General features: G+C 42.1%; 5 protein-coding genes across 8 annotated transcripts; 3 read left to right on the forward strand and 2 right to left on the reverse strand.

The window, feature by feature from the left end:
- Positions 1–332: 332 nt before the first annotated feature.
- LOC134145175 (centrin-2-like) lies at positions 333–2,577 on the reverse strand. The gene is made up of 3 exons (XM_062584430.1): positions 2,434–2,577; positions 944–1,081; positions 333–627 (listed from the first exon to the last, which is right to left on the reverse strand). The coding sequence occupies exons 1-3, from the start codon at positions 2,518–2,520 to the stop codon at positions 541–543; spliced, it is 312 nt and encodes a 103-aa protein (XP_062440414.1). The 5' UTR covers positions 2,521–2,577; the 3' UTR covers positions 333–540.
- Positions 2,578–7,145: 4,568 nt separating this feature from the next.
- LOC134145174 (centrin-2) lies at positions 7,146–11,711 on the reverse strand. The gene is made up of 5 exons (XM_062584429.1): positions 11,666–11,711; positions 11,225–11,383; positions 9,578–9,706; positions 8,715–8,852; positions 7,146–7,893 (listed from the first exon to the last, which is right to left on the reverse strand). Exons 1-5 carry the CDS (start codon positions 11,666–11,668, stop codon positions 7,804–7,806), a joined length of 519 nt encoding a protein of 172 aa, XP_062440413.1. The 5' UTR covers positions 11,669–11,711; the 3' UTR covers positions 7,146–7,803.
- Positions 11,712–12,058: 347 nt separating this feature from the next.
- NSDHL (NAD(P) dependent steroid dehydrogenase-like) lies at positions 12,059–24,502 on the forward strand. The gene is made up of 9 exons (XM_062584427.1): positions 12,059–12,099; positions 12,923–13,085; positions 13,562–13,615; positions 16,222–16,383; positions 17,317–17,463; positions 18,840–18,968; positions 20,936–21,078; positions 22,687–22,789; positions 23,490–24,502. The coding sequence occupies exons 3-9, from the start codon at positions 13,595–13,597 to the stop codon at positions 23,823–23,825; spliced, it is 1,041 nt and encodes a 346-aa protein (XP_062440411.1). The 5' UTR covers positions 12,059–12,099; positions 12,923–13,085; positions 13,562–13,594; the 3' UTR covers positions 23,826–24,502.
- A 26,681-nt stretch (positions 24,503–51,183) lies between these two features.
- Positions 51,184–84,063, forward strand: ZNF185 (zinc finger protein 185 with LIM domain). The gene is made up of 30 exons (XM_062585057.1): positions 51,184–51,208; positions 53,757–53,895; positions 54,496–54,555; positions 56,470–56,508; positions 57,127–57,201; positions 58,036–58,110; positions 58,795–58,875; positions 59,957–60,040; positions 61,262–61,300; positions 61,950–62,033; positions 63,706–63,776; positions 64,463–64,550; positions 64,994–65,062; positions 67,431–67,514; positions 68,774–68,818; positions 69,204–69,308; positions 70,175–70,246; positions 71,275–71,373; positions 71,897–72,010; positions 72,656–72,751; positions 74,623–74,703; positions 74,946–75,047; positions 75,520–75,675; positions 76,957–77,054; positions 77,318–77,435; positions 78,661–78,762; positions 80,334–80,402; positions 82,713–82,793; positions 83,175–83,277; positions 83,965–84,063. The coding sequence occupies exons 1-30, from the start codon at positions 51,184–51,186 to the stop codon at positions 84,061–84,063; spliced, it is 2,553 nt and encodes an 850-aa protein (XP_062441041.1).
- Positions 84,064–88,300: 4,237 nt separating this feature from the next.
- On the forward strand, positions 88,301–115,161 carry LOC134145133 (SLAIN motif-containing protein-like). 4 transcript variants are annotated; one of them, XM_062584344.1, is made up of 9 exons: positions 88,301–88,389; positions 91,056–91,783; positions 103,074–103,210; positions 110,108–110,248; positions 111,528–111,845; positions 112,055–112,192; positions 112,348–112,369; positions 112,457–112,663; positions 113,614–115,161. In XM_062584344.1, the coding sequence occupies exons 2-9, from the start codon at positions 91,077–91,079 to the stop codon at positions 113,678–113,680; spliced, it is 1,737 nt and encodes a 578-aa protein (XP_062440328.1). In that variant the 5' UTR covers positions 88,301–88,389; positions 91,056–91,076; the 3' UTR covers positions 113,681–115,161. The 4 variants fall into 4 exon arrangements, with proteins under 4 accessions (XP_062440328.1, XP_062440325.1, XP_062440327.1 ...); XM_062584341.1 differs by having other exon boundaries at positions 112,348–112,663; XM_062584342.1 differs by lacking the exon at positions 88,301–88,389 and adding an exon at positions 88,871–88,893 and having other exon boundaries at positions 112,348–112,663.
- Positions 115,162–117,285: the final 2,124 nt, after the last annotated feature.

The raw sequence follows: 117,285 nt of genomic DNA on the forward strand, positions 1-117,285 counted from the left end.
GACAGAATAGCCCAAAGTAGTATAAACTACCACTTTTGTCCAGGTTTCTTATGAAAATGGAGCTTATCTAATCATTTTCTGTGGCACTTCTTTTCACTGGTCCCCTAATAGTGATTTTCAACCCACTGATTGTCTTCCATAAGGTTTTCAAAGGTGTAAAAGCTTCCAAGATACAAAGCATCAATCTGGGGAGAGCAGCTGCCAGGGAGAGGAGGGAAAGTGCTTACCAGCACAACCAACAGGATGTAATTACAAGAGGGAGAATTCCAGGCATTAGCTGGAGACTTTGAACTAATCTCAGACTTTAGAACCAACCCACACAGACACAGACCTAGTAACAACACTGTTTACTGGGATGCGGAAAATTGCTTGCAATAGCAAAGCACAAAAATTGACCTCAGAGATGAAACATTAACAATATCTTGCCTAAGAAAGGCAATAAACTGAGTTAAAGCTGCAAAAGCTAAGGAAATTGGAGAAAAGTGACTTATCTACCTATTGCTTACAATGGAATAGGAGAAGAAAAAAAACATTGTGTAGTTAAGGGTCAGCCATGGTCAGGATCCGCAGGAACTCCTTTTTATTCACTTGCCCATCTCCATCCAAATCTGCTTCATTAATCATTTCCTGTGGGATAGCAAAATTTGGAGACCAGATTAGGTGGGCTCTGAGAGGATGGAGATCTAGAAAGCCTGAACACCTGTCAAGGTGTCAGACAAGGCTTCAATTTAATCCCAAGTGAGACAGAGACCTTCCATTAGACTTTAGCACTTGGACACGATAAAGATTAGAGAGGAGGCAAGTTTATTAATCAGGACAGCAGCAGTGAGTTGTCCCTTTCAAAAAAACACAGAACAGTCTCCCTACTAACGTTACCTCCACTAAGGCACATCCCTCCCTCCCTGAGCAGGGCCCAGGATGAATGCACTTGTACTTCACAAACCTGCAGCTCCTCATCTGTGATGTCCTCCCCAATCTCAACAGCCACCAGCTTAAGTTTGTCAAAGGAGATCTTGCCAGTGCCATCATGATCAAATAGCTTGAAAGCTCTCAGGATCTCCTCTTTTGAACATGGTTCCGCCTTTGCAAGAAAATGAAAAATGCCACCAGACAAGCATGACTTCATGCTGCTCTACAATCCCCAGTCAAGCACTTTAGCCAGCAAACATTTGGAATCAAATCCAAGATATTATTTTGGGGAAAGTAGAGAGTTATTTACCACTGCTATTTCACATTTACTTTTTTTTCCACTTACTACATATTAAAGGAAAAACTCCAAGTGAAGTTGTTTGAATAGCATGGGAACTTGGCCATGAATATCTTGACCTTGCTTCCATGCTTTGTCAGGAAGAGGAGGAAGCAGTTGCCAAAACGATCCAATGGCTACAGCTATATTTCACTTCAAAAGTGAGCCTGCCTGTGCTCCAGCCCTTACTCATCTTGCACATGCAATGCATACACAAGCTTGCATTTAGGTATGGGCTTTGACTGAACTCCAGATCATTACTAGGGGGAAAACTTGGATCTACACTTACCTCTTAGAATGGGTCCAAACATGGTCCACACCCCAGTAATTATGATGGTAGTGAAAAAGGAATGGTCACACCAGATATGCCCAAGTTACTCCTGTGCATCCCACAAAGACTTACAATGAAATCAGAAAAATGACAGAGACAGGACCAACCGAGCTGGTGCTCTTCTAACATTGCCTTTGTCTACATGCAGTCATGACTGGAAGACAGAGAAGTATCTGAGCCATAGGAATCTCGGAATACAGAATGTGGATGGTGAAATATGAATCAGAGTGCTGATATTGAGCAAAAGCTCTTAGGACACTCTACAATCGTGAGTGGATGTTGCTTGCAGGAGGTGCCGATAGTGTCAGCAGGTTTTGAGAAATGATTTTTCTATTGATGGTGAATTGTTCACGTTCATCTGATGTATGATATTTGTATATTGCTGTCTTAAAATAAAAAAACCTTGTGACTATAGATACAGTACAGTATTGAAATTGTGTGTGAAAAGGTTTAAGGAAAGAAAAGGGGCAGCATCAATCCACATGATATGTTGGCCTTTACAGTAGTTTGAATGCTAAAAGGCAGATCCTTTCCTGGATTATTCTGAGTCCTTCTGCCTCCCAGTGAAGAGCCCAGGTACACTGTGTGCTCAGCAAACTCCAGAATGGGGAGGAGCCAGCTGTCTGCTGAAATGCAGCTGTTCTCTGTCTGAGCTTGCCAACTTGCTCCCCATATAATCCAAGTAAAGAGACAGGAGAACTAAGCACCCTCGAGTAGGTATCTAAAATAGCTCAGATGAAACTGAAAAGCTCCTGTTTCTCCCCTGCAGGGAGCAAGAGTGACCTGATCTATTGTGGGTACCTGCATTGTAAAGTTAGGCAAGGGGAATCTCAGTCATTGTGACAGGTTCACCTACCATTTTCTGAGTCATCACCCGCAGAAATGACTCAAAGTTTATCTTCCCTGACCCATCCTCATCAACTTCAGAGATAATTTTCTTCATCTCTTCTTTCCTGAGTTCACAGCCCAGAGCTGTTAAAGGTATCTGCCAAGAGAGAAAACAAACTAGTGTCTGTCTTAGAGGACAAATCAGACAGAAGCAAAAAAGGATAGATGTTTGAAACAATTAGGTACCTGAAAGTGAAGATGGGGGGTTGGGGGGGGGGAGAAGCACTAGAACTCTTTGCTATATTGAAAACTACATGCAAAGATAACATGACAAACTGCCTGTCAATGTACAGATAACGGAGCAGGGCCAACTCTACAATGAATCTGCGCACAGGTTAACAGGCTGCACAGATCTGTGAGACTATCCTTGATGACCAAATCTGGTTAAGAAGTTTCAGATCCCACAGTCCTGTTGCACATTCTCATTTTTGCCCTTATATTGCAGTTTAGCACCCCAAATACTTTTTTTTTTTTTTTTTTTTTAACAGGCCACAGAGTAAAAGATGCTGCTGAAATTAGACAACTAAAAATAACACTACTTGGAACACAAAGGCTATCTCAGCTCACTTTAGAGATTCAGTTTGCTACTTTGCACATCCCTAGCAGCAATATCTGTGTGCTGCATGACCACCCTCTACCATTTCCATTTGCTCCTTCTTACTCCCCTGCTGGAATGCACTGCACCTTCTTCCTCTCAAAAGTTAAAAAAATATATTTATTTAAGTTTATTTTAAATAAATATTTATTTTTACTAGAATGATTTTTAACCTAGATCACATTTCCCATGAAGCTTCCTCTATGCTTCCACAGTTAGCTACTGGAGAGGGGGGCACAGGAAAAACCATGAGGGTAGGATCCATGTTAACTAATATGGCACTCAGTGCAGATGACAGCTGACTCAACTCCCTTCTCCATGTGAAGGTGAAGGAACTGTGCAGATGGCTGAGCAGAGGAAGAAGGAAGGGATTTACAAAGTACAGACTAAACTACTCATCCACCACAGTGTTTCTGTAGAACATGGCTCTGTAGTTGTCTAACTTCAGTAGCATGAGACTGTAGAAAGTTCAAGGAAGAACTGTAGGCAAGGGCCAACGAAAAGGCAGGCTTCAGTCCCTCCAAAGAAAACTTGGCTAAAAAGTTGGCATGATCCCTACACCACCACTGGCTGTGTGATGACTTGGAATTCAGGCAGCAAAGTCTGTTAGCACAGCAAATGGTCCAAAAGCAATGGATGGCAGACACCTAATTGCTTCGTAACAACACAGCAGCATTTATCAGGCACTTGTAAATTATTAGCCCTATTTGCAACAGTTAAGTTTGCTGCCCGTCATTTGTGTTTGACTAGAGTAATACAAGTTAGCTACAGTAATGCAAGTGCAACTACGGTGACAAAGCAACGGCGCCGTTTCTCCCAGCCAGAGGAGCTCCACAGGTCTGGCCTGCGTCACCCACGCTGTGCAAACGCATCCCGAAGAGCGGCGGGCTGAACAGCACGCTTCCAGCACCACCGCGGACGGAAAGCGGGGCACGTCCAGGTCGCTAGCTGAGACTAGCCTTGTTCCTGACCCTTCTTCTCCGAAAGAGGTGTGTGGAAGAGGCAAGGCAGCCGTGTGGGGCTTCGTGGTGGAAAGGAGCGAAGAGTTACTGCACCTCGGAGCACAGACACCGTTTGTTTTACTTCTGCCGCCCCGGGAGCGCTCCTCCCTGAGCACACTGCGCATTGAGCTTCTTGCCTTCAGGTCCTTGACGTCTATTTGTCCCGAGCCATCGGGGTCGAGCAAGTCAAAGGCTTCTCGCAGCTGCTGCTTCTGCCCTTCGCTGACGGGGATGGCGGGTGGCGGTCTCCTCCCCGGGGCCCGCACCCCCGCGGCAGCGCCCGCGCCGCCTCCGCGGCCCTCCGCCGAGCTGCTGCGCTGCGGGACGAACGGCCGCGAAGCTCGCACGGGAGGGGTGCGGGGGTCAGCGCCGCGCCCGGCGCCTCCTCCCGCCGCCCCTGCCGGCTGCCCGCCCCGCTCCCCTCAGAGACGCCTCGGGCGGGGCGGGGCCAGCGCCCGCGCCCGCGCCCGCCCGCAGGCCCGAGGGGAGGAGGGACGGGCAGGACGAGCCCCGCCGCAGCTCTCACCATCCCGCCGCTGCTCCGCCGCTGTGGCAACCAGGCCTCTCATTGGCTAACGCTCCTGCTCCTCAGGAGGGCGCCGCGAGCCGATTGGCTCCCTCCCCCCGCCTCAGCGGCCGTTGCCGCCCCACGGGGAGGCCGTTGGCCCGTCATGGCGGGCGGCCCGCGGGCCTCGTTTGCGCTGGCCGGCAGGCTCTCCCCCACTTCCAGCCTCCTTCCTCCCGCCGAGATCTTCCCCTTCGCCTCTGTGGGCCCCCAGCTGCTTTCAGAGAGCACCGCTTTCCGGAACCTTCCTTTTGGCATCACCTCTTCTTTCCAGAGCGTGAAGCCCCACTTGCCCCATCTACATTGTCTCTGTGCAGAAGCCCAACGTGCGACCGGCTTCCTCAGTGCTGTCACCTCTGACATTGCTGTTTACTGGGAATTCAGGACGTGGCACTTCTCTTTAGTCCCACTCTTACGAGAATTTACTGGCTGCAACTAGCATGTTGGTGCTTGAGGGCTCAGTTTCAGATACTTGCTCCTCACACACGTCTGTCACCTGTTAGCATTTACAGTAATCTTTCCCCCCCACACACCTATAACAGCTTTGTGCCTAACACTTTCTGTGCAAAGACAGTGGTGAAGGTGCTGGCTTTTAACTGAGCCCAGCACTTTTGCCTTCATGTGCTGCACTGTCTGAGCTTACGAGCACAAATACGAGGTAGGAACCCAACGGCTTTTCACACCTCCGGCCAACTGTAACCGCCTGTGACAGCGGAGTAAGAGACACGCTACTGCAATGAATATGAAACTAGATAGTCCGTCAGCCAAGAGACAGTGTTAGCATACTTCCTCCCAGGAACAGGCTTTCACCGAAGCTGACTACTTTTGAAATAATAAATAGAAATCTTGCAAGACCCCCAGCCTTAGAAAAAAAATACAAGCAGAGCTTGGATGTCACCGGAGAACTTCTGAAGCATCAGTCAAAGCCCCCGATAAGCAGGCTTCACCGGTTGAGTGCATTTGCTCAGAAGCATCCAGCTCCATACCCATCTGTTGTCATTTGGTTCCTGTTTGGTACTCTACTTGTACACACGTCTCACAAAACTTGACACTTCAGCCAGCAAAACTTTCATACATTCATTTGTTCCTCCCCTAAACCACACTGGATTCTCAGGCAGAGAGGGAACATAAGACAAACAGGTCTGGATGTGTGTTATCCCAAGTTGCAGGGCTGTGAACCCTGCAACTTCGCTAGCAAAAAAAAATATTGCTCCTTAGGATTTATGTGATAAATTATTTTAAAACAGATTGGCCTCATTGTGGAGGTTTACTCCTAGAGAAAGATGGGGTGATACACACAATCCCTTGCATGGTCACCAGTTACTAACTCTGCTTAAGAGCCATACGTCCTTGTCCTACATTTGGAATTTGTGATGAGGCCTTTCAAAACTAAAATCCCAACTACCCTGCCTGAATATCTGAAAATACTCCATCAAGCTGAATATTATTTCTGAGAGTGTGAGTGATCCACATCATGCCCATTTTGAACAGAAGCATTAGAGGTTGACCATCAGTGACAAACTTCTGCGTATCATACTGCAGTTGTTAGTCAAGATGAAATTTAAGGTGAAGATCAGGAAAGAGATTCTGTGCAACAGAGTATCAAAATCATGAACCATACAGCATCAGCAGAATACCTATCAGCATTGAAACTAAGGTAGACTGGAAAAAGGAATAGAGAATGTACAGAAAGCAACAACTGTACATTAACTGATAAATTATGTAATCAGAGCCTTTTATGTGCAATTTATAACTTACTATTTCTCTACATGCCTTATACTAAAATTAGAAATCTATTTTTACTTTCTGCATCATTTTCTGTAATGTGAATATTTTACCACATGGGGGCACAACACATTGCAAGAATCTTTTCTACCCCACAGTGGTTCTTCTGATTTACATACAATGCCAAAGCAAACACAAGGGATTCCTTTTTTAATATGAGAAAAGAGCTTTAATTGAATTTGGCCTATACCACTGCAGCATTCATTTATCTGCTTTGTTTAGTTTAGTCTTACATCCACAACTCATGAACACAGGACCAGTGTAAGCTAACTGTTTAATAGTACACTGGAAAAAGACAGATAACTCTGAAAAGCAAAGGAATAGATCAGATTTTAAAGTCATGAAGAGGCTACAGTTTCTGGAAAGGAAGAATTTCTCTTTCCTTTGCCCAAGAGCAGAAAGGGAGGAATCTAGACGGAATACTGAAAGAAACAGAAGCAGAGAGACATGGGAGTTTGTTTCCTTCTGACACAAGGAAAGGGCAACCACTCAATTACACACTTACCTCAGATAGATGCCACTTCAAAGACAGAATATACTGTAGTCGCTGCTTCTGCAGTGCAACATTTCATAACTAGAACCCTTGTGAAAACTACTTAAAAGTTGAAACTCTTATTAAAAAAAAAAGTACCTGAAGAATTGTGACATTGTTTGCCAGCAAACCAAAGCGAATCCTGCACCAGCGGACTTGTTCGTATTTTTGTATACTTCCGTCCACAACTCTGATGGCTTAGAATGAGAAACTTTATTTTAAATACAAGCCACTGAATATTCCCCCAAATATACAGAGCCTCAATCATCAGAACTGATAACTTTCTCTTTTTTTTCAGAAATTTCTTCGAACTTGTGAATTGAATAGCAGTAAACTAAGTGGTACCACTCTATCTACTTACTTTTTTCAGTTTAAAGAACATATTAAAAAGGAGGAAGAGAATAATCTCCATAAGACAGAGTAAAAAAAGCTGATCTTCGCAAACACATCATACAAAGAATTTACTTTAGCTGAGTCCAAACCAAGACGTTAGACCAAAATCCCACTTCAGCTGGTGGGAAATACAGATTTACACTATCTAGTCTTGAGCCCTCTCTTAACCAAGCCATAAGCATTTGACACATGGTTTTTAGTCAAATAAGAATTTGAATACTGTCACTGAAAATGCAATTTGTGTATCTAAATCATAACAATATAAAATCTTACAAGCACAAAGAAGCAACTGTGTTTCTATATGTAAACAGTTTAGCCGTTGGTAACTGTAACACAGACAAGAATTTAAGATTATCCACTTGAAAAAAATATTGACCTAACTTATTTGTTACCTCAAAAGAAATAAAAGACTGGAAAAAAAGTGAGGCACATATATGCATACGTGCAAAAACAAACAAACTTCAGTTTCAGTAAAGGCTGGTCTTCTTCATGATCCGCAAGAATTCTTGCTCATTCACTTCGCCATCTCCATCTCTGTCTGCTTCATCAATCATTTCCTGAAAGATATTTGTATTCAGAAATTAGGTTAGATCCACTCATACTGAAAAGGAAGACAGTTCTAGCTCAATGTGAGACCTACCATGCTACAAAGCATTTAATAAATACATCTAAATACTTGAAATTATTTATATATATATATACACACACACACACATATATGTATACATACACACATACACACTAACTCATAAACTTACATTTTTATAATGAATTGTACTATAGGAACTATCCTGAGAGAAACAGAATCATTCCCTTTACATCACCCTAACTCCATAATACTACAATTCTACTAACACTAACAATCACTGTGATATAGTTTGGGCAGCCATATACAATTAACTCATCTTTAGCCTTAGAATCTATTCTACAGTCAACAATTGGCAGACAGTCTTCTATTTCTTCTGGAGGAAAAGGGTAATTTTCCTAACACCTCAAGCAGAAAAATCCCTTGGGATGCTAGCACCTAAAACTAAGAGATTACTGCCTTTACCTAAAAGCTCATTGACTCCAAAAGGACTTTCTTCCCCTACTTAGACACAAATTCCCGTTCCTTATTTTTGCTAGCTCTAGCACTCTGCAAAGTCAGAAAGATGATTCAATGTTCTAATCAGAAGGAAGATTAGATTCAGTGACTATTTTTATAGATTTTAGAATAATGTGAATATGAAACCATGTAATACATGAATATTCAGTGTCTGCCTTCTTATTTAATGGACCCATTGTACTCTGGACTTTGGTACGTCTGTTATACACAAAGGCGGTCACTGTGTGTTCATGTATTATATAGTTTCATATCTATGTTGTACCAAATACAAACCTGCAGCTCTTCATCTGTGAGATTTTCCCCCAGTTCTTTGGCTACACGTTTGAGGTTTTTGAAAGAGATTTTGCCAGTTTCATCATCATCAAAGAGTTTGAAAGCTTTTAGAATCTCCTCTTTGGAATCTTTTTCAGCCTTAAGGAAGTAAACAAAAGTTTAGGGGAAAAGTAATGGTTATGTTGTACATGCAAAATAAGGACTGCAGTTATAAAATATCAACATTAGAAAAAAAATCTCCAAGAAATTCATTTAAGAGTAAATTTAAAGAAGCCTAGCAAGCAGGAAGCATACATATATAAACTGAAGGATATCAGAGAACCTTACTCTGCTCACATAGCAATGCCTCCTGAACCTCAGGGTTTCAGGAGGATTTTTACTTTCTTTTCTCATATCTAGAAATATTTCCCTCTGATTTCAGTATCAGGATCCTCCACTGCTGAATATTGGTTTTTACTTGATATTTTCTATGATTTTTTTTAAAGCCCAGATTTCCTCTGCATTTTTTTTAACTTAGGAAAAGAAAATACACTGTACACTTCTACACTGTCATCCACATAATGTGTGAAAACTGACAGCTTTCTGCAGGCTAGAGTACTTTATTGTCTGTGTTGAAATCATTGATTTCAATATTCTTCTCTTTTCAAACATACAAAACCAGCTGCTAAAAGAACTTATTGATTATATTATTCATTCAACCTTAACTTGAAAAATACGATAAGGTAGTCCCTGCCTTGCAGTTGTAACTTTTACGTATTTTGTTGCCAAGATTAAGATAGCGCTACTACCAAGCCTAGCGGAAATGAAAGGTGGTCAACCATTTTCAAAATTGCTTCCACTTTGGACTTTCAAAATTTACATACCATTTTCTGTGTCATCACCACCAAGAAGTCATTGAAACTGACTTTTCCTGTTCCTTCCTTATCAATATCTGATATCATTTTCTTGATCTCTTCTTTTTTTGGTTCAAACCCTAGTGCTCTCATGGCTACCTGCACAAAGAAATTACAAGCTCTGCAAAAATGTGAAGATGACTAAATGAAAACAAACAAACAAAAAAAGTTAAACTTCATATCATACCATGTTAAAACATTCACTGTCTCAAGCTAAACAGCAAGGTCAAGGAGCAGTCTTAGAGCCATGCTTTTCTACACTTAAGGCCACAGCCACATATGGAAAACAGGCATGCAGCAATTTAAATATCTTTATTTAAGTTAAATTTCCAGAACATAGCTCCACCATTTCATCCACCACCCCCAGGTCAGAGGTGGTAAGAATATGGCAGGTAAATCTATGTAACGGAATCTTAGGAGAAAAGTTTTTTTCTAAGAAAATCTTGATTCTTTCATGAAGCCTCAGTATGCCCAGTTTGGCATATACCTTTTTAATTCCTGTGATAAGTACTCAAAACATAAAAGAATACTGCTTTCATTAATATTTTGAAGGGAAAAAAACATACTGTTGCATACCAGCACAGTACTACAGATAGCACTTGGTAAGGCTACTAGAAAATAGAATATTATCTCTTTCCTGTCAATGTAATTGCTACTGGTATTCCCTTCAGAATGAGAAACAAAGTAATTATTAACATTATTATGCCAAGTATGTTCCAGACCCTGCTGTAAGGAAAATGGATAGATGGAAGATATAGCAATGTCGCAACTAGATACCCTCAAAAAGAAACTTTATTAATAAAGAAGCTTTCATCATACCAGTAACCCAGCAAAATTCTAACCACCTTTAATCTGATAGCACAAAGATGGAAGCCTTTAAGCTTGAAGAGCACAATGAACTTAAATCTGTTAGCTTTCCATTCTAGTGACAAGATTTATATCAGTGAATGTTGGGAAAATAGGAAGCAAACACTCCACACTCCTATAAGCGTCATATCCAAGGATGCCTTCACCTGTGCATACCCACACACTTTACTTTTTCTTTCTCTGATGAACAGGCAAATGACCACCTAAAAGATCATTTATCCTCCTCCCTATTGCTTTAAGTAATATGTGCATCCTACTTGCAAATAGGAAGGGCAAATTCTGAAATCAAGAGAGTCGTAGTTTATTGATTGTTCTTTTCAAGTGGTGGGGAAACATGGAAGATAATCTGCCGTAACTAAATCCATGAAAATGAATTGCATCAGTTTATTCTATAGCTTGGCTAACCTAATTTCCAAAGTATGCAATCCTCAACAAAAATTAGCAGGAAAAAAAGCCTTTTTTTTTTTTTTTTTTTTTCTAAATATGCGGAAAACCTTTCCGTTTTGCTAACATGGAAAGAGGTAATGCAGGAAATGCAGGACAAAGTGTTTTTGCCAGCCTGATTCTAGAGCCACCTGACACAGCACTTGGGAGTCACATCCAAAGCAAAATATGCCTATCAGTTGCAAGACATTATGTCAGAAGACAGCATTAAGTAGGAAAAGTGGAAAAAAAAGAGGGGTTAGGTGCTGCCCCCCTTTTACTTTATGATCCGAGCTCAAGTGTATTTTAGCACTAGGAGATCCTTGCCTTTAACTCCTTAACATCTATGTTGCCGCTGCCATCTGTGTCAAACAGGTCAAAGGCCTCCCGGATCTCCTGCTTCTGGTCCTCAGTGAGCTCCAGCTTGGGACTCGCTTTCTTCCTCTGGGACGCGGCTCCCAGCGAGGGCTTCTTAAAGCTAGAGGCCTTGGCACAGCAACACAAGAGCAAACGGGGGATGAAGCCGCGGGGCGGACGTGCCGCCGCGGTAAGGCCGGCTCAGGCCCGCGGGCCCGCGGCCGCCGCGGCCCCCAGCCCTCGCCGTGGCCCCGGGCCGTTCAGGGGCCGCGCCCCCGGGAAGGCAGGGCGGAGCGGCGCGCCGGCGGCCGAGGCCCCGTCCCGCCGCCGCCAGGGGAGGGAGGAAGCGCGGGAGGCGCTGCGCGCCCTTCCCCGCCGTGTGGCGTCGCGTCGCCGCTTAGCCGCACTCACCATCCCGGCAGCTCGTGCCGTTAGGGCGGCTTCGGCCCTCCGCAGCCAGCTATCAAAGCCGCCCTCCCCCATTGGCTAAGGCCCCACGCTGCTGCTATGGCAACCCTCGCTCCCATTGGTGGAGAACAGGAGGCTAGAGGCGCTGGATGGCTATTGGCCAACACGTGGCTGGGGCGGATCGAAGGAGAGAAATAGGAGTGGGAATAAGCGCTCCGCCTTCCGTCAACGCGATTGGCTGCAGTGGGGTGGCTGGGCCCAATCAGCGAGCGACAGCCGGCTGGCGCGATGCTGGGCCCAGGGGCGCGGGAGGAGCAGGGGCGGGGGAGCCGGGGGGTGGGCGGGGCTGGCGGGAAATCCGGGCGGTGATTGGTGCGCGGGGGGGGAAGCGGGCTGGGGCGGCCGCCGTGAGGAGCAGCGGCGGCGGCGGGCGCGGAGTGAGTGTGGGGCGGGGAGTGCGTAGCGATGTGGGGTCGGGAGGGCGGCTGACGGGTTGGGGGGCAAACTTGGGGTGGAAGGGGACTGTGGGACCGGGAGGGGCTTGGGGAGAGTGGGAGGCCGGCGGGGTGTGGAGGGCGAGGCCGGGCTCGGGGGGCCGTTGGGGAGAGGCGGGGGGTGCGCGAGGAGGGTAAGGCCTGTAGGCGGGGAGGCTGTGGGGCGGGGTAGGGGGGACAGCTGGAGGGCAGAGCGCCCTTGTGCTCGTGCTTCCAGACCTAGCAGTTGTGCCGCTGCGTTGGATTTTTTTGCTTGTCACTTCAGAGGCCGTTTCAGAAAATAAAAGCAAGGCAACTACAGGCTGTGCAGCGCACTGAGCGAGCCCGTTCAGCACATGCATTTGCTGGCGTGATACACGCCTGCAAGCGTGGTGCAATGATGATTTTATTGCAGCACTGGTGTGGCTGTTTTTGAAGGTCCTACCTTTCATGCTCACCTGGTTCTCCTCCAGTTGTGTTGGCAGGAGAGTTCACGTGCTTGTGAAATGAGATGGTCAGAGACCTGCTCTGGCTGAAGACCAATACAGGCAGAAAATGATTAATTTTCAACTAGTCGTATCCTTGTTATCTCTCAGTACATGGATAGTAGGAGATGGTGGGAACATCTGACCAGGAATGAGAATGGAATCAGGCTTTAAAACGGAAGTTTGTGATACTGTTGGTTTAAAGTGACTGTAGAACTATCAGAAGTCTTAGTGTGCAGGGGGGTTTTTTGTATTTTTTTTTAGCAGATCTAAATAGAGATACTCTATTTTTCTCTCTTTAGATTATATCCCATCCTGTAGCATCTGAGCTGAATTGGAAATTTTATTTGTTATTCCTGTAAGGAAGACTGTAGTTCAATGAAACTTTGGTGATATCAACAGCCTCTGGTGTGATAGCTTGGAAAATCTCAGCACTGGTTCCCATCTCTCAGCTGACAGGCATCAGTGAGTACCTAAGTTTCTTGCGTGCTGTATGCCTGCTGTCTGGGAACAGGCAGGTGCTGAAATGCTTGAACTTCAGCTTGTTTCAAACGTCCTTCAGCAACTATATTCCTGGAGAGAGGGTTGCCAAAGACTAAAATCATGTTCATGTTATTTGGAGTATAAAGATTCAAATATAAAGGAAGCACAAAGCTAATACTAGCTAAAATAAAACAACACTTTTGTTGTCAGGGATATTTTATTTTATTAGAGTTGCACTTTTGAGAACAGTATTTAATGTTGCTGTTAATGCTGTGCTGCTTATTTTATTCAGCAGGGCAGGGAATATTACTAGTTCTTTTATGCTTTTACTTTAGCATAATGGCTTCACATTTCAATTTCTGTGATTAGAAATTAGTTTGTCTTAATGGCATACTTCAGCATGTGATAGAAATATTGTGACTCAGTAATATTTTTCCTTTTTTTTTTTTTTTTTGAAGAAATTTGATTTGTGGTAGTGAATCCTCGCAGAAATGGCCACACACCTCAGATCGGTAAGTGGAGGACTTGAACATTGTTTTTGTATGTATTTTTATAGGTGTTTCCTCTGAACATTATTGGAAAAAACATGAGACTATTTTTGCGTTAATGCCTACTCCAAAGATACTGCTCATGCAAAAGTGATTCAACAGAAATCTGTTGGCAAGAGAGTTTGCTGTTGTTACAGTTCTGAAGATACTCAGGAATGCTCAAAGTCTCTAAGAAGAACAGTGGTTTTTCCAGAACTGCCAAATCAATAGGTTTGCATATTCAGTTACAACAAGGTCGTTCCTACATGCATTAAAACAGTATTCCATGTTGTAATGTAGATAGGGGCCCAGCTGAAGTCCCTGGTATCTGGTAGACGATTGTAACCTCTTTCTGTGACTTTTGCATTGAATACAGGAATTTAGAACATGGAAACAATAACATCTTGCTTGGAGAGCTGTATTCATTCTTAGAAATGCAATTTACTAAGCTGTTCTATTGCATTACCTATATTTCTTGTTTATGAGAAATTTCTACCTTCTGGACTGTTTTCTCATAGTGTCTTAAGCTTACAGAAGACCAGTGAATCTCAGCTATTTAGAAAACAAGCAAGCATAAAAGCAAAGTAGCACCATGTTAGAAAACATGAGAAAGCTGTTTTATCTTCAATAGCCCAACACTATGGACAGACAGTAGTTCATATCCTAAAACAGGTAAAATTATGTGTAGCTTGGTTTTCTACTTGAGTTTTTTTAACAGGGCTAATTAGTCCCAGAGCAGTAGTGTCTTAGCTGCAGTTTTACTGATTCTGGTCTTTGAGTTAGTTCATTTAGTACTTGCCCAAGCGGTCTGTATACTAGATTGTATTGCATATTATAAATACACACTAAAAAATTATTTAAATAAATTTGCTTCTTATCACCAGTTAGAATACTATGTCTTACTTGGGCAAGGGAGAAACTGTCCTGTAGTAAAACCTCGGCCATCTAATCTGTAGCACTAGAAAATGAATTCTAAGACTTCGAGCCAGACAGAGGGCATCATTTTGCCTCTGTATAAAACTTGGATTTACCTGTATCTTAAGGACTGTGTGCAGTTCTAGTATTTCCAATTTATTAAGAACATGCTGGAATATGAAAGAGTAGGGAAAGGCAAGTAAAAATGTCAGTGGAGTGGAGCAACTGACTTTTGAGGAGAGATTAAAACAGCTAGGACTCTTCAATATGGAGAGGAAACTGGTAAGGGGAATGATGTGATTGAGTTTACAAAATCAGGAAGGTGATGAGTAAGGCAAATATAAAACAATTATCTGTTGAATCCTGTGATATTAAAGCTAGGGAGCACTTGGTAGTAGGAAATAGGCCTAAAAAAGGTAACAAGCTACTTTACACAGCAGGTAGTGAACTTACAGAATTTGCTGAGATGCAGGTTGTAGAGACAGACATGACCAGCATGGTCAAAAAGGAGTCAAGCAAGTACATTGAGGACAAGAAATAGATATGAAAAGGAGGAGACAACACTGTCTCTTCTGTCATTTCTAATACATCTTCTTGTGGATGCTGGGGGAATACAAGAGGAGTGAACTGCAGGAGTGTTTAGACTCTCATGCTCCTTTGGTTTGTTCTCTTGCAACTGTCAAAAACAGAATCCAGAATCAAGAGGGCCATTGGGTCAACCCAGTAGAATTTTCTTTATGTTCTTAATTAAAGTGTACTTCGTGTGTGCCATCCAAATAACAAGTTATACTTTAATGTAAGTGAACAAACCCTTTTCTCATCTCTGTCATGGATAGCTGATACTCCTCAGTAGAACCTTTGTTTAAAGATGCAGCATTTGGAAACTTTCAGACAATTGCAGCCTTTGTGTTTTCACTCTGTGAAAATTCCCTTCAACTCAATAGAATAACTGCAGAGGTGGAATTTGTGTAGCAACAATAAGAAGCAAATCTATTTCCAACAAGGACAGAGCATTCTTTGCACAAAAGTTTCTGCAGGCGTATTGCCTGTATATTCTCTGTTACCAGTGAGGTTTCCAGACTTATTCTAGTTAGATGAGTGACCAGACCAGAATCTGTTAATTAGTGTCTCTACCCATTGATTTTAAAAAGCTTTTTAGGAGGGAAAAAAAAAAAGAAAAAAAAAGAGAAAGACTAATGACTAGCAAAAAGGGATAAGCTTTACATCTACCTGAATACTTTCTTGGCTTGAAAGAGCCTAAGTTTCACATTACTGAGAAGGGCTTTGTCCATGCTGACTGGGACAGTTTTAGTATTTTGAGTTCTCTGTACCGAGGAGCTGAGGTAAGTTTTACTGCTTTAGCAGCAAGGCAGAGTTGGTTGGAACTAGTCCTCTTTCTCTTTCCTCCTAGGTGAGCCATTTCAATGTGTCAGAATCCTGCCAAAATATGAACCACCACATGTGGACCATTGGCAAGGCTGAACTCTAAGTTGTTGCGATAGTATAGACATACTTGAAAGGTCTTTTGATATCTGAATTTAGATTCCTTCAGTCAACCTAGTTTAACAATTGCAGTTGTGCACATAAACTTTGATCTAAATTTTGTAACATCTTTATTTGTACGATTTGTTGGTGTACGTTTGCTTGCTATGATGCCTTCTTCTTTGCCTCTGCAGGCCGGTAGGAAATGCACAGTGATTGGTGGTTCTGGATTCTTAGGCCAACACATGGTGGAGCAGCTCCTGGGCAAAGGCTACTCGGTCAATGTGTTTGATATTCAGAGAGGGTTTGAGAATGAGAAAGTGCAGTTTTTCCTGGGAGATCTCTGCAGCAAAGAGGTACAAACTAACAACAGTAAATAAGCTGGGTAGAGGGGAAGGATGTCTGTTTAAACAAACATTCGTTCAAAGAGCTAACCGAGCTTTTTCTGAAGCATTGAATCAGTTCTTTGAGAGATGGTTGCTTTTGTAGCAGGTATTCTGAAAGCACTGTACAGGTTGTAAGTGGGTGTGTGGATACATATCCCCCCCTCACCTTTTCCAGTGAAGTCAGTGACTGTAAAGAGTTTCCTTTGGAACATTTAAATAAATATATCTGAGGCCTACTTGGAGCTGACAGAAACAGAACCTAATTTGTTTATTAGGATTTCTATTACAGTGAGCTCGGTTATATAGTCTAATTACTGTCACTGTTGGTGTTTGCTGTAGATGCTCTCAGCTGTATGAGAATGACAGAATGCATTATTTTATTTTTCACAGCTAAGGCAGACTAAGACCTCTCAGACAATTAGGCTTTAACTCAGTTATGCACTGGCAAAAACATTTGTATGCAATATAAAGAGACACAGCCCCACAATATGAGGCATTGTAGCTCAGAGTTTTGTGACAGTCGTCTCAAAAACAGACAGTGTTGTGGGGTACGGTCAGAAGTTAAACCTGCTGTATGCTAAGTTTTCTAACTCCTATCTCCAGATAATCTTGAGCCTCATAGCTACCTTTGAGGCACCTGATAATACTGTCTAGATAGTCTCCAGGTCTCAGAAAGTTCCAAGGTTCCTCTTTGGAAGGAGATGTGGTGCATTTTTGCCTAGCAAGAAGGATAGGACATTGTGAAGACTGCAGAGATGATCCCATTTCCTCTGCTCACCTTTAGGGAAGGAGCATGATCTGAAATTTGAATGAGAAAAACAACTGTGTTTTATATCCTTCCTTTTCTCGATGTAGACACTATTCTCGCTGTTTCATTGCTGTCTTATACTGTCTGTCTTCTAGGCCTTGCTCCCAGCTTTACAAGGTGTGTCAGTGGCATTTCATTGTGCATCACCAGCACCTTCTAGTGACAACATTGAACTGTTTTATAAGGTGAATTTTATGGGAACCAAAACAGTCATTGAAGCCTGCAAAGAAGCTGGAGTGTCGGTAAGGGCAGAAAAGCGTGTGGGGAATACAAGATGCTGATGTTGCTTTATGACTTCTGAACTGTGGACCAATTTCAATCAGGGCAAAGCTTTCTGAGATGCTGAATTTTTATTTGTTCCGTGCAAATAAGTGGAAGAGTGAGACTGTTGCTGTCCCACTGAGAGTCTGATGTAAGCTCAATCTCTCCTGGACACAGAAAACCTACACAACACAATTTCCCTCAATTCAGGAAAAGCATCCATTAGAATCTGTCATACTAGACACCTGAGAATTTCCCAAAGGGGGAATGACTGACAAGTGGATTCTTTCTTGTGTTTAAAAAAGGGCCAACTCTAAAGATAGTTTTTCTGAAGTGGAAGTATTCATGGCATTTGTTACTTCTGTGTATTAAGGAGAAGGAACATGCTTGTGCACAATCTCAGTATGACTCAACTTAGAAAGTCATTTGCCCACCAAACAAAAAGCCAGAGGAAACTAGGATGCTGTTCAGACATGGGTTTTTTACTTCTCTTTATGTTTTTTTGATAGCACATGAGTTTTTATTTACACTTTTGCCAAATTTCAAGCACAGTGTATGCAAAGGTACCTTACTTATTCTGGTCAGAAATGTTACTTACAAAGCATGTGTTTTGCAGTGTCCTTGTACAAATACAGAGCTGGTAATATTTAATTTAGAATTAAATGATGTATATAGGAAATGGGCCATGTAGTATTTACCTTCATGTTTAGTCTGGGTACTGTCAGAGAAAGAGCTGAGTCTTGTTGGAACTTCTTGGATCCAGTCATCTACAGTGTTGTTTAATACCACAGTTTCTGATTATTCAAATGAATCACTGACTTCCTGTTTTGAATCCACTAGGGTACGTTTTTATCCAACAAAAACATCCAGGTTAACAATTCTTTTTTGTTTTAATCTAGCATATTGTTATTGTAAAGACGAACAGATGTGTCTTAAAAGTGCTCATTGTACATTAAGTGTTAAAATGTGCCAAGTCAAGTGGGCACTCTGTTTTCCCTGGAGATGTTTTCCTCTTGACTGACTGCACTGGAAGCTTGTTGAAATGTGTACTTTTGGTACAACTTTTTTTACCTGCTTCTTTTGGTACTACTTTAATAAGATTTCTTGCTCTTTCAGGCAAGAGTTGTACTTTCATCTGCTTTAGGTAGCAGTAACATTGTAATGGGATCGATTGAGAATGTGGGAGTTTTCGTACCTAAAGTTTCAGAAATGAAGTTAAACCATGTCTAGAAGAACACGGGTTATTCTCTGTAGAATCAATTGATTAAACGTTATGACTGTTTTTACTCACACTGTGTAAATAATGACCCTTTTTTTGTAGGTTTCAAACAACTGTTTTCTTTCACATCTCTTACAGAAACTGGTGTTAACTAGCAGTGCCAGTGTTGTTTTTGAGGGCACAGACATAAAAAATGGAACAGAAGACCTCCCTTATGCAAAAAAACCGATTGACTATTACACCGAAACAAAGATTCTACAGGAGAAGGTATTTGTCATCATAGGTTAACATTATTATTCTCAATGCCCATAACTGTCCTCCTTAGGGAGGGCATGCCTTGGGGGACATAACAGACTCTTGAAGATCAGACAGATCTCTGTTCTCCAGAATCTCTGTTTCATCAAAAAAGAAAGTTTCTCATTCTTGGAGGAAAAAAATGTGCAAAATGATGCACATGTCACAAAGTCTTCTGGAGTTTTGAGAAAGTCTGCAGCTATAACAGAAATAGAAAATTCTCCTCTTTTCAATAAAGCTGCCCAGGACCTAGAAAGCATGGGAACTAGTAAGCTGTAGCAACGTGTTCATTCATTCTCTTTCTGTTACAGAGAAGTATGACAGGTGTCTGCCACTTCCATCTTTAACAAGTGACCCACATGCTTTTGCCTAAGTGTACTTACGGAGCAAAACAGTGTTGTTCCAATCCAGAGATATAAATGCTCAGTTTTGTCTTCCTCATGTGGTGAAACAGTGTTTTTACTTAATAAAAATAGAATAAAATAAAGCTGCGACTTAAATTACTGGGGGAGTTGACTGAAACAGTGTGTCACAAGGTGTGGGGGGTCTGCTTCTGGAAAAGGAATAAAAGAATTGGAAGAGGTTTTAAATCACCTGCTGATGCCACAGCCATGTCATAATCCTCTGTATGAACTGATCCAGCTTCATTTTAAGAGCAGCTGGGGGAAATATTTTGATCTCTCTGCTCCTACTGAAAGGCTGTTTCATAATATTTACCTGATTTGCAGCCTGAAGTTACTAATAGCAATGGGCATATGTTTCTCTTGGGATTCTCAATAAGTTACTAGGGAAGGACAAGATGAGATAGAGATGGACAGAGTTAAGGGCATACCAGCTTAATAACATGTTTTCAGCTAATTCTGTTGACCATAAACTGAAAATATTCTTGTTTAAAAATATTTTAAAAATTCCTGTGGTCTGAATGTTCACTGCTTTGGACATTTGCAAATTGCCAGTATATGTTTTGCTTTTAGAATTCTTAATGCTGCAGTTTTTGTGGTTTAAGTGTAGTATGTCGATCTTTTAAATCAAAGAAAACATATGTTTTTTCATAAGTTTTTCAATTTTTTGCATTGTAGAAAGAACTTATTTGTGTAAGAAGAATTTACACTTGCATTTAGACTGAAGTAGATAGTGTGTCCTGCTAAGCGGAGTATTAGACTTAGCATTCTTCCTTATGTTCCTTGAAAAGGGCTTAATTGACAACACAATATCAAAACATCTGTTCATTTGCAAGCATAACTGCTTTGCAGTAAAGTGGACTAATAAAGTGGAAGCTTATGAGCAGAAATCAAATCTAGCCCAATGTTCTTGTAATCATGTCTGTGCTGGGTGAAATTATGGAAGTGTTCAATATTTATTTATATGTGTTGCTCTTGGCGTTTAATAGAAAAGAAAGCAGCTATTAAAATTAGTAGAACAGCTTGTTTGGAAATTCCCAGGGGAATTAAATCTTCAAAGATACCTTGCTGAATCTGCTTAGCACTCAGTGCTGCCAAGAAAATGGAATGATAGTCCTTCTCAATATGATTGAGAAGGCCTCTGATGGAAAGCTTCCACTGATTGATGACAGAGATGGACGCTGAACTGCTTAGTGTCCTTCCTCTCTTCTCCAGGCTGTCTGTAAAGATTTTGTGGAATGAAAGAACTTTCAAAGTTCCTCTGATCTTCATCGCCCCAAATGAGAACGCTTAAGAGCTTTGCCAATCAATTCATTAACTATGTTCACTTATGAAAACAGATACACGTTTGTCTGAAGTAGAAAAGAGGAAGAATAATTTGTAATGATACAGATGAATAATAATCTTTTTACTGATGTCTTCCCCAAAGAGATGTGGGAACCCCCACCTCATTTAACGATGAGTTGGGGATATATTGCTAAGCCATATCTTTCTTCCCAGCCTTTTTCTCCCGATTTGTATACCCTTTTTCCTCTACAGGAAGTGCTGAGAGCAAATGACCCAGACAACAATTTCTTCACTACTGCTATTCGCCCGCATGGCATATTTGGCCCTAGAGATCCTCAGCTAGTTCCCATCCTCATCCAAGCAGCTAAGAGTGGCAAAATGAAGTTCATGATTGGGTGAGTAAGCCTCAGTCATTTTACAGGCTTTGTTAAAATTCATGCTAAACCTACAAAACCCCTTTAGAAGGGAATAATATTAAATCAGTAGGGTTGTTGTGAGCTTCTGCAGTATTTGTCCCTGTCTTTTGGTGCTCAAGATCTGAGGAGGAAGCAGTATTTTACCTTCTGCACTGGCAACTTCTGCTTGGGAACTGCAACATAATTCTAGGAAAAAAAGTAATTTTTTTCCATTTTTCACTTATGACCCAGAATTCTTTTTAAGGAATTCTTCTCTGTGTGGGACTCATGTACTCAGATGAATGAGTGTTCTTCGTGCAAAAGTAATACCAGTGAGGAAAGCTGACATAGCTTGAGTGATCTTTGCACAACCTAAGAGTTCTCCTTTTAAGTACAAGACTGCTCAGATTACTTGCTGTTAATTTACCTAATACACACTTCAGGCATTTGGGTGTCTCTCAGTTATGGCCACATTCTAATTGTATTTTGGCATTTGTGATAATAAGATTAAAAATATTTGCCTTATTTTTGTGCCTGGCACAGCTTCTAGTGAACTACTGAAATTTTAGAGCAAGAAAAAAAAAATTTAGTAGTAGATTGAATTCAAACCGTTGTATTCTACTCTTGAAAATAAATCTCCTTTTTAATTTATAATAGATTTGTATTGTATGCAGGAGACTGGTTTGTATATGTGTGGGCATATGTGAATGAATATATATGCAGACTGGGGTAAGAGGAAGAAATGGAATAATTTTGTTGTTGTTTGTTGTGCTTTACTTCTGAACTGATCTCTCAAACTGAGCTGAGCTTGAATAAACTCAAATAACTCAAACTTGAATAAACTCAGGCTCTCCAGTTATTGCCATTCTTCACTCAAATATGCTCAAATAATGCTTCCCTTATCCAAGTTTTCCTAATGCTGTAAAGACCTGTGTATCCCTTGCAAGAAAGAGAATAAATTAGCCATTCATCCATGAATGAGAATTATTAATCATCAGAAGGATTACAACAATATTGTTTTCATTGCAAGAGGAGTGTGATGATGGCTTTGTAACAAACCATTTGTTTGATTTAACTGAACTCTTGAAAATGATATGTAGATTCATTTTCTAATTCTGTGTAGAAATAGATTTAACACAGTGGGTTAAGTCTCTGCTAGGACTGAATTGGCTTATTGTGGGAGTAAGTTAAAATTTCATGAGCCAAGATATTCATAATTGAAAGCTTGTTCTTAAGTGACTCTGTGTGCTAGTTACTACTGTGTTTTTGTCTGTTCTTCTATGAATCATTCTTCTGATTCCGAGACCTCTAAGATTCGAAACACCTAGAAATTTGGCAACACCTGAGGTTTAAAAAGGGTACTCTTACAGAAGTAGAAACTTTCTGAGGGTCTTGATGAGCTTGATAACAGCTTTGACTTTTCCTCCAGCCTGGAGATGCAGAGACTTCGTCTCTCTAACAGGGTATGGTCTGAAGTTGCAGCACAACAGAAGAGGAGAAGAAGAAACTTAGAAAAAAATGTGTGTTGTGTGAAAGTCCTTTTTACCACAAACAACTTTTTCAGCCTGAATTACCTTTGAGTTAAACTTTTTCCTTTTGTCTGTACAGAGATGGAAAAAACTTAGTAGATTTCACCTATGTGGAAAATGTGGTGCATGGACACATTCTAGCTGCAGAACATCTTCAGAAGGACTCTCCCCTGTGTGGGAAGGTAAGAAAGGAACTAGCAAGTGGTAGGGGTTGAGTGCCGCCTAGCCAAACTCCACTTGCAAACCTCACCTGGTTCCATGTGTCTGTTCTGTAATTAATGCTGATTTTGTCTGTATTGAACATCTTGGAGATGAGTGGAACTAGCTCACACAGGTCCAATTTTTCTGTCTGTGAATATAATGATTGGTTGTACATCTGGTGACCATTCTTTGCAAGCATGTAGGCTAAGACAGATGAGTAAGTTCATTCTATAATACTCCTTGTGAAAGGAAGTTTGGGCAAAATTCTTGGCACCCTAGATACGTACTTCAGAACTGTATTGCAAGAGCTAAGTAACTGCATTTCTTAAGAGCAGAAACTTTTATAAATTTTCATAGTACCACAGTGCTCTGGGCATATACAGTATGTACAGCCAGGATGCTTTAGCATGTTTGTGTTGTATTGTATCACTCAGTGTGACCATTTATGAATAATCTAAGGTCTGTAATCTCAGGAGCAGCTAGCTTTCTTAGGAAAGAAGAGGTTCATCACTTTTCAGGCAGAGATAATTGGTACAAATCAGTTTCTCATGGAAATATCTTTCCATTTAAGTCAGAGATAACAATCTCATCAGTTTGAACATGAGCTGGGCCAGCATAGAGATGAATTTGTGCAAACAGTAATGTTTTTATCATCTGGCTTTCTGTCTTCCTCTTTTTCAGGCCTATCATATCACAAATGATGAACCTGTTCCTTTCTGGGCATTCATGTCCCGTATCTTGACTGGCTTGAACTACGATGCACCCAAGTACCAGATCCCCTATTGGCTTGCATATTACCTTGCCCTCATCCTTTCTCTTGTGCTGTTGCTGCTAAGGCCACTGGTCACCATCAAGCCCACTTTTACCCCTATGAGGGTAGCATTAGCTGGAACTTTTCACTACTACAGCTGTGAACGGGCCAAGAGAGACATGGGCTACAAGCCAGTGGTGAGCTTGGATGAAGCAATAAAGAGGACTCTCCAGAGCTACCCCCACCTATGTCGGGCTAAGGCCTGAGAAGTCCTAGAAGTTTTTTTGTTTGTTTTTGTTTTTTTTTTCTTTCCACTTGGTTTTCCAGTGCTTTGACAGCTTAAAACTGAAGCAAGCTTCACTAATTCTCTGGAAAAAGGAATGCTCCCCAAATCCCTCCTCCTCATCACCATCATCAAGAAAAATCTCTCTGGGTTTAAAAATTTTCATGTGGTAGCTGTGCTAACAGTTTTTTTCTTTGATATGACTTGTTCTGAAACAGCTGCTGAACCCTATGGGCTATGGGTAAACAAACACCCTGCTGTGCCCTTTTCGATCCCAACCCAGCATATCAGCATTCCTTACTCTTCTCTCTCCACCCTTGTCTTCTGTTTTGTTGCTCTGGTAGTTCTACCTGCCTCTTCTCATAGCTGCAGATTGGGTAGTGAAATACTTCTTACAATTGGTTCCTCTCTGTGGTTCAGCCTTTTCTATACAAGAGCAATGAAAGAGAAGTTCACACCAAAAAGGACTTCTGCTACCACTTATTTTAAATTATTGAAGTTGATTTTATTATTCTTGGACTGCTTGTGGATCTCTCCATGATTGTTGGGTGATCTGACTTCTTTTTAAGGTATCAGAAGAAAACCTGAGAAACGGCACACTAGGCTTGTCTTGTAAGGAAGTTTGTGCCTTTGTTTTTGCAGAGCCTATTTCCATTCCAAAGTAACACAAATAAATCAAGAAGAAACAACTTTCTAATCTGGTGTCCCATCTTTGAAAGGGCAGATTCTGTTCTGAATATCTCGGCATAAATAGGATTTTGGTCATTCCCTGGGGAAGGGGTGGGAAATGGTGGAATTTTTGCTGTGGTTGTTGTCAATCAGGACAAACTATTCTAACATAGCTCACTCACTCCCCATGGGAATTACATTATGTGAAAGATCCTGCTGCACAAAGCTCCAATCTCATCTGGTGTGCCACTATGTGATATTGGTGATTCTGTTGCTTTTACCACTCAATACATGAAAAACTTTCTCAGAAGGAAATGGTTATCATAATGCTGTGTTCACCAAGCTGTTTAGTTTGACATTTACATTAAGTTTACTTTACCCTGTAGTCTTGCTAAGTGCTTCAGTTTGGCTTTGTTTTTTAACAAAGAGCTTAGGTTAGAATTGGAACTTACCTCTGTGCCAGTTCCTGTCTCCAGGAGTCTTGGGTGTTTCAGATTTCAAGATGTATGGGAGGTGCCCCCGTGTGCTCATACCATGCCTCGTTCAGTGAGCCTTAACCTCAGCTGGGAGCTCTGTGTACTGCTGGAATCCCCTAGAAATAAGATTATTTTAACTACTTGTTATTTTCCGGAAAGTTTTATGTTAGTCTTTTTTTCCTGGAAATTTTTATTTGATTCTTTTAAGAGCTAGTTTGTTATATTAGACTCTGTCATGCTAGATCTTGAAGTAAATAGGTGGTTGCTTGGGTCAGTTTGGTCTTCACACGCTTGCTGTTCACAGCTGTCAACCACCTTGGCCACTTTTTGCAGGCCGCAGGATTAAGCTTTTAAAGCTTGAATTGAAAGCTTGAGTTGCAAGTCTTCAGCAGCACGTTGATCAGAAGAAGCCCTGTGAATCTGTAGTTTTCTGAAATCTGTATGTCATCCCACATCCAGTGTCAGTGGGAGATAGATGCCACCATTAAAAACCTGAGCTGTTTTGCCCCATGCTGTCGTACAAGACAAATAGCATCAATGTACTGACACAAATTCATTGTTAATGAAAAGATCCTGTTTCTGTGACATAAGGGGATGCAAGTTTCCCATTATAAAGACAACACTCGCATGGAGGAACCATGCCTGGCTGAGGGATTGCTTTATTGACAAAATATGTTCCTCTCTGTAGAGCTGGGCCCAGTACCAGTTTTTAAAGTGTACTCAGCTGCCATTACACTTTTAACTCATTATTAATAGAGGAAGGGCCTTCTGAAAACAGACAGTTCAGGCATACCTCTACTATGTGCAATAGAAGTGCTTGCTAAACCCAAACAGGTACGTACAAACAGCCCTGAGGGACAGAGCATCTGAGCTGAGGTGCAGTGCTGCACTGACAGAACAGTACTGCTTTGGGGACTCATGCTGCACTGCAGCAGCTTTCGCTGGCAAATCACTCTGTTAAGAATTATCTCAACTCTGCGTCATGCTACCTAATGGGGTACACCAGACCATCTCTTTAAGCTTCAACTCCCCATCTGCAAAGTAAAAATAACTGCCCTCGCTCAGAGAGGGAGTGAGAGAATAGGATGTTACTAAGCTGTTACTAAGGATGTTACTAGCAGAAGGACGTTTTGGCCTCTAGATGGCATTTCCCATCTAGATTTGTCTTGCAGCTTCAACCAGTCCTAAAAGCCTGTTTCTCAATCTTTGGACATAGTCTAGTGGAGGGTTACTCATCTCCCTGTGACCTTAGAGAACTGTCAGGGTAAGAAGTGAATGACATCTACCTAGCAGGTGCTGCGGAAACAAGAGGCACTGGAGTTCAAGTCTACTGGATAAAAAGCAGCAAGCAATATGTTTTTCCTTCATATGTTTGGTTGATACAAGAGTAACCAGAGGTTTGCTTCCATAGGGATGAGTGGTTTCCCAGTGTCGGGCGCTGAAAGAACCATTGCATCATGCTGAAGTTGGTTTGACTTGGTAATCTCTATATAATTAGGTCAGTTCCCAACATTTCTTATGGGACTCTGACTAGCTTCTGTTTTCCAAAACAAGTAAAACTGCACGGTTGCTGTGGTAGAGCCTGATGTCAGCATGTCTATACCCCTGACTGTAGCAGAGGAGAAACCTTACTTCATCCATAGCCTCTTCTATTCCTGACCAAACCTCCTCCTCTCAGCTCATTTTCTCAGCATTCCCCAATAGCAATCTTCCATTTAAACCCTATCTTGTATTCTCAGTGCAAACCAATTGGACCCTTTGTACTCTTCTTCCTGTGAGTTATTTGTCACACAATGTCTTCACAACCTTTATCTTTTTTTTTTTTTTTTTTTTTTTTTTTTTGGGGGGGTGGTGGTGGTGGTCAAAGGCCTAGAAAGCAAGATTGCCATTGTCAAAATATTCTTTCAAGTATCTTAGGTCAAATGCAGTTGTAATCTGCTGCTGTCAGTAATATTTGGTAAGAGCTGCTGGAAGCTTCAAAGAATTTCTTAGAGCACTCTTGTTAAACTTTTTATCTCTGTAACTTTGCTTTTCTGTTTTTTTTTTTTTTTTTCCTTCAGTGACTAATTTTGTTGACCTGAGACATTTCGACATTTCTTGGTTTGAGGAGTGGTGGGAGAGATAAAGGAGGTATGGTCTACAGCTTCCTTTAGAGAAAGAGGAAAGAGGAAGAGGAAGAAAAGTGCTTTTTGTTAGTTCTGGGTGGAGTTAAAGTGACTGAAATCATCACTGTCCCTCCGCAAAGGATGCGTAAGCACTGGAGGAATGTTACAGTTAAAGAAATGCCATATAGTCTTGCCCTTAGACTGCTGGGGAGCTCTTGTGTAGATACACCTCACTGCCAGGAAGCAAAAATGATGGCTTGGTTGTAATTGCTTGAAACAAGTAAGAGATAGTTTCTGGCTTATTTTTTTTCATCAATTGCTCCTATCTTGTGCATCTAGTGAGCAGGGAGGCATGGAGGCAAATGAAGTCAAGCCTGAGATGGGTATGTAGAAGGTTTCAGGTGGAGGATAACATAGGCATAGGAACATAGTATAGGCATCTGGTTCAGTTACAGCTGTGGAAGCTCACTACCTTTGAAGACTTAAAAAAAACAAGGACCTGCCATGCCATCACACTGCTCAAATGCAGCCTTTTGTGAAACTCTGTATGTGGCATCTTTTGACTCAGTAGATCCTTGCATGTATTATTCAAATCTGCTGATGCTAGTGATCTTCAAGATCTGTATGATTTCCCACACCGTTTAGCCCTGCAGAGCCAAATATGGCATGAGTGGGCTGGAATATGCCCCTTGAGAGAATCGGTTACCAGGTTTCACTAATGCTTGTGCAAATGTTTGGAAAGTGCCAGGCCCACAGGTGTAAGTGATGGTGCAACTTGTCATTACTATGGGAAAAGGAAAGCAACTTGTTTGTCTCAGAGCCCAGAAGGCGGCTGCTGAGCTGGTAAGTAAATAGGCATCTCTCTACTTGCATCAGAGTGTGCTTGAGGAGTTTCTGTTACCAGATTGCACATGTTTTACTGTCTTAACAATACCATTAGCCTGGCACTATAGCCACAGCCTCTGTTATGCCCTGAGTTTGTTGGCAGGCTTATCCTGTCTTAGCACTGAGAGCTCCTGGCCTTCTGTATAGGTGTGTCTTTACGGGTGGTTTTCTGGTGAGATTACTGTATTCTAGCACTAAATAGTCAAGCATATATGGTTCTGTTTTGCTACCTGCTATTAGGAAGGTGAGGTCTGGCATTTTGGCAGTGCTTCATAATGATACCTCATGAAAAACCAGTTTGATTCCCTTGCAACAAATGGGCGTAGTGATTTTACACCCTTCTACTCATCACAGCCCTGCTCAGTCTCTACTGAGGCTTTGCTTTTCTGTCAAGTTGGCAAAGGCCCAAAGGACTGATTGATTTGTGACCTTCCTTCTACCTTCACAGCAAGGATGAGGGTTAATAGTTACAGTGGAACAAGTGTCATCCAAAAGACTGGGAAAGTTCCAATGGAATTTGGTGTTCCTGAGTGTTGTTTAGTCATATTTCGTGGCTAGAAAAGACTGGATAATTTTAAGACTATATTGTAACAGCCGTTCAAATACAAGCTGTGCTAGTCCAGGTGATCATGTGCCTCTCTGGGCAGAAGTCCACTGTTGTTGTAGTTTTGACAAGAATCACTGTGCTACCTGGTACACCCATCTTCCTGTAAAATTGGCTGTCTGGTTGTGTGACTTGAGCAGGTTCCTACCTTCTAGACATCACTAGACTGATTTACCCTATCAAGAAGTCACTGCAGTACAGGTGTAACTACAGTTCACAGCCGGCCAGGCCTGCTCACCTGACTGGCATTGCTAGTTATCAGCTTTTAGGCACTTACTCTGCATGGCCCAGCTGCTGGGGTTTGGCTGAGGAAACCCTTTTGGGACAATTTCTGGACTTCTTCAAGAAATGGAGAACTAATCTGTTCATGTTTCAGAGCACTGGCAGTTTTTAATACTTATTGCTCTTCTAAAAAACCCCAAACTTAAAACTCCAACCACGAAATCTGGTTTCTAGTTGGAGTGTGCCTAGTTTGAATGTTGGTCATCACCTTTTCCTGTTTTTATTTCCTGGATGTAAATGCCCTTTTTATGTTCTCTCCCCGAAAATTTTCCTTACACAATGATCAATTTATCTCTCTTTTTTTTTTTTTTCTTTTCTTTTTTTTAGTGAAGCAGCCTGAACCCTTCAAATCTTTCGCTGTCAGGCATTCTCTCCAGTCTGTGGGTGGTTTCTGTGGCTGCAGCTTCCTTGTGTGAGGCAGTTCTTATGTTTCACTGACCCAGATGATCTGCTTTGTAATGCACTAAGAGAGGCAGATGAACAGTAATGAAATAGTCTTTAACCAGTGCTAACCGTGCAACGTCATCATGAGAGGTACTTGTATTTTTCTCTTAAGGAAGACATAGGGAGAATCCATTTCCTGGTAAAATCAGCTGCTTCTGGCTGAAATATACCTTCAGCTGTTACAGAAGGATAAGGTTTCCTAACTGGAGATGGAAAAAGGACTCTTTCAGCCTGCAGATTCCTCCCTCCTCCTCTGCTGCGGAAATTTTTGTGTGTCCCTGGAGAAGCTGTTGTTTAAACAGAGGACAGAACATTCCTCCTGCTTTGGGCTGGGCTGGCTTCTCCAGCACACCTGGGTGGCAGCATTAGCCACACCTTTGGCTAACAGCCTAAGGAGGCAGTCAAAATCTGCAGCAAGGTGGGAGTGTTTTCAAACCAGACCCTCTATACAGAAGAAAATACCAATTTTTGCTTGGACTCCTGATCTGATTGTTTCAGTTAAGTCCCTAAAGTTAGGCAAACTGACCCTCCCTGCAGACCTGCTTTACATCTTCCAGCCTCTGATCTTGAGTGACCTAGTGGCACTGCACTTCAGTGGCCTTGTGGTGTGGTGCTGCACCAGATCTCACACAGGTCTACCACTTGCTGGGAAAAAGCTCCTGCTTCTAGCCATTGCTGTGATTTTAAAATGCCATGTCATTAAAAAATGAATATACTGCTGTAATTATGAAGAGGGAAAATACTCATCAGGGTTTCTGTGCCTGCTGTTGTGAGCGACTTTCACCTACGCTTTGGAAAGAGTGGCTTATCTGAGAGCTTAATTGGAATAAAACCACAAACAGTTGTTTGGGGCTGGTTGTCCCTTGGTGTTCAAGATGCTGCATACCATAGATGTGCTTGATGAGCTGTTTGCAACAGAGAGGTAGTGTGAACTGTGGTGACGCAGCAGCCATGGAAATATTTAGTGCAAGGTAAGCCGTCTGCCTTGCTGGCCATGGTTATTTTGATCTAAAGAGATCTGTGACCCTATGGCATTGTCCTAGCCCAGGCAAGAAAGATAGAAGATCTCTTTCTATTTATTTGATGCCGGTCCTGGAAGACAATTGTTTTTGAGACTTCCTGCTTTTAAGGTTTTTTAAAACGTGCTCTCTGTCTCTCAGCTGTTAATAGGGAAACCCGCTCCTTGAGAACTCTATCACGTTCATGCCATTCTTTGAGAATCCCGTTTCCTACTCCTCCTGAGCAGCAGCCATGAGAAGGGTTTCTCTGCTTTACTCTTTCCATGGGAAGTGGTGTTCAGCTGTGCACTTGCTATATGGTGTTGAGGCTGCTGTGTTTGTTAGGGCCACAGTGGTGTCCTGCGTCATCCTCTTGTGCAAACCTCAAATCTCTGAAATACATGAGCTTGATTATTATTCTTATTGCCTTAATGTAAATGAAAGCAAGTAAAGGACTGCTTCAAAACTGATGGGGCAAAGAGAACTGGAGCTGCTGGAGAGGTCCTATGTTTAATCACAACAATAAGCCTAGTACTTTTCCTGCAAGGCACCAACTGGAGAGCAGGCATTGCCAAAATAAAGTCTGTGCTACCCTGATGGTGACCTGCAGTCCATGGGCTCAGCAATGAAGGAGAATTGCAGTGGTGTATTCAAGCCTGACTGATCACCATTTCTATCCCTACTACTCTTCCTCAGTGTCACTGTGAGATGTAAGCAAATCCTGTAGTTTTTTTCCTGGTCTCTCGATGTAAATCTCAGATAACAGAGGTTCACAATGATTCTGTATTCCAAATGCTTGCAAGAGAGATGGGTACCTCAGTACTGGTGGGCCCATAGATATCAGGGGAAGGAGAAGGAGATACGTATTGCTACCTCCTTCAGGGTTGCAGATCACTAGTGAATCATGGCATCTTAATTAAATAAAATGAAATGGTAACACATTTAAATGGGAAATGAGCTGAAAGGGAGAATAGTAGCAAAATGAAGTCCCTTTTATTCTGGTGTAAACAGACCATGCATAGCAATTGTAGCAGTATCATATTTCTCCCCTGGCTTTCCCAGACAAGTCTTAATTCTCCTCTTGCCATGCACCCAAGGAGTCCCATGTCACCAGTGCGACATGAGCAGGTGAAAGCTTTCCTTTACTCAACAAGTACTGTTCTGCATTAGCCTTGCATCTCACAATTGCATTAGCCCATAGCTTTAAAAACAGAGACCATGCACCAGAAAAGCATGGCTACATTCAGCAAAGTGAGGTGTCTTCCATCGTCCGTTCTCTCAGGAGCACTGCTGCAGGCTTAACACAGTGCAGAGAACTCGATGTGGGATTGAGGTGTCAGTAAGTGCCACTGATGCAGACTCAGATTGGAGTAGCAAGGGGGCTGACTTCTGATTTGTGGGAAGGCTGATGAAGATCAGAACTGAGTGGGGCTTTGGATGCCATCAGGAGGTTGTATGTGGAGGGTGAAGACTGAGAAGCCTTCACAGTGTGAAGTGACTGTGGGCCAGGGCTTGAATGGTAGTTGTTTAAATCATGTTGTTGGAGGAGGAGAAATGTCCTGCAGGGCATTTCTCTTTATTTCACTTGGCTACATGCTGTGCAGCATGTCTTTCATTAACCATGTGCTCATCTGAGTTGTTGTGATGGAGTTGCACAGAAGCAGATTTTCTTCTGTTTTACCTTACTACCACACCCCTGAGTTTAAGACCTGCCTTTGGAAGCTCCTCTTGAGCCAGCATTTTCAATCTAATAACAAGATGTTAGTTATCATTGTACCTATCTCCTCTTAGTTAATTAGAAAAGCAGTTCTCTGCTGTGTTTCTTTCTTCTAAGGAAGAGAGCAATGCTGATAGCCATCATTGCAACTAATATTCTAGCATGCATCTGTGCCAGTTCAAAGAAACAGTTGTCTGCAGCAAGTAAAACAATAGTCAGTCAGCTTCTGCTTCTGTGAATATTAAACACACCTCCCCAAAAAATGGATAAGGAGATTACAGAATAATATAAAGGTGATCATAGTAGGTGTGTTTTTTTTAAATTATTTGGGGTTTTTTTGAACATTCTGCAGAACAGTGTGTTCACACTGGAAAAAGAATATAATCCTTAGACCCTGGAGAGTCCCTTTTGCTCCCTTGGCAAAGGACCTGTTGTACTTAAAAAGGCTAGTAAAGCTATTAGTCACTATTATTTCAGGAAGGAACCTGAACGAACCTTCAGCAAGTGAAGGGATGACTCAGGGGTTACAGAAAGTAAAACTGCACTGTCAGCTGGAGCCCTGAAGCAGAGGATCCTTTACAGAGTTAGGGATGGTGCATTTTAAACAGGCTGTTTCCAGAGTTGGACACCCTTCTGTGCTCACTCTGAGCTTGAGGTGCAGCTTTGTAAATTTTACATCTTCTCTCCCATGCCTATCTCAGCTGAGATCATCATCAGCCTCTGGGGAAGACAACTGAGCTGAGCTGAGCTCTGTGCTACTGCTGATGTTGCAGCACCAGTAGATCGGAGAGAAAGATCTGAGATTGGAATAACAATTTTGACATCACAAGCTTTTGACATCAGGGCTTTTCAGACGTTATCTTCAGTTTGCTGCTGAGAGCCAGGGATGGATTATTAGCCCTGTTATAGCCAGGAACACTGGAGGTTTGCCCAATGTCCTACAGCAAATCTACAGGCACAGAGCTGCAAAGAGAACATAGGAGTGCTTCTCTCCAAGGACCCTTCTACTACAAGTAGTAACACTACAGTGTTACTTCTGATCAATTTATAGCATGCTTGCTGGTGGCTCAGCAAGAAGCAGTTTTTATACGTGGTGACATACTTCACCTCCAGTAGAAGGGGTAGGAGGAAGAGAGGAGCAACAACAGCAGAAGAACCGAAGACCAAACACTGAGATAAGAGGTCACTACTGAGTGTACGTAGAAGAACTGCTCTGGGCCCAAGGGGCTGGGGGTCATGTGTGCTGATGGCTGTGGAGCTGGGGAAAGGTCCTATGACAGTTGCTGAGATGGAGGCTTCATTTCCTTCTTGCCATCCTGTAGTAGCTCGGAGCTGATACTTTGACTTCTTAGAGAAGTGCTCTAAACTCGTGTCTCCAACCATTAGTCTCTGGAAACTGGAAAGGAGGGAGTCAAGATAGAAGATGTACCCAGGGATCTTGCTGTGTTTATTCAGAGAATCACTGGTGGAGCTGGGCCTCAGGGATCTTATGGCAACTACAGCAATTAATTAGAAGAGAAAATAAACTTAGGAAGATGAAAGTACCTGGCAGCTTCCTCTGCAGTGAAGGAGTGATAATCATGCTTGCACATCTCATTTGATTAGCTAGAATGAGACAATTACTGTTGAGTGCTAATTATGGTGCCGGTCCTTGATGCTACCCAGGTACCATTGCCATAAGCAGCTCTCCCAGACTCAAGGGCTTGCCTGTACTTGCGTAGCAGTGGGAAGCCTCCTTCCCCTTACTGTGGCGTGAGCCAGTCCCTGGGCAGCACTAGCAATGCTTGGCCTGGGAAGGAATTCAGTGGGGTGAGATGGGGGCTGCTCTCTGCTATCCCATTGCAGCGCAGGGCTGGGGAACATAGCATTTGCTGGAGAATGTGAGGAATGTACAGAAGAGTTTGCAGGGAGGGGAGACCATGCAGTCTGAATGGAGAAACCTGTTTGATTACCCTGAAGGGCAAAACACACCCAAGTCTCCTCCTCAAAACAAGGCTTGGCTTCCAAGAGCCAACCCTCTCCGTCAGCCTCAGCAGGTAAGCGCTCTGCCTCACCCACAGCTGTCTTGGCTGCCAGGGAGTATCAGAGATACCTGCTGCAAGCCCTTTGGGGGCAAGAGTACTGGAAGATCTGTTGCAGACTGTTCCCACGTTGGTCTTCGGAGGGAAACCACAGCTGAGGAGCCTCTGAAGGTAGGGCTGGGCAGGGAGACTGGTCCTCTGAGCCTTGCAGAGGGCAGCTGGGGTGCCGCTTCTTTCTGTGCTTCACCTGCCTTCTCCGGCTGGAGAGGAGGAAGAGGGCTGTCCTTCTGTAATCTGCTTATACAAGGATCCAGCAGGGGTGAGGAAGGCTTGAATTGATACCCTAAATCCACCTGCTGGCTTAGGAGATGAAGCCCTTCTCTGTAATGTGTTGGACCAAACTGTGGATCTAAAATGGTACTTAATTACAAGGATGGGGCTAGTACAAGTAGCCAAATAGGACACAGTGGGGGAGATTTGGAGGTAGGTCTTTGCTGCTTGCCTTTGTCCCATCACTGAGTTCCCTCCCTGCCTGTTATCCCCATGTCTTTCCAAGGTTCTGGCCCCCTCTTGATTTATTAGGTAATGCAGGGAGTGTGGCAGTGAGCTTAGAGAAGAAAAATCTGTGTGTGTGCAGAAGTGAGTAGTGTCTGGAGAACACAGGTAAAATTTGAGCCTATGACCCTTGGTGACCTTGGGGGCTTGGGATAAGCTGTCCCCTTGCTGCTTCTCTGACCCCCTGAGGACCTGTATGTGAAGAAGAGGAGCACGGATGGTGATTTTTCTCTCACTCTTACTTAGCCTTGTTTTGTTTGCCTCTGCATTAGTATGAAATCAGCACCCTGGAAAGGAAAGGTTGGGAGTGGTAAAGCTGGTATGGAGGAGACGAGCACCTCCCTTAGTCCTTGTTCTGTCCTACAACAAAGCTTGGTGAAGGTCTTCCTTATTTCCCTTTCCCCACTTCTCCACTTGGCCTTTGGCTGCTCCAGGGCAAACTCTGACCAGCAGAACTGAAGCTGGATTCAGCTGGTTGCTTTACCTTGAGCTGGGGAGCAGAGACGTCCTTCTGATTGGGCCACTGTGCTTATGCTGGCTTAGTTTATTCATCCAACCGAAGACAAAATACTAAATGTGTTCCCTAAAATTTCTCATGCTTTAATTGAAAATTCCAATCTCCACAAATGATTGTTTTTAAATAAAAAAAACCCACATGTTTTCTTGGCAAAACTTTGTACCATCTCTGAGATGTTATGGAACTTCAGTGTATTTTTTGCGATCTTCTGTCTGTGGATCTGTTACACAAAGGCACGTGCATTTCTGCTGTTGAAAGTAAGGAAAACTCTTCTTGCTTTCATTTTGAGACTTCAAGGCTTATGGTCAATGGCATGTGGGTGCGGTAAATATCCTTCTTCCATTTCAAATACAGAAATCAGTTGAACAATTAAGAGTTAATGTCTTGTAATTACAGTAATGAAACTGAATACCCAGGATAGTGAAAAGTGATTTAGTAATTTTTGGCAATAAGAGTAGCAAGCTTTTGTGTTCGGGTGGCCATGTTATATATCTTGGTGCAGCCCCTAGCACAGCAGGGCCCCAAGATGATCTCTCAGGATAGACAGGCTTGCAGCTCTAATTAAGCTTACGCCACATTTTCTTGACTTCAGCAGCCCATGTCTTTGCCAACTTCATCTGGCTGGACTGAAATTTTCAGTGTGGGGTATGTGGCTGTGAATGAATTAAAAAGAATTATAATTTGCTTTCATAACTTGTAGTCATCTTAGACATGACTGAAATGTATCTATGTCGCTCATGTTAATGAGTTCCATGCAGGCTTCCCCAAGGCAATGCCTGGCCTTCATTTCTCCTTTCCCTGTGCTCCGGAGAGAAGGGACAGTGTCTATCCTATGGTGCAGATGATAGATCCCTAGGGATTGCGGTGGCCCTGGCTGAAGCGCTGAGGCTTTTCACAGAAATATTGCACAGCCAGCAGGGTCAGCTGCAGATGCTTCTGCAATTCATGCTTCACAGTTATGTTGCAAAAGGTGGGTGCATAGTTAATGACAAGCCATGATGTGATTTGAATTATTTGACTAGCATTATGGAAGAACTGTGGCAGAGGTATGAAATGTCATCTGTGGCTGGGGTAACTGTCTTCTCTAGCTGATGCTTGCTTCTTCATATACTCCCTAATAGTGGTTACTGAGCAAAAGTAAAAGATTCTCCTCTTGCTCTAGCATAGCTTCTCCTTAAAGCAGCTGTATGTGCCCTGAACAAGATAGCAATGAGCTATTGTATTCCACATACCTAAAATGATTGATTTAAGGTTACCTGGATTGCTCTATGACATTTCTGATCATTTGTAAGCTTGACTTTAGAAATTTCTTAATGCTTTTTTAGTATCACTGAGTGTGTACGTAACACTATCAGTGTTAAATAATTGCACAGGAAAGGTGGAGGGCAAGGGTGAAAAACTGGTCTTTCAGGCAAGCTAAGCATTGTCTAAAAGGAGAGGATCCACTTCCTGCCTGTGTGGATGACCATTTTGATGGGGTTTAGCATTATAAACATTTCTGCTATTCAGAAGCAGTTATGCATGAGTTTATCTCTATTTGAAAGCCTATAGCCGCCCAGTTGTTCCTAACACTGAGCCAACATCTCAACACTGTATGTAAGATTTGACATTAAGGCTCAGCCTAAGTCCTGGACTATGCCTCAGGCTGTGGGTCTGATCCTTCAGAGACTGATAACCTCCCACTTCAAACATTCAGCCACCTGTGTGGATGAGGTGGGATGATCCCTTAAATTGTAGGTTATGAGTTTATGCTATAAAGCCTAAAGTACAATTCATGTTGTCACTTGCTTCCTCAAATGCAGACATTGAGTGGAAGCTGTACATCCTTCCCATGCACAGGATGTCATTTAAGTCAGAGTTCAAAGGTGAAATAAATCTAGTTTTAGGAAGAAAATTTGTTCAGAAATATTACAGACACTGAGCACAAAGTGATCATGCAGCATAAACTTACTTTGGCAGTTGAAACTTGTTCAAATGAACTGGAAGGGTTAACTGTGTTCTGGCAGGCTTTATGCTAGATCAGGCACAGGCTGTCCAAACTGCTCTAACTTTTTACCTGATCAGGTAACAGCGGACTGAAAAGCATAACATGGGCACAAAGTTTGTATTGTGTGCCCTGGCTAATGCAAGCATGTGCCCATGCCTAATCCAGATGGAGGACAGTCCCTCTGGAGGGCAGTCTGGCAATGCACAGACCTGGATTAGCAGTCCCGAAACTAGAATACTGCCTTTCTGGAGCAGAAACTGGTGGCTGCATGTAACCTACATGGAGAAGCTTTCACATCTTAGCTTTTCTTTTGTGAATTTGGAACAGTTGGGCTTGATCTGCTGAATGTTAATCCAAGGTTCAATCTTTCACAATATTGGCTGGAGAGTAGAGACATGGACCTTGGTTTAGGTCTGGATAACAAAATGCACAGTAGAATTTAGGAGGCTCAGATGAAGAAGCTCCTGTTCAAGTCATTTACAGGCTTTAAATACATTCTAATTTGAGGACCCAGAAGGTCAGAAGATGCATCAACCATTAAAGCATCAGCCTCTTCCTCGTGACCTATCCCAGTCTAGTTTGCAGCTCAGGGCCAACCTTCAGATTGTCGGTCAAGTCCTCTTACTAGTGCACAAGTTCCTAGCTGGCAAAATGAGTTTTGTGCCTGTACGTAGGAACAAGAAGAGCCAGGTGTGTGCTTGGAAGGGAGCATGACAACACCGCTGGACTTTGCTAGTAGGCAGCACCACACAAGAGTTGTTGGCTGCAGATCCTCTATTACTAGGGTTAATTGCTTTGCAGTGGGTCTCACAAGTGGTGCCACATGGGCTTTAGACAGTGGCTTAGAACACAATTTGTCATCTATTAATGGTGATTTTGAGGCACCAAGAATTTACCTCCTCATTGTATATGTTGAGGAAGATAGCACAGCACAAATCAGCCTTGGGATACCTATCCAGAAGGGATATGACCAACACAGCTTGAGACATTGTTCAGTTCCATCTGGTAACAGCTGTCTTGAGGGCCTGTCATTACCAAAGACCAAGCACATCAGCTGATGTGCGACAGAACAAGCTAGTATCTGGGGCTCCCAGGAGCCACATGGGTGACATACAGCACCTCTACTGCTTCTTCTTTCATTATGAAGAAAGGAAACTGTATTAGCAAAAGTCACTTCACTGATCAGAGGGCTGGGTTGCTCCATCTCTCATGTGGCACAATTTCCTGGCTCAAAGCACCTTGCTGTGCAGCTCTCGCAGGGGTCACTGCAGGAAGGTGAGGCCAGTGCCCCACCATCAAAGGGAGATCCTGTCCTGAGACTGGGGAGCAAAGCACAGAGAACAGGAGCGAGGCACAGAGAACAGGAGCGTTTTAACATGAACTCAGCAGCTGGCCTGGAATCTGGATTGTGTGGACAGTTCAGAAGTCTAAAGGCACCCTGTGGCTCTTTCCGAAAAGGCTGTATTTAAGTGATGAAAGCAGCTCTGCTTCCTTTCCCTGGGCATTAGTTTAGTTCTCAGAACCGGGTCCAACATGAGATCCAGCTCATTACCAAGACAAACAGAAGATAAGGTGGCTATTAGGTGCAAAGGGGCTATTATCACAAGTGCCCTACAAACTCCTGACAAAAGCAGGCAGAAGGTGGTTATTAACATTTTAATGTTGCAGGTAAGCCATCGAGAAGGGGATAGTTGGCCAGTTTTTCTTCTGCATGTTTGCAGGTAATAGGAGCTACAGTCAGCTTTTAAAGAACAGCAAGTGTTTCATCTCCTGGGGTATAATTACATCTTTTTAAGTGGCTCACATGGAAAGCAGAATAATTCCCAATTAAGTGATGTGCTACTGATCTCTGTTTCTTGAGGAATGTGTTAGTGGAGAAGATTGCTAGTCTGGCTGTATGTCAGTTCCTTCACAGAGCGGAACTATGTAGTGGGCAAAGATATGCTACCTTCTCCCTCCATGTGCTCTCCTGGGCCAACTGCAGCTTCCCTGGCCTTGGGAAGAGCAGTGGCCATGGGCATGGATGAGAGCACAGCCTTAGGCACTCTTTTGTTCTGCCAGTGGGCTGTTATCTATAGAGATCATCCCCCTTTAAGGGTGTAAGAGGAGTTTGTGGTGCCCGAGCCATTCCTTGCCTCTCTTTTGCTACTGCTGCTGATGGTGCCTGCTGGTTGCAAGTATTGCCTACCCACAGGCAGCTAAGCTCTTCAGCTTGTTTCACATAACACAGCCACCTGCTCACCTGGCAGGCTGAGGATTTTCTCTTGGGATACCAGGAGCTTCTGTCTGAAGTGCTGCCTGAGGAGAAGAGACTCCATATCCCATTAGCAGCTGTGGCATACACCTTGGAGCTATCTTTAAAATTCAGAGCACCTTGAAATACCTGGGCCAGGACAGGGACCACTCCATCACCTGATAATGTGCAAAGGGAGAGCAGAACTGGCTGGCTGCCTGCAAACAGACACACCCTGGAGATTAAAATCTAAACAAGGTTCCAGCTCTCCTTTCCTTATTAAGTAGCTTGTAAACGCTTTCATTCACGTGACAAGAATCTTCAGAGCTGGCATCTTCAGTGTGAGGCAGTGTATTGGCAGGCATCGTGGCCTTCCTGCCTGGAGTCAGCAGTGACTCCAGGGTGAGCACTGTCCGCCTGCGCAGCTTTGTAGCAGAGCTACCTGTGTACCACATGGATTCCTGGAGATAGACCTGATCTTAAGGACCATGCTTGTCAAGAGCCTTGGTGGTGTGCTGTACCTTTGAAAATTAGGTCTCCTATGTAAGCAGTTAGTGTGGATTTAGCTACAAGTTCCGTTTGAAGCCCACAATCTCAGGACGTGGTCTAATGGGGTTTAGGTCCTACACGGGAAAAATATTTATTTCTCGTGCAGGGGTGCTTATGCTGGATGCTTTGTCAGCAGTAGTTTAGCCATACTATCACCCATTTTAAAGGTCACCTGTTGCCTGAGACATCCCAGTGCTAGATTCCAGAGGCCACTGTTCGAAAGCTGAGCACTAGCTGCAATCACCCTGTATATGTTGAATGACTTGCAGTGAGAGTGCATTGACCTTTTCCTCCTAGAAGCATAAGGTTGAGCTGGACTGTAAAGCACAAATGGTTTGAGCAGTATCTAGCTGTGTTGTATTTATCTGTATTGTCCAGGAGCAGCTAAGCAATTTCTTATATCTTGATGATGCTCATAGGAAAGCATTAGAGAGAGAAACAAGAGGAAGGGAGTCAAGCCTGGAGATCTGTCTGGCTTGTTAAGTGTTCTGCAGAATTAAGAAGGTTGTAGATTGTCATAACCAAGCTAAATTGATCCCTGCTACCTACTGAAATCAGCCCTGCTGAGTTGGTTGAGAAGGAAACAGCGCATAAGCAGAGGTTCTCCCAGTAATATCGTTCACATGATCAACCTCACCTTCTCCAGGACACTTAGCACTTAACTCCACTTGTGTTACATACCTGCGACCTGCTGTTGCGGGGAGGGGAGAGATAATTTGTGTTTAACTGCCTGAAAGGTGCTCAGATCCTGAAAAATAAAGAGTTTGTAAGAGCCTATAGAGAAGAGCTAAATTTTTTTAAAAATTCTCCATCCAATGGCTAAGGACCAATACATCACTTCTTCTCCATGTGGAGTCTTGGTGTTAGTGCCAGTTAGGGTTGATTATGTTCCTCTTTGTTATGCTTGACACTGGGAACACATATCTTCATATCTAGGCCTTCAGGAAGGTACCAGCCTCAGGAAGGTACCAGCCTATCTGAATCCTGGAGTGTGGGCAGATCCAACAAGGGGGAAAGACAAATTTAGGAAACAGGGAAGTTACAGATGATAGAGATGACAATAGTATCATGGCTAAGCAGCACGGCAGGGATTACCAGGGAGCAGAGAACCTGGCAGCGAGCACAGAGCACAAAGTGGAAGGGTTTGAAGAGTGGAGTTTTCTATTTTATCTTTTTGTGGCAGGATCACCTTTAGGAGCAATGCTTCGAGATCAAGAGTAGAACAGTCTGTGCCTGCCTCTCTGCTCACCTGGCGCCCAGTGCTAGCTCTGAGTTTTGTGAAGATGGATATGAAATACCCAAGTTACAACACTAACTCTGCTCTCAGCAGAGCTCTAATTAGACCACAGGCAGACCACCACTGAGTATTTTTACAAAACACTCCCATGATGTACAGCTTCCAGCCAGAAGTTGGGAGGAAAATAACATTTCCACAGCAAGTGTAAGGCTTCACCTCTTGCCTAAGAGCAGGGAAATGGACCATAGCAGAAGTAAAGCTGAGGCCAGCTGCACTAAAGCAGGTATGTTCTTAGGATCATGTGAAAAGATTTACCCCAAACTTAAAACTCAGGCTATGGGCAGAGCATCTGCTGATTTTTAACAGGACAAACCTACCTCTCAGGGACTCTTAGGTTATTTTTCTAGGCAGGATCAGGGTGAAGGAGACCTTTGCAGTACTTTGAGGAAGCTGTAGCCGACACCTGCTTTGTTTTGAGAACTTAGACTAGCAGGGCAGAACCTGTTACAGCTTTGCGATTAGACTTGCACAGTTTCTCTTTTTCGCAAAATGAGCAACACTGAACTCTTTCAAAAGTACATACAGGTTTCATCAAGCTTTTGTTCCCACAGAAAAAAGTTAAAACCTGAAACAAATGGCTAATTTTAACCTTTTCTAATGAAATATTTTCATTTTCTGTCTTGAAACAATGTGTTTTTTTCTTTAGTTCTTTTTTTTCTGTTTAAAATATGTTTTATGCTTGATATGTAACTAAATCCTTTGGCTGACTTGTAATGATCTATCCTGAATTTTTCCATTTGCTGTGAGCTGCGTTCTCATGTTAAACCAGCACTGCCTTTTTCTACACTGGAAATGATCAGTGACTAAAAAGACCTTCATCTTTTGCCCATTCCTAATGACTGACTGAGAAGTGAATAACCCCCTAAGCCCCAAATCTCCCACTCCTCTAACAGTGCACTATTAGATTAAAAGAAAAAAAAGAAAAGAAAAAAAAAAAGGCGGTAGGGAGGAGGGGAGCAGAAGGGAATGTCCTCTCCCTACATGCCAGCAGCGCTGCATGATTCAGGACCCCTAAAAGACACCTTTGTCCTGGGCGTCAGCGCCGTTCTGGGAGCTGAGTCTTGCAGTGTCCCCGTGGTCCTTGGGAGCCGTCTCACCCCGGCAGTGCCACGGGACTCTGCTTGCTAATGCCGACCACGTCAGTGCCTCACAACAAAGAGGCTGGTGTTTTCCTAGAGCAGTGCACAACCCTGAGCAGTGTGCTGGGCCTCTCCTTTAATCTTCTCTATTAAATAGACCCAGATGGCACCTGGGGACTTGGTTTTCCTCTCCTCACATTAGGGCAGTCAGGGGTTAACCCCTCTTGTATCAGTGGAGCTATATCTATGTAACAGGCTGCCACTCATATTAAATGGATCAGAGCTCTACTCTTTATTAGAGAGCTGACCAGTGATTTTTTCAGCCGTTTGCAGAGTGTAGATTGCATGTCTTATGGATACACCTTCCCTACTTGATGACCGAATGTCCTGGCTGTAGCCTTTCTCCCTGGACTTATTTTCATTAAGAGACCACTCTTATAAGTTATCTACAGGATCCTGAGGGCTTTGAAGATCATAAGATGAAAACTCCTGGAGGCATTTATTCCAGGAAACAGAATCACTTTGATTCAGTTCCTTGCCATTAAGCCTTGTTAAGCAGCCAAGCTTTTCTGAAGCTATCTTCTCAGAAATTCGATAGCTGGTTTGATTCAGCCCGTGAGGGCTCTTTTGCAGCTTGATGCATTTGTTTACCAGGTTCTTTCCTCATAGCCACAATATGGAAGGTGTTAATACCCTGTAAGTCTGGTATTCCTGGGATTTTCACATGGACAGCTCTCTGGTTTCCCTTAATTTTTGCAGTTCAAGGGCGGCAAATAAAGCACTTATATCTTAATTTTGTTTTGAGGTAAATAATATGGTAAAATGGACACATATTTACAGATCTATCTTTTTCTCCAAAAATAGATATCAAAACCAAAACACTCTGCAAATATTATTGTTAGCACTTGCTGGAAACACACAAATCCAAATGTTCTGTACCATTAGAAACATCTATTCAGAGTTGTGGATAGAAACATCCATGCACAGAACCTTAGTGGCTTTACTGAATCTGAAGAAGAAAAAGTTTTGTAGAATGGAAAGTGTGTAAAGTATTTACATATGCCTACAGATTAAGTCACAGAAAGGATTCTGTGTTTGTGACTCAAAGGTATTTTTGTGAATTGATTTGAAGACAAGTGGTATCAGAATTTGCACCCACTTGTGTTTTACGTGGAAGATGCACGCTGCTTTGTGAATCACAGACCTTTTAAAATGGAGGAAATTGAGTTACTCTAGCTTAAAAAGGGAAGTCTATACGAAGGTGCAGAAGGAACTGAATTCTGTCCTCGTGTTACCTAGAAATTTTTTGTAGAGTCTGTATTTGACAGGTAAGTCATAGGATGCCTATACTTGTGCTGAAGTATTGGCTGTAGTGATGCCCAGCAACCCTTGCTGAGGAAGAAGTCATTCCAACAGGCAGGTCTAGGCACCACGGTCAGCTTGGGTGTTTTCCTATTGCTTGTTTGGTATTTCTCTAGCAGATGATGCTCACAAGTTCATGCTAAGGACTTTTTCTCAGGTCTTGGGCCAAGGTATAGTGAATCTGAGAACCAGTTGTATGAAAGCAGGGATATTGTCACAAGACCAGGCAGTTAGGACATGGGGCTCCTGGCCTTGCATGGCCTGGATTCAACCCTCCAGGTTGTTTCTACAGCTGTGCCATGAGCAGACCTTGCTTCCAGGCAGGTCATGAGGTTTAATTTTAAACCACAGTCTACCTTGAAATGTGTGTCAACAGATATTTGCCTCTCTGCCTATGCAATTTGCCCTGCTCACTCCTGATCAAGAATGGTTTTGTTTGTTTTTCTTCCCAGGCCTGGTGTCAGAAAGAATGAACTTACCCTCTCATGTCTTTCAGCTGTGCCCATCACTAAGGAAACATGTCCTGTGTCTTTAATAGGTGTATGCAGGTGTAACTAATTGCAGTTTTGCAGACAGAACTGTCACCCATGGCTATTTTTAGACATTTTGTCTAAGGGTAAACTGTGAATGTCTCCCTCACTGTCCAGTTAAAAAAACTGCAACAGAGTTTACTACAAGCACACTGTGTCAGGGCTCTGTTCCCATAGAAATTGGGGGACAACCAGGAAGGAAGGCAGTAACCCTGTCGGTTTAGGAGTCAGGAAACAGCAGAAGCACGTACCTAAATAGGGTACATGAGAAGTCCCATGATACAGACATAGCCTCAATCCACCCAGCCGCGGACAAAATAAATACACGGCTGTATGCAGCTGGCCAGCACAAGTCTGCTACAGGGAGGCAGTTTGCTGAATGCAAGTCATTATTCTTCTGTGATCATTTACAAAGGGGATCACATCTCAGAAATGGCATTTTGCAAGCCAATCTGGCAGTTATTTCAGGATCCCAGAGCACTTTGCAAATCTAAGCCGTGGGTAGCTCTGCAAGGTTATCCCCGGGGTCATGTTAAAGGATTCATTTGTTAAAGTGTAGCCACCTCAGCCTAAGCCAGGCACTGCTTAGCAGTGCAGCAGAGCCTGCGATAATGGTTTAGATCAGGAAGTGAAGAGCGATTATTGCTCATTTACATTCTGATGGCACCCAAGAGTGCCAATTAGGATCAAGGATGTATTGTGCTGATGGTGTGCAGGCACTCAATAGGAGGCAGTTGGCTCCCAAGGACTCCCATTGGATTCTGAAGGAAAACCTTCCATATAAATATTTTGAAGGGAAAATATATGTCTCTTTAAATGGATTTTTTTCTCTCAAATTATATATTTTTAGTGAATGTTTAGGAAGGTTCTGTGAAAAAGTGTGTGCTTGTGTATAGGAAAGGGGATCAGTTTCTGAAGAACTTTTATTTTATTTGTCAGATTTTCATCATTGTTTTTCAACAACAGGAAAAAAGCAAAAAAAAAAAAAAGTCTTTAACAAGTTGTGAATGAAAACAGAAAAATACATGCCTTTACAGCAGCATTTTTCACCAAGAAAAAGTTAATCCTCAGCTCTGTTTCATGTCTAAAACAGAGCAAAGATAATGATGACCTGCTGCATATCCACAGTAGTTACAATCTCTATTTGTAAGAGATGTGCCCAGTCACAAAGCAGAAGCCTTATGTACTGGGTGATGAATGAACAGAGGACGCAAAGGTGTATCAAGTCCTGTGCATACAAAGTGCTCTCTCTGTCAACAGTAGGATGCTATAGACATGGGGACTCAGAGTGTCCAAAGTGGAGAGGGGCCCATTGCCCAGCTTCCTACCACGAAGAATTATTTTGAGGCACAGACAGTGAGCTTAACTGCATTCTTACCTTTTATCTCTCTTAGCAATGAGTAAAGCTCCTATGCTATGAGTAAAGCTACCCTAAGTGGGTAAATTTAAGCCTAGGAGTACCAAATTAATCAATCAAATCCTTGTAATTATTCTTTGTTTTCTCTGTGCTCTATGTCCTACAAAACTGGAAGAAATAAATGGAAATAGAGCCCTACAGATATCTATGTAGAGTTATCATGAAGCATTTCCTACCTGAACAGAAACAGATGCTCTATGGATAGCCCCAGGAAGACTGCCTTGCTGTTCAAACTCATGTAAAGTGACTGTCCTGGCTCTTATTCCCTTGCTGTCCCAAATTCTAGCAGCTGGCCTAGGAACACACATTTGATATCAAGCCTTTCTCCTGATACCTCATGGGGACAGTAGATTTCATGCTGTACAGCAGCCTGAGTTGCCCTGTCGCTGATAGTTGCCCATCTGCCAGAGCTCACCAGGGTTTCTTGAACCCACTTGTCTCTTGAACCATCTGTTCAGAAGGCCTTCAAGGGGCCTTCAGGGAGCTGTGGGCAGGGGAGCACCAACTCCCACATCTCCCTGGCAAATGTCTCCTTTTTTGGCAAAAGGGCCAGGTGCTGGTCTAATGTCTGAGTTTTCTTTGCAAGAGGAGGCTGTGAGGAACAGCATGCCTCTGGCGTATTGCCTAGGGGAAAGAGACTTTTCTGAGACTTTTTGAGAAGTTATCCTAAAAGATAGTTGCAGTGGTGTACAGCCAGAGACTTAGCTCACCACCAGCTCCAGAGACCGACAAATATCCCTCAATGCTGCCAGAAGAGAGATTTTTTTTTGATCCTAAAATCATGGTCCATGCTCCTAACTCCCAAATGACCCTGACAGAGTAGAGCACTGCTTTTGGGTCTTAAAACCTCAGTAAATACTGCTTACTGCAGTACAGCCTGGAACTTAACCCAGCTGTTGGAAAATGTTCAGTCTTTTTGGAGATGCTAACAGCTGAGTTTTCAGGCCATGGGAAGTATTTTGAATATCAATTTTTCCCTCACTTGCTGAGTTCAGATCTCTAAGCTTTACTCAAGTGGCAAATAATGTTACTGTTCTCATTAAAACTAGGAAGGAAAGAAAGCTATGAGATCAGTTGCAATGCATTCCATTACAAGGGAAATGGCAAATTTGTCTCTATAGCAGTAGAAGAAATTATTATAGGTTATTGCTGTAGCGATTCCCAGTTAAGCCATACCAACTAAAACATATTTTGCCGTTGTAACTTTATTTGTGATGGGATTTCCAGTAATATAAAAACATACTTTAAAAAACATGTTCTCCAATAATATTTTGGTAAGGAAGATTTCAGAAGTGGCATATCACTATCTTTCCTAGGAATAACGGTAGGCAATCATTAACAGTTGAAAACCCCACTGAAAATCTAGAACTCAGGTCTTTGAGATTAACTGCAGTTAAGGTTCACAAATTAGAAGATAAGGCAAAAATGCTTTTAAAATTTTTTTGAGATCTGATGGCCTATGTGCTGAAGCCTAAACTCATTTTTTCCAAAGAACAGATGCTGTTTCAATGTCTAGTCCTTGGAGCAGTAAGGAGAACTACTTTATTGCACAGGTGTGTTGTCATCACTGCTCTAGAATCAGACACTTGTTAATCCTCCCTGGCTCCATGAATCTTGCACTGCTTTCTGCACAGCAATAGTTTGAGCAGGTGGACCTGGATATGGCTCTGTTGCAGCCATGAAGAGCTATGTCTCCTGTCCTTAATTCTGACCACAAACTGTTGGAATGTCAAAACATGGACAAATATAGTTATGAGAAAAGTATGACTGGGCAGAAGGTGGGTGAAATGTAAGTAGGGTTAATTTGGAGACATGTAAATATTTTTCCTGATACTAGTTTGTTGATCTGACTTCTTTTGATTTGGGTTGGTGAGTCCCATGTATCTCTCTTGTTCTTTTTTCTTCATCGTGGCTACTATCTCTGCATCTCTTGATGTCAGTTTTTCTGCTAAGGATCGGTGCCAGCTATTTTTAAAACAAGAAAATGAGCTTTTTTATTTCTCATCCAGGAAATGTTGAGGTACTTTAACTACAGGATCCATAGTATAACTCATGTTGATTTCTCTTTTCGTATTCTAGTCACTGAGCAAGCACTAAACACACATTAAAGTTTTTCTACGGCATCAGCCCAAAGGTCTACCTAGACCACTAACCTACCTTCAGCTGGAGCTTACAGCAGATGATTAAAAAATGTGTGCGAAAAAGAGTAAATAAATTGTTCTTTTCTATTGCATCCTCCCAGCTTTTGGTGATCTTGTTTAGGCTGTATTTCCTTGACCTCATATGAAAGGTAAAAGTTGCAGCCTACTTGATGGCCTTTGTTAAAGAAGGAGACAATTTTTCCTAGCTTAACTGGTAAAGAAAGCAGCAAGCTGACTCCTTTGCGTCTCTCACGTAAGGAAAGGTTCACTCTTCTGTACCTATCACAGAAAATTGGCTGAAAGCTTCATTCTGGAGTCTTATGCTTCATGATAATGCTACACAGATAACTGTAGGACTCTATTTCCATTTATTTTGTCCAGTTTGTAGGACATAGAGCATAGAAAAAAAGAAAGAATAATTACGAGGTTTTGATCTGTGATTCTCTGTGTAAAACCCTGAGTGTGGGGCAGATCAGCCAAACCCTGAGGGAGTCAGATGCTAACCTCCAGCAGTTTCTGCTGGTCATGCAGTAGATAGATCTCAAAGGGTCACCATCCAGGGGTGGGTATACCATCCAGTGCTAGAGCAGGCCTAACCTGGAAAGGCAGGGCTGCTGCTGCTGCTGTTGCATGATTCAGAGCTGGAAAAAACAGGCTGTAAGAAAACATTGCCAGTCCCCCAAAGCCAAGCCCATTGAGCACCACCGACATGTTCCAACACCTGTTTGTCAAGCCAGAAATATCAGTGGAATATGACTGTTTGCTGCTGTCCCTCCCAGGATGATGTGAGCAGGGAAAGGGGAAGGCTGAGGAATCAGCAGTGCCAGAGGAAAAGGCTTGGCCAACATGTAGTTTCTGGCCTATATATTTATGCACATGCTGAATGCCGCTCTCCATGACTTCCCTGCCTTTTGGGCGTATTTGTGAAGTTAGGGGAAATGTATGAGTAAGAAGCAAAGTTTCCTTTTAAGCAATAAATGGAGGCACCACTTCTCCCAGGGCTGTGCCTGAGGCCTGCAGTACGTGTCAAGCAGACCTGCGGTGCGTGACTGGGAACAAGGGTTCAGTGCTGCCCTTTGATGAGCTCTGTCCTTCAGTCTGATTCTGGGAATCTTTCCGGCATGCTTCTAAACCTGTGTTTATTTCTCTGAAAGATCACAGAATCATAGAAAGATCTGTGCTAAGGCACAAATCAGCTCTCATTTGTGCTGTTAGGTATAACAACTCTGCAGCTTCTGAATGCCTCCACTATATTACAACAGCCTTAGAGGTATAGCCTATACACAGTTCTGCTGCTGATATGCCCTGGATCAGGATCATTTCAAACTATTGGGATAGTTCTTTTCCACTATTCTTCCCTTACTCACTGCAGGTTTATTTTGTCCTGGAATAGGAAATAATTTAATAAGGAGAAGAGTGCCCCAAATGCTTAAGAGCATATGTGAACTACAGTTGGTAGTGTGACCATAGTCTGAATCCACAGATGCTGATACTAATGAAGCCACATGGATACTCTGTGTACAGGTCCAAGATGTTGTGATTTCTTTTTTACTCAAATAAGCCAGATCACAGGTCCTTCAGCTGTGCTCCTACAGGCTGCAGTCATGTCTCCCACCTTCAGAATACAGGTGAGCTGGTGTTTAAAGGCTCTTTGTAGATATCTAGGACAGTGCTGCAATTCTCATTCCTCTGTAAATGGCCTGGTCAATTAAATTGACTTGGAAAGGGGAACACTGAAGGTTAAATTAATATTCGGAAAGTGAAGGGAGTGTTTGTGAAAGGGAGAGGAAGCCTTGGGGTAGCGTAAGAGGGCTTGCTCACCGTCTCAGTGAAAACTGAATGAGGGTGGATATGCAGAGAGCAGAGGTGAGTCTTCAGCTGAGAAAAGCCAAAGGAGGAGACTTTTCCAAGAAGCAATGCTATGAGATCAGCGCTCAGCATTCCTTAGGGGCGTGTGGCTTCTCAGCAATATTGCAGAAACTAGCCCACCAGCAGATAATAACAACCTAATTTTAGATTCGCAGACTCCCAAATAGGGCTGGGCATTTTTCTTAATGAATAGTGTAGTCACTTAAGAATCCAGGTTCAGTAGGTAGTTTTGGCAAAGAAAGAATGGAGAAAAAGGTTGTAAAAGTTGGAAGTTTCCCTTGACTTTCTCTTCTGAAACAAGGGCTTATCTCACTATTTATCTGAGAAATTTCAAAGTGTGGAAAAAGAAAAAAAAACATTTCAGATAAAAATGTAATCAAGTGCTGAGTTAATCTGTGCTCTGCTAGACTCCAAACTAGTGTGTTTGCTTTGAGTTTTTTTGCTTTTGTTTTGTTTGTTTACATACATAAAAATATTGTTTTGGCAATATCTGAAACAATCAATTTTTCCTGCTCTTTGCTTTGTGATTGTTTTTGATTCAACTACTGCACTTAAAGGATCAGTGCTCTCCAAGTTCCTAATCTCAAAGCATCTCCTAGGTTGTACATCTAAGAGTTTCTCTTTAATGCTCAGCTGGTCACTTCAAGGAGGGACTTAGATGCCCTCAAGAGCAACAGGTAACTCTTCCCTCTTAGATAAGCAGTAAGATGTTCTTCTGCCGTGTTTTGAGGGAAATAATGGGGCATCTCTACTAACTGCAACTTGTTAAGAGCCCATGTATTATACTCCTGCCTGATGAAAGTGGCAAGGTTCACTCAAGCAGTTCACCCTCAGCTACTTTGAAAAAAACACCTTGGACATCAACATGTTTTGTAATATCTGTGTGAATTTATGTGGCTCTGAGAATTTTGATGTGGGAGATGATGACCTGAGAAGGTGGTGGCTGCTGGCTGGAAGAGGCTCTGCAACTGCCAGTCACTGGGTGCTGCCTGTTAGGAGGGCACACCGCATTGTCATGTTAAATTGTGAGATGGTGGCTGGACAGGAGGCAGGGAAAATCACCTTTGTCTTGTTCTGTCCTACCTTGGGAGCCCTGGAGGGGAGCTAGTGGCTGTGTGAGTTGTGAGCACCCTCTCAGAGACAAGGGGAGGATGAAAGGTAGTGTGTGAGCCAACACCAGTACAACGTCAGCTGTTTTATGGACTACAAAAGGTGTCATGGTGTCTGTCCAGTCTGGGTAGCTCTGGGCACCTAAGGTGCACTTCCCTCACTTCCCTCCCAGGCCTGGAAGGACACATCTGTCATGACCTGTCTGTGGATTTGCAGATAGGAAGACCCTGTTCCTGTGATTTCACCTGCATCTGGGCACTGAACAGCCCCAGAAAGTACATGCCAAAGGGAGAAATGACAATTCCCTACCGTCTGTGTCACAGTCTCCCCTTCCTCCAGGTTCTGTGGCTGTGACATTGTTGTGATGATCACTGCCCACCTGGCCTCAAAGATGTTGATATCAGAACTACTAATCTCTTTTTCGTCCCTTCCATTTCTTCCAAGGGCCTGTTGTCTTCTAACAGGAGTGGAAGGAGAAGCTACTTCTGAGAACCATGATGTCCCTCGGTGTCAGCAAAGGTAATTCTTTTCAGCACTCTGATCTGCTGGGGATTCTTGCTCTTCCATAGACTTTCACTTGGCTTCTTTGCTCTTTGCTTCACTGCATCAACTACAGCCTCTCAGCTCTGCTCCTCTAGTGCAGCATGTTCAAGGGATAAGGATACCTCTTCCTTGTCAGAGCCTGCTCGAGCAAGAGCTCCAGAATTATGTGCATTTGGCTAGAATTTCAGCATCCGCAAAGATATGGAGAACTGGAGAGCTTACAGCCTGACTGAGATTTGGACATCAGTGTAAAATAATGTACTACCATATTCTTCTCTTTAAGACTCTCCTTAAAGTCCTCCTTCTCTGAAGTGTCTACTGAAAATAAACACAACAATTAGCTGCCGCTGCAGTGACTGACCAGGATAGCTTGTCCTTACCCCTGTCTGCCCAAATCCTGTCCTCATCTCTTCTACAAGTAAAATATAAGGTCTGTGGAGTGGAAACCATCCTTGTGCAGTGTGTTACCTTCATATAGTAATGATAATAGTGTTTTATTACTAATACACTCTTAATAATCTCTCATAATCAAAGGAATGTGAAAAATTCTCACTGGAGCTACAAGTTCCTCTGATTTGTTCTGAGAACATGCCCAGGCTGCAAAATTCTGTGGCAAATTCTGAGAGTTAATTTTTAAACAACAGATGCTTGCAGAACCTTTAGATCTGAATAAATACATAGGTGATCTGAAACAGTAATCTGGAGAAGAGTAGAAAAGCCTTATTTGTTTCTGTTAGGCAATTAATTTAATTTTAAATTTCACTACTAAGAAAAGCAGCCCTTGCTTTTTCAAGTGTTCCCCATGAGCAGTGTTACTTTTGGCCTAATATCCTTGCCCCTAAATATAGCTGTGCCTTTCAAATATTATTGCTAATTCTACATGGCAAATGACATTCTCTTCACTGCTATAGCTGCATTCTTCTTAGAGGTGATCTGTTGTGACTATTTGGTAAAGAAATCATACCCTCACTATATAACAGAGACTTGAAGCACATGATCATGTAGTATAGATTAAACAGATTACTGTGTATCAGCTGATCAGTGATAACTATTTCTGAGCAGCCTTATAGTCCACCTCAGGCCCAAGATATTGCGACTTGGCTGACTATCCTTTCCTGGTATATAAATTGAATTACTTGATGTTTGCCATAGGCTAAGAGTGTGCAGACAGGCAGTTTTCTTGGCTTGACTGATAAGAATTTATTTGTTAAGCTACAGTAACTTACTGGTGTCTCTGAACCTCTAAGCTGTATTGGTCTAAGTGCTATGAGGAGAGCAGACCTAATGTTTTCAGCCCTTAGCAGTCATTTTCAAAATGGCAAGAGATGGAAGATAGTTAGAAACACATGGAGAAGGAGATTTCCTCGTCTGGTCTTCATCTTATGATTTTCTCATGGGAAAACAGCTATTTCCCAAACCAGAAAAAGCTGGAAGGGGAATTTTGCAGTTAAAATGCTGGGATCTTTTCTATCTAGCTGCACTCAGGTTGGTCAAACCCATGTCAAACAGCAGGACTTTGTCATCTGAGTACTCTTGAAGCCTTGCTCTTCAATCACTTACATGATCCCTTTCCTTATGAAAGACTGCTCCATCTTTCTCACCCTTATGTCACCTTCCCTTCCTGCTCCTAATTCCTTTTGGCCTCAGTGCTCCTCCCCATTAACCTGTGCTGCTTTTTTTTCACCTACTCTTTATACTGTTAAGAGGATTTAGCATCTCCTAATCTACAACAATTTCCAATTTTCTAACTTTAAAATTTGTATTTGAATCATTATTGCTGACTTTTTCTGAAACAGAGTGTGTGGTTATGGTCATTGTCTGAACAGAGAAAAGGAAGAGAATGGAGATGAGTTGCTCTTTGACATAACAAGCCTAAAGGAGAGACTGTATAAGACAGGACATTTAGAGATTAAGGCCCTTAGAGAGACATAAATTGATAATACGTGTTTGAAACTGCACTTGGCAATGGAAATGTGGAAATGAGCAACCAAAGTGTGTGTCTTGTCCAACTCTAGAAGAACTCAAGATAAAGCTGAGTGTGGTGTGTTTGCATGTTATGGCTCTATCCCCAAAACCTTGATTCAGCTTCAAGACCAAGAAGTATTATCTTGTCCAGCAAACCAAAAAGCTGATCTGATGGGAAATGCCAGAGGAAACCCACTGCTTTTAAAATGTGTGGTTAGACTACCTACTATATGTATTTAATCTTTCTGAAAGAAAATGATTCATTGATGTTAAACAGTTCTCTGAAAGGAGAAAAAAAAAGTTGTACAAATCTCTATAGAGGAAGTGATACATCAAGGAAGCCAGGGTAAATTGATCCTGAAGTGTAGATGACGACTTGTTTCCATCTGCCATCAGAAGTAGCAAAAGACTTGCTCAGTGCTTTAATCTCTGACTGAAAGGAAATCTGTGCTCCCGCCTGTCTGAGATTTGCACTTAGCTCATCTGCAACTGAATTTTTGCCTTTTCTCAGTGCTCCTTTTTGCTTTCTCCCTTTCTTCCTTTCCTTTGCCTATCCTAGGACGTGTGATTACACCTACAGATGAGGATCGCAGGAGGATCATAAGGCAGATGAAGGTTCGTACCACGCTGAAAGGGGATAAGAGTTGGATCCATCACCAGAATTCAGATTCTGAAGAGGAGAAGAAGAGCAGCCCATTGTAAGTATGACCACCAAGAAGTGTTCTTCCTCTTCCTTCCTTTCTCCTCATCTACTGGTTATGAGCACTCTATTCTCTGGTCTGTAGGAAAAGCTCATGTCGGGCTGGCGTGGTGTTGGGTCCCCATGATGACAGGAAATGACAATGCCAAAGCGATACAGTGTTCCTATTTATTTTTGATAAATACACAGAGAAATACACTAAGAAATGGCCTTTTCTGGGAGTTGTGAATCCAACAGCACAGGCAGATTTGAAATCTCAGGAGAACTCCAAAGTTGCATGAAGTCAGGTTCTGTTTCACCATCTCTGGAGTGACAAAAAACGGGGCAGTTAGTTAGAGATTCCTTTGAGTTGAGAAACTTTCTAAGTGACCTTATCCAGCCAGGTCTGCATCTCCCCCTGCAGCTCACAGAGATATGACATGCAGCCACCCCTGAACCAGAGAAGGCCACAATCTGCACCAGACACTGTAGTTAGAAACAAACCCAAGTCCAAATTGCTTTTCTCTTAGCAGCTCTCTCAGAAAACATCACTGCCATGTTTGGCAAGTCTAAGTAAGATCAGAAGTTTGTTATGTGGGTGTGTTTCCTATTTTCTCAGGTCTGGACAGGCTGATGGAGGATCTTCAGTCTCAGCACCTATTGCACCCCAGAGCGACAGGTAATTTGAGGGAACTTTCCTGTTACTTTCCTTCTGTGTTACCTCATGACATCAGTGAAACTTTTTACTGGTTCTTCCCAAATGTATGGTGTTTCTTCACCTCCCCATACCCACTCACTACTGTGATTGTACTGAAAAATATAGTCCGCAAGGAAAGCCTGCTTTATTCAGTACAATGTCTTACAAATTTTCACTTCCTACCAAGTGTAGCTCACCTCCTACAAACTCTAGATAGATGGAGGGATGATTGAATGGGTGGATGGATGTCCTCTGCAGATGAATGGATGCCATCAAGGCTATGATTCCACGAGATCACCATTGCGCATTAGCTCCTATACTATGATACAATGAGCCTGAGGGCTGCTCACAGCAAGAGAAGTTTTGTATGGGAGTCCACTGTTGTTTCAGGCGCAGAGCACAATGGCTCTTCAGGGATGTAAGAGCTCGTAGGAGTCCTAAAATATAAAACTGTTGGGAAGGGCTTAGCTCTGTGTGTGAGCTCCTTGCTAGCTGCAGTGCCACCACTGCGAAAGCATTGCTGTCTGCCTTGAGCAGTTTCCTGCTTACTCTCCCCTTTGCTGTGCAAGCTCTTGTCATTTCTTGTTGCGATTAGGATGGTTTCCCTAGCATGCCCTACCCTTTCTGCCTCCCTCTGCAGTGTTGTGCTTTTTGGTCACAGTATAAATACTAGCGGAGACATTTGTGACATTGGAAATATGACATCTGAAGGTGTCTCTTCACCTCACACAAATATCTGGGGGACTGAAGTCAGCACCAGACAAATGACAGGGAGTCTAGGATACTCTGAATCTGTTCATGCTGCAAAGTGAGGACAGGCATTAGCATGCCAAGCTGGGCGACTACTCAGCCTCCCTGCAGCTCTCATTCAAAGTACATTGCTTGGGGGACTGCTAAGGAATGGGGCTGCAGTGGACTACACCCTGCTGGTGCCTGCTCAGAGGACACTGCAGAAGCAAGAATTTGGGACAGTGGCCAGCACTGATCGTGCTCTAGCTTATTCCATTCTAAGAACTCCAGAGCTAGACTATGACTGCAGTGAGTTTACATTTCTGTTTCTGCTATGGGGGAAAGATAAATCTGAGTTTGACAGTCACCTCAGATATGCAGTGGGGAGCAGTGTAATCCTGCCCTCCTGCTAAGGTCTGACATCATGACTGACCCTGCTTGGAGCAGGAGGTTGGGCCAGATATCTCCTGAGCTTCCTTACAGCCTGAATTATCCTATGATCCTAAGGGCACCTGGACAGACAGATAAAAGAGAGGGTAGTATCCAGGCAGGGTTAGAGGGATGCTGTCTGTGTCCAGTTTGATGGGAACCTACTCTTGAGTCCTGGCCATTGTGGTCCCCACCTAGCTCTCACGAAGACTTCTCCAACCCAATACTGAAGCAGGTTCCAGGGACATTTTCCTCCATTCCTGACGCAAGCAACTATATCTTCACCTAATGTTATCTCTTTCCTTTCCCTCTGGGGGAGTTATGCTACACTCCTCCCTGAGAACAGACACTCAGAAAAGTTACTGTAAAGCTGATGTTTTCTTGTGACAAAACAACAAATATCTACATTCATTTTTCCCCCTCTGTGTCTTCAATCTGAGGATTTACATTGGAGCCAGCAAAAACTGTCAGCATGGTTAATTTTAATTGACTAACTCTAAAATTTGGCTTTCTGATAGAACTCTTATGGAGCATGTTCTGATGGCTATTCAGCTTTTAAAGAATCCCTCTGAGGTCAATTTTCTTGCAGTATCTGAAATATCACTCAAGGATAATCTGGCTAAGTTGTTGGCTTGACAGCCATATGTCCTGTGGACATTTCCTTCTCATACTAGTGCTGATGCTGCTGTTGTTTTCCCCTGTGTGTTCTCATTTCACTGATATCTGTTCCTTGTACAGGTCTTCTGCTTCCAAGCCTCAGTCCGGTTACCTAATCAGGTTAGTATACAGAATCACAAGAAGCACTTGGACTATAGGGGAAGGAGAACTAGATCACGAGCAACAAATAGGAGAAATACTCTTGGACTCTTCGATTAGCTGGAAACATGGTGATGCTCAAGTGGTTCTTTGAAAAGATATTCTTGGGTATCATGTATACCAGCTAGTTTGCTGGTGACATTAACAGAAAATCAGATCTCCTCTGAGCAACACAGTGATCACACATGGGGAGATCAGTGTGCTGTGAAAACGTTCCACCATTCTTATGATCACCACAGCACTGATGATGGAGCTTGTGTGGTTCAGCTTCCTCTAACACATCAGTCATTGCCCACAAAGAACTTGATGCCTCCCTGATCCCAAACAGGTTGGCAAGTCCTGTGATGCCATACCCAAGCCTGCTTGGGAGCTGATTTTACAGTGTTATCAAAAGCAGGAACTTTTCTCAGAATGGCTTTTCCAAGGAAGCACATGCTAATTCTTTGTGTCCTGAGCCAGCAGCTTGCTCCTGGTAGAGCACGCAGATGATATTTGGCCAAAGAATGGCTGCATGTCTCTCCTAGCTGTGATTCCAGACTCTGCCCTGCATCCAATTTAGCATGTCTCTTTTCTCTCCAGGGGAGTGTTCACAAGAACCATTGATAAGACTCCTTCCTTACCAGATTCTTCATCTTCCAAAGAAGCAAAGAAAAGGTTTGTATATCTTCATGTTCTTCATGAAACTGAGCTTTTGAATATTATATATCTTTCTAGTGATCATTTTTACCTTGGCCAGTGCTTGTGGGATTCCACTGAGCTCCTTTAAATCCCTACTAAATCCTGGAAGACAGTGGCTATTAAATGAACAGCTCCGCTAAGATGACATAGGAAAGAGATATGACATCAAACTCTGTCTTTCCTTCACCAAAGCATGAGATGGCAGTTGACTGTGAAACTACTCACAGATTTGGGCTGAAATTGGAAAGTTGTTTTGACTGGGGGACAAAATCAAAAAGAATCCTTGCAAGGATGGAACACTTCATTTTGGTGTTTCTAATGTCAGTTGTTTTGAAACCCACCTTGTTGTGAGAGGCACTTGCATTTAATTTTAGAAAATTAGACCTAAGCATAGCTCTAATCTCAGCAGATATTTTTTTGTGGTTCAAATCAAACGTTTTGAAACCCCATGTTTCCCCCCGTTTTGATTCAGCTGGGGAGAAGCATGATGCCGCACAGTGTCTTCCTCCGTTTTGTGGGTTGGTCTGGTGAAGAAGTAGCACTGTCTCACAGAAGACTATGCCCATACTGCTCTGACAGCTCTCAGTAGCCCTGGGGAAACAAAGTAGACCTCAAATCCTAGTCCAAATCTGTAGAAAGAAGACAAATGCTACCCTTCCTTTAAAAAGCATTTTCTGAACTCAGAGATTGAATCTTTGGGATCACCATGTTTTCCCCTGTCTTATGAAGCCTGAGTCCTAGAAGAGGGGGTGGCAAAGGGTAAGAGCTTAGGACGGTCATGTTAATAGATGTGGTTTGTGCTATCTGCAGCACTGGAGCAAAGGGATCCAGCCAGTGCCGTTCTTCCTCTGGCTACCGGATGACAACTGAGGATTACAAGAAACTGTGAGTGTACAAAGGGGAACAATGTTTTCTGTCTGTGCCCTGACCAGCTGCTGCGGGAGATCAGCAGCATTTGAGCCTCAGAGATGAAGCTACCTGCATGTGGATGCCCACCCAGGCTGATCCCTTGATCAGCTGAGCGTTTTAGAGCTTTCACTTGAAAGTGAATCATTTGCTGGTGCTACCTCTACGTGTGTCTGGGCCATGAGGTATTCCTTGGCCTGCTAGCGGCCTTTCTGTGCAGCAAATTTTACTGCTTGATCTTAACTAAGGCAGAAACTGGAGGACGCAGCCTTGAGGCTTGGTTTGCAGTGTTACTGGCCTTTCTGAAACCAAGAGAAAGGAGAGGCCTCCTGGCAGAACAGAAAGGAGAGGCCTCCTGACATTTTCTACGCTGCTTTTTATGTCAAAGACGGCCTCCACCATTGAAGTGCAGCTGAGCTTTTATCAACCTTCTTCTAGGCTTAACACCTGCACTAAGAAAACAAAATCCTATGCAGACATGTGTACCCCAAAGTACATGGAAAATGCATGCACCTTCCCCCCTCTAGCGCAACACTTCCAGTGCCTGAACCCATTTCAGCATGGCTTGTCCTTGGATTATTTAGGGTTTTGTTCGTGCTGCCTTTTGAACAGTCTCCAGAGGCAGTTCCCTCACTCTGGTTCTCCCCTCCCTTCGTATTTCAGAGCTCCATATAATGTCAAGCAAAGGTCAGTGGACCTGGACGAGGAGGATGTCCCTTTTACTCCAGATGAACATAAAAAGAGGTATGCCCTGCAGGGGACCACTGTTTTCTTGCAGGGGCAGGGGCAGTGGCAAGTGGACTTTCTTCACTTTAACTGTTCGTTACTGGGAGGGTCAATTTGATGACGTTTACAGCTGACCCATTAGGGCTGATTGCAATAAAATTATAATAAGCGGATATTTCTACACAGAGCACATCTATGCCCACAGGCGGCTGTGCTCCCAACAAAATATAATTAAAAGCCTGACATGATTCAACCTGACAGTATAGCCCAATTAATTTGGCAGCTAGAGCCGGGCTGTGGAATCCATCAAGTGTATCCTGTCTATGTGAAAAGATAGAAGCATGCAAATAGCCTGGCAGTAAAGGGAGAAGTCCACCTCCCACAGTCTACACGTGTGCCTTTTAGTCTGGACTGCTTGGGGACCTTCATCTAAATCTAGATGCAGACTGATCTCTCGTTCACACATCAGGAGCAAAATGTGTTTTTCCTGTGTGACGGATCTGCCTGGAATACAGCATCTGAGGCAACCAGAGCCCTTGTTGTTTTCTAAAAGTCCTTGTTCTGTTTCTAAAACTGTTTTTCTCAGATGCAGGGCTTCTACAAATAAAAACTGAGTGTTCTGCCCACTGGAGATAGACAGCACCCCCTACCTGAAAGAAAAAGTTATCTTTGAGATCAGCACTTCCCCTTTGATATGTTTGGTGGTTCTGACATCTGTGTAGACACACGCGATCCCTGAAACATGTCAGCTGCAAAGCCTATACCCTGTTTTATGTCCTGTGGTATACTGTATTGCAACAGTCCAGGTCTTGAGAAGGAGCATTCTCTCTGCCCTCCTGGAGGAGGAATGATTTTTTTGCCTGACACTTTACATCTATGAAAGACCACTGTGGCCTAGTATGAAGAGCATGATTTATACTAGGGAAAAAGATAGGACATTTCTACTTGTCTTAGCTCTGAGTGGATTTCATAATCTTTCCAGAGCATGGTAGCTCTGTCAGGGTCAGCACAAGCCTCCATGGGGCTGTTCACCTACAGCCTCTTCAGGGCTACACTCAACAGCTACTAGCTGCTGACTGACTCCTTCCTTTCCTTCCAGGACAGAGGCAGCCAACAGCGTCCTGAGACGCACTGCCAGCAGGGAACGTGCTTACGTCCTCTCAGCGGCCAAGAAAAGCAACGGGTGAGTCTTCACCGTGGAATTTTGGGGGCAGAAGACAGAGAGGAGGCTGCTGAACATGGTCTCACAGGGATGGTGGCCTGAACTAAAGACTTGCTGAAGGCGATGTGTATCTCTCTATTGATGCAGAAGGTTTAGCTGCCAGCTATCTAGAAGTACCAAGGAGATTCACTGGTTTCTGAAAATGGGACAATTTATTTTAGAAGTCTTGAGAAGTGTCTCCTACTGAGAGGGGTGACATTTCAGGAAGAGAAAAAAACATAATTTTCCCCAATTCCCTGGGACTTACAACTAGGACCAAAGTTTTCAGGCTCAATTCTTAGTAATCCTCCTCTCCCCAGTCTCATTGCAGGAAGCAGTGGGACAGAAGGGGCAAGTCATAAAAAATATATACCACTGTAAGAAACTGCATGCGGATCAGCTTTTTGGGACAGAGTCTATCTTTGCACTATGTTTGAGCAGTACCTAGAATGACAAGATCCTTAGTTGCAGCTTAAACGTAATTTTGTAAAAAAACAACAGTAATGTGTAGAAGGGTGTGTGGGAGTTTCTGGTGTCTGAGGCTCTGTTGTCCATTTCTCTCCTGAGAGGAGAAGGCCAGATTTCCAAGATCTTTGATCTCCCAGGAACTTTTATGATGAGCTTTTTGCAGCCGCCTTTCAGTGTGAATCCTTTTCCTCCTGATAAAACTCAGGATGACACAATGAGGCATCAGGAGGCTGCTAGTGCAGAGGAGAGAAGGGAGGGGATGTGCCAGCAACACTCAACAGTGCCCGCAATGAAAGAAGTTCTTGAGTAGGACTCATAATGTCACTAAGAAGGGAGTTTGCCCTGGCTACCAGTTTCTCTGATGCATGCAGGATGGCGTGCTGTATAGGGAGGCATGTGTGCAGGGAGAAAAGCAACTATCAGGAAGGTGTATAATTAAAAAGGCCCTTTGGGGAAACTTCTTTACTTCACATTATGATTTGCTACTCTTCAGGGCTACACTCAGCAGCTACTAGCAGCATTAACAGAATGTGACTCCTTATGTTTATGTTTAGCTTATCTGTTCTGTAACTCGTGGAGGTCTAACACACCCAGTCCCTGTCAATGCTTCCCAGACAGTGCTATGTGATCCCTAACACCTTGCACCGTATGAGTCAAATATTGGTCTGAATCCCCTTGGGAGCTGACTTTGCCTCCAGAGTTTTCTGTAACTGCTATCTTATTCTTCCTTTGCAGCAGCCCAACACAAGAATTCCCACCCTTGTTCGCCAAGAGGTAGGTCACTGATCCTGCTCTGGAAATGGTACTGAGGCTGTGTGTCTGTGTGCAGTACCAGGGATACTGTTAAATGCTGGAATAGGACGTTCCCAGGTGTTTCAAAGTGGAGGAGCATCAGTTAGCTGAAAAGTAGGATTTTTTGGGCCAAAGGATGCTGGCTTTTGAGAGCCCACAGTGTCATAAATGCTGAAGCTACAGTAATGATGATGCTTTGGGCTATGCAAAACCTAAAGCAAAGAGTGATTGCCTGGACTTATTCACTGCCTTTCATCTTCTAGGGAAGCATAGTTCCAACCTGCAGTGCCAATATTCTTCAGGCTGCAAGCATTTGACTGCTAAAGCAGTCAGTGCCGTAGAGAAATAATGCCCAGGACATTTTCTGAAACTTAAACATCAGCTGATGCCATTTGTAAAGTGACTGATAGACAGAAAAATGTCATTGAAGGTCTCACTTAATTCAGCCAGTTGAAATACTCACCACTAAAAGAGTACATGGAACACGAGGACAGGAAAAAGATGCCCCCAAGGGAAATGAAATAGAGGAAAAGTGTAGCTTAAGGGAAAACAAAAACAAACAGCTTGAATTAGTTGGCAATGAGGAATAGGAAGCAATGTGATATTTCTCTCTCTGTTTGCCTTCTGAAAGAATTGAGATAGAAGAAGAAGAAGGACAGCAGAGGAGGAATCCAACTGTGTCAGATTCATGCAAGTTTACGTCGGATAGCAAAAGGTATTGTCCTCATTGTGGAGTAATGTGCTGACCATTTCTGATGTTAGGGTCTACTGACTTACTGTCTTCACAGATACTGCATTTAACTGCAAGGTGGCTGGCTGAGCACAGCTGGGGACTGAGTTTTCTCAAGGTTTCTCAAAACAAACTTTCCATGAGACCCTGATTACCTCTTCCTTGCAAAAAGGGAAGTATCCAAAATGAAACATGAGATGAACAAACTCAGGGAAACAAATGGACAGGCATGATGGCAGGGCACTGTGAACTGAAGGTACCCAGCTGACAGCCCTGGGGAGTGACAGACTGCGTTTAACTACAGGCCAGCTCTGGCATAAGTTGCATGGGGTAAATCTGCCACAGAGCCCCTCACTTGTTCTGAAGGCTTAGGAGTGTTCACACACTACAGCCCCGTGTGTTCACAAGATGTTCATATACCACAGGAATGAGCCTGGCACCAGTCCTGGAGAAACAACCCCCAGTAAGAGTCCGGAGAGGTTTTGATGAGCTTGCCTCTCCATCAGGCAGCCATCAGATAGTAATGATTTTTTTTTTTTTTTTTTTTTACTAGCAACCGTGGCTGCTTGAACTGACCCCATCACCTGGGCATGAAAGATTCAATATCTCATTATTTCAAGTCCCCTGTGCCAGCTCACAACTTTTGTTAGACTTAAGATTTAATTATTCTGCCTTGAGAGCAACAGATAGATATGACCTGAGAGATTCATTATCTTTAAATTGATCTTTGCTTTGGCAGTAAACGTTAGCCTCATTTCAAGCCACCAACCTTTTCCAAAGGCTATGCTTAAGCCCAAGTGAGTGCAGAGCCATACAGAGCTGTGGCAGACAGGCTGGAGTTTTCTTACTACGACATGCAAGGCCTAGGGACAGGCTGTGTCTGTCCTGGAGACAGGAGAAATGATGACATCCTCTTCTAGTCCGCACTGGTCGGGAACCTCTGGCGTGTGGTGTACGGCTGAGTGAGACTGATGTGGAGGTGGAACTGTTCGTCGCAGGAGGGAGAATCCTTCTCTGTTTTCAAGCAGATTCATTTAATTCAGGATTCAGCTCTCTATTCCCACTCTGAGGGGTGGCTTAGGGCCAGGCAGCAGCATTATTGGCTTCTCTGCCACACTGGTCCTTAGTGGGCCCAGCAGGGAGTCCAGTAGATGAGGCCTTTCAGCCTGGTGCGCTTTGTTTTCAGGATGAAGGAGCTGCCTCATGAATTTCAGTTGCAATTCGGTACCATTGCCGTATAGGTCTGAGGCATGGCAGGGAAGCAGTTGCCTTCCCTTCCTCGCATATTACACATATGTATATAGTGAGAACAATTTTATGAATAGGCTGAAATTTAATCTGTACATTTGGAGAAGCTATTTTTTAGTGCAAACTCAAATGTTGGGGATAGGAACAATCACAGCTGTGTCAGATAGGAAAAGCCAGTTTCTGACAGCAAAGCGTTTTGGCAGAAAGGCAGGCATTAGTCACATCAGCACAGCTCTGCGCGGGGGCAGCTGCTGCTGTGGATCCTTGTGCAGCAAGGCCTGGCCTCGCACTGCCCAGGAGGCAGACACAAGAGCTGTGGGCAGGCACACAGGATGGGTCCCCACAGGAAAATGAAACAAAAGAAGTCTTCTGCTTTTCATACTTTATTACTCTGGGGTAGTTTTGTCAGTTTTAATGCGCTAGGAAAAAACACAGTTGTGTCTTCACAGAATGAGCCAAGGACAACAGCCAATGTCTCTCACTAGGTAAAGATTTTAGTACAGCCAGGATATCTTGGACTTATTTTGCTGCTGTATCAGCCCATGTGTAGCTGTAAGTCAGAGACTTCTGTGCGTGCCACTCTGAAAGGTGAAGTGCAGCAAACTTGTCAGCCTCATACGTGGGACACTTTTCTTAGACCCACGCAGCCATTTTAAAAAGATCTCACGCCTGGAATTATGCATATCCCGCAATGATCAGACAATATCCTAATAGAAGTGGTCGAAACCTAAAACCAATTTCCAGGGAGGGAGGAAACCCAAAACTGCTGAACTCTTGTGCCAATTGTGTATAGTGGAATCATTTTCAGGTTTTCAATTGCTTTCAGCTTTGTCTGTTTGTTTGTCTGAATTCCTGACTATGATTTAAAAAATGTTGAAATAGTTTCCCACATCACTGAAAACAGTGCTTTGGTCACTGACTTTCTGTTGTTGTTTTTTCTCTCTGCATCTCACTGGCAGAGGGTGGATATTCATGGTAATATCAGTGTTTTTATTTTAAGAATTGCTCATGATAAAGAATACTTTGTAAGTGAACGTATTGCAAACAGTGATGTTTGTTTTCTGTTTCATTTATTCACAGGAAGGAACGTTTCGTGCAGGACAATTTTGGTCAGCTGCAATGGGAAGTCGGCTTGCTCAGGAATGACAGTTTTTTCTTTTCCTTGTCTTGCAGCACTGAAACAAGCAGTAAGAGCCAAACAGCCACATCCTTGAGTGAAACTTCACAGAGAATCTCCACTCATACTGAAATCAGGTAGGTCTGTTGTCTCTGTAGCTTTCTAAAGCTCCACTGTGATAACAACAGAGATGTTGATGGGCAAGTGTGGCTCTACTTTGTTTTATTTGCCCAGATACATGATTGTTCTGGACACTGCAGTTGCAAAACAATAAATACTATAGAACGAGGATACAAAGGAAGCAGTGCTCTACAAAAGCGTTGGCAATCAGGGAGGAAATATGCTCATTTGGAAGCTGTGGGCCTCCTGCAGCTCGAACGTCACTCCATTCTTTCTGATCAGAGTATGAGCACAAAAAATGCAGTTTTCTATCTTCCAGACTGGTCTGACTTTTGTTTTAATCCAGTCCCTGCACTGCACACATCACACTTCCAACAAGGACCTTGCCTTAAACTTCCTATGCTCCAAACTGTGTCCCCATATCTTTCCTACCTAATCATTCTTGTTGTTTTGCTTGTAGAAATGGTGAAAACAGACAGGCCTCTAATGAGAATTTCTCATCTGAAACTAGGTCACAGTATGGGGATGGGTAAGTAATTGAGAAAAGCTCATCTGTGCTGCTGAACATAAAACATAACCCCATTTTTTGCTCAGCAATGATACATACCTGCTAGTGGTCTCAAACAGATGGGATCTCTCCAGTCATGGTCCTGGGCTGCTCTCCAAGAGCATCATCTGCTGACTAGGCTGCGACTTGTCAGGTTTTTCTATTCCTCCTTCACCTCCCTCAGGGATTTGCCTCTCTGGCGCTGTCCCTAAAGAATCTCTTTACAGTTTTCTTACTGCTCCAGTTGCCCTCCCGCTGCCCTCCTCATGGAGCTTCTTCCACGGCATTTGTGGTACAAGGCCTGCATGGTACAACACTGAGCCTAAGTCACTGATGGCTCCTGCTAATTTTGGTTCTGTTCCTCTGCACTCTGTAGAAAGTCTGCTGGTGATCAGGGAAGGCTGGACATTGGGAAAGTATAAATAATTCTAGGATATAGAGGAAACTAAGAAGGAACTGAAAGCCATAGACACAGGTGCTGTGGGCAGAGCTCAAGAGACAGAGCTCTTCCGAGCTTTGACACTACATATTTGCACAGGTGAGGCAGGGAACTCACAGCTATGGTCATGAATGCTTCACTCATTCAATAAGGTGTCAGGCCCTTTGAATGACAGGACCCACACTCCTCTCTCCTACCTTGAGTGCTCACCTGAAGATCCTGCTTGCCCAAAACTTGCTCTTCTGTTTTTGGAGACAGACACTTCTGGAGTGTGATTCAGCCCGTAGATCCACACTGCTACTGAAGATGGCCCTCTCTCTCAACCTTGGGAGTGGAGAGCAGCATGATCAGGGTGCATGGTCTCCTGACTTAGATATTTTCATCAAATAACAGTAGATGCACTGAAGACCCAGCGCTCTTCTTGGTTTCTTTTTAGGGAGAAAGAAACCTGGCAGATCCAGGACAGTTTATATGGTGTTTCAGAAGTGCCAGAGTTATTTTCAGCACTTTAGTGCATATGCATCTCTCACCCTTTGGGAATCCTGGGCTGTGTGTGTAAGAAAGCATGAATAAATTCGCATATCAGGAAATTTATCCTGATTATCTTCAGTGGCAAAGCAAATGAGAAGCCCTGGGAAGGGACCTCCAAGGAGGAAGCAACCCAGCCTAGCTGTAGACAGAAAGCATCACATACTTTAAGCCTGGGTGCTGCTGGCTGGTCTAGATTCACATTCATGTTGTACAGAAGACAGTGTCCTGTGTGGTGTCCCTTGTTTTCCCCATTTCCTCTGAGGAAGAGGTAGTTCCTCTCTGGGGGAGAGCATTCTTCACTTAGTAACTGAACAGTGGAGCAGTTAGCTAGTTCTGCCCAAGGAATTCTGTTGTTTCTGCCTGTACAGATGCCTCTGAATTTAACCATGGTCATATCTTCTAGCCCTATGGAGAGAGATCACTCCCTACTTGTGTGCTTATGTCCAGTAATCTCTGTCCTCTGGACTGTACACGGAAGTCTGTTTCAGATTTCTGAAATATATCCCATGTTAGCAGGATTCTTTTTGTTCTCAGTGTTATCACTCAGAATTGCTATGTCTAGATTGGAGCAAGCCAGATTGTCCATTTGTCCTTCACCTCTCACTATGTTCAGCTTAAGTAGCTGTAGAAGGCTTGGATTTACCCAATGAGTTTCTGTAGCATGTAGAGTCAAATGCAAAACACTTTCTATCTCTTGATGGTGAATAAAAAGCTAGAAATGTTGCCAAACCAGTACCTCAGAGTGAAGCAAAATTTATAGCCCTAGAGAAAAAGTAGAAGCTGGACTGTTGTCATGGTCATTCAGTCAAGGCCTATATTTAAATAGGATATAAAGGATAAATATGTCCCTGTATGTCATTGTGGGGAAGGCCTGATTATAAGCCACTCATGGTGGTTAAGGATCATTTAGATCACATGGCTGCTCCTAATTGTGATTCAGTCTCCCAGAGAAATTAGAGGATGCCTTATTATTTAAACCACATAAAACTGGAGAGATATAATTGACAGGGAAGGAGACAGACACACATCTTGGCCAGTCTGAGGGAATGAGTGATGGGTGTAGCTGGGCACAAAGGGGTCCCACTGGACCTGTAGGAAGGCCAATCTGGCACATGAACAGACAGAAAGCGGCTATCCTAGGGTACTTGTGCTTGCCTGAGCAAAGGGGTTATCAGTATGTCATTCCAGAGAGCAAAGAATTTCTCTGAGTGCCCCGTGAACTGGAATCAGACCCGTAGTACATAAAAAGTTGGCCCTTCCCATCTCGATGTATTGGGCTAGCCCCATTTTGTGCTCCTCCTAACTGTCAGTACAGTGTCCTGTGATGATACAGTATAAATACTATCAGGTTGTAGCTTACCAATGTTTTCCTTTTTCTAGTGACAAACATCTCAAGCAAAAGTCTGAGCTATTCTCATGGGATGAATCGGCCTCCAGAGCAACCGCAGTTTCCACAAATGGAAGGTAGAGTTAGTGTGCAATTCCATCATTGATTTGAGCATTGTGCAAATAGTAAACTGCTGCTCTAGAGCTATATGGAAGCTCCTGATGGTAATTTATTGATGGAAAAACACAGTTCAATCTCTACTTTACAGCACTGCAGCAGTTTCTCTAAAATGTTATTTAGGAAGGGGGGGAAATAGCCTTTTTCAAATTAAAAGTTAGTTTTGATATTTTGTTCCATTTTTTTTTCTTTATTTTTGTGATACAAGAAAAAATATACTTTGCTTTTTTGGGTCATTTCTGCATTTTCAAAATTTGCTCTCAAACTTAAAGCAATTCCAGAACTTAAATGTTTCTTTATTTTTAAAAGCTCCATTTGCCATGTATCTCTAGGCACCCTGTCTCCCTCTACCTACTTACTTTTGCAACAAGAGGCCCCTTTCTAAAAAAAACTTGGTCTACACACTTGGGCTCTTCACTGCTGCGTCAGTGGATCTTGCTGGAGGCACAGTGGTTTAATTTGGTCCAGAAACCTCTGTGAGTCTGATGGCTGATTCTCAGAGATCCAGTAAAGGTGATCCACTAAAACAGCTCAGTACCTACCTGCTCTGTGGCAGTGTGCAGCTGTCTGTATAGCAGTCTATTTCACATCAGTTCTAGGTAATCTGCACCCTCACTGGAAAAATTTTAAAACTTTAAATCAAAAGAGGTTGCAAACTGCTCTTTTTGGCTGTGGCTGTTCTTGTGTCCTGCCTGAGAAAGTGGAAGTGAGGGAGGAAAGGTGCAGCCCCCAGAAAGACTGTGGCATGCAGAAGAGAAGTTTAGTGAAAGCCGTTCACCCATGTGCTTTATCACTGCCCATGGCCAGGAAACAAGAAAACAAAAGCATACAGTTTGGGATCAGACACCTGAAGTTCCCCATCTTGTCAGCAAGCCTGAAGTGAACCTTCCTTTCTGTGCATGCAGATGGAAGTGCCTGTGCTGTAGCTGTGGGCAGTAGGACATCCCACTGCATTTGGCAGTGCCTTGGCTTGAATATGACTCCGTACCACTGACATCTTTCATATGTTGATGATGTTGAAGGTTACTGACTGCTCCTTTGCATTTGATACACACTGAATTTCTCCAAAATGTCTTGCTGTTTTACCTATAAAAATACACAGAGGAACATATTTGAGAAGATTTAGGGATTCCTTCTTCTTTTTAATGCACAAGTAAATAATTGCATAACATTATTCGCAGCAAAGATACTTTGTGAAGTTGATTTCTCTCCTTTTCAGTTACCCAGAAAACACAGACACCACCAATGCATTTTATCCACCAAAGTAAGTGTAAAGCCTATTAACACTGTAAAATTCACCTTTTCTTCTTAACTTTAGAGTGATAGGGTTCTTTCCTGACATAGTACTGCCCTAACAAATGTATTCTGGGAGCAGCATTTGCATGCACTTACAAAGGGATGTGAACCTGATGCATCAGCTCAAAATGTGCTGAGACCTTTCAGTTTCTTTCCTTGCACTGGCATAAGTTGTTTGGATCTGTCTCTGCTCTTCAGATCTGCTACAGGGAAATTACTGAGCTAAGCAGGAGGTAGGAAAAGACATAATGTTCCAAACAGGAAAATCTCATGTTTGATGTTATTACTTTTTACTCCATTTTCCAACCTACCAGGCTTCCTTCTGTGACCCATAAATTTGCTTCTCTTAGCAGGTCCAACTCTGGTTGCGGGGACAAAATTGCAGATGCTACAACAAAGCTGCACTGTCAGTATGAGGTCTCTCCATACCTGGATGATGCAAAGTCTGAAGCTGCAAGGTCAGGGACTGATGCTGCTATTCATTGTATTGCTAGCAAGCATATGTATGGGCAGGAGAATAAAAACCTTATTTACCGTAGAAATGGAAGCAAAATCAAAATTGCACACCAAAATGAAGGGACATAGAAAATCCAAAGTGGCCAGAGAGTGGGATCAGGATTCTTTCTGTTCACGGTCAGTCATCAACCTTTCTGCTAGAGCAGCTTTTTGCTATTCCAGTTCCCTTTTCTTATTGTTTTTTTGTGTTGATCTCAAAAATGCTTCCATTCTACGTATTTTTTAGAGTGTGCTTGCTCCTCTAACAATGTTGGAGGCAAAAAGTCAGGACAGAATTGCCACTATCGGCACCAAACACACTAAACTCCCAGAAGCTTGCTTTCTTCTCCTAGTTTAGATGGTTGTTTTGAGTCTTGAGACTTGAAATAAGTAAATGATGTCTTTCTACCTCCTAACTGAGGTGAGGAAGACCACAGAGACCCATGTAGGATAGAGTAAAGCCTAAGCCCTATAGTTGGTGCTAGTAATGTAGGAGCATCTTCTCCCAAAACATTCATGTTGTGCTTTGTCCCAGGAGCATGATCTGTGACAGAACAGAAGAGTGATATATCTGGCCAGGACTTGTGCAAATTTAGGCCAAGTAACTACACTGGTTCCACTAATAGTCTCTATTTTACTAGATTAGGGATAGTGAGAATGTTTTTTTTTCTGAAGGAAAAGCAGTTTTCTGAGAAAATTACTTTCTATCTTCTGGTCTCATATAAAATGCATTATTGTTATTTTATACAATGACTCCTCTGAACACCATCTTGAAGCACTTTAAAAGCCTTTGGCAAGCCGTGAAGCTGTTGATTCCTTCCTTTGACAGGTCTAATGTCCCCAGTCCTCTCACTGACAGAACCACTGTGCACCCAGAAAACACAGAATATTATTTTAAAAGGTAAGAGTGGGATAGATTTAGCAGGAGTATGAATGATACTGAGGATTAATGTAAATCTGAAATCCAGATGCTCTGGACTGCACAGAATTAAGCCTCCTTTTAAAGCTCTCATCCCAAAGATGTAGAGAAAGGAAGGAATAGGTCATGTGTCTTCTCAGTCCAGCACTTTGTGTTCATCATTCTTCCTTGCAAGCATGACTGAGGTCAGGTTTCCTTGGCTAGTACTCATCATCTGGAACTGTACCACTGGGCAGAAAACTCTGGATAATCTTCCACATTAGAGATCTGTAAAGAGCATTAGTGTATTGTGCCTCACAAAGCATGGCTCCAACTCAGCCATTTCCCAAGCAGTTCCCTCAGAGTCCACCTCTGTACTTAGCATGCTGGAAGGACTCCTTCTCTGATAGATCCAGCTCTTATCTGGGAAACAGCAACACTGTTACTCCAAAGATCCAGTGGAAAATCTCCGTGTACTTTGAGAAAAGGGTGTTTGATTGAGAAAGGCAGGGGGAGGTGAAGCTGTGTTGAATAATGTCATTGGATACGCTGAATGAGTGGGACTGGCTACAAGAAAATCTCCAGAATATTGCAGAGGGAGTAACACTAGAAATTTAGCCTCAAAAATGATAAAACACCATAATCAGACATTTTCATCTGTCCTGACATACACAGTCCTGATTTATGATCTGGCTTCTGTAAGTGAACCAAGATTTCGTAAGTCTATTTTCATGATAGAAAGCAGCATGTTTGTCTAGAGTAAACATAATTTGGACTAGTATTTTAAAGAACTAATTTTGCCCTGTGAAAATGGTGCTGCTTGGATTGTCCATTGAAGTCCAAGCAGTTAAGCAGCGCTTAGTGCCATGCTGAAGTCAGTGCTTTATTGTACTGAATACAGCTTAGCGCTTGGAGTATCCTCCACTGAAGCCCTGTGCCTTTCCTACCTTTCAATGTGCACTGAACTGAGCTGTCATTTGTTTTTGGTACTGACAGTCATTGCATGAGTGAGGTTTCTCTTCCTTTGCTAGGTCTGCCCAAGGGTACGAAGAGGAGACCACCCCTAGAGAAAGGGGGCATGAGACCACACGGGCCATAGATGAACGTAAATCAGAGCTGCACCCAGAAGGGTAAGTGATCCATAGGAGTCACTCAAAGTAGCTATTCACTTGATACTTCTTGTCTTACTCTGTTCCCAGTGTAACTGAGAACACAGAAATGCTCCTCTGCTTTGCACCCAGGAGGGAGGATTTCTAATGGCACGTTCTAAGTGCCACACAATCTCACCTGTACTGTCAGGGGAGAGCCAGCTGGATGAGATATGTCATGTGCTGTCAGGGCAGAAACAAAGTCCTTTGGCATCAGCATTGTTCCCTTGGGATAGGCGTGGCAAACTTCAGCTTCTGCTACAGAGATCTCACTAAGTACTATCCAGGCATTTACAAATGCTGCAAAATCTTCTCCAAGTTGGAATGGGATTTATACACAGTTCCCATTAGATCTGGTGAGAATTGAGCATCTAAATCCCTAGGGCAGTTTGCAGTAGCTCAGGCTCAAACAGTGACTCCTGTTCCCTGTCCGTCTAGGGAATGGATATCTACCCACCTCAGCATGTTTTTTCTTCACCGCCTTCAGCAGAGATCTTTATTTTAGGTTTTCTGACTCAAACAACCATACTGAGAAGCAAGAAGAACCTCCTGATCATGACACTCACCCAGAATCTCCCAGATCAAAGGAACATGCTGAGTTTGAACAGAGGATGGCTAAGTAAAGAATCAGAGAATAACCCCCCTGCCTTTGCCTGTAGGCTGAGAGTTATTGCCCTGCATGTCCTCCCCTACATCAGCACATGGATAAAACCTTCTCCTAGGTTACCTCTGAATGCCTGATGCTAGTGTACTCGTATTGAGCTACCCTCTTAACATGGTTTTATATAAAATGAAAGAAAACATCCTAATTAGCCGGAGGCATCAAACACTGTTCAGCTGGACTGCCAGGAGTTGCTGCCTAGACCTTCAGTTGCCAATAAGCAACACACTCCGGCATGTGGCAACGCCTCCATGATAATGCTGGGTCTCATTTCAGAAATTCCCTGGGCAGCATCAGATGTCAGGCTGCACTTTGGTCACCTTGGGCACGTGACTATTTTCCTTACCACCTCCTTACTGCTCTGTGACTCCACTGGGTTTGCGATAGCTGTGTGTGTGTTCAGCCTGCTTCCTGTGAAACAGTGGAGGGAAAAGTGTCCAAAAGGAAGGATTTTGTGCATTAATTTCTTTCCTTTTGTCTGTATTTTCCCACTAAATTTGAAGGGTTGAAGCTCTTAGGCAAACTGGGTTTCCTCACACATGTGTTTCAGTGAGCAGCTCATCTCCAAATAAGCTTGTAATCCAGGCTGCTCTTCTCCCTCAGGTCCAGGACATACCCCAAGGACAGCACCAGCAGGAGCACAGACGTTAACAAGGGGAGCCTGCCCTGTGTGCAGAGTGAAGAAGCCAGTTCAAGAAGGCAAGAGAAATGATGGGATTTCTTATTCTGATGAACAAACATGGGGAACTGACTGCAAGTGGCTCTGGAGAAGGGGACTGAGGATGCTGTGTTTGAGGTCAGGAGTTACCAAGCTGGGCTTTCTTCCTGAATGCACATAGAGATGCGTAGTGAGTGGTGGCACAACGGACAGCGTGTTGGTGAGAACTGTGGAGGTGGGAGCTCAAGAAATGACATTGGGAAAAACAGCCAGGAGAGAGCAATAATGTTAGTGCCCTTTTGTACTGCTGGGTACTTTCAATGAAGGGAGCTATCCCAGATATACCACAAATAGTAGTTCTTCATCTTGAGGGAAGGCAGAATGTACTGGGACAGATCATTCCCAGTCCTCAGGGATGTGAATGAAAGTTAGACCGCTGAAGAAAAAAGATGCAGAGAGGAAACTGCCCCATTTTCTCCAGCAGCCCCCAACAAAGTGAGAAAATCAGGCAATCCCCTGCCTATCCCCTCATCATGGCCTTCCTATGGATAAACTTTAAAGCTTACCAAGTTTCCAAGTTACTGAAAGAAATGCAGAGCTCTGATCTGAGACTCTTAAGGCTTCCAGGTGCAGTGAGTTTGGATCAGACTGAGCAGGGGAGGAGTCACGAGCATTTCTGCAGCATTCCTCCACCAAAGGACTTTGGAGTTATCTCCTACTTTTTTCTCTTGGATATAGTTATTTTCATTAAACATTTAGATTCAAGTTAGTACAGGACATCAAGCAAATACAGCCAAGGAGAGACAATATTACTACACACCCACCTGAACCCTTGTACCTATTCATGTGTATGTCCTTAGCTTGCAGCAAAAGCAGGTGTTGTGACTTAGATTAACCCTTACACTACGGGCTAAATCTATCAGCTTTGTATTTTCTCCAAGCTGTGACCGTTCAAGCAGACATTTGCTGTTGAGGCTGAGCTCCTGGACAAATGTGTCTTCTCTATACGCTTACTCAGAATATCCCAACTTCGGTGGGAGTCTATTGTAAAAATTAAACTTCAGTCAACGTTAGTGTTTTGCCAGAAGTAAGAATTTGAGATACCTACTTTTGTTGTAAAATAATCAAAATATATAGATTTGGCTCTCTCTTGGATGACTGTACCAATTCTCCTTGTTGGCTTATCTGCTTACTTTCTGAAATTGTAGGAACAGAATTTATGATGGTGAAGGCAAGCCCTCAGCTAAAACCGAGTGTAAATGTTGTCTCTTCTTTCATCAGCCTCAGCATTTCAGGGTAGGATCTTTGAAAGCATTTTGAGAATTAATTTCCCAGAGTCTGATTAAATGTAGAGTTTTGGTACAAGAATCCATGCTAGTTTCAGATTTTCTACATTTACACAGGATATCAAATATTCCACGAGGGGTTAGTGTTCATGTAGAGAGGTGCACAAACACACAAAAACGGACAAAAGAAGTGAACAAACTTTTCCCTAGATTAATGAAGAGATGCAAATCTGGGGTTGCTCTGCAGTGGGTGCAGAAATCTAGTGCATATGTATCTGAGATGGCATCCAGATGAGGCCAGGTTACACTCTTAGCAGTCTAAAATATAATGCAGAGGTACTAGATAAACCATGATGATTATAGTTAAATGAATTCAAATTTGGAAAGAGTATACAGGTAACTGATGGTTATCAAGAGCTATATTTTTTTCTTTCAGTTGTATTTGAAGAGAGCTGTATTTTTCCTTTGTTTTTTTTTTTTCACATCTCTGTGGATTATCTGGCATCCTCTCATGCAGGAATACTTTTCCTGAGGCAGGAGATTCACCACGGGTTGTATCTACATCCTACAATTCTCCTATGCTCTGTTGCATCTTTAAAGATGATAATGGTCTTTTGTCTTGATAGGTCCAGCTCCCTACCTAGAGAAAGCAGCATCACTGCTCCAGAAAGCCAATGGGCAAACAAATCTGACTCTTGCCTGGAAAGGTATGGAATGAGGGGACCAGACTTGTCTTTGCTGTTGTCTCACACGTCTTGTGTTCTCCTGCATGCCCCTGACTAATCCCTGTTTGAAGGCGTTACTAATGCTCTTTTTGTGACTAGTGCCAATAGAGGGAGCTGAAATCAGAACCCAGCATAATCATGATACTGTTGCATTTACCCGCCACGGTGGGTAGGCTCAAATACAAGTGCTAAAGCTGCTAACAATTTTTTTCCCTCCTGACAAGGGTCACTCCAGCTTATGAAGAACAAGCCTCTACCACCAGAGATAGTCACCATGAGAGCCTGGGAGCCCCGATATGCAATGAACCTAATCTGATGGCAGCAAGGTACAATGGGACTATCTCATTGCTTCTAACCATCAACAGTGCTGAAGTCTTCATCCTTTGCAAGTCCTGTTTCTTTATATAGCCCTGACTGAACTCCTAGACCTGTGTAAATTCATACAATGTATACTAGTCAACTTATATTGACAAAAGGAATAGTAGGGCTAGGATTTCACCCCAAATATGCTGGCTTATCTTTAATATTAGGCATCAAATTTGCTTAGAGCATTGCTGAATCTTGTAGCCATTTATCGTGCTGGAAAATCAGCTGCTGTATAGATGGGAAATAGTACAGACTTCTGCCTTTCTAACTAATTTTAAGAACCCTTTAATAGCATATTGTCCTAGGTTTTCCTTGTTGCCAATAGAGAGAGGCATGATCCTGCCCTCTGCAATTTCTGAATACTTGTGTGGGCTAGTCATAGCAAATACATTCATTGGCTTTATTGTCAGATTGGCTCTAATTTGTTCGCAGGTCTAACTTCAGCTCTAAAGAGAGTACTCTCAGTGCATACGAGACCCAACATCCTATGCCACTGTATGTGGACCGCCAGCCTTATAACACCAGTGTGTCAGCACCCAGTCACAGGATGCCATCCTATATAGCCAGCCAAGTATTCAGCACTCAAAGGTAAGGGTTTGGGGACAGGGGATGCAGAGACAGAGTGAAAGCTGCTGGCACAGAAGTGTCTGACAGGAACTCTGGTCCAGGTTGGAGGATCATTGCATAAAGAAGTGCAAACAGGCAGTGGATTTTGTTCCCAGAGGAAGCAACAGGATGGCCAGCTGTCAAAACATATTTTACAAGATCCTCTTTGGACCCAAAGGGCTGAACACAGGATTCAGGACATCTGTGTTAATAATTGCTCTGCTTACAGACCTGGCAGATGTGTAAAATACACATCTGCTAATCCTCTGTAACTGCGGAGATACTGATTTGGGAGAGATCTAAGTTTTCTATTTCTCATGACCCTCCACTCCGTAAGAGGCATGTACTTATAACTACTCTATGCACCTACACTCGTGTGATCTGAATGTGGCTTTTCACCTCTTTTACCATCTTTCACAGAGCCTAGTGTAACAAAGCACTCATTTGCATTTGAGGGCATTTGTGGACTAGGACCAGAAAAAATGGGACAGACCTTTATTGTTCCTTGTTTCCTCTCATCACCAGCATGGCACTGTGTGGTGCTGACATGTCTCTTTGCAGTGCTGTAGACAAAAATAAATAAATAAATAAAAGAAAAAGAAAAAAGGGTTCTCCCCTTTGGTTTGTATCACACGCCAAGTGCATGTCTTGCCCAGGGCAGGCTTTCTCTCATCTTATGATGAGCTTAGCTGACCCCTCTTTCTCTCTTTAATGTAGCTTTCTGGTGTTTTTCAGCATTGTTTAATATTAAGTTATACAGTTGCCTGAAGGTCTAATCAGGATCAAAGTCTTAACATACAATGTAAACATAATCTGTGCCCCAGAGCACTTGCAAGAAAAGAATGACCATTACAGCACATTTTTGCTTTTGAAAGAACAACAGCTCTGCCTGCAGATTAAAGCCATTCAGATAATGAGTTCTGTTTTGGAGAACTGAAAATGTGTGGGTCTGATAGCCAGACTGGCCAGCTGGTCAGCAGTTCAGCCCTGTAGATGTTGCAGTGGTGATTTTGGTGAGCACCTGGAAAGGAAACAGTATTCAGGATGCAACCACTTATGGACTGCTTTGGTTTTATTCTCAAGCATTAGATTTTGAGTCTGCTTTCTTAACTTCAGAGCTTCTGCTGCAGAACCAGCAAAGTTCTGCAGAGCAGAGGAGGAACTGCATGATACTGACTCCTGAGACAAAATATCAATAAGTTGGTGTGGGGACTCCAGTGATTCCTGGTATGATGTAATCAAGACTTTGTGCTTCCTTGCCAGACCTGCCACGGATTACCAAGGGACAGTTTATGATGGCAGAAGTAGCCCTAGAAGCAGCAGATATGACAGTGCTAGTGCTAAAGAATCCTGTGAATTTAATCCCACTGCTGGAAGGTAAGGAGTCAAAAGGGGGGAATCCAGGCTGGTTAACCCAAATAATACCGTGCTGTTAGATTTGTTCACTATCTGGAGTATCCTGACACATTTCTTACCGACTCCCTTGGTCTAAGCATGCTAGTGAGCTCCTGTTTTCATGGATGGCTGTGGTGAATGGGCGATTTTGATGCCAAACAGGGAGAAATGCAGCCAAGATTCTCATCACTTGTGAGAATCCTTCATGTGCTCAAATTCATTGCTTGAGATTGTATCACTTCCTTTCCTAATCACTATCCTCTTTCCAGAGATACTACAATGTCCATTCCCCAGAGAAGCCACAGGGTGCCGTTCTACATGGACAGCTCAGACTATAACAGCACCAGGTAAATGGATAATCTCAATGATTGTGAGGGAAATCTCTACAAAACTGCTGTGGAACAGGACCTGTGAAGCAGAGACAAGGAATGAAAGAAAGATGCAAGGGTTCCCAGGGTATGCATTTGTGATTTGGATGTATAGAACTACTTTTAAACAACATTGTCCCTCGCAAAAGCTACCCAGCACAGGATCTGTGATATACTCATCTCTGGATGCTGGATGTTCTCCACCATATGGGTGCCAGAACAGAGTGCAAGAGAGTTGAATAGATCGTTCCTGGCTACCTTCGCTTAATGGGAAATCAGCCTTTATGCAAACTACAGAAAAAGAGAGCTAGAAGCATAGAGAGATGTTGAGGGAGAAAATCACTGTCTCTAGAAAGCCAGTGATTAAGTGACTGAACTGGTCCAAAAACAAAGCTGATGGAAGAGGCAGGAGGTACCCATTGTGGAACAGCACTACTTTGGGCTTTTCTACAGTCCTTCATGGCAGTTTCAATCTACTCAAGTGCAGCCTGGCACTGTTTGGAGGCACTAGTGTAAGTTAAAGTGTTGGATCTGTAAAGTGAGTGTGGGGAGGTAGAGTGCATGTGTGGGTAGAGCAGGTAGTGTAGCATGTGGGTAGTGTAGGTAGGGTGCATGTGGGCAAGAACAGGAGGTGTGAGATCCTTCGATAGCCTAGGGCTGGCTCCAGAGAAGATCAGCATCATCCCTTCAAGGCAGACATAACAGGTCTTAGTGGTTGGCTGTCTTCTGATGACAGCTTAATAGCCATGGTTTTGCCTTCTTGTTTCCACTGTGGTTTTTGCGGTGGCTAAGTCAGGGATGGTTATGTTGGATCTTGGCCAGTATGTCCCCATCTCCTCTTCTCCTGCAATGTGTTGTATGTCATTTTTCTTCAGAGCTGCACCCATTCAGGCTACATGATCCACTTAAGGTCTGTGCTCGTTTGAAGATCTTGTTTGATCTTTTTTCCTGTGGCCTCAAAGCGGGACTCTCCCAAATCACTTCCCCAGGGAAGTAGTACTGATATCTGGCAGATTTAAAAAGAGAAGGGAGCCTCTCAGGCTTGTGACAAAGATGAATTAATCTGTGTGGTTAGTGGCGTTAATATTGCACCCTCCAAACTTCCCTTCTAACAGTAGGGGTAGGTCTTTCTTTGGCAGCCAGCTTGGATTATATCATGACTCATGTTTCCAACATCCATAGACTTTTCCCTCTTTCTCTCCAGGCTTCTCTCAAGTTCAAGTGAGAGGATCGCCACTCCGACAGCCACCTTGCAGTACGACAGCCCAGCGGCCTCTGGGTATGGGCCTGACTCCAGTGCCACCGGGTAATGAGCAATGAGTTGTTATGATCGTCCCAGTATAATAGGCATTTTGCATGCAGCCATCTTGTTTGGTGACAGAGAAGTGTGAACATGAGCCAGGCTCTGCTACTTGGCATCTGGGACAAAGGACATTATTCAACCTGTTCTAGCTAATAGCATAGACATTGCCATGGTGGCCGGGGCAACCCAAAAGGGATAAACAAACTGAGCGTTTCTCCCCAGACACCCTTTTTTTTAGAGCTGGAAAGAGCCCTAATTCATTCGTCAAGGAAAAGAATGTTTGGGGCCCTTGGGTGCCAAGGTCTGGTCTGGTAAGTGGCTTACTGTGTAAGCTGTGCCTTTGCTATTTAAGGTAGCTAAATCATGAATCCTTCATTATCCACTGTAGCTGGAGGAGCTCCTCATGCCATACACACTCATCAAAGGTATGGGGCTCTTGCAAGATTGTGTTAATGCCCTACTGTGCCCAAGATAAACTCTTTGTCTTGTGGTCAGTGATGAGCGAGTGGGTGATTTACAGCAAGCCCATCAGAGCTCTCTGGGGCCAGCACAGGACCCTGGTCTGTAGTGTGTGACAGAGGATAGTGTCAACTCAGTTTTGTGTTCTGGGATCTGTAGTTTCCACATGCTTCATCTTGAAGATGAACACTACTGAAATCTGAACAGTTTTACACAAATTAAGGACAGGTTTCAGACTTCTGCAAGGTCAGCACACACCCTGACAGGCAATACGTGGGTCCTCTCAGCATTGCCACAGCCTGTTTATCACAACACCTGTCTAAGTAGGGAACTCTAATCTGAAACTTGCAATGGGAAGTGTCTGTGCTAAGTAAAAAAAGCTCTCCTTTTGTTCCCTTAGCTGGAACATGGCTTAATTTGCTCATATGAGAAAAAGGGATTAGTCACAGCTTAAAGGCAGCAATGAAAATGAACCACAGGGAAAGAGCCTGATTAGTTCATAGCTCTGCGAAGAGAGACAGTGGGCAGAGCATCTCCTCTCGATCTGTTGCGGAGTGCTAGACAGACAGACAGATGGGGGGCATGTCATTTTGGAATCAGGATTTCAGAAAAGGAAGACTATGTAAGGAAGGTCAGTTCTGTAAGAAAAAGCACCCCACAGGCAGATCAGAATTTTTAGGGCATGAAAATACTGAAGATATTCCAATGACAAAACATTCACTGTAAGTAGTGCTGTGTCAGTAGGTTTTTAATGTTAAACAACAAGACCACAAGCTCTCTCAGTATTTACTGTATGCATAATCCTGAGATGATCTGAAAAAGACATTTATCCTTGCAAAACAGAGGATAACTGGATGAAAGAGTTACATTATCTGTCTCATTCTTTCTAATTAACATGATTTGTTTTGGTGGGCTAATTAGAAGGGTATATTAGGTGTTATTTAGTATCAATGCTTGAAATCTGGTATTTATTTAAGAACAACAGCATCTCACTCTGTGCCTTTTCATGCACGTTTTGTGTCCAAGTGCACACATGTGGTCCCTTGTGCTGTCTCTCATTAGTTTCAGTCTTTTCTAATGTAAATGCTTCTTTTCCTGTATCTGTTTATTCCTAGAAAAGGGGTCCTCTTTGTGAAGGAGTACATGAACAGCAGTGAGTTATCATCCTCCCCACGCTATGGCAGGTATGAGGAGCCTGTGGTCATATCCTACAGCAGGGGTGCAGAGGCGGTCATGTGTCTACATATGTACGCAAAGAGCAGTGTACGACTCTGCCAGCTGACATGCACCAAACGAGCTCCAGAGTTGGGACCATTAGCACTACATCAACATGGCATCATGCCTGAGCTAATTAGCCCTGGAGGGATTATTGCATTGAGTGGGCGCAGAGTTGTGCTAAGACTTTGGCAACCCGAGTAGATACTTCCAGAGCGCTGCACTGTGCTGTCTAGTACCACTGCAGTAACAGGAGAATCTCTGTCCTGCAGCCTGTTATGGGGTAGACTCCCCCTGCAAGTGGGTCAGCCTGTGAGGTCCATGAGGGGGTGAAAACACTACAGATCTGACACTGTCAGGCCTCACTGCATGTTTGCACAAACACAGAAGAAGATTGGAAATGGTGAGAAAAGTGTGGGGTTTGAGTTCTCTCTGAGAAGATGAGCCATTTTTGAGTTAAAAAAACATGTTCAAAAGAACCAATTCTCAGAATAAAATTTTCACTCTTCTATATTTTGCTCACTCAAAAGTCCATCAGTAAGGCTACTTTAAACTCACATCAATGTGACTGAGAACAGAACATGGCCCTATGTACATCCTGCTTGCATTGATGTGACAGGCAGTTAACACCTAGTTACACTCCGTGCCTCCCTGCTGGGGTTTATCCTGCCTCAGTGCTGGGTTGATATTGCCATGGAAGGTGGTTACAGGCTACATAAATCTCTAGCCTTTCATGTAAGTGTGCAAAGCAGGTCTTGGCAACCAAAGATATGCATATTGCTTCACAGTCTAAGAAACATGCAAACAGAAGGGGGAAAAGGAGCACTCAACTAGGTGAGACTCTTGCCTTTTCCTGCAGAGTAGTCCAGGATTTGGGGCTTTATACATTAGGAAACAGTAAAAATAGTAACAGTGTGTAGGCCTGTAGATAACATCATGGACCTACTGAGCCTGGAGAATCTTTACTGATGGGGGTACCGGAGGCAAGATTTTGCAGCGAACCTGTCTAGCAGCCAGTGCAGGGTTTTACACCTCTTGTCTAGCAGCCAGTGTACGGTATGTTGATCCTTGGAGTCTGGGTCACCGACTGTGCCTGTCCCAAGTGTAGATGTCCTGGACAGCATGCCATGAGCCCAAAGCCAGCTGAGCCAAGGCAGCAGTGGCTTGCTTTCACTTGACAGGGGAGCTTTGCTTCCCCTCTTCGTCTCCCGGCTTCCCCTGCTTTCTTTCTCTGCTCCCAGCCAGTCTGGTCCCCTCTTTTCTATCACTTTAATGAGTAAACCTGCCTCACAGAGGGGTTTGATGGCTGGGAAGAAGTAAGTGGGTGGAAGCATGTGGCTGGCAGCATACTGGAGAATGGAGAGGGTAAGAGGGAGCAACATCTTTCCTTTTCCTTTGGCAAGATGCTAGGTTTTCTCAGCCCCTTCACAAGCTGCATTGCCAGACCATTTGTGTGGGACTGAAAATGCTAACTTCCTGAGACCCCCAGCAGCCAGGTGCCAAGGCCGCTCTGCTGCGCTACACCGGCCAGCGGTGATCACTATGACATGGCACCAGCTCCATCTGGCACAGAGGATCGCAGAAGGGGAGAGGCTGCAGTGCAGGGCTGTTATGTGTCTGTGCCACCTGGCTCAAAGGAGCCCTATTTCAGAGTGAATCTCCTGGTTTCCCAGCCAAGCTGCCCATATCCCACTTTCCCCTGTGGTGTAGCAGCCAAGCATGTTATTCAGTGCTTTCACATAGGCCCTGAGGCCAGCAGCTCTTGGTGCAGCAGTCAGATGCATTCTTCAGTGCTTTCACATAGGCCGTGGCACCAGCAGCTCTTGCCTGCCCCTTTCTCCAAGTTATTTTTCCTTGCAAACCTTATCTGCCAGGCTGAGCTCGAGTGGGCCATAACACCTGTACCCCCCTCCCAGCTCTCAGAGCAGCGCTGTGAGTCGGGCGTGAGGCACAGTGATTCTGGTATGGGGCAGGGAGGGGGATTCTGCCACTCTTACACAGCAGAATTTGCATTGTGAATACAGCAAAGATTCTCAGGCGCTGCTGCTGACAGCCCACGTCTATCAGTCAGTGTAGCTCTGACTTTTGGGGGATATGCCTTTTCAGAGCTAATTGGGAAGGATCAACCTTCTCTCCAAGAAACAGGCAGCTGGGACTTTGCAAAGAAGCACTGTGACCCAGTTAGGGCTTTAGGTTATCATAGCCTAATGATTAATGTTTCCATATGCAACACTTCCCACGTATCATTATTAAGTGCTGATATTTCCTTCCATTTCCAGTGGCAGCCTTGTAAATTTGACTGACTTGGAGAGAGCAACCTCCAGCCACCACAGCTACCTGTCCAGCTCTCCCCGGCAGAGGTAGGACACTTCAGGGCTGCATGGTGATTTTAGCAGACTTTTACACAGAAATAACTTTAAGGTTTCACTCTTTTTGTAATACTGGTATATGTTTGGTGAAGTCATGGCAGGAAGTTTAACAGGTCTTTTGAAAATACAGTGACATTGAATTAATGTTCTGTACTGTTGTGCTGTTGTGGTCTTTGCCTTTGAAACACAGTGTACGTGGGGTGCCCCATGGTTTTCTGTGTTGTCTCTTGGCACAGCCAAACTCATGTAGAAGCAGGTAATGGAGCACAGAAGTGTTAGATAAGAGAGCTCTGATATCAGTGATGGGACTGGAAGCTTTTTGCATTACAGAGGCACTGTGATGCAGGAATTCACTGTTCTACTCCTTCACAGGTCCAATGAAGCTGTTTGCAGTTACTGTGGCCGTGAGATTCGAGACTGCCCTAAGATCATCATAGAGCACCTTAACATCTGCTGCCATGAATACTGTTTCAGGGTGAAAAAACCTTTACTACTGACCATCTTATACCTGTTGCTGTGAAATGGGGTGAGGGGAGTAGGGGTCCTAGTGCAAGTTCTGTCCTCACATTTTTAGAGTAGTGTATACTGTGCATGTAGTATGCACCAAACACTTGCATCCACAATGGGACAAAAAATCATGCCGTCACAGGTTTTGTGTCCCAAAAGTTTTTCAGCTCCTTAAATAAATGCATATTAGAGCAAGCAGAATTCTTTCTGATAGAATTGCTATCAGAGTATACAGCTCTTCAGTTTTCCCAGTGGTTTTCAATTCGAAGGATGTTTAAATAAAGCAGTAACTTGACCTGCCACTGACATGCTGCCTCCTCGCTGGAGGACTTTCTCTTTCCTCATGTTCCTCTCCTTGTGGTGGACATGCTGCTTTGTGGCCTCTGTTCCCCAGTACGTGTCTTGCTGAATCTCTCAAACTCCACAAAGCTTACAAGTGCAGCCTGTGAAAATGTTGGGTATGGGTGTGGGTGGAGGAAGCCTTGAGTGGCATTTGTCTCCCTTGTAGAAGAGTTTAGTCTTAAAGGCCACTGATTTGGCCTCATCTCTACCTTTAAAATGATACAGAGGCTATTCATTTCTCTGCCCCTCTCATGCTGTCATTATTGTGTGGTGCTTTGGTTACTGTCCAACCACCTTGTTTTTCCTTTGGCAGTGTGGAATTTGCCACAAAGCAATGGGAGATCTTCTGGATAAAATATTCATCCACCGGGACATCGTCCACTGCGACAAGTGCTATGAGAAGCTCTTCTAGGTGAGTGACCCTTTACAGCATCAGCATAAATGGCTGGATGATAGCTCATGAAGAGCTTACTAATGATGAGCACTTAACCCTGATACTCGCTAAGTGACCTACGTAGGGATTTTCCTCTGAGTTTTTCTGAGAAACAATGAGCCTTGTCACAGAAACAGCTAGAAACATGCTACAGCTAGTCCCAGGGGTCTCAGTCACAGAGAGGGAATCTCTGGTCATAATGTGATAAACAGGCTGTGTTAGCTTCACTTTGGGGAGACAGGCAGAACAGTATCCCTTAGAGGCTGAGAGTTCTCTGAATCCTCTCAGGAAATGAGTTCCCCCTTATTTCCTGGGTAAAACAGCTGCAGCGTGGCTGGGTGCTGTTAGCAGCCTTAACTTTCCTCCAGTGAGAAGCCAGCGTGTCAGTGGCAGGTGAGGTTACTGCTTTATATAAAAATCCTTTGAGATGAAGATCACTGGGAAAACTGAAGAGTTGCATGCTCTGTTGATAGATCCACAAAGAAGTAGACTGGAGTGGATTTTGTTGAGTTTGATAATCCCGTGAGGATAGGAGTCACCACAGTAGCAGTCAGAAACCCTGCCATCACAATGAGACTGTACAAAAGGTGCCTGCTTTCCTCTCTCTGCTTCATGATAGAACAAAAAGAGATGGAAAGGGGCACCTGCCCCATTCCATAAATGGCTGCTGTGTTTGTCACGTAATGCAATGTGACTAGCTAGCCTTTTTCATCCCATTCCTGCGTGTTCATCTGCTTCACTGACCTCTGTAATGCAGTGTTTTTTGTGGTTCCCAGATCCTGCATTCACCTTCTCTTATTTGCTTGCAGGGTTTTGCAAAGCTGGAGACAGCAGCCAGTGGAAAGTCCTCAGCAGCACATATCAGAAAGCATCTAGCAGTTTCTGACTGGCTGAGATAGCAACATTCCTGCTCCTCCTTTCCTCAAGTTATTTTCTCTTTCAGTGCCTCATCACAATGAATGAGTTTAACATCCACTAGTTTAGGGTGTCAGCTGTATACAAGACAAGTGTCACTGTTAACAAGATAAGGCAGTGTCATCTACAAGAGGGCTGATTTTCCAAAGGTGCTGAGCCTCTCCACCTGTCTTTAACTTCATTAAGATTCCATAGTGCTTCCTGTGTTGGAAATCAGGTAGAAGCTCCTTAGGTCTAAGCTAATTGCAAGAAATCCTTCTTGATTTTTTTCTTTCATTTTTGCAATGAGGCTGCAGCTTAGTGCCTGTCAGCTGGCACAAAGCAGGCAGATATGAGAAGTGTTAGACACTAAATTTGGATTCTTGTGAAGGTTTGAATTTAGCTCTTAGCAAAAGCCTATTTCTGTTTGTTTCACCCCAAAACCCTGCCTAGAAATAGCTTCTGCCTGATTTCCATTTGCTTTCCATAGCCTTTCAGGAGCACATGCAGACTCACTTTACTCTAATTGTATGTCAGCTTTAATTTCCCTTTTCTGCCTGCTCCCTAGTGTGTTCCTTCAGCAGCATGCGTGTCTGCTGCCTGTTTGGGAAGATAACACTCTCTTTCACTGCGTAGTCTAACTTGGCTTCTGATGTTAAGTGTCCACTGGCCAAACAAAATGTGCCAGAGAATACATATCTCAGTTGGCTCACCTGACAAGGAACACTGCTCAGCTGAATCTGAATTTTCCCTGACCTTGCTGAGGCTTGCTGTAATGCCTCTTTTATTGCTGTAAGCTATTTACATCACAAATGCTAATTCACAAAATTAAACTTTTAGCAAGTGCTCTACATACTAGAAGTCAGAATCTCATGATTTTAACCCTTAATTAAGCCACTGAGAGGCTGAATGCTGTGCCACTGAGGAAACTGAATACCAAAACCTAGGAAGTCAGTCTCTCTGCCTTAAAAATACAGCTTTGAATGTGTCCAAAAAATTACTCTTTTTCTCTCTGAAAGCATTAGAAGTATCAGCAAAGCACCCAAGTCAGTTCTGTAATAGCCATTACTCAGAAATAGGTGATGGCAAAAGCTCTAACGCAGACCATTGTTAGCCAGAGAATTCTTTATGCTCTTAGTGATGGAAGCTGGCATGCATGCAAAAGCTTAGCAAGTTAGTGTTTTTACAGCACAGTGCTGCTTAGCCTTTTTTAGGCCACTGTACCAGTTATTTAACTGAATTATAGGCATGACCTTAGAAGCACTCCATGAGGGGAACTCCATTTGAAATCAGTAACAGCTTGACTACTGGACAGCTTTCAGGTTGAGACCTTAAAGCCATGTCTGTGACAGGGGATTGGGCAGCTCCATTTTGAACTTGCTTAGTACAGTAGGGGGACCATCAGCAGCCTTGAAGCCCATTTATGAAAGCATGGGGGAAAAGTCCCTAGCAGTAATCACGAAGCTGTGATTTTGGAAATGACTACTGATATTGGCTGCCTACGTTTCTAAGTTCTCAAGCTGAGATGTTAAAGAGAGATCCACTTTTTGAACATAAGAGGCTCACAAGCATCTGATGTTGAACCTCCCCAAATTGCTGCTCATTTCTGAAAACCTTGGTCTGCAGTTCCTTCCTGGTACTTACACCTGTCATTGGGAATGATGGATATCAAAGCTGTTACAAGCCACCTTATGCCATGGTTGAAAAGGGATATTTTTAAAATGCCGAAACGGATAGGTATAAAATTACAGATGCACTTTGAGATGATCTGCAGAAATAACATATTCACTGATTCCAGAGTTCCTGATGTGTGTGTGGCCTTATGGGGAAAGGGTTTGGTCCATCATACAATCTTGCACCATATCTGTTCAGCACTATATTTTCCTGTAGCAGTTGTTTAACCTCAACGGTACAGCTCTAATAAACATTCATAGCTCATGTGCAACCCACTTGCTTGTGTCACCATATAATATATTCCTATTCCTATTATAGACCCCTTTGATCTACTGGTCAATTTTTTTTTTTGCCCTCCTCAGTGGCCTAAGGGCACGACGGTAAAGTCACTGGTTGACTTATGGAGGATTGGAGATCCATTGAAGCAATGAGAAAGAGGAGGAAAGGTACCCAGGAGAAAGGGCATCCTCAAAGGAGGTGGTGGTTTGGAACCGGCAGAGTGGTGTGATGTGATGGTCTTCACACAGTTCACTCTGTTTGCTTTAAAAACCTGCCAGCTACCTGGGAAAACAGGAGCCTTGATACACGCTGCTGTCATCCTAGGAGTGCAAACGGGCCTCCATTTGGGAAAAAAAAACCAAACAAACAAAAAAAAAACAACAAAAAAAAGCCACTGGGTCAAGACAGAAGTTTCTTGGCTTTTCCTGTCTACCGGGCTGCTCGTAGAGGTGCTGCCTCTCCCTTCTTCATACATTTCCTGGGATCAGGCTGCTGCGAACTGCCTTCCTGATGATGTGGCAGCATGTAGCACTGCCACAGAAGTCAAGGGTCTGCGGCATTTCTTTTTTTTAACCAAAAAAGCCCACGGGTCATCCAAAAGGAGCCTGCAGCTATTTAAAAAAATAATAATACACTTTCAGTTTGTTTCCCGTCTCTCTCTGAAGTTTCAAGGATTGCCAGCCTACCCCTCCCAGCTCCACCGCCTGACATGGAAAAGAAATGAAACAGTCTTTTGAAGATGCCTGGTACCTCCACGTATCTGTGGAGAACGGGGCATCTGCACGCAGGTTTCCCCAGCGTAGATGCAGCCCTCCCCTAAAGAACGATACACGGTGTTTTTCCGTCTCGCCGAAGCTTATTTAGAAACGGCGATTCAAGTTTTGCTGCTTTAGATTCCGCTCACAGCACCTGTCCTTGACGGCAACGAAGATACAATAACCCGAACGCTCGGTTATCGGAAGGTCTGAGGGGAATACTGGGTCCAGCGCGCACCTTGGGGCAGGGAGGCAACGCGAGGCGAGCAACGTCTTTACTGCCCTCCGCTGAGGCCGTGCTCTGAAGCGACACCGCCGCCCGGCCCCGGCCCCGGCCCCGGCCCCGGCCGCGGCAGGACCCGCCGCAGCCCCCCGCCCCGCGCACGCGCACGCGCGCCGCCCTCCTCTCCCTTCCCCTCCCCCCCCGCCCCGCGCGTGGCCCAGGCGCCCCGCGCGCGCCTGCGAGCTCCGCCCCCCTCCCCTCTGTCCGCGCTAACGGCCGAGGGGGCGGGGCGCGAGCGCGCGCGCGGGGGGCGGGGCCCGAACGCGCGCGCGCGGCAGCGGCGGCGGCCCCCTCCCCGCCCCCCTCCCCATCCTCCCCCCGCGCCGGGCGAGCGAGGCTGCCACCGCAGCCGGAGAAAGGCGGCAGGAGGCGGCGGCGGCGGGAGCCCGGGCGTCGCCGACCCGCCGCCGGCGGCCGCAGGTACCGCGGGAGGGGTCGGGAGGCGGTGAGGGCGGCCGCAGCCCTCGGCTCGGCTCGGCTCGGCTCGGCGAGGGCCGGCCGCGCCCAAGCCCCCCGCAGCGCCCCTTGGTGCGGCGCCGCGCCGCGCCTCAGCCCGCCCCGCGCCCGGGAGCCTCCCTCCCGCCTTCCCGCCGGCCCGGCGCGGCGCCGCCCGCCGCTCACCTCCCCGCGCCCGCTCGGCGCGGAGGCGCCCGTTTCCCCTCGCCCCCTCCGCCGCCGCCCCCGCGCCGCCCTGCCCGCGGCCCGCTCGCCGGGAGCTGTCCAGGCTCCGCGGCCGGCGGCGGGGAGGGGGCGGGCGGCGCCCTGCGCTGCCCCCCGCCGGCAGCCCGCTCGTGTCCGCGAGGGGCGGCGCGGCGGGAAGGGGCCGGCGCCGGCTCGCCCTTTCGGCGGCGCCTCTCGCCCGCTAACCTGCCGTCTGAAAACCCGGATGTCTTTTCGAAAAAGTCCCGAGCTACCATCTCCGAGGTAATCGCTGCTCGTAACGGGCTTTCCCTTGCGGGGCTTTGCACAACGGAGCGAAGTTTTACAGATGTTTCTTCATATCGTTGCAGCTGCTTATTTGTCAATTTTGGCGATTTTTTTAAAGAGATGTTGGGCTTGGGGAAAGGCTAAACGTTTTCAATCTTTTTATTCCCTCACCGCCCCCGTGAAGGAAAATGTAGTTTTGCTCCTCTTCAGTCTTTGGGGGACCTGATTAGCCGGGTGACAGAACTCATTACTTTTCCCTCTGAGTCTTTGTATTTGCTTTGACAGAAGAAATCTTAAATTCCCTGATGGTGTTTTTCTTCAGAGAGTTACTGAGCAATAGCTGTTAAATGCTTTTGAAAATTACACTTATGTTGTTACTCTTTGAAGTAAGCTTACCAGTAAGTATTAGATTGCTCGTTGCTTACAAGTGTAATTTTTTTTTCCAAGCCCAACGACTTTGGCAATCTTTCCTATAAATATGACTTTAAAGCTGCGTTTAAAATGTGCTGAAGTCAGTTGTGTTCGTATACAGCCGTTGGTAAATGTTCAGCTTCATTAATCAAATTAATTCATTAATCATTACTTCGATTAATTCATTAATCACCTCAGTTTTTCATCTTGTCCATAGATGACCAGCATAAAGCGCCATCAAATAAAGGAGTATTTTCCAGAAAATGTATTTGCCTGCCTCTGTTAGAAGCAACCAAATGGCAGAAGGACACTGAACTGCTGGTGAGGGGGAGGGAGGTCTTCACCTTGTTTGCTTTGTGCGCTTCTTGTAACGGTTAACTTTTGTGGTTTCTTCTACCGGCTGCTAGTTAGGCCTTAAAAAAAAAACAGGAGATGCTTTCAGATTGTAAGGAGGGGGCTGCGTCAGGGGAAGAATATTTAAGCCAGAGCCACAAAAACCTCGGTTTGAATGCAGTTGTACCTGCATCAAATCTTTTAAATTTTGATTTGACTGCTTCCTGTAACTCCATCTGCTGTGTTTTCTTTTTTGTCCCCTCTCTTCCCTGCAAAATGGGATGTACTGACAGATTTTGTTGTTGTTGTGGTTTGAGAAGGGTGTCTGTTTTATTTATTATGCAGAATATTAATCTCATGTTAGGGGGCTTTTGGTGAAGAGTCACTTTAGAAGTAAATGCATGCGCTGAAGCTGAAAGTTAACAGGCATAAATCACTAGAGTAGGGAAACATCATTGTTTGCTTCATTATTTCGTGAAGGTGCATGGTAAATGTCTCACTACAGAGATAAAAACCACTTTTTATTTGTGTTCAGGAAATAAGTAGTTAAAGTAATGATAAAGAATATGTGTTTATGCACTAGTATTACTTCATGGCTTTTTTTGGAGGAAATTTGAATATATATGCAGTATAAAGCTGTCCGATGGTTCTCTACGCATTCTTCTTCGGTCAACTCAACCACAAGATAAATAGTAGTGCTTGAAACCCTCTCTGATTTTCTGGTTGTATTTTATAACAAGTACTGGAGTCTGTAATCTGTGGTGTGGTTTATTTCTTTGTATTTATCTTCTCCCTGTGTTTGTGTCGGAGAGCTTTCCTCTATTTTTATTTTCAATTGTTAAGAGAAATGCCAATAAAAACACTAGTTAATCTTGTTTTAGTACATCATAGTAACAGGAGTTCCTATTGTTAGTCATTTTTAATATCATTTGTGCCGGCTTTGGTAGAAGTTGATGTAGAAATGCTTTCAAGGTATTTTTGTGCTCTTCCACAATAAACCTGGTAACGAACAAAGGGTGTTTTTACCATTTTCTTCACACCGTCATTGTCTGACATCAGCACTTGCTAATTGTGTTTCCTGACTTTGCTCAATCAGAGCTTTTCTCCTGTGCTTCACATGTTCATGGATGGAAACTAAACTATCGTGGCTGATTAAATCAGCTTCCTTTTATTCAGTCTGATCTGTGGTATAATAGTTGTGCCTTTGAGCCATCTAAAGATTCACGTAAGAATTTTTTAATGATGCTTCATACCAACTTTTTTTTATTCTTTTTAAATTGATTTTGGTTACCTTCAGTCATTGTTTATCGTAATACCATTAGTTTGTGCTTATGAAAGTCAGATTTTTGGGGTGTTTTAAATATTGTACATCTTTATGATTTTTTTAATATAACTTTATTTTTTTTTCCTTGCAGTGAAACTGTGCATTTTGAGTGATGGTAGTTCCTGGAAGTGCCCCGGTCATACAGCAGGATCATGCCCTGGAACCTGACTTAGGACAAGACTCAACAGAGAATTCTGCAATGGGTCCCGATACAGAGCCACAGTCTGATGAGGTTGGCCCAGAACTAGAGGAGGTGAAAAAGCTGCAGGAGCTTGTGAGGAGACTTGAGATTCAGAATCAGCACCTGAGGACCAGGAGCCGCAGAGGTATGCTTGGGACGAATATGCCGAGCGAGATCCACGCTGGTGTGGATAACCGTGACTCTGGTCTTAATGGAATGGAAATTAATAACAGCATCAATACTATCACTGAGAGGCAAGAATTGCAAATAATGGCAGATCTGCAGAACAAATTAAGCAAAATGAGGAAGGAGGAGGGCGAGAACAATTGCTTAAGAAAAGACATAGATGCCCAACTGAAATATAGTTGTAACAACGCTATTGAGGAACTTTCTTCTAACACGTATAAAGCAGAAATGAAGACTGCTGACAACTCTAGATGTTCTTTACATGTGGATACAAGTAATAGCACGGAGCTTACGGGAAATCTGGTCATCACAGGTCTTGATTCCTCAGTTAAAATAAATGAACAAAATCCAAATGGAAAATGTGGAGAGCTGGAAAACTTCTTGAATAATACAGCTCTGGATGAGGTGAAAGTGTTAGAACTTGAAAACTGCAGTGAAGAAGATGATAGCTGGTATGTATTTCAAAATTTTATTAATATGTAGAACCTTTGATTGCTGATGGAGTTGTGAATTTCTGTGTTTGGATATAATTATTGCAATAATTTTAAAGGGGTAAAGTGGTTTCTGTATAGTGCTTTCGTTTTAACAGCAAGAATGCGATTCTCATTATTGGCTGTTCTTCTTTTTAAGACCACTATGCTATAATAAAATGAATGCAAAACTGGTTTTGTTCTGAATCAGTTTAACTCTAAGGCATCTCCTTCTATGCTTGATTCCTGAAGCTACTGTAGTAAGTGCAGAAAATGTACTTTCCATGTTTATTTATGTATAATGCACAAAGATGAAGGAAAAATGGAGTTCCTAAATCCTGTGCATAAGCTTCAGATGCACAGATAAATCAGAGTTTTCTAATAAGAAAAAAAAGAATTTTCACAAACTGAAACTTTGGATCACTTTTTCACTCCTTATCTGGAATTTGTGGCTTTTGCTGTTATCTAAGAAGATAATCCATTTTTGTTTCCTGAATATTGTTTCTGTAGTTAACCTGTTCCTTTGTTCAGAGACATAATCTGAAACAGATCAGTGATGTAATCCATAATGGACCTTACTTTGTAGGACTCTCCAGTTCACCAGCAACCTTATTTAGAACTTGTTTTATAAACCAGCAAATTAATTTTCCTTGCACTTTCAAAATTAGTTAAAGTTTGAAGCTCATGCAGTAGCTCTGACTTGGAATTTTACACACAGCTCCTAATTTTAAAACTTTATAGGATAGCTTCAGGGATCTTCAGACTCTTCCAAAATTTTTAGCTGGAGATGGATGATGATGCACTGAAGATAAACTTCCACTGTAAGTTTCTCAGTGCAAAGCAAGTCTTAAGGTCTAAAAATTTCATTAACTGTTATCAGCAAAGATTTTTTTTTTTTTTTTTAATTTGTTCTTGGAATGGTGCTCAAAAATGTAGCAACAGCAGTTCTGGTCTAAATTCAAGATTTTATTTTAAAAAAGGGGAAAACTTTTTTCAGATGACAAAATGAGAGGAGATTAATTTTGGAAAAGAATGTATAATGTTAAAAGTGCTCTTCAAAACTGAATTTCTTCTATTAGGTTTTTGAGGGAGTGGGCAGTGGGGCATTCAGAAAGTTCATTCACACTCCTGGAAAGCTTTATTTTTTCTGACTACAGATAGTGCAAGGGATTTCTTATTAGATTTTTAACTTCCACTGATGGTCTTGCTTTTTTTCTTTTCAAGCGTTCTTGTGAAAACTGAATACTGGGTCAAATTTGATTGCTTAAATTCTTTAGCATACTTAAATAGTATTTTGATCAGATTTTCTTTTTTTTTTTTAAGAAAAAAAAAGATTAGAAGATCTGTGTAACAATTGAATTTTCAAGCTAGGTTTTGTTATTTCTGTGCTTGTGAAACAACTACTCTTGTGTGTATACTTGTATTGTCTATAACATAAGAAAGGTTCTTCAAACTGTACTGTCCTGATGAAGAAACCAGGCACAACTTGGGTTTTATAGGGACAATGAATACTGTCGAATGCAATCAAGAGACATTCTGTACTCAGAGGCTGAGTTTGTTAGCCTTTCCTTTAACTGACTGCTAATAAAGTTGTTTTTTTTACCAAGTACCCTTTTCACTAGACCTTGTAGAATCTTCATGTTTTTGAGATCTCTTATCACCTTGTCAAATTTGGTTGCTATAGGCCAATGAATTAAAGTTAGAAAGCATAGGACTGATAGATGCCCCCAAAAGCTTAAATAATAGTGGTATTGCAAGGAATTGTGAGCACATGTGCCAGTACCATTACAAAGTGACCGTAACTAATTTATTATATTACTTCAATCAGTTTTGTTTTCCTCTTGTCAGTCAAACCTACTAAAACAAGAAGTCATTTTCATAATGACTTCTTATTCTGCAGCTCCTCAGTAAAATTGGAAGTAGGAGACTAATAATCTACATAACGTCAATAATATATGCCTCTGCCTATTGCCAAGTATACTAAATTCTCTTCATAAAAACACATCTCACATTGTTTTTGCAAATATTCATATTTTTGTATGAGTAGTGGCCAGAAATCAGTGGTTGTATGTGTATTTCAAACAAAACAAAAACTTAATGCTGTATGGATTTATGATCAAATTTAATAAGGTGGCTGTCCTTATTTGGGAGATTTTTTTTTTATTTTATTATTATTATTATTATTATTTTTTACTGCCTGAATGGAAGTAATATCAAAGTGCATTAAACAGTATATAAGTCAAAACAATACTCTACTGATATATTTGCAATCCTCTTTCATTAAGAAAAAAATGTAGCTAATATTAAAACATATTGTGTGCGCTTTGGTATTTATGTTGTTTGGCAATTTTTGAGAAATTCAGAGTGACTTTGTTTTTCACTGACATTGCTAAATTGGCAGAATTGTAACCTTTTAACCCAGTCCTTTCGATTTGTGACCTTTCCTTTAATGTCATCTAGTAGATGGGTGATGTTTTATATCTTAAAGAATACTAAGTTTCTGTTATGTTCTTTAAAAGTATGAAACTGTTTAAGGTGTGTATGTGTGCGCTTTCAAAAATACCTTGTTTTTATTATTCTATGCAACTTTTGTTGAGCAGCCCTCCATCTATGCATTAGGATATGTGATTAGAGACCTCTTAGGTGGGATCTTGCCTCATTTACTTTAAGAGCAATGGCACTTAATCTGTGTGATCATGTAAAAAAAAACACTGTCATAAAGTATTGGAACAACAAGGTTGGCTTTTCTTAACTTTTAAGCTCCTGATTTCTTTTCTGTTTCCAACTTCAATGTTTTCTTCATATTTTTATGTCACTTGTTTAAAAAACAGCTTCCAAACTTGAAGATAAATTCTACTGTAGTTTTTTGTTGATGCCCATGTGACTTATACTGGTTGTTTCAACCCTATTAAACCTACTGTATGGATCTTTGCTATTTGAGCTAAAGTGGCAAATGCAAAGACTCTTGCTCTAGGAGGGCCAAGGCTGAAGCACAGAGAGGGTCACAGGATTTGTTATTCTCTGTGGATACAGGTATATTCTTCCTTTCTTCGCTCTCTGTGGTGATGATGCATCTTTGCTTTGGCAATATTTGTTCTCTAAATTTTTGTTTTTGTTTGTTTTAAAACCAGTGCTGCAAGGACTGAGCTCACCTGAAACACGAGTTACTACAACACATGCAATAGCTAATTCTGTACTTTGGTGTCTGTGCCTTGGCTTATTTTCTTACGCCGCTTTCCCAAATAGCTATTCAAATTTGTGAATACCCATGACACACAGTCGGTCCATGTGAAAGCTGCCGTTCAGTGCTGTCAAATTCAATGTGAGGCTTAATTTAGATATTACTAGTCTTTGCCTTCACTTAGTTACTATTCAGCTCTGTTAGGGTACATTTCAAAGTACTGTAACTCCTGAGCTGTTTGGAGAAAACTTGTTATTTATTAGGAAGGAACTGACGAGATACACTTGCGCTAGAGTGTTACTTTGTTTTTCTTCCTTAGTGTTTGTCCTTCTGGCGGACTCGATGTAGGAATTTAGTTGTGCTTTTCTGTGAGTTTAGGTTATTCTTCATGTGTTGATTTGTATTGATCATTTTGTTATGTGTATCCATGTGACTTGTTTGGTGTTTTGCAAGCTGTCAATTATTTTCCCTAGTAAGACTTGGGTGACAGAATTTTGGTTGGGAGAAATGTTTTAAATTCCAACCCCCTCTGAAATATGAAGTGTTCTCACTAATGTGGCATTGGATGAAAGGTAGATAGATATGGCAAAGGTGAAAAGATTATTAAACTATTTCAGGAGTGTTTGTCTTTGCTGTATTAGACTATTTTTGCATCTCCTTTAATTATTAATTTACATTGGTGGACTGAGTACTTCTCCTCTGTCTCCCACCCCCCTTGCCTTAAACAACTACAGATGCTCACCTTGATGCAGTGGAAGTGTCTTGACTCCTCACTATTGCTACTGTTAATGTTCAAAGAACATCTTTGAAGACGTGTGTTAACTTGTTGGCAGTTTTGCCAACAGAGTCTAGAACTCTTTCCACAAATTCTTTTATATATATTCTGTGTGTTTAAAAAAAAAAAAAAAAAAAAAAAAAAAAAAGAGGGGGAAGCAAACCCATGTACAGAACCTTTTCAAGTTCCTTTTGTTGAGTAATTTTTTAGAAGAATATGTCAAATATGAGAGTGCTTAGGTGACTACAGATTTAGTCCGCCTTTTGTGGTGGTGGTTGTCATATGGGATGGAAAGGGGAGGGAATCCATGTGCCTCTAGATGAATCCATGTGCTGCTGTTGCATCCTTGCCTTGCATCTTCCTTCCCAAATACATGTGTTTCAATTGACAGCAGGCTGTGCCTTCTTCACCTTCGTGTTCTGGTGTCTCTTGTTCGTATCCAGGAGCTCAACACGGCAAATGGGGAGTCCTTGAAATAGTCTTTGTGAGAAGAGGAAGTGTGAGTTGCTCAAATGTACGTGACTGCTTAGGATCTTCATGGGAGTGTGTGTTTTCAGCATTAGCCTCCTGTCTAACGTGTCCTTCTCTGTTAATGTGTTAATGGAATTGAGTACAACGTTCTGCAGCATATCGTTACTGTTAGCTTGTTGTGCAGTCAGAGATGAGAGTGAAGTTTCTTGAGAAATTCTGTCAAATGAAGATGTGGCTTCTGCACAGAATTCAGCTATCCTGCCAATATAGCGTCGTGAAAAACGTGACATCTTGAACCTGTAACTCGGTGGAGAACTTTGTTTCCCTAATGCCTGTATAATCCCGTCATACGCTTCCAAAGGCCATGTTCCAAAGGCCAGTTTGCTTGTAATCTTTGCCAGCAATGCTCTGCATGAGTTTGAAACAGCAGCTTGCAAAGTTTTAATTTTTCAGGCTGGTAGCTGTTAAGGTATTCTTTATACTGTGTCTGTTAGCTTTATTGTATTAAGTGAAGTATAGAAAAATTATCAAAAATATTACCTTCTGATTTTTCTCTGATATTTTATAGAGCGTTACTACTTTGTGTTAGCTGCAGTCAGCTGTTACAACGATTTGTATAATGTTTATCTTGCTGTGCACAGTCTTTGGGTAGGTGAGCTCCTTCAAACCCTTCTGTGCAGCTTTAAGATAGTATTACCACTCTTCTGCCAGTCATTGCCACTGCCAGAGTGGAATAAGATGAAGGGAGAATCTACCTGCTTGTCCCTTGCGTGCAAAATACGACCTTTTAATTTAAATTGCTGTCAATGGAGGATGCTTAAAATGACTGACTTTCTTTGAAACACTTGAGGCTGGCAGTTGGCTTCCATCAGGTAAGTTATGGGCATGGTAATCTGTCTGCTCAGCTGCGCTGCCACAGTGTAGAAGGAAAAGTTCTCTTACATTGCGGCAGCAGCGAATTGCTGCAGATGTTGTTTAGCATCTTCGTGCAGTGTGTGCGTAATGACGCTTAAATTGTCCCACAAGGTACCTTTTGATTGCCTTACAGGCTGTCATCTATGTCATGAAATTAAGCTAATGGGGTGTTTAAAGCTTCTTTGACTAAAGTGACTAGATTTTTGGTGTTTTTCTCAGCAGGATTACTCATTAGATAGACAGGAAGAAGTAGTGCTTCTTCTGAGATTACAGTATAGTGTTCTTCCCTTTTTCTAGTTTCTGTGTCTGGGGAATAAAGGCTCAAACTGTTCCTTGAGCAACTACTATACTATTTCTAATTATAGAAGGGTCTTTTCCCCATGATCTTATTCCTCCTTTTCTTTCTTGAGTTTCTATCATTTTGAGATCTGGACAGTCCTTTCACTGTTTCTTTCCACTGTTTAAAAATAGTGTTGGATTTGAGTCTGGAACAGTGGAAGCACAGACATAAAAGTCTTCTGAAAACAACTGTATGTGAAGTAAGGCACATAAAGGGAAAGTGAACACATCTGCTGAAATAGATGCTTATAGAAGAACTTAGTTGCCACCTTAGAGGCATATGTTGTAAGTCAAATTTGTTTTAAATGTATTTAGCTACCTTCGGTTTCCTTCTCCTTGCATTGATAAAGATAATCCAAAAATTTCCAAGTCAGCGTAATGTGTGCCATTTGTGGTACTGCAGTGGCTGCTGGTGGTAAGTGCAACAGAAAGTATATAATAAATGAAGCTCATGTCTTAAACTGAGGTTCATTTTATTTGCAGTTTATCATGCATTTATTAGTTATAGATCTTTCTGCAGTCTAAATATTCATCTTATGTTTTATAGATTGACTTATTGTAATCAAGCAGCCTATTTACATAAGTTATCACACCATACTGGCTTAAACTGTTATAAATGACATGTTGCTAAATTGTGAAGAAGCCCCTTTTTTTTTTTAGTGTAGTATGTAAGTTGAAAGTTGAAATCTTTACAGTATTTTGTATATTCTTGGATTTTTAATTTAAATGCAGTACTTCTAAACACTAGGGGCTGTTAATTCTCATAAATTCTCCTGTGATGTTGACCCCAAAAGAAAAATACTGTCTCTAGAGGATGGTGCTGCTTTTAGTATACGTCGGAATACGCTGCAATAAACCACAAACCACCCCCACAAATTTAGTTTTGAGTAGAGGCGCCCACTTTCTTAATGGAAGAATAATCTCGTACTGTACTCACTGACAGCTAAAACTACTTGCCTCTTACCAGAGGTGCATTTCACAAAATGCTTTATGTGGGGAAAATAATAGTAAGCAGGAACTAGATATGCTTTATCTAATAGTTTCCTCACAGAAGCTGAAGAAAGCCTCGTTCATATTTAATGAGTTCACAGGAAATGCCCAATATGTTAGATTGAGAATGTATGCCCAAAGGTTTACTCTCTGAATCTTGTATGAGGCCTTGTAACTCTAAATACCTTCTTAATTATCATTAGGATTTTGACAAAAATGCATTCAGAACACAGCCTTTTGCCATTTAAATAAAACTTCGTACCAAACTGCAGGGTTGTAGGAACAAAATACAAGGTAAAACTTATTCAGCAATCAGATATTTCTTAAACCAAAAAATGCTGCAGCTTACTCATAAGCTGGAATTCTTGTGCGTGTTTAAGGATATGCCTGAGTATGTTCTTTTTTTTCCATGCTTATTGGATGAAGCTATCCTGAAAAATCTATTTAAAGCATAAAGCTGCAAAAGCTTTTCTTACTTTTAATCTCAGCAGAGTGAATTCAGCTTATTTTATAAACTTCTGTCAGAAGAAGATGGCTTGTTTTAGTTAAACTAGAAATGTGATACTGTATTATCCTTTCCTCTGTTGCTGTGGCAGTTGTGCCAAGGTGGCTAAAGGAGGGTAAAACCGGGTGTGGGGGGGAACCTCTAGTAAAAAGTGACTTTTAGTCCATAATATTGTATCTGGAAAAATGGTCATTTGTATTAGTGTGACTAGTGTTTTTAATTTCTAAGTTGATTGCTTAGTGTTCCATAAGCTATGCTAGTGTATTTTAAGAAATTAGGTCGGTAAGTACGTTAAACTCTTCTTCAAGTGACTAAAAAGGAAAATAATAAACCTGACATTGCGAAATCAAATCAGAGTTCCTCTAAAGACGTGTCTTTTTATGAAGTGACTGGCAATGTTCTGAAAAATTGAATTGAGCTTACTTAATTGTGTTTAGTGAAGTAGTAAGTGACACCATCTTTTGCCAGTAGACTTATTAGTTGAGAAATGAGTCCTCTAACAGAGTGTAGGCAGGTCCTACACCTTGGGAAGCAGGTAGGCCCGTTCCAGGAGGAAACGGGCTTCTAGCAATCCCACAAGCATCATAACTTTCAGCTGGTAGAGTCCCAGGTACAAACATGATTACAAGCAACCACTCTGAAAGAACTGGTTGTAACAAGAACTTCCCAAAGTAGAGCAAGGTTTTTCTTCCTTAACCTAAAATACGTGAAGAACAGCACAATCTGCCCTAAGGAGGTTATTAGCCTCTTTTTTATTTGATTATTTTATTGCTGCTTTTTTGGTCTGAACTGTAAAATAAATTGAGAGAGAGAGAGAAAGCTCTTTGCTTTTTCTGTTCTATTGGATTACGATAGACAACATTGTAATTTCAAACGTATTTGTGTTCATATTTCTCATCATTTATCAATGCCGAAGTAGCTTTTGTAATATTTTATTGTGGTTTTGTGTAAAGCTTGTTGTCAAAAAGCTTCTGTTGACAAAAGACTAAACAGCCTGCAGTTCTGCACCCTGAAGAAGAGGGGTCTGGCCAGGGTTTGGGATGTAACAGAGGTTATGTAAAGTCATGAACGGCATGTCAAAGGACAGCAGAGAATTATTGCTTTCCATCCCTATTCCTCCCCCAAGAACTGGGAGGTATCAACTGCAAATAGCAGGTGACAATTTCAAAGCAAGTGAATAAAGGTAGTTCTCCATGCGACACATCAATACTTTGTAGAAATCGTTGCAATAAGGTGCTGTAGATGATTAAAAAAAAATATATATAGATTTGAATTAGGTGGATTCATTAAAAAAAAATCTTTTGGGCTGTTGCGTGCAAACATGCTCAAATCTGCTAGTCCCAAGTTATTGAAATTGTGGACGATCTTTCTGGGTATCAGTAAATCTGGTTTTATACTAATCCTTACCTATCTGCTATTGGAGATAGGATAAAAGGTTAGATGGATTTTGATGCAAGTACAGTGTGTTAAATACTGTAGTTTGTATGTTTTATCTTGGACAAACATTGAAACTTTCATGGATTGGACACATGAAAACTGAGTGTTCAATAGTGTGCTCCTAAATCTTTTAAAAATGTGGCATTTTTTAGAAATCTGTGGTATAATTATGAAAATATCTAATGATTTTGTAAGTTTTCTTGGGGGTAGGGGTATTTTATGAATTAAAGGTGGGAAATCTGAGTGAGACCAAGTAACTGTGGAAAAAGACTCGAGTCTTGTTACAGTAGTATAACAATTTATTGCCATTAGCTCTGCATTTTTCTGAAAGCTAGAAGAGAGCAGGAGGGAATTGAAGTGCATGCGGATTCCTTGAAATCTTAAAACCATCGTCATGATCATTTTTATGCTCAAATGCTGGATTTTGCACCGAGAGGGGTGGAATATGCTTATACCTGTGTCTAGACCGCAACCTTCTGATAGGGCAGACGGCTGTTGGGAGCAATTTAAATCAGTCACATCAAATGCGACTACAGCTGGTTTGCTGAGGACCAGGAGGATTTTCGAAAGCAGTTCATTTTACCTGACAGCAGCTGATAAAGTAGCATGGGATTTGATCTTTTTAGAGAAAGGAGGTGCTGGGAAAAACAGGAGTTTTGTTGTGTGACTGTGTGCGTAGAAAATCTTTCTAATTCTCATGGGAGAGTATGAACCATGAAGTGTGCATCAAGAAGATTCTTGATGCAGAATGAAATGCAGAAATTCAGAAATGAAAGCCATGCGACCAGCTCATCACAGCCCATGGAAAAAGATAGGCTTAAAGGACAAGCGAGCTTAGATCAGGTTCTTGTGCATTCATCCCAAAGGATTTCTTCTCAAAACATCTCTCTTCTAGAAAGGTACTTGATACCTGGATTTCAAAGACCTTGTGAGTCTTTCCTCGTTTTCGGTACCCTTAATTCTAAGAATTTACATGGTGGACAAATTTAGTAGTTGAAAACAGAAATTTGAGAATCTTATGGCCTTGGTAACAAGATTAAAAAAAAAAAAAAAAAACAAAAAAAACGCAAAAAACTTTGCTTTCAGAAATCTCGTCTGTGCTGCTTTCTCTCCTCTGCGTTCGCTGATAGTCATCTCTCAGACTCTATGATAAACTGCATGGCTGCTGCTCTTTAAGTGCTTACTTTCCTACCTGGGAATCATTTTTATGATCCTGTCGATGAGTTCAGTGGAACAGTGTATAAACTATCCTTCTGTAGCATGCACGGCTACAAAATGCATTCACAATGCAGCAAAATATATTGATGTATGAGTATTAAGTTGTATATAGTTGGAACTCCAATATTTAAACAGTAAGGTATGTATTATCATCTCCAGGAAACTTAACTGTTGTTGTGGACAAATTCTGTAAGTGACTATGCTTCTTACTTGAAAGATAGTTTACCTCTGACATGCTATTGATTGAGATTCGATGTTCTCTTAGAGATCATTTTTCACTAAATGACATGTAAGAATTAAGATCTATTTTAAGTTCTGTGTGTATACAATGCTGTTTTTTTTCCTTGCAAATGTTTCTCAAATTTTTTGGTATTTATACTTTAAAAAATACACTTTTTGTTGGTGGGGATTTTTTATGACTTTGAAAGTATGAGTGTTGGATGTATAAGTAAAATTCTTGCATTGCTTTTCAGTGTGGCTCCTATAACCTTTAGAAATTTCCCTCCAGAAAGGTTAATTATGAAAACAGTTGTTACTTTACTCACCAGTTGTAAATAATCTGGGTCTATAAGCTCATCAAATCTCTTTCTGTGCAAGGCTAATCCTGCATCTATATGTAAAATGGTATGCTAAGTGTATTAGATTTGACAAAAACATAGGCTTTAGGAGAACTCATCTAGCATAACAAAAAAAAAAAATGAAAAGGTTCTTATTAGTGGTACGAAAACTTCTGAAGCTTCCCATTAAAATCATGGTATTGTTCTCCTGCATTTGTCCCAAAAGTCTTTATACTGTTCATTTAGTGTCCCAGAGGGATGCAGTTAGAAGATATGAGACAGATATTATATGCAGTGCAGTAGAGGTGGAAAATCCAGAGCTCTGTGTGTGTGTTTTTATCATTTCTAACAAAAGAGAATTACTGTTAAAGACTTTTTCTTTTTTTTTTTTTTTTTTTTTTTTTTTTTTTTAAAAAAAAGATCGATTTGACATAAAATTAGAACTGCGTCGCCACTGTTGAACACTTCATGAAAGCATAGTTTGCATCCTGATTTCTGGAAGTGGATCAGGTGATATGTTTTAACTGTTGTTAGTGAGGACAGTGCAATTATCACCAGAGGTTTTCATGATTTTTAGTGTGCAACTTCAGAATTACTATGAGATAATTTAATGTTCCGGTAGTATTCTTATACCCCAGGCTTGAAGCTTGTGGAGGCTGTGCGCTTTCCCTGTGGAGCCATCATTAAGTGAATTTAACTGTCATAATAGTAAATATGGTTTGAATCATACTTTACAATTTAAACTTAATAAAAAGGGGGAAAAATGCATTTAACTCTCCTATCATTTAGTGCTAGGTTTACTTTAGGAAATGCTGCTTCTATGGCTACACGCTTTGGGTTAACGAGCTTTTTTTACCCTGTCTCCTTCTAATCCTTGCTCTAAGGTTGTATGTCTCCCCGAGAAAATCAGCTGGCGATCAGAAAACAGGCTCCCCTTTAAAATGGTGCCGACAGGTATTGGACAATCCCAGTCCTGAGACGGAAGCGGCCTGCCGAACCCTGATAAACAGACTTGACCAAGGTATGGGAGTTAGCACTGCTACCTCAAACTTCCTTTGATTTCAGCTTATATACTTGACATCGGTAAGAAATAGTGAAATGAAAGAGGCGTCAAGTTTGCAGTTTATTGTATTTGAGACTGTCTGCAGAGCTAACGCCTTCAGATGTTGTGTTCTCAGTGCATGTTTGTAAAGCTGAATTTGTCACTGTGTAAAAAACCTCTCTGCTTTTGAAATACAGAATATATCAACTGATGAAGATAAGAGACTGTTTTGTAAACATTAAGAAAACTGTGCTGATTATAAGTAATACACCAAACAAATGTCACTTTATTTTGTCTCTTTTTTTTTCTTTTTTTAAACTACCAATGTGGGTATTTCAAGTCTAATGCCAAACTGATCACCTTTCTTTGTTTTTAATGTATTCAGAGCCTAAACCCTAGAATATTTCAGGTTTTTCAGGCTCTTAACTGATGACATTGATGTACTTAATTTTTTAGCATAAAAATATAGAGGAAAAATATCTTTCTAGGGGGAAGATTGTGAAACTATTATAGCTTTCTTTATATATATATATATATATATAAAAAATTGTTTCTAATGGCAATTATTTTTTGACCTAATTAAAATTATTGAAAGCTATTAGTGTCAGACAACTATGAAATGTTAGAATCCTATAGTTTGAATAAACTCTTTCATCTGGAAAACAGGTATGCCTCTTCCAGTTTTAACATTTCTTAAAAGCATTTAATGGTGGCTGTTTCAGCTATGTTACTTAACTAAGAGTCTCTTTCAGTGGTTAACCTATCTGAAATGAGAAATTCTGTGGAACGATCTCTTCAGTAGTTGCATACCACATTCTAGGTCAGTATTCTGCTGGCTTATGTTTAGGGTTTTTTTTTTGTTGTTGTTTTTTTTGCTTTATCCGAACACAAAGTGATCGCTTTCACGTTAGCCTTTCACTAACTGAAGAGCTGCTAGAATAGATGTGTAGTTTACTTGGTTATAAAACTGAGAAGGTTAAGTTTATGCATATCCATACTGCATCAGCTGGTAAAACATCTGGTAGATATCGTACCTTTGTCTTTTCAAATGCATTCCTGGTTCCTCTATTTAAAATGTGTAAGTTCTGAACTGAATCACTGATAGGTAAGACAGTGAGGGATCTGAAGTAATCTGTTTCTACATTTTATAAATTTTCTGTGTTGCAGCTGTGATTTACTGGGCAGTTGATGAGATGACTGGTTTTATGACCTTCTTCTAACAAGGGGTTGTTGAAAAGCATTGTAAAGCAGGACATGTTGCAACCCCGTCTGTCTGGTTTGAGTCATGAGAGTCTAAATACAAGTCTTGTGGTTTGAGAGAGTGATTTTTTTTTTGAGAGAGAGAGTTAACATTTTGAAGTCCATTGATGGTTTTAAGTGCTGGAAAAAAACAACTTCTGGACAACACTGGGGTGGTAGTCTGCTTGGGTTTTGAATTGGCCAGCTCTGTCTCTATATGGATGCCGCACTGTTGGTTCCAGTTTCACCAGTGATTCTACCTCAGTGATTTGAAGTCAGAGAGGCCATTTGCTTTTCAAATTTACCTACTAACAGTGCCTTTATCACTGCCCAGATTTGGGCTTATTTTGAATTTGCCCTTGAAATTCCTGATTGAGGATAACTGAATGGGGTTTGAGGACCTTTCATTTACTTTTATAAGCCAGCTGCACTTAAAAATTTGAATTACACTTTATTTGATTAACTCTTTGGGTTTTTTAATTGTATCAGGCTTTACATCTTCTCTATCAGTCCTTTAAACTAAAATATTGTCTGATATATTTCTGTAAACCCATGCCCATACAGACCCCTACATAGTGAATCATTATTTTCTTGGCTGCTATTCTTAAATTGCAAGGATTGGGGCAGTTTAGCAATCTCTTGAATATACATGTGTCATAGACACAGTCATTTCTGTACTGTTGTAGCTGCTTATTTCCAGCTGCAGTAAGCATGGATGCACTGAGTTTTTCTACTTACCTCTTTCTGGTTGTTTCAGTAACCCGTATGCAAGTCTGTGTTGAATAAATATTTCAGAATGGTTGTTTTCCATATTCATTTGCTCTCCTTTTAAGCTTAAGTAACAGTGTTTGTACTTTAATGCTGTTTTGATTCCACCATTAAAAATTCAGAATAATACATGTTTAAACATAAAGTTCAATGGAGTTTCTTTTAAAAGACGATGGGGTATGAAAGTGACAGATACATAGGGCAATAGTCCTCTTTGAAGACCAGAACTGAAACTTTCAGGGATATATGTTGTCTTGAAAGCTAAGTTTATTGTAAGTTATTCATGGAATTCTTCAGAAGTGTCAGAACAAGTCAAAGGGGAAGACTGAGCAAGGGAGCAGGTAATGTTTTGCTTTCTGTGTGTTATAACGGGTACCATCAAGATGTCTCATTCAAAGTACAGCAATTATAATCTTGTTTAACCTGATGCCTTTCTTTATTCTGTGCTCTTTGTTTTTAGAAATAATGTGATAATTTCTATGGCTTTCTTGTATTTTTCCTTCTAGCCAGTAGATGGAAAAACCTGTATTGCAGTCCGTTGGCATCACCAAGTGCACATAATTTGAATACAGAGGCAGGCTCCTGTAGCAATGCACTAAACTCACCTGGGCATCTCAAATCGACTAACAAAGCACTACTAACCTGTGGCAGCTCAGGTATGGCATGTCAGTAGAGCAGTGCAAACCTCTTTAGTATTTAAAATGCAAGGACGATGACTAATGGGCAATTTTAGGCAAGGAACAGGGAAAAGTTATCAAGTGATAAAGGCCACCCATGGGTTTTTCTCCTTTTTAATATGCCCTATTAAAGACCTTAGTTTGCTCTGTTACATGGGAGAAAATCTCCTTGCATTCTAAATGTCTTATGATTATTTAATGTTTTTGTAACACTGTCTCTATATATTTTTAAATTGCACTAATTTTAAGAGGTGTAAAATACAAAACAGCTGTCGGGGCCAAAAGAAAAAAAAATACATTGCTCCCTGAATAATGTTATCATACATGGGCATTAACTATATAAAGTTAATTTTTTTTGGCTTGAGTTTGTGAAGTTTCTTTTTAAAACATTTATTGAGGCAAGAAAATGAAGCTGTATGCTTTAAGATTAAAAAGTGTAGTTTCCAAGGCATATCTTTAAATTGGCTGAGTGAGCAACTGAACATGAAATAGCAAAAGCTTTTCATCAGACTTTACTGTATTTGGAGTCAGAGCTCTTAACTTAGAGGCAACTTCAACTCTGAACAGCAATTTTCTATGTGTTCATAGGTGTAGCAATGAAATTTCTCCTAAATACCTTGGCCTTGGGTCTGCCTTTGCTTTAAGTTGCTGCCTAAGGAATCCTCATGGGCTATTTCAATAGCTTCGTTTATCCTTGATGTAGTTCGTGCTCAGTTTCCTATTAGAAATGCTTTGCATCTTGGCTTATTATCGAATCAGGCTTCCTTGTTTGGTTTAGTTTTTGTGGAAATTGCTACATCCTAATCTGCATGTTTAAAAACATAAAGCATGTTTAACAGTTGCTGACTTGAAACTTGATGTTAAATGAATCTCTTAAAAAAAAAAAAATCTTGCATATGGATGTTTTCACAGCTGCAGGCCCTTTTGGGATCTGTTGATTTTCACCTATAGATATGAATGCATGCTTATGTCTTCTCTAAAGAAATGAGATGCATGTAAAACTGATTATTTTTTGCAAGTTGAGTTCTTCAGGGAAGGAAAATCTCTAAATCATCTCTTTTAAAATACTTCATTTATCTATGTGTTCAGCTTTTTTGTGTGTGTATTTTTTTTTTATGAGGTTAGTTGGGATTGTTGTCTTTTGGTTCAATATTTGAAATTAGATCTATAATGACCTCAAAACTGTTTTACTGCTGCATAAACCTGAAGTGTCTGTGCAACTTCCAGGACTGTTCATCCATTGAAAAATCTGTTGTAGCAAATTTATAGTTTAAAAAACTTTCTGGTTTCTTCCTTCCCACCTAATGCCATTTTCTTTTTTATGGACACTATTTTCTGTGCTTTTATTGCTTCAAAGAGTTCCAGAGTAATAGGAATAAAAGTCTAAACTTAAACTATATCACCTAATGCTGGACTGTGCTCTCCAAATACAGTAAGTCAAATGGACTAATGCATATTTATACTGTAAGACTTCTGTTGGATTTTCTTTTGAGAGACTGGAGCACAGGTGTCCCAACAGATCTAGACCAGCACGTACTCAGTTAGGAGTCAAGACTTGAGCGAGTAGCCTCCTTGACTATTTTTGACTTAAGAATAACTCAAACTGTTCTGGAGTTACAGAAAGAGAAGTATGTTGATATTAAGATCACCATGATCAGTAACTAACACAAGATAAATCTGTTGTCCTTTTCCTAGAATGCTGTTGTCATGCACACTTGATTTTTTAGCTGTGGCTCAGTTCAGAGCACTTTAACCTTGCCCTTTTAGTCAGAGTGGCATGTTTCAGGGAGCCCTGTAGGTTGTCCACCGTACTACTTCCTACTGCCATGATCCCTACCAACATGTTAGTCTTTGGGTGCTAAAAGTATCTTATCTTAATACCAGAAGAAAGCAAACAGGGCTATGTTATACAGTAGTTCAGTCTTGAGACTGGCACGTCTTGATCTGGAGCTCATATTTGTTTGTGTAATAGGCACGCGCGCCTCCCTTACACCGCACAGGCACTTCGGGCAGCACAATATGTAAGCACCTTGAAACCAGAAAAAGGTTATGCCTTTTCAGATGAGGAATCTGAAGCACACCAGTAGAAAACAGCTGGATCAATGTGCACATGGAAAGCCTGGGGTAAACCCCAGATTTGAACTCTGTGTTTTCTGTGCTATCTGTTAGTACTCTGACAACTGGTTCAAAAGAAAATCCTGAAGAAGTAACAACAGGGACAACTTGCTGCTACTTCCTTTCAGTCAGGAAATTAGCCACTGCTTAAAAGTGTTGTTCAGCAATGTTTTATAAATGCTTTGCCTAGAGCAGACATATACACACACACACACACACACACACACACACACACACACATATATATATATATATATATATATATATATATATAAAAATGTTTTAAATCTCCAATGTCATTTGAAGAAACCTCATTGAAAATTACTCAGTAAGTGTACTACCTTTTGCATTTAAACACTTTTATTCAGGAGCACAGCTGACAAAAGTGCATGAGCTGAAGTAAAGGTAGATGGTGAATGATGTCCTATAGACGCTTTGGGAGGCTGACTTATGTTCTTGACTTGTCTGCTGATGCTTTATATGGCCTACTAGCTGATTTTTTTTTATTTAAGTGATGATCTTGAATCACAGAATCAGAACAAGATTTGTATTTGTTTATTCTAGCTGAAGTGATGTCAAGTGCTCTAAGAAAGGCTCTTGCACATCTACATCTTTATCCTATCTTCTGTCAAATTGTTATTTTTTCCCTTATTTCTTCAGTTGTCTAAGTCTGTGTAGTACTAATTACAACCTTGTAATATTTCAGATAATTAGGTGCTCTTCTAAAATAGCTCTGCAAGTTGCATGGTGTTGCATGTCTATGTTCTAGGGCTACTTCTGCTGGCAGCATGTTACAATATTTTGTAACTTTTGACAAGGTAGGCACGTTTGCTATGAGAGATTTTATACTCAGTAATTACCTGTATTTCCAAAGGTTTCTATACTGATGTCTTTTTATATAAAGCAGTACGGTAGTTTTAAAATAGGAAAGGAAGAGGGAGATATGTTAGTATATTAACTACTGACCAGTTCTAGCATGTAAAACGATACTGCTCCAAGCCAAAACTTAATCTCAATCAACGGTAGCAAGACTCTTCTAATATTGCCTGCTTTTATCTACCATCTGCAGATGGAGATGCTCTGTTAGGTGGTACAGCAGCCTTACCCTTACTTCTGTAACATTGCTCCTAGTCACCAAGAAGAAATGTATTTGAGGAAAACCAATACTCAACATTTCTGCATGTAGTGTTGCTTACAAGCTGTCCACATTGAAAGGACAGGTATATTAGTACAACCCACAAGTTCTGTGGCTTTTTCCTGTCTTCCTGTTTCAGTAGCAAGTAGTAGTGATTTTGTACCGTGAAAAATAACTGACTTGCTTCACATGCTAAGAAGTACTAATAGGTAAAATTTTGCACTTGATGATGATTTTATGCTTTTACCTAAAGGAAGGAAAATGGTTCATTCCTCTTTAATGCTTGTGCTATGAAAAGACACCTGGTAGGAAGATCCTTCCAGCTTGTTTTTTATTAAAGTAAAGGTTTCATGACCTGCTGTAAGAAAAAGTTGTGTCCTTTCTTGTAAGAACTTTCAGTTTGGTTTATGATGAGAATGAGTAAACCTCAGGAATGGGCCAGGAGATAAATCTAGTGTAAACTCTACTTTGCATAAGCAAATTGCTTGTCTGCTTTTTGAGGTGCTGTACTCTGCCATTTGGATCCTATTACTGCTCATGACTGCTTACGAACATGGGAGCTGACACTTCATGCAACTTGACCATTTGATGTCTAGACCAATAGCAGCCGCCTCAAAATAGGCAGAAATGATAAATACTAATCTTTGAAAGATGTTTCTAAGCTCAAACTTACTAGGCATCTCTGTCTTCTTTTGGAAGAAAGCCCATGATATACTCTCCACATAAAGACTCTCAGCCTCCTGGAAGCTGCAGGTTAAAATACAGAGCATTGTGTTCTCAAATCATTGCGAACTTCTTATTTCTAGTAACTGCACCTCAACACTGAACTTCATACCTGCACTGATTTTATCACTGGAGAAAATTTTCTTCTGCTCGTTCCTGTTTTGTGTGTGGATGTCTAATGCTTTTTCTTTTCCTTGCTCTTCTTCCTCCCTGCTAAAGGTTACTTGAGCATGCATTCTGCATTGAGCTCTCAGTCATCTGTGGACAGTGAGCTGAGTACCTCTGATGACTCCATCTCTATGGGATATAAACTGCAGGACTTGACTGATGTCCAAGTTATGGCACGCCTTCAGGAAGAAAGTATGTGACAGCAATTTCCTACATATTACAGTTCTGGAAATGTAGATGGATTTCAGGTGCTGTTCTTTCTCCTCCTCCCCCCAAACCAAAAGGATTTAATAGATCATTTGAAATGATTGTCTTTTTCTAAGAGCTCCCTTTAAAAATCTAAAGACCCAAACTGCCATCTCAGTTGCACAACATTCTGAATATACATTTCTTAAAGCAGAGAATAGTTCTGAAAGAAACCTAAACCTGGTTAAATGTGTAGGTGTCATTTGGCCTTCAAAAATACTCTGCTCCAAATTAGATTTGCTGAAGTTTTGCTGAAGTAAATGTTTCTTAGGAGTGGCAGTTCAAACAATAGCTGAACGATAGCTTGGTCTTGTTTTTCACTTGATTATGTTTGAATGTAACTAAATAAAAGTACTATTAAAGTGAATAAATCAAAGAGCAGCATTTCTTCTTTGTAAACTCTTACACATATTTTTATGCTTTGTAATCACTTCAAAAAATATCCCAAGGAAATCCTGTCACATTACAAAGTTTCCAGTGAAGTATGAAAGGATTACATCATCTTTAGAATGATGTAAACTTTTCATATTAGTATTGTGAAGGGAGATGTGTGGTGATTATTTTTTTTATTCCTGCAATGAAAGGAATACACTGAGAAGTGTTGTTTTTTTTTTCTTTTTTTTTTTGACAGAACTTTAACTGACACCTTTCTCAAAAGCTTATTCAATCAGTTCACTAAACTAATTGTTAGTAAGAAGTCCCTTGTATTTTATTGGGAAGAAGACTTTAAATAAGGCATAGTTTGCATTCTCCCCCCTGAATAAATTAGGCAGCTATATTGTAAATACCAATAAAAAAGTAGCTGTGTTTTCACTTGGAGCCAAAAGTTGAAATCTTTGTTTCAACCTCTTGAAATGTGCTAGTGGGTGTATAATTAATTGAAGTAAAATATTCATATTGTAAGTTGGACTCGTACATAGTTAACCTTATACAGCTTGTGTGGCAAGATAGTCTACAAGCACAGCTGCTTGTCTATGCAACTTCAGCAGTAATTCAAGTCAATCTGAATATTAACATTTTGCTCTAATCAGTACTTACATGGGTGATGCTGTTCCAATTTAGAGGTTCAATGTGCTGTATTCCGTGTCTTCAGTAAAGATAGTTGTATTAGCTTGACTCTTCTTCCAAGGTGAAAGGAATTTCTGGTATTTTTGTTGTGACTGGGTAAGGAATTTTTATTTGATATTAAAGTATTTATTTGAGCCATGTTGTTCTGAATCTTCAGGTCTCCGTCAAGACTGTGCCTCTAGCTCTGCCTCTGTATCACGTCGCAGCTCCAGTGCCTCCCTCCACTCTCTGCGAAGAGGTACCTACAGTGACCAGGAGTTTGATACGTACAGCCTTGAGGATGAAGATGATTATGATTGTTCCCTGTCATACCGCAGTGCTCACAGATATTCACCGTCTCCTCTCAGTTCACCCCGATGTCAGTCCCCTTCTTCTGGCACAGATTATAGTAGGGCATCTACCTCTCGTATCCGTCCCCCGAGGAGATCTGTGCAAAGTCCAATGCAAGACCGCCTGAAGTATGCAAACAGTGAAGGTAAGTTGATCTGTGAGCTTTTCATATGTGTTAATAAAAATAACTTGAATCGTATGTTTCAAAACAATTATTTAATAGAAGCTGCTTTAGAAATTTGCTACACATCTGATTACTTTTAAGTGCTTATGCTTGTCCAGGGATAGTCTAAACGATAATAAATCTTGAGTGCTACCAGAAGCAGCAAATAGAGAATTTGCTTTTGATTTCAGAGGAGATGCGCCACAGTATGCCCAACCTGGCTAGAACAAGCCTTCGAGCTTTGGAGTCTGTAAGGAGCAGTCGGAGCTTGGAATCAGATCTGCAGGTGCCAAGCAGTCGACTTTCAAGAATTCAGCAACCATCAACAAGTCAGTTAAACTTGTTGCATAAGTGTTGTTGTAATTGATTCGTCTGTTTAACCTGCTCGACTAAAACTGAGGCCCTTAAAAGGCCCAGTATCTGAAAGTGTTTCTAAGATAGCACTGTCAACTGGGTTATCCTTTCTCTGTCATTCTATTTCTAGGTCTGCCTCCCAGTAAGCTCAGGTATTCTGCCAGTGCTGGACAATCTCCTTTAACAGTGCGACAATCAATAAAAACAGGGTCATGCACAAACTCTCTGTTAACACCTAGGCAGCCAGTAAAAGCCTGCAGTTACACAAGTCCTGTCAGTGGAGTTCGAAAATCTCAAACTTCACTTAGTACGGGCTCTTCCAGTAGCAGTTCTACTACAAGAAGCAGTAATATGGTCACTGTAGCTAAAAATTCACCTGTTAAAGCACGAATGTCTGTTGGAGGAACTTCAGTGCCCAAAAGTAAACTGACACCACCATCCAAGAGGTAAGTGTGAGACTAAGCATCATGGACTTGAACGTTACCTGTATTTCATGGATTACAAATACTTTTATAAAGTGATGCTAATCTCAAATTTATTTTGAAGTGTGTAGTAAGTATTTAGTCAGATCAGTTATTAGTTGATGTCTAACATTGAAAACGTAGCTTGATTCTCAGATCCCACTGTTTTAGCTGATAGAGTTGAAGGATATAATGTAGCATAGATCTGTGCTGATACTTTTTGATAAGTAGCAGCCTCTATGAAACAATCAAAAGCTTTTTCTTTCCCCCCAAGCTCTTTTCAGTGCAATTTTAGTGCAACAGTTGAGTAAAATTTAAATTGATGCAGTATCAGTCTAATAAACCATATTGTACAGTTGATTTTTTTTTTTTTATTATCCATGTGTAGCTTTAGATTGACCTATATCTGCTTATTAAATACTCTGAAAGAAGTGTTTTAAACTCCTAATTTCCAATAGTATTCTACAATCACCTGATAATTTCTTATGCATTTAGTCACACTTGCAGGAAAAAAGTTCATCCAGACTCATTTATGGGAAAACCCCCCAGCAGTGCTGTTAACTTAACAGAGCAGGATAAACATGTAATTGTTTCAGTATCATAGAATGGTAAGGTTGGAAGGGACCTCTGGAGATCATCTAGTCCAACCCTCAGTGTAGTCCATATTCACTTAATTTCTCTAAGTTACCTCAAATTACTGCAGCTGTGTCTGTTCTGGTGGCTGCCTGGTACCTGGGAGGTGCAAGCTGCATATATGCAGGAACAGTACAACAGTGTGTCTAAGGCAGGCAGATGTTGACATTGTAATAAGATTGACATTGTGGAAACCTGATGTAAATGGGAACCTTAAACAAGCATTCCTGTGTATAGCAACAAACTACTATAACAAATTTTTGCTTCTTGTAGTGTTTAGTGACTTCTGTCTCTCAAAACAGATTTCTTCAATCAGCAAAGACCAGTCAGACAACTGCTGATGATTCCTGGAAGGATGGGTGTTACTGATAGACCCCAAAGAGCTGATGCACTGCCAAACAAACACCTCTATGAAGCAGAACCCCAGCTGGCTGGGCATGAGAATGTTATTTTAAAACAATACTCTTCTCACCAGACCCATCACATTGGGGACTGACTTGTATAGTTCTTTGCCTCTTGAATGCAAGCTTACTTTTGTCAAGAGCTTAGCCTCTTAATTGGTGGAACAACTACTTTATTCCTGCTGTTCAAACCATTACTGAAGTATGAGTGTCTTCACATGAAGACTGAAACTAGCCTTATTTCTTATAAGCTGCTAATGTGCAGCCTGTTGGAAGCCCTCTGAGCAGAAACCCATGACCCAGTAATGAGGATGACTTGCTTAAAAAGGCTACTGGTTGACTTGTTCATGCCAGCAAGCAGCTTTGACCTGTTGCTATGATCTGTTGCGTAGCAATAGGCTGGGGAGACTAGAAATAGCTGTATAGGTGTTAGAAATAAGACTTTTTAAATTCAGCCTGATGTAATCTGATGTTTGTCTGAAACTTTTTTTTTTTTTTACTTCTGTATAGAATGTATTTCTGCTACTTTTTAATGTTTGTTCTAGAAGATGAAGCTGTTTTTTATAACTGTAGTACACTTCAAGGTGTTGTATTCAAGTGTGTGCATCACAGTAGTCAGTTCACAAGTGAGGGAGCAGTGCACAATATTTGTGTGGGTTTGTGAACAGGCAGTTGCAGGGACAGGTGGATGCTATTTAAAAACTGTTTATCAGCACCTTCATGTCTCATGAGGAAGCTAACAAGAACTGGTTCCTGTTAAAGGTATGTTTTTTTTTTTTTTTTTTTTTTTTCTTTGAAATAGTGCTCCCTGGTTTAGTCCTCTTGAAGTATTTCCCTTTAATCTATTTCAACTAGTTCTAATCCCAGCTGCCCTTGTTTTTGTAGAACTTTCTACTGTCTCTTTGGATATGAAGGATTCTGTTTAAATAATGTCCTTTTCCTCAGCAAGTGCTAGAGGGCCATTAATACAGTCTTAGTACACAAAATATGCACTAATAGCAATGTTCCTCCCTGCCATCAATGTGATTGATAGTATAGTTTAATAAAATGTTATGGTGCTGAAATAAGACCTGCCTTACAAACAGTGAGCCTGAGTGAGTTTTTCTTTATTTGAGGGATGAGGCTTTCCACGACAGCCACAGCCTTACTGCTTTAACACTTCAGCTTCAAGGGCCTTCCTTTGGAAGCTTGATATGTACACAAGGCTCCAACCTAGATGATGCAAATGTCAACAGTTAGTTTTTATCTTGATTTCATGGTTGAAAATTTTTTTGTGGTTGGCAGAGAAAGATGTGATTCTCAGCACTCAATATCCTCCTACAGGACAGCCACTGCAAGTGGCTTAGAGCAAGATGTGGGAAACAGCACTTGCCAGTAGCTCTTAGAGTAGGAAGCACTACAAGGCATTCCATAGCAAAAGTCCTTTTTGCATTGAAGTACTAAATTGAAAAGAGCCAGAATTGTAGCTAATCGCAGAGTTTCAGATAGGCTATATTACTCTGATGTATAAGCTCTTGCATATTCACAAAAATGAATGCTGGCACAGGACTGACTGATTAGTTTTTTGTTTTTTTGTTTTGTTTTTTTTTTTTTGCTTATTCTGTATGAATAACACAACAGTAGGCTTTAGCACTTTGTGTATGCTTTGAGACTAAGGTTAGATTTGTTACCTGATGAGGTGCATCTCTTTAAGCAAATAAGAAACCCTTGCTGCTTCCATTCTTTCTTAAAGCAGGACCATTTGCATGTTCCACCTGTTCACTCTATAATTAATATTAGTGTTTTACCTTTTACTTCCTAAGAACTAGCTGTATACCACTATTTTCCTGGAGTTGAAATAGCTTCTTCCTACCTTTAAAAGGAACTACCTAGGGTATAGTAGCAGCCTGTAGCTGCTAAAGCCCAGAGATGGAAAAATCTGCTTGCAAATCTCACTAAGCAAGTTCTACATTATGAGAGAACAAGAGAAGATCTTGTTATGCACAGTTACAGTTAAGACACAAAGCAGGCAGATGAGACCATTCATTCTCTGAATACTAACATTTCCCTCCCACACATGAAGTGCCAGACTTAGTGGGAGGAGACAAATGTAGTGACAAATGGGCTTCCTAATTCCCACTGAGAAGGCTTGGCAAGTTTACAGCACTGTCATTATAAGGCTTTTCCCTTGTGGAGACACTTTGGGATTTGTTGTTCTAATACTTCTCTCCAGTGGAAAAGCTGCTACCTAGTTACCCTGAGCAGACATTTACCTTTCCCATGCATAGATAAATGACTAGTCAGATTTTTGCAATCCTTCAAGAAATCTTGTCTTTATTTTGGTCAGTATGCAGAGAGCAAGAACATGCCTGCATTTTAAATGCAGTGTAGTCTTCTGCAGCCTCCTAACATTGACAGCTGTTATTTACTTTAATCACATTTCATGGTAGGTGAAGAATAAGACTTTCAAGTAATACAAGATGTTTATCACACATCTGATAAGCTTTAATAGCTTAAGATTGTATTCTAATTTTCTAGGAAGAGTTGCAGGATGACTATCTATCTATAAAGATGCAGATTTGAAGATGCACATGTTTTCAGATGGACCAGAGGCTCACACAAAAGCAAGTAAGGTGGTTAACCAGGGCCTTAATCAGTATGTTTTATAAAACAATGCCAGTACTTGAAGATGGTTATCCCTTTTCAGAACAGGGTCAACTCTTTGGCTTCTGGTCTACAGATCAGAAGTATGAAGCACCAAAAAGAGAGTAACCAGACTAATAGAATGTTAATTCAAGTTACAGATGCTTTCGTTCTCTAAGCCGTTTTCATATTAGGTGATCATCCTTTGCACTTTTTTACTCTGTATCAGCTTAAGCCCTAGAAGATATGCCATTACAATGCATGTTCTCTTTTACCTAGATCGGAGATAACAATCAACTGAACTTGAACAGTTTCTGCAAGTTTAAAAGGAAATCTAACCCTCTCATACTGATGCATGAGCTTACTCCCAACACCTTATACTACATACATAAGCATTTAACATTCCTGAGGTAGGTGAAAGGCTAGAAAGCTTTTACAGAGACTCCCTAGTGCAAGATGGTAAGCTCAGTCAGTGCTGCCATAGTCACTCTGGCATGGTATGGTGTACACCCACAGAAAGTGTTCTGAGATAAGACTGAAGGAAGAAGGGACTCCTAGTAGATTTAGCTCCCTAATGCCACTGAAAGTTTCCTTCAAAACAAAGTTCACAGATGTTCATTTGACTTCCACTAATAGCAACTCTTACTCAGTGCAGGTTCTTACTGGACTAGTTCACCTGCACTGAGCAGCAGGAATGTTGCCATCACTTGTGTTTTGTGTTCTTTCCACTCCTACAAGCACTCTGAGCAAGTAGGCAACTGTCCCCAGACAGATTCAGCAGCCCTCTAAGGCACTTACAGATGCTATGAATTCATGAAGGGGAGAAGAAAAGATTTTCCCTTCTCAAGAAAGTCATGACAGACTAGCACCTGCATCAAGCCTTAAAAAAAAAAAAAAAAAAAAAAAAAAAAAAAAAAAAACACACAAAACAACAACACACCAACACTGTTG

Source organism: Rhea pennata, chromosome 11, assembly GCF_028389875.1.
Source record: "Rhea pennata isolate bPtePen1 chromosome 11, bPtePen1.pri, whole genome shotgun sequence".
Lineage (NCBI taxonomy): Eukaryota > Metazoa > Chordata > Aves > Rheiformes > Rheidae > Rhea > Rhea pennata.

Excerpts from the sequence above, each read along its gene's own strand:
- LOC134145133 (XM_062584341.1), top strand. The coding sequence starts at position 91,077 with ATGGTAGTTCCTGGAAGTGCCCCGGTCATACAGCAGGATCATGCCCTG. Across the intron at positions 110,249-111,527 it reads GGCACGCCTTCAGGAAGAAA|GTCTCCGTCAAGACTGTGCC; the intron begins GTATGTGACAGC and ends CTGAATCTTCAG. Across the intron at positions 111,846-112,054 it reads GAAGTATGCAAACAGTGAAG|AGGAGATGCGCCACAGTATG; the intron begins GTAAGTTGATCT and ends TTTTGATTTCAG.
- NSDHL (XM_062584427.1), top strand. The coding sequence starts at position 13,595 with ATGGCCACACACCTCAGATCG. Across the intron at positions 13,616-16,221 it reads TGGCCACACACCTCAGATCG|GCCGGTAGGAAATGCACAGT; the intron begins GTAAGTGGAGGA and ends TTGCCTCTGCAG. Across the intron at positions 22,790-23,489 it reads ACTCTCCCCTGTGTGGGAAG|GCCTATCATATCACAAATGA; the intron begins GTAAGAAAGGAA and ends CCTCTTTTTCAG.
- ZNF185 (XM_062585057.1), top strand. The coding sequence starts at position 51,184 with ATGATGTCCCTCGGTGTCAGCAAAG. Across the intron at positions 72,752-74,622 it reads GAAGAAGCCAGTTCAAGAAG|GTCCAGCTCCCTACCTAGAG; the intron begins GCAAGAGAAATG and ends TTGTCTTGATAG. Across the intron at positions 75,676-76,956 it reads CAAGTATTCAGCACTCAAAG|ACCTGCCACGGATTACCAAG; the intron begins GTAAGGGTTTGG and ends CTTCCTTGCCAG.
- LOC134145175 (XM_062584430.1), bottom strand. The coding sequence starts at position 2,520 with ATGAAGAAAATTATCTCTGAAGTTGATGAGGATGGGTCAGGGAAGATA. Across the intron at positions 1,082-2,433 it reads GGGTGATGACTCAGAAAATG|GCGGAACCATGTTCAAAAGA; the intron begins GTAGGTGAACCT and ends TTTCTTGCAAAG. Across the intron at positions 628-943 it reads TCACAGATGAGGAGCTGCAG|GAAATGATTAATGAAGCAGA; the intron begins GTTTGTGAAGTA and ends GCTATCCCACAG.
- LOC134145174 (XM_062584429.1), bottom strand. Across the intron at positions 9,707-11,224 it reads TAGATGTTAAGGAGTTAAAG|GTAGCCATGAGAGCACTAGG; the intron begins GCAAGGATCTCC and ends TTCTTTGTGCAG. Across the intron at positions 7,894-8,714 it reads TCACAGATGAAGAGCTGCAG|GAAATGATTGATGAAGCAGA; the intron begins GTTTGTATTTGG and ends AATATCTTTCAG.